This window comes from Phaseolus vulgaris, chromosome 4, assembly GCF_000499845.2.
Source record: "Phaseolus vulgaris cultivar G19833 chromosome 4, P. vulgaris v2.0, whole genome shotgun sequence".
Taxonomy (NCBI): domain Eukaryota; kingdom Viridiplantae; phylum Streptophyta; class Magnoliopsida; order Fabales; family Fabaceae; genus Phaseolus; species Phaseolus vulgaris.
The window spans coordinates 9,444,509-9,588,687 of record NC_023756.2 but is presented as its reverse complement, the minus strand read 5'-3'; the positions used below and the strand labels follow the sequence as shown (position 1 = coordinate 9,588,687).

General features: G+C 33.6%; 7 protein-coding genes and 1 long non-coding RNA gene across 9 annotated transcripts; 5 read left to right on the top strand and 3 right to left on the bottom strand.

Annotated features, from left to right (window-relative positions):
• The first annotated feature begins 7,320 nt into the window (after nt 1-7,320).
• LOC137837209 (uncharacterized) lies at nt 7,321-9,195 on the top strand. Its single transcript, XM_068646137.1, has one exon. The coding sequence runs from the start codon at nt 7,930-7,932 to the stop codon at nt 8,716-8,718; it is 789 nt and encodes a 262-aa protein (XP_068502238.1). The 5' UTR covers nt 7,321-7,929; the 3' UTR covers nt 8,719-9,195.
• Nucleotides 9,196-39,928: 30,733 nt separating this feature from the next.
• LOC137837211 (large ribosomal subunit protein eL36x-like) lies at nt 39,929-41,413 on the top strand. Its single transcript, XM_068646139.1, has 4 exons — nt 39,929-40,065; nt 40,189-40,294; nt 40,846-41,045; nt 41,172-41,413. Exons 1-4 carry the CDS (start codon nt 39,935-39,937, stop codon nt 41,200-41,202), a joined length of 468 nt encoding a protein of 155 aa, XP_068502240.1. The 5' UTR covers nt 39,929-39,934; the 3' UTR covers nt 41,203-41,413.
• A 14,782-nt stretch (nt 41,414-56,195) lies between these two features.
• On the bottom strand, nt 56,196-58,506 carry LOC137837208 (uncharacterized). Its single transcript, XM_068646136.1, has 4 exons — nt 58,393-58,506; nt 57,486-57,678; nt 57,320-57,383; nt 56,196-56,850 (listed from the first exon to the last, which is right to left on the bottom strand). The coding sequence occupies exons 2-4, from the start codon at nt 57,644-57,646 to the stop codon at nt 56,554-56,556; spliced, it is 522 nt and encodes a 173-aa protein (XP_068502237.1). The 5' UTR covers nt 57,647-57,678; nt 58,393-58,506; the 3' UTR covers nt 56,196-56,553.
• Nucleotides 58,507-85,853: 27,347 nt separating this feature from the next.
• LOC137837210 (ribulose bisphosphate carboxylase small subunit, chloroplastic 1) lies at nt 85,854-87,195 on the bottom strand. Its single transcript, XM_068646138.1, has 3 exons — nt 86,679-87,195; nt 86,445-86,579; nt 85,854-86,334 (listed from the first exon to the last, which is right to left on the bottom strand). The coding sequence occupies exons 1-3, from the start codon at nt 86,853-86,855 to the stop codon at nt 86,104-86,106; spliced, it is 543 nt and encodes a 180-aa protein (XP_068502239.1). The 5' UTR covers nt 86,856-87,195; the 3' UTR covers nt 85,854-86,103.
• A 12,548-nt stretch (nt 87,196-99,743) lies between these two features.
• On the top strand, nt 99,744-119,943 carry LOC137837207 (uncharacterized). Of its 2 annotated transcripts, none has more exons than XR_011085392.1 (5): nt 99,744-100,092; nt 100,271-100,357; nt 100,801-100,964; nt 118,956-119,640; nt 119,728-119,943. It is a non-coding gene; the product is annotated as an uncharacterized lncRNA (long non-coding RNA). The 2 variants fall into 2 exon arrangements; XR_011085391.1 differs by having other exon boundaries at nt 100,271-100,384.
• Nucleotides 119,944-123,570: 3,627 nt separating this feature from the next.
• On the bottom strand, nt 123,571-124,857 carry LOC137837206 (ribulose bisphosphate carboxylase small subunit, chloroplastic 1). Its single transcript, XM_068646135.1, has 3 exons — nt 124,461-124,857; nt 124,227-124,361; nt 123,571-124,116 (listed from the first exon to the last, which is right to left on the bottom strand). The coding sequence occupies exons 1-3, from the start codon at nt 124,635-124,637 to the stop codon at nt 123,886-123,888; spliced, it is 543 nt and encodes a 180-aa protein (XP_068502236.1). The 5' UTR covers nt 124,638-124,857; the 3' UTR covers nt 123,571-123,885.
• A 9,096-nt stretch (nt 124,858-133,953) lies between these two features.
• Nucleotides 133,954-134,538, top strand: LOC137838263 (uncharacterized). The gene has a single exon (XM_068647513.1). It carries the CDS (start codon nt 133,954-133,956, stop codon nt 134,536-134,538), a length of 585 nt encoding a protein of 194 aa, XP_068503614.1.
• A 42-nt stretch (nt 134,539-134,580) lies between these two features.
• On the top strand, nt 134,581-137,092 carry LOC137838261 (uncharacterized). The gene is made up of 4 exons (XM_068647512.1): nt 134,581-135,417; nt 135,677-135,931; nt 136,064-136,736; nt 136,842-137,092. Exons 1-4 carry the CDS (start codon nt 134,581-134,583, stop codon nt 137,090-137,092), a joined length of 2,016 nt encoding a protein of 671 aa, XP_068503613.1.
• The last annotated feature ends 7,087 nt before the right edge of the window (nt 137,093-144,179 follow it).

Genomic DNA, 144,179 nt, shown 5'->3' with positions numbered 1-144,179 from the left:
TATTTGTGTGTATTTTGAATTTTTGTTTATTATAATTTATATATAATTTAATAAATTAGTTACGGAAACAACTAATTTATATATTATTATATATAAATTTGTATTATATAATTTGTATTTTCTTAAATTTATATTATATATTTAGTTAGTTGTTAATTACATTTTAATAAAAGTTTTATGTTATGTTAGTTATTGTTACTTTTAGAATAGAATTATCGTGTTTGGATTGAGTCCGAGGGTGTTCGACCCTCGGCAAATGTGTGAGATAGAATACTAATTATTAGAAAATCCTAACTATTCCAGAATATATAATGGATCGAGGTTGGATTAATGTTGTTCGTATAAGTGATGAGTACGAAAGGGGAGTAGAGGAATTTATACAATTTGCGCAGCGTAACGCGATTATTAGTGGTCATGATGGAGCAAAGATCAGGTGTCCGTGCGTTAACTGTTTGAATGGAAGGATACTGGATGTGAATATCATGAGGGAACACCTGCTATGTGATGGGTTTCTTCGATCTTATACAACTTGGACATGGCATGGTGAATTATTAAATTTACCACGTGTTTCCGTAACTGAAGAATATGTGGGTTCTACCATGGATGAAGCAGTACACGATGATGGAGATGATGATCGATTGGAGGACATGATTCGTGATGTGGGAGCTGAGTGTTTTGCAAAAGCGCATGGATATGGAAGTATGTCAAAAGATGCAGAGACTCCTTTGTATCCTGGATCAACTAACTTTACACGGTTGTCGGCGGTGTTAAGATTGATGAATTTGAAGGCAATAAACGGATGAACTGATAAAAGCTTCACGGAATTGCTCCAACTGTTGAAGGATATGCTTCCAGAGGGAAATAGTCTACCTAATCGTAATTACGAGGCCAAAAAGATTCTTTGTCCAATGGGTATGGAGTACAAAAAGATACATGCATGTCCTAATGATTGTATATTATACCGGAAAGATTTTGAATTGTTGAAAAGTTGTTCGAGGTGTGGGTTATCACGTTATAAGTTGAAACAAAAAGATGATGATTCTATTGATGAAATGGAAAAGCATGGACCCCCAATGAAGGTTATGTGGTATCTTCCCATCATTCCAAGGATGAAGCGTTTGTTTGCAAACCCAGACGATGCTAAGAATCTTAGATGGCATGCAGATGAGAGGAAATGCGATAGCATGTACCGACATCCAGCTGATTCTATTCAATGGAAGAAATTTGATGATGACTTTCCAGAGTTTGGTAAAGAATCAAGAAATATCTGAATTGGTTTAGCTACAGACGAAATGAATCCGTTTGGTAATATGAGTACAAATCACAGTTCATGGCTTGTATTACTAGTTATTTACAACTTACCTCCTGGTTTGTGCATGAAGCGAAAATACATGATGTTGTCTATGATGATATCCGGTCCGAAACAGCCAGGGAATGATATTGATGTTTATCTAAGTCCCCTAATTGAAGATTTGAAGTTAATGTGGGACCAGGGTGTTGAAGTATTTGACGGATTTGCTAATGAAACTTTCAAGCTTCATGCCATGTTATTTTGCACCATCAATGACTTTCTGGCATATGGTAACTTATCAGGTTATAGTGTTAAGGGTCACAAAGCGTGTCCAATATGCGAAGAAGACACTGCTTCTCAACAATTGAAACATGGAAGGAAAACAGTATATCTTCGGCATCGGAGGTTTCTTAGAAGTCATCATCCTTACCGGAGGTTGAAAAAAGCCTTTAATGGACACCAAGAGGGTAGTGGTCCACCAACTCCATTAACCGGTGTTGAGGTTTACGAAAAGGTAAATAACATAGACCACACCTTCGGTAAGTAAAAAAAAAAATCATTTGTGACAAATATTTGGAAGAAGAAATCAATCTTCTTTGATCTTCCGTACTGGTCGAGGTTAGAAGTCAAACATTGTATAGATGTAATGCATGTTGAGAAGAATGTGTGTGATAGCTTAATTGGTACACTTCTTAACATTAACGGGAAGACGAAGGATGGTCTAAATGCTCGTTTAGATTTGATTGAGATGAACATACGCGACGAGTTGGCACCCATAGAAATGGGTAAGCGTACATATTTGCCCCCAGCCTGTTACACAATGTCAAAAGATGAAAAAATTAGTTTTTGTCAATGTCTAAAAGGTGTGAAAGTGCCACAAGGACATTCCTCAAATGTGAAGAGCCTAGTGTCAATGCAAGATTTGAAGTTAATTGGGTTGAAGTCTCATGATTGTCACATCTTGATGCAACAGTTGTTGTCGGTAGCTATCCGTGGGATCTTACCAAAAAATGTTAGACATACCATAACCCGTTTGTGCTCATTCTTCTCTTCCATCTGTTGTAAAGTCATTGATCCCTCAAAACTAGATGAACTTCAAAATGAAATTGTTGTTATCTTGTGTGAATTGGAGATGTTTTTTCCTCCGTCTTTTTTTGACATCATGGTTCATCTAGTTGTGCATCTGGTAAGAGAGGTTAGATTGTGTAGACCAGTGTACTTAAGATGGATGTATCCTGTTGAGCGGTATATGAAAATTTTGAAAGGTTATGTGAAAAATCATTATCGTCCAGAGGCTTCAATGATTGAAAGGTACATAGCTGAAGAAAGTATTAAATTTTGTTCAGAGTACATGACAAAAGCAAATCCAATAGGTGTTCCAGCTAATTCATGGCACCACAGGCGTTCTACAAGTAAATGTTTACATGGTGTGAATATTGTAAGCAAATCTCGATCAGAAGTCTTGTAAGCACATTTGTACATATTGAATAACACAGATGAAGTTGTACCTTACATAGAAGCTCATAAAGCCATTGTGAAGGCAAATAACCCAAGACAAGCAGAGAAATGGGTCTTGATGGAACATAATAGAACTTTCATGCCTTGGTTTAAAGACGAGGTGTTCAAGGATTCAACGACATCAGAGACCTTGACCTGGTTGGCTGCTGGATTGAAGTTTGATGTCATCTCATGTACAGCGTACGAAGTGAATAATTGTATATTTTACACGAAGTCCATGGATGAAAAGAGTACAGTTCAAAATTCTGGTGTTACTCTTGAAGCCGAGTCAATGCAGTTTTCGACTTCGAAAGATACAAATCCAGTACTTGGATCAATGGCATATTATGGGTTTATAGAGGAGATATGGGAGATTGACTACACTAAGTTTTCCGTTCCAGTTTTCAAGTGTAAATGGGTTGACAATAAAAGTGGGGTTAAAATTGATGATTCAGGATTCACACTAGTGGACTTTCGAAAGATAGGGTATCGAGATGAGCCATTTATAATGGTTTAACAAGCATCTCAAGTTTTCTACGTGAAAGATCCTACGTCAGAACATTGGTATGTCGTTTTACACGGCAAAAACAAGGGGAGACCATAGATGATATTGAAAATGGTGACCCCTGTTCATTCACACCAAAGATAATTAATAAAGATGACGATGTAGTTGATGATGTACATGCAACCCGTAAAGACCACAGTGAAGGAATTTACATATAAACTTTCAACCCCCATGCAACCTGTAAATAAGCATTTTAGATTTACATTTTTATGTATTATTTTTATAAGATTTTAATTCGATGCAGATTAACTAATGTTTGTTACCTAATTTTTTTAACAGAGACATGGATGACGATCAGACCCCACTCAAACCTCGATCCGGACGAGGCAGCAGAGGACCTACTAGATTGAAGTGTCTCGCATTGAGACGTGCTGCTAGTGAGAAGACACGTGTTGACATTGACGTCAACACTGGAGTGGCTTTTGGTCCTAAGGCAGATGAGTTTATGAGCTATCTTGGAGTTGTTTCTCGTGAGAGGCTCTCCATTCTGATTAATTCATGGGATGAGGTGTCAGAGGTCGACCGTAACATGATCTAGGAGGATGTTCTGGTAAGCTTTACATTTTGATATAATGCTTTTTAATATTCATTGATTAATTTTAATTTGCTGATGTTATTTTGCAGGCAAACTTTGAAATTCCTGATGTGGAACCGCTTCGATCAAAGATTATATCCAATATCGGACTCAAATTTCGTACCTTTAAGTCAAGACTGACTTTGAGATACATATTTGGCGACCTTAAAGACGAAAATCCATGTTTAAAGTACAAACATATTGATGAAGAGACATGGTGTCTTTTTAGAGAAAGCCGTGAAAATGAGGCTTGGAAGGTAAGTGAAGTAACTTTTTTGTTTATATAACATTAATAAGTTTATCTTATTTACTTCAGTTTGTTTATTTCAATTATGACAGGATCGTCGGAAGAAAGCTCAAGACATAGCTTTGAAGAATCTTACCCCGCACGTTATGTCTCGTTTGGGGTATCGAAAACTTGAGCAAACACTGATGGTGGAAAATGAGAAATCTAAACAGGGGACGTTGTCTGAGAATGTGGAAACAGGGGTCCCTTCTCCTCCATCACCACCTTTTCGCCATGTAAAATGGAAGAGGGCCCGAATTAAAAAGTCGGGTGCACCAAGTTCTGAGCAATCCGGGGTTATCATCGAAAAAACTGTAAGTTATTTTTGTTATTTTCATTTATTTTAAAGCATTAATTATATTAATGCTTGAAAATATGATTTTTGTGTACTCTTGCAGGTCGTCACGATATCCTGGTTGAAGCAATTGGACGACCTGAGCACTCTGGTCGTGTTCGTGCAGCTGGACAAAGGGTCGGAATTAAACTATATTTTGGAGTTTCAGAACGACAATCATCCTCCTCCTCCAAAGAGAACGAAACTCAAATGAAGACTAAGATACGTGAAGAATTAATGGAGGAGATGAGAAAGGAGACTTATTTGATGTGGCTACAGATGAAAAAGGATAATGATCGAATGCGACAAGAGTTTCTATCGCAACAAGTTTGTGCTGAGCCGATTGAACCCCTTGTTAGTCCCACTCCCAAGAGCACAAAGGGGAGTTGTGCTGCTCCTCCAACATCAAGGGATGATATCAATGGGCAGACGGAGGATTGTGAGCTACTGGTAGTGGGCAACAAACTTCCTCGGGTGGTGGCCCTTGGAAAAGTCTATCAAAACGCCACCACCTTACATAACGTTCCTCTCTCCCCTGATGTGGCGAAGGTAATAATTGAAAAAGTACGATTTTCTGATGCTCGTGTTCCACTACCTTCAGATGAAGTAACCACTGTGGCCGATGCATTTCAGACATTCGTTGCCTGGCCCAGATAGCTCATTCGATCTATGCCCAAACCTCATGTAATAATTTCATTTCATTATATTATTTTTTATTTATATTTATATATTACATATAATTTAATACAAATGTTTTTTTTCTTGTAGAAACCTTATCGGTCACCAAGTCCGGAAAAGAAGCGTGAGGTTCCAGTTGACGATCCTCTAGCTTCCTTATGTCTCATTGCTAGTCAGATTGGCAATGAACCTTTTCCAGTTCCGTGGGATGATACATTTTTTCAAATAAACATTGAACTGCCACTGATGATTTACAACACAGATTTATCAGAATTTATATCTGGGAAACAGGAGCTCAATATAAGTATAATTCAATTTTTTATGATGTAAGTATCTTTACCTATTATTCAATTTACTTTATGTTAAATTATTATTGATTATGCTTTAATTAAAAACTTGTAGGTTTTTGCATAGAGTCTGTATCACTGAGGGGAAGGAAAATATGTATGGATTCTTAGATCCTGCATATACTACTCCGTTGGACCAAACTCATCTGAGACTCAAGCATACATCACTAACACCCTGGAAAAATAGGGAAAACAAATTTATTTATGCCCTTATATTAATGAGTAAGTTTAATTATATGTCATCAATTATTATTATTTCATGTTTTAAATATTTACTAACTCTTTTCATTGATGATATAGGCATCATTGGCAGTTACTTGTCTTATCAATGGTTGATAAGACTGCTGTGTGGTTCTATTCCCTACACAAGAAGATTCCCATAAACTTTAAGGATATCATTGATACGTAAGTACATTATAAACTGAACTTTGTATATGTTACTAATTAACCATCTACTTGCGAGGTTTTTTGTATTAACCAGTTCATGGCGTGGATATAACATCCTTAAAGGTCGATCAATTTCAAATAATTTGAACTGGATAAGAATAAAGGTTTGTAATTTTTTTTCTTTCTCTATTATCATTGTTTATCAATATACTAACATATTACTTTTTATTGAATTATAGTGTAATAAACAACCAGGAAGCTATGAGTGTAACTATTACATTATGCAATGGATGATTACCATTATAAGACTAGGTGTTAAAACTGGTTGGAAAGAGGTACTATATATGTTAAATCATTTTTATAATTCTTGAACATATATATATCTGAAAACTAATTTATGTCAACTTTGCAATGCAGTTATTCACAGAAGAAACACCAATGAATGAGGAAGGCATTTCATATGTTAGAGATTCTTGGTCCACATATTTCATAAATTTTTATAACTCTAGCATAGGTAAACAATAGTGATTTTATTATATGTAATTTGATTACTTGTAAATGTACATTTTAATGATCTCAATTGATTACTATATTTTTGTATTTGTCTGGCTGGGTTTGATCATTATGCAGGTTATTAATTTATATGGTTTATGCACAATACAAACTACACTTAAAAAAAAACACTATTTACAAATGCGGTCATTTACCAAAACCGCATTTGTAAATGTGATTTATGAATGCGGTTTTTACCAAGACCGCATTCGTAAATCCTAAACCCCTAACCCTCATCCCTCATCCAGAATAATATACAAATGCGATTATTTAAAATAACCGCATTTGTAAATCTAATTTATAAATGTGGTTCTTTGACCGCATTTGTATATGTCCGATTTACAAATGCGTGCTGATCAAATGCGGTTCTATGACCGCATTTGTAAATGTAAAATAGCCGCATTTATTTTACATTTCTGCACTAGTGGTGATTTTACTATTTGAAAATTTTAGAAATACTTATAATATTTTAATTTAGTTTAAAAGATATTTATTTATATTTGAGCTTTTATTATTATATTGTCCCTTTTAAATAATTATTGAAATATTTTTAAAATTTGTATTTTGAAATATATTATTATAATAATAAAGATGTTTCGTGTCAGTGATAAAATATAAAAGGTCAGATATCAAATACAAAATAAAAAGCATTTAAGAACAAAAATTAAAGAAAAACATTATTAAGGAGTACATACAAAATTTGTAAATTTTTTTACCCTAAATTTTACTTCACATGTATAATTTTATCTTGTAACATCTCATCCACTTTTATTTTATTTTAAATCTTTAAACTTTTTTTATGTATAAAAAATAATACAAATATAATTTCATTTTTTTTTTCTTTCTCAATGTTCTTAACCACCGCTCTGGTTGTTGAATCAGTCCATGGTCTTGAATTCTTCATCTCTCTACCACCCTCTCTAACCAAAAGAACCAATCTTTCAATCTTTCTTCAACAAACCACTCACCATTTTCATTCCAAATTCTCAATCAAAAAAACCTGAGATGCCACATTCTATCTATATCCAGTGACACCCTTTCTTCCACCCTCCCATCACATCCATTTTCTCTTTACCACTTTGGATTGCACCATTGGACCATTGAAAATCAAAAACCTTCCAGACTTTGATTTCTTTGCATACATACTTGAACACAATTCAAACCTTCTTTCTTAGTCTCTTTTTCTCTTTTGAAAACTATGACTTCTTCTCCTATTGCAGTCTTTGGTTGGTGTTGATTATTCCACTTCAATTTTGCTACCAACTTTTTGAACCTTGGTGAGCTTCTCTCCCCTTTTTAATCAAAAAACACAAAACAAACCCTTTTCTGGTGAACTTCCTCTATTTAGAATCTTGGTGGGAGTGGTTTTTACTTTTTGTTTTGCTCTAGTTTTATCAAAAAGGTTGAATTTGAATGAAATGGTTGTTGAGCTTTGCTCAGAGAATTGTGGGGTATCATCCATGAGTCCTAGGATTTCATTCTCTCATGACTTCTCCCAATCAGATTTCATTCCAGTTGAGAAGCACCCTTTGAGATCAAACTCATCTGGGTTGAGCTCAAGCATTGACTTTAATTTCTGTGTTCAGGAAAGCTTAGAGCTTGAGTCCTCTTCAGCAGACGAACTTTTCTCACATGGGGTTATCCTTCCCACTCAAATCAAGAAGAAGAGTCTCAACAATGCTCTTTTGAAGCAGAAAAATCAACAGCAAGCACCACCATCTCAACCCCAATTACCACCCTCAAAAGCTGTTTGTGACAATGCCCCTTCCACCACAAGAAAAAGCTCCAAAAAAGAGAGTCACAAAGATAGCAAGGACTTGAATGAGGAAGCGGATGAGAAGCATAGTTCCAAGTCATTTTGGAGATTCAAGAGAAGCAGCAGCTGTGGAAGTGGTTATGGGAGGAGCTTATGCCCTTTGCCACTTTTGTCTAGAAGCAATTCAACAGGGTCTTCACCAAGTGTTAAGAGGATACCACTGTCAAAGGAGGGTCATCATGTTAAGCAAAACTCCCAGAAACGTTCTTCTTCTATCTCAAAGTCTCACTCCTTGGCTTCACACAACCATCCAAAGCCTCCATTGAAGAGGAGCCATGGGTCTTATGCTAATGGTGTTAGAGTTAGTCCTGTTCTCAATGTTCCTTCTGCACACCTTTTTGGTTTTGGCTCAATCTTCTCCAACAATAGAGATAAGAGCAAGAAGAAATAGTTCACAAAAAACACAAGTTCTATTCTAATTTACAATTTTACTAATTTGCAAATGAGTGGGGTCTACCTTTTTCTTTTTTGTGTACTTCCCAGATTTACCATGATTAGGAAAATTTGGTGTAGAGTTTTGAAAGGTAAATGAAATGGTTTGGTTTGCGTCAAGAAGACAAGTGATGATAAAAAAAAAATGTGTGCCTATGTAATTGGATGGCCAAACAATGATATAGTTCAGCCACATGTTTTGGGGTCACAAAATGTCAGGTAAATGTTGCTTTCATGGCTGTCCCTTCTTAGTGTATTATTTCTCTCTTCTTTGGTTCTTTGGTTACACAAGGTGTAAATAGGTTGATTTAACTGTGTCACTCTTCTGCTTTTCTTTTTCTTATGGTTTTCTCCAATTCTGCATGAAGAAAGGTTAAATGGAGAAATTGATTTTTTATTATAAATGGAGAAGTTGGTGCTACAGTGGTGTTGTAAATTATTTTCTTCTGCTTTTGGTTGTTGTTCTCAAGGATTGACTGGTAACAACAGAAATGTTTCCAGATATGCATTTAAAGTCTACAAATGAATATTAATATTATAAATAGCACCAACTACAAATGTATTATGAACATTAATTGGATGAAGGGTGTTGTTTTTTGATGATATGTTTGTCCCCTCTTTGCTTGGTGTTTGCAATTTGTTCCAGTGATCAACATGAAGGTGACATGACTGTGATTATGATCAGTGGCCCCTGGTTCTTCAAGAACCATCTCCTTCTCTTCAAAGTTTGCCAACCAACCTGATACTGTGTCTGAAATGGATTGATTTTCCACTACCCCTTTTTTGGTTGTGACTTTAGCCACTTTGAAATCAATGATAAAATCAGCTATTATTGATACAAATTAAAGTTGAAATTGATGTCTCAAGGCATCAGAAAAGAAAAGTTAGTATGGATTCTTCTTTAGTGGAAGATCATTGGTGAACTTCAAATATTTTAAATTTACAAGAAACTATCAAGGTCTCAAATGATGATTTGTTCCTGATTTCAATAAATTTCGTATTTAAAATTTTCAATTTACTGAATAGAAATAGAAAGTAATACTGTAATAGTTCTTCATTATATATAGTTACTTAAATATTTGTGAGAATTATACGTATCTCCAACCTAACTATCGCTACAAGAAAATCATGAAATAGAAATCAATTTTTAAAGATCAAAATAATTAGTTACAATAGGAACTAAAATAGAGACCATTTTAGAAACTAAAAAAAAAATTGGTTTCTAAATTAGTTTCTATTATTTTCTATTATTGTTAAATAGTTTCTAAATTGATATCTAATTAGCAACTAAGGTTTTAACTACCAATTATTTAGTTTCTAAATTTGCTAATTAGATACCAATTTAGAAACTATTTAACAATAATAAAAAATAATAGAAACTAATTTAGAAACCAAATTTCTTTTTAGTTTCTAAAATGGTCTCTAATTTAGTTACTATTGCAACTAATTATTTTGGTTTCTATAAATCGATTTCTATTTCATGATTTTCTTGTAGTGTACGAACATTTATATGATTTTTTTAGCAGTCATTCTAAATGCTTGAGTATTTTCTTTCAATTTATTCCTTATAAAATGTTTCTTTACGATTATTTAACTTTTTAAAATATATTAATAAATAAAAATAATATTTTTGAACATAAAAGAACATTAACATTTTATACTTCAAGAAAATCATAGATTCTCAAATAGTAACACTGATTAATCATAAGACGCAAATAAAGTGAGTCAAGTCGACGCTAGGTAGACAAAAAAATCATTAGCATGGACTAAACTCACTCTATTGAGACTCAAAGTGAAAACAAAAATTTGCTTTGACTTATGAGATACGAATAAAAATAAATTTTAAATTAAGTAGAAAAAGTGGCATAGGTTTGACCGAAGCTGGTGTTTAGGTGGGACGCGTTGGCTTGACCTACGCTAATTACTCAGTTAGTTTTATGTGAGTTAGGTCAACGTAAATAAAAAGACCAAGTTTGCATGGGTTAGGCCTATGCTAATTACATGTTATCCACTTTTCTCCTTCGTCTTTCTTCTCTTATGACAATGACATTGTCTCCTCTCCGATCAACTAGCTACATTTCCTCCATTTTCCACACATAGCTATGGTGAGCTTTGGAGATCAGTTTCTCCCTTTGGATTTGGTAGTAGAGTAAATTCCAGTCTCCATTTTTATCATTTTATGTTTTTGTTTAATTTTTTTTTTTTGGATGAATGTATATACTTGGGATTGAACAAGATGGTCTAAATCGATGGAGTTGAATACCCAAATTTCAAATTTATGAAAGGTGAGTTGTAAGAGTTGTTTTCAATTTTGGATTTGTTTTTGTATTTTGAAACTTCTATTGGGACCAGCCTAATTGTTCATAGTAGAGTAATTTTTTTTGTTTGAACTACTTTGCACAATGCAGAAGTAGAATTAAAGAAGAAGAAATATAATATGTGTTCAATTTAAAGTATAGGAACAAATTAAGTTAAAAACATAGATTTAAAGTTAAACAAAACAAATTTTAAATGTATGGTTGCATTTCTTAAGTCTACTAGTTAATTTTTAATATACTCGTTAATTATGCTTTATATGAACTCGTTAATTGGATGGTTTGAAACAGGTTTTGAATTGCAGTTTGAAATTAGTTTGCTCCAATCTGAATTGCTTCAACTATACCAATAGTTTAAATTATTATCACTAGATATCATGTTTTGAAGATATTCTATTTTGAAGTATATTTTTTAATATGGTAAGTTATAATTCATTTCAATTTAATTCATGTAATTTAATTAATAAAAAAAGAAATTACTAAAATAATTTAGTGTATTTTTTTTTATTTTAAACAATTCAGTTTTTTATGCAATTCAATTCACTTAGTATCAATTTGGTTGAGTTCAAATATTTTAAACAATCTTAACAATAGATACAATAGATTTTATTAAAATAAACTCTGAGCATACTAACAATATTATTTTTAAAATATTTTAAGAATAATATAAATACTATAAGAAAATTATTAAATATCAACTAATTTAGAGACAAAAAATAATTAGTCATCATATTGACTAAGTTAGATATTATTTCATAAACTAAAAAAATATTACTATCTAAAGTATGACTAATTTAAAATCTAAAATATTAGTTAAAATTTTGGTAGCTAACGTTAGATATCAAATTAAAAACTACTTAATAAATTTTTATTAATAATAAAAAATTACTTTTTTTAATAAATTTATGTTAGACAGTAGATGTCATCTGAAAAATAGCATAAAATAAAATAAAAATATAAAAGACTAGATCAAACTCATGCAAAGAATAAACAAAAAAACAAATAAACTCTCAAAGAAAAGTCTAAGTCAATAAAATGAGAGTGTAAATCAAAAGTAGAAAAAATATATAAAAACAAAGAAAAACAAAAGAATATTCTGTAAAACAAAGTTCTCGTAACTACTTTAGATACCAATAATAATTTAATTTATAAAATAGTATATAACTTAGTTAATACAGTGACTAATTATTTTTATATCTAAATTCGTTGAATTTAATGAATTTTTTAGTGAAATATATCATCTATTAAAAAAATTAACGATATAATCTCATTATTTGAATAAATACACTATTTTTATCTATGATAAACATTTTTAAATAAATAATTAAAATAGAATAAAAATTGATATTTTATTAAAAGCTGACAATTTCATATGGTTTTGCTAAGATTTGTATTTAATATATGGAAATGGAGGAAATAATCTATTGTATTTAATATAAATTTGGAAATGGCTGAAAATGACATGAAATGAATCATGTTGAAAAACAAATATTAACATTGTGTAAGTTTATATTAGTGAACACATGATAAATAATATGCACCAATATTATGAATAAAAAATAAGTAATGGCAAAGAAAAAAGTGATGGCAAGACATGGTTTGTATAACAAATTATGATGTTATAATTAAAACCATAGTTATCACTCATGTTTTTACTTTCTAAAGGTGCACTTCATACTTTAAATAATGTAGGAGAAATTGTTTAGGTTTGGACCCTAACCATCACAACTTTTTAAAAAACAAGCACCAGTGTTGGAGTAGTTGTCAACTTTATTAAAAGCCAATGTGTAAGGTTCAATTTATGTGATTCCCATAGAAATAGGGTACACACATCAATCTAATTTGTTAGAAAACGAAATTACATCTTGCTAGAAAGATTAAAGTGAATCGTTGAAGATTTCTCAAAAAATGAATGGAGGTGCAACAATTAAGTAATTCTTTTAGTGCTGATAAAAAATAATTTTTTAATCATAGATATGATTTATTTATCCTTGAAGGTAAGGACTAAAATTATATTAGACCTAATTTTAACAATATTAATATTTTAGTTTTAATATAATTTATTTTGTTAGACAAAATTAACCCTTTTAAGTCATGTTAAAAATAACAGTTAAAGTTTAAAAATAAGAAAGATATATCATTATTTTATTCTCAAGATTTTATTTTAAATTTTCAGAAAGAGAGAAATTGGATTGGTAAACTAAATTTGAGAAATTTTTGTTTTTAAAGTCTAAATGTAAGAGTGGAGGTGAGGTAGTTCATGATCAATACATCATCTTAGTCTTCTAAGAACAATGCATTAATTTGGAAATGTAATCATTGACTGATAGCATCTCGTCTTATAGATAGTTTCATGAGATGAATAATCTTATTTATATTGTTAATATCATGATGGAACATTTTTTCCACTTTTTGCAAACCTACGAAGTTTCTAAAATGAAACTCAATTTGTTTTTCTTTCAAGAAATGTTTCTTAAAGAAGAACTTAGGAGAAGATTACTCTCATGTATTACCTTAAAGAACAAGAGAAAGATTAATAGCAAATTAAATCTCATTCAATCAAATGTGAGTGTTACATGGTGCAAGGGGTCCTAGCTCCCCTTGCAAGCTTCGTCATTTCAATATGGCACTAAGAAGAAGCAAAATTAGATGTTTAAGAAAGCAAAGTAGAGCCCCAAATTGCACTAAAAATGGACTATGTTAGGTGATGTGGGACTTCATGCACAAACATTCTTCTTTCATGTCTTCTCCATGCCTTGGGCAAAGTTCTAGGGTGTTATTGTTAGACTTTTCAAGCCCAAATCAAGGCCCAATTAAGCCTCAAAGGAAGCCCACTTATGTCTCTACAAAATTTTACAAAATACAAAGAAGAATACAACTTGTACAAGACTAAGAAAAAAGAAAAAAAAAAACATAGAGTTATACTCTTCAAAGTAGTAGAGTTTTCATCATTGAGAATTCATCTTTTTTTATGCTCTTAGCCATGGGTTTTGTGACTGGATAATTTCCATCATATCATTTAGGTAACTAGTCTTAGGTTCTTGAAGGGATGTATACATGCATTTGTACTAGGATGACCCTAGGACCCTTATTTGAGACTGATAAGTAGATAAGGTTTCTACCTTACCAAACCTTTGCATGAGTGTCGTAAAGATTTCACCTTTATTGGCAGATGTTTAGTAATGCAATTCAAGTTAGATAATGATGATGACTTGTGGAAAACTATGTATTAAACTTAGTTGTTAATGTGTGAAAACCGTTTATAGAGTATCTTAGTAGTCACGTGAACCAAACCAAAGTTGCACCTTTAAGCGAGATGGAGAAGAGTCGACATAAGATGGTGTCACAAGTTGTGTAGATATCAACTTGGGTAACATAGACATCCTGATTGATGTTGTTTCAACCAAATAAAAGTGTTCAAGTAGAAGACGATCTAATGGATCATCTACTACAAAAAGTGATGAATAAAAATTAAGTATAGTTAGGGTCAATTAACCCCAAGTCATCTCGCAATGAATTCAATTACAATAGCAGTAAGACAGATTTTGTATATTGTCTGCAACAAACATTAATTAATAAGAATAGTTAATTAAAAATGGGTTGTATTTGTTTGAATAGAAATTTAAAAGATAAGAGGAAGAAGATAAAAAGCAGATTGAGTCTCAAGTTCATTCAACGATGAATTCTTCATCAGTTGATATATATATATATATACATATACATATATATACATATACATACATATATATATATACATATACATATACATATATATATATACATATACATATATATATATATATTATTCATCCAATCTCCAAAAAGGATCAAATTGACCAAACATGTGTCAATCAATTCATTAGGCTCTAATCAATGAAACATGTGTCCACTAATTCATTCAGTACATTGTCTTCATGCATCTACTCGTAAGATTTTTAGTCGTTTACCACTTGAATTAAGAAAACAAGAGATTGTTCATAATGATGCAAACTAAACAAGATTTCCAATTAAAAATAGAATTGAATCATAAACATGCGTTCAAAAACAATTCCCAAAACAAAAATTAGAACTCAAAAGGACTAGGCCATATAGTGCATCATGTTATAGATATTGAAGAATAAAACTTTAATTTCTCAAAACTTCATAATTCATTGCAAAATCACAAGAGAAACAACCAATAAGAGTTTAGCCTTCCACGTGGAGGAAAAATGAAAGAATTATAAAGAAGAAAATAAGAAAACTATGATGCTCTCTTTTATAAATGTGTTCTAGAGTGGAGCTTTCCCTTTTCTCATTGAAGCTTGTGTCCATTTATAAGTTTATTTGCTCCATGGATTTCATAATTATATTTTGTCCCAGATATTGTTTACAATTCTCCTTCATATGATTTGTTTCCATCTTTGTTATATATTATCTCGTAGATATCTTATTCCCAATTCTATTGCAAATTTTCATTTCCACTTATCTTTCAGATATTTAGTTTCCAATCTTATTTCATATACACAAATTAGTTTTTGATTAATTGAGTCTAGGACAATAGAATCTGTTGCAAGATATTTGCAAAAAAATTTAAAGAAGATTTACTAAAATTCGATAATAAGATTCATATAGGAATATCTTTGTAAAACATATGAAGAATATCCTTGAAAAAGATTTAATCGAGTTGGGATTTGTTTTTTCAGGAAGTAACATAATAACAGACTTTGTGTCCAGAGTAGTGCATATAGATAGACCGTATGTGAAGATCGTCTAATGAGACCATCTATTCCTTTTCATCTTAACTTTCTTGTCTTCAAAAATACTTCATTTCTCCATTGAGATGTCATCAATAAAGCTCAAAATCTATAAAATAATAAAGAATAAGAAAAACGAGAAAATGTACTTAAAATCTAAGTTTAATCAATAATGTCAATTAAAGTTTGGTTAAACCTAATTAGGTAAATTTTAATTAAAATAGTGATTTTTTTTCTCAATTATAGTCTAAGAAAGTCAAGGTTAAACCTTTTAAATGTGAGTGAAAGTATAGTTATTTTGCTCGTTGGGATCAAAGGATTTGTCATATTAGTCAATTGTAATACTTTTCTAGCTTAGTGGAAAGGTGGTCTCCATGATTCTCTCTAGAAAAAGGGTGTCAACAAAACTCTGGTATTGTCAATTAAGTATGGAGAGAGGTGTGGTAAAAGGACTCATACCTTTAAATTTTGTTGGCTTCCACCTTGTGCATGTATTGATTGAGAGGGTTAAGTAGGTTGTGATCAACTAGGTCTTTCGAGTTCTCCCTCTTGGTGAGTACTTTTCCTTTCCTCCAACTTTCTCGTTATATGGGCTTTTTAAACCTTAATGCGTCCATCCCCTTTACATTTCTCTTTTTCAACTCTATCATTTTTCCCAAGTTCAACCAACATTGTTTCCTTGTTCCCATTGTTTTTCTACGTATTGGGTGATTGTTGTCGCTCATTATTTGTCATGATTCTCGTTGATACAATGTGGTTTGAGAAAGTTCAAATTGATCCCATGATAGACGTTAAATGTTTGTACAACGACCAGAATGATCTCAAAAGATCAATATCTTCTCACTCTTTTATATTCCAAGATAATGTTATTTTACTTGTTTGTCCTAAATGTTCTCCTTTAATATGAATGTGTATGCAAAGACAATATAATACTCAAATTATTTGAGATTTGGATATAATAATAATTATGTAATTAATTTAAATTAATTATATTTGTAACTTCTTAATGAATGTTTACCAAAGTGATTATAGATTAAGTACCTATGTTACTTAACATGTCATTAGTGTTTTATGTATTATCTCATCCACTAATTATAATTATATTAACAAGTTAAGATTTTAGTCTTTATTCTTATATGAATTCATCTTCAACCAACAGTATAATAGTACATTAAGTGACAAAAATGAGACTCTTACATGTAAAACTAGGTAATTATGTTAAAATTTTAAGTATGGACACTTGAAGAGAACTTAAGAGTCAAAGTATGGTTTTAAATTCCGCATTGAGTAAAAATTTAAAAATTAAACCACATATAAAAATATAAGACATACAAACTTATTCTCTTTAAAATTTTGGGTTTAAGTTGTAACTAATTGATATCATAGTCTCCTAATTTGTTCATAATGTGTGGAATTTCTTCGATAAATCTTTCCTAAAAAAAGCAAACAAGTTAAAAGCTCAGTATGAATAATAGCAAAGATCAAAGAAAACGTCAATGTTTTAAAAAAATATAATAACAAAGGAAAGTGGCTATGATACATAAATTTGTTTGAGACGATTTTTATTCATGAAAGATCAAATTTGTGGTGATTGAAAAGTATGAGTCTTTGGGAAATGTGATGAAACAAGAACATGGTTTGATTTGCATAAATGTTTATTTTATGGATAAAGTTTCAGCCAACAAGTCAATATTTTGTGATCAGTTGTCAGATGATTCAGAACTTTAAAACTAATTCTTGAAGGGGTCACATGCATTCCTAAATTTTGTTTTACATATTTTTATATCCAAATTTTTTAATCATTTTTAAAATATAATATTAATTCCTTTTATAATATTAATTTTTTCTTATATATGTAAAACATTTTTTATACTTATATGTAAATTTATATATAAATGAAATTCTCCTCTTCCTCTCAATTCTTTTTTATTTTATTTTTTTATTATATTAATATTTTATTTTATTTTATTATTATAGATATTATGTGTTTTTTTTAGATATTTTAATCATTTTTTATTTTAAAAAATTTATTAAATAATTAATTGTTTTATAATTAATTAAAAAAATTAATATTTTGTCTTTTCATAAAAATTAGTTGTCAATTTTAAATGTGAAGTAATTTGTCAAATATTAATTATATATAAATAATTTTAAATGTGAAGTAATTTGTCAAATATCAATCTAGCAGCGGGAACACATGCACTAACGTGCCTGTGTATCCGCATTTTTTATTTTTGTTTCTTTAGTATTTTTTTATTTTTCAAAAACAATTTTTCTTAATAAATTAAACACTTAATCTATACCTATATCTATATCTATATATAAAGGGGATTCCCCTCTTAACTTAACTGCTCTTAATTTTTTTTCCTATTTTATCCTTATATTAATATTTAATTTTATTATTGTATTATGGTCATTGTGTCATTTCTTATTCTCCTCTTAACTTAACTTAACTGCTCTTAATCTTTTTTTCCATTTTATCTTTACTTAATAATTTATTGTATTAATTTATTTTGGTTATTTAGATATTTTTTAATTTTAAAATTTATTTTATTTGTTATTATTTAACTGGAGAATGGAGAGAGTGATTAGTTACTTTTCTGTTTTAAAGATCTTCTTTTCTATTAAATAAAAAATTAAAGATATTTGTAATATTTTGTGGACCATTTTAGCAAGAGAGTAGAGATTTAGTACATTACTTTTCTGATTTAAACTGATATTCTTTTTTATTAAAATTGTAGAATTTTAAAATTGATTTAAGAAACAGATTTAAGAGAAATATTTTTTGAAGAATAAAATAATACTAAAGAAAGAGAAATAAAAAATGCGGATACACACTTCTTTTAACTGTATATACTCTTTAACTTCTCATTTTAAAGTTATTAATAGAAATTATTTTTAAAAAATATAAAAAATACTAAAGAAACAGAAATAAAAAATGCGGAGACATAGGCATATCTGTGTTCCCGCTAGTGAGTACCTGTGTTCCCGCAACAATTTGATTATTCGTATTTTTATGTTGTGTCTACAAATACTTTATTTTTTTTTATTTTCTGCCTTTTCTTTTGTTTTCTCCAATATTCTAAATTACAAACAAAATAAAATCTAGAATTTATTTTCCTTCTATTCTTTGTTTCTCCCTCTATCCAAAAAGCAGATGGGTGAAAATGAAAGTGTGTGGTCCTTGTTCTTCAACTACTTGAGAGGCCTTTTCACACGTTATCTTAATTAAAACCTAAAAATAAAACTCAACAGTCAACCTTATATTTCTATCATCCACAGTCCAAAAGTCAAAAGTCAAAAAAGGATAATTAATTAATTAATTAATTTAAGGAGTACAACGAACACATATTTTTAGTCAAATATTCCCACTTTCTTGCCCAACCACATTGATGAGTATTGAACGAGTTAACAATACTATTAGTGATTCAAAAATATTTTATTCAGAATTAAAACATGACTTTTTTTTGTCTTCTTGTTTATAGAAATGTGTTACATTTTCATTATTGATGAAAGAAGAATGTATATATTTTTTTCTATATAAAATTTTGTGTTAAATATCATTATAACATTTTACATCTTAATTAGATCGACATTATAATTTAACAATTATCTATTATTATATATAAAAATTATTATTAAAAAATAAATAAAAATACAAACAAATATTAGGAGATTAGATTAAAATTTACGTATAAAAGAAGAAATAACAAACCTAGATTAGGAGGTAAAAATCTATATTAAAAATTCCTCAAGTAAAAAGTCCGGTAACTATATCTTTTTTTTAGTTATTAACGTTATAAGTATGCTTTTTGGTTCTTTATATTTTAATTATACTAATTAAGGTTTTTTAGAAAAGTATCCTAATTCAGTTAGTATTAAAAATGTGTAGTTTTAATTCTTAAATTTGTAACTTAAACCTTCGGATATAGCAATTATGCAAGTTTAACATATGTGATCAATTGTTGTCGGTTAATAAATAGACTAAAAATTATAATAAATTAATAGAATTCAATTTTTGATATTTAGAGTTTAATTTTAGTCGCAAATTTAATCACACATGTGACAGATTTTTAGAGTTCAAGTTTTGCACATTTAAATTCTAAAAATTAAAATCTCAAAATTATAATAAATTGATGCAAAAACTATAATTAATCTTTTATTACATTAAAGGTCACATATATTATATTTTAAAAAATAAAACTTATAAGTTAAAAAATTATAAAAACATATTGATCTAATTAATATTGAGTTTGGTTCTCTTAAACACATTTCAAATATATTGAAAAAACTGTTTGATTAGATACTTCTCACTAATAATATATTATAAAAAGTTATTAAAATACTTAACCTTGTTTCATGAACAAAATAAACATTTAAACAAAGTAATGGTAGTAGTTGATTTTTCTTACCTACACCTTGAACCTTTATTTTTAATGGCATGTGATCTCAAGGGTCGTTAATATTGTAGTAGAAATTATTGGTCAACCACGTGGTTTTCTGGTGTGTGCCATGTACTTAATAATGGAAATTAACTCTTTCAATTGGAGGGTACCTTTGAAACCAACAACAGACGCGTAGGACAGACCATCATAAAAATTTTAGAAACTTTCTTCTAATTATAAAAAAATAAAGGTACAATTTAATGAAAGGCTGATATAGATTTGTGGATTTTAAAAATTTAAAGATCCTAAATAATTGAAGGTTTTAATTTGTTTGTAAAATTATTGTTCCGTTCGACATCATTTAGGTCAATCATCGTATCTGAGATATTATTCATTAGATCGCATCATCGCATCATTTAGGTCAATCATCCTATCTAGATATTATTTATTTTGAAACTCAGAATTTTATCACAATTCAATCTTTGAAAGATGTATCGAAAAGGTAAAAGAAAAAAATTATTTAAATTATCATTAATTTCAACTTTTAAACAATGTGAAATTATTTAACGTAATGATAATAATTATTATATGAATTCAAAAGATTTAAATTTAAATTTCTTGATTAAAAGCAGCACACTGATTTGTTCAATTGGTTTGATCCTCCAAATTTAAATTTCTTGAACAAAAACAGCCCACTGATTCTTCAACTGGTTTGATCCATGAACATGAGTTGTTTTTTTGTTTTGTTTATTCACGTGCCAAGTACCAAACACGAGACACGGTTTAGTACTATTATATTTTAATGTTTGAGTTTCTAATCCAATACCTAGATCTCCTTTATGAAGCAATAAAGTAAGAAAATGGATTATTTCAACAATTTTACGTATTATGGTTATTAACTATACATATAGATTATATTACAACTTTTTGTGTTTTTCTTAGAGCGTGTGAGATTTTTTTTTTAATTATGTTTTTAAACGGATAATATTTTGAGAAGAATTCTGCCACTTTTGTTCTTGACATTTTGATCTGACCTTGTATTAAGATATATTTAGGTGAGTAATATATTAGTATTATGATTATTTAAATGTATGACTAAAACTTATTAAGCTAATGCTCATTAAATCTGGAGATTTTGAAGTATAATGTTGATTAATTATGTATTTATTATCTTACTCATAATCTTAGAATATTTTTATGCATTTTTACTTACTTGTCTGAAGATATTTTTATTTTTATTTTTTACTGAAAGAGAGAAGATAACTTAATCTAATTAAAAAAAGAACATTTCAACACATAACAAGAAGAACGTTTCAATCTCGAAGAGGTAATCTTTACCCTTATAAGGCCAGATGGTATCTACTAGTAACAAGATGAATAATGAATGACGCAAGAATTGAAAGGAAATACTATCTCTAGAATATAGCTAAAAAACATTTTGGAAAACTTTTTTACAAATAAGATTATAAGACACTCCACGGAGTTGTATAATAATTTTAAAATAATTCACAATATTTTTTTGCATACATTTAAGTGACAAAAAAAAAACAAATAACTAAAAAAGTAACATTGAACACTTTATATTGGCTTACCCAAATTTAAACTACATTTAATTCTCCTTGTCAATTGTAAAGAGTTCCACTAATCAAAACCTTATTAAAAGTATTATCACCATCATTTTTATCTTAAAACAAGTACATAAAGTCATTCCTACCTTAGATAAATACATAAAGTCACTTTTTGACTAAGTACACAAGTCATTCCTAACTATACAACAAAATTTGTTTGAAAGATTAAAAGAAAAACTCTCAACAAGAGAATATTAAAATAATCATTTCTTGCTCTAGAGACTAACTTCGCAAATATGAAGGATATACAAATAAAACATTATCTTAGTTGTCTAACAAACGAGCTATTTCTATAAGCATTAAGAAGCTTGTGAATCTCTTTTTCATGCAATCTTCACATATTGCATGCATGTTCACTTATTCATATGATCATCAACTCATTCACTAATTAGCTATTTCCGCATGTTGAAGCTTCCTTTTATAGACATAAGAAATTGGGAACAGACATAAGAAATTAGGAACATTGTAGCTTGCATTCTTTCACTAGTCTTTTGGGTTGAGTGCTAAACCATTGTAATTCTTCACATTGTGAAGTTATATCCTTATGAGCTTTCTTTATGTCCTCTTTGAGAGTGTTCTATGTTTTTTAGATAGTTCTTAGTCTTAGGGGGGGTTAAGTAGATATAATCTGGAAAGGTGTTAATACTCTTTGTAATCTGGAGAGGTGATAATACTCGTTGTAATCTAGAGAGGTTAGAATACTCATTGTAACTAAGTGTGTTGCTGAGTGAAAGTTCTTAAGCAAACGACTTAAGGGGACTGGATGTAGTCTGAGTTTGGGTGAACCAGGATAATTTCTTATGTGTTATTATCTCTTTACTCTTGCTAGTGACTTTGCTTTGTTGTTTATTTTATCTTGACTTGATTAGATGGTCTGCCTAGATGATTCTGCTAGACGATCTAATTAGACAGTATATCTTTATCTATTAAAAAAATAGTTCAAACTTCATTCAACCCTCCTTTCTAGAGCTAACTACACCTATAGTTGGTATTAAAGCTAACCTCTAGTATTAGTTCTTAACATGATAAGAGGAAAAGATCCTGATAGACTCTAAAGATTCTAAAGTAAAAGTTGTTATTTCTCCACCCCTTTTTAAGGGAGAAAAGTTTTAATTATGGAAACTCAAGACGACTACTTTTCTTGAGTATTACAATATTGATTTATTGAAGAGTTTTGAAATTGACATCCCCTCCTTACTTCATGTCACTGGTAAGTTGTTATCGTGAAATACTTGGTTTGAAGAACATAAATATAAATGTTAGTTTAATGCTAAGGTTATGCATATTTTGATATGTGTTTGATTCAAAAAAGAGATTGTTAAAGTCCATGCTATGCTATGCCAAGTGCAAAAGAAATGTGGAAAACCTTAACCTTGTCACATGAAGGATATAAAGGGGTTCTATGGACGAGATGTTTTCTATGGAAAACATTATGAGCATTCAATCAATGATTACAAGGCTACAAATTGATCTCAATAGTCTAAGATCTCTTGGAGCTACTATCAATCATTATGAAATCAATGATAAGGTGTTGAGGACTCTTCCCCTGCTATGCTAGGAGACTGCCTTAAGAGCATTTGAGGACTTGGAAACCGTGTCTCTGGAAAAATGGGTAGGTATTCTTCTTATACACGAACAGGTCTTCTAAGGTGATGCCAAAACTGTCAAAGTAAAAGATCTTGTGTTGAGAAGTTGACAAAAAGAAAATATGGGAGTGTTTGTTAAAATCTATCAAGTTGTAGATGAAGCCACAGATAGCTCTAATACAAATGATGATAAACTTTCGTTTCTTACAAATAAATTCAAAAAGATATTGAAAAAGCATGGAAATTATAATGGCAAAAAATTCGGGCACAAATATCATAAGGAGAATATTGTTTGTTACGAGTGCATAAAGCCTAGAAACTACAACTCAAAGTGTCTAAATCTTGAAAGGAAAAAGAGAAGGAAAAGGGGAGGAAAAAAGAAGAAGAAACTTAAGAAGAAAACGAGTTTCATGTCTACTTGGAAAGATTTAGATTCTTCTATTAAGATACTAAATGATTTATTAGTCTCATGACATGAAAGTCTAAATGTTTTGGTGATAACAAACATTATAAGCAATATTATGATTTATAATGAAGCTCACTTATGTGTAGTATAGACAATATTAATAAAAGAAGATAAGCAAGACCCACTAGACGATCCTATATTGAAAAGATCCATTAGACAATCTAGTAAAGTTGCATCAAACAATTCAATCTTCGTCTCAACATTAAATAAATATCTAAGAACTTATATGATACAAAAAGAACATTCAAAACAAATAACGTTGTCCAAGAAGATAGTTTAAATATAATGAGAAACACTAGACGGTCTCATAGGACTAGATCATACGTTCTTGCTAGAAGGTATCGTCAAACGATCCTATTACTCATGCACACGTAAGAAGATCTTGTTAGGTAGACCCAAAAGACACAACAAGATTAGAAGAACCCAAAGCACATGAAAGTTTAACTAAACAATGCTTATAATCACATCAAACGGTCACTGAAGCTTGCACAAGACTGATGATCCCTTTGTCTTCTACTCATCAGATGGTCTACTATATCAAGGAGTTTCAATACTTAACTTCTACATTATTATAATACTTCATGACACTGCTTATATGTTTTCGAATCTTATTTGATATTCTTAAATAATAGAAAGCACAATTTCCAACACAAAATACTGCTTAAATGATTTTGGAAACTTTTCGTATTTGAGAACGCGTACTAAAAATATCAAATATTATGTGTTTCAATTTTTTGTGAATGAAAAACAATTTCCAGATTGACTATAAATGATTTCGGATACAGTTGTGCATTTAAATTTGAGTTTAAAATTTATTGGAAAGTTTTTTAATGAACAATGTTTTAACTAGAAAGCTTTTAAAAAACAAAGTATGCATATTTTCCACATAAGAGTTTTCCGAAATATATTTTAAGAAAAACTAACCATGTTAAAATATAATTACACTTCAACGTTCAATTTGATATTAACTTGAAAAGTATTTGAAAATACTTTTATAGTGAACTATCTGAGAATATAAAGACTGGATAATTTGAAAAAATAAAAGATATTGTTTAAGCTATACCCATGATTTACTATGATGTTTATATTGTTCACTAATACTTATATTGTTTCCAAAAGTTATCAAAGGAACATAAAAACACATATAGAGTTGAAAGTCAAACTTTCCTAATTGAGTATATGATAGGAAAGAGATGAAGTTGAGAAATGAGATTTTTGCAAATGAAGATTTTTGCATTTCTCTTTCTTTGTCACTTCTTTTGCTCCACCTTTAACTACTGTCCTTTTAGATGTGAATGAGTTCTGTCATGGACATATTGTCCAAACTTTTGTAAGTCAGGTGTTGTGACCTATGGTTTCCAAAATTAAGCAAACTACGTAATATTTTTTTAATGTAATCATAGTTATGGTAGTGTTTATTAAAAGATCTGAGCCCATTTAATATGATCTAAAATTTATTAAACATACTTTGTATGCTTTCATTACATTCCATATTAAACAACTCATATTGACGAGTAAGAAGACTTATATATCTTATTGCATTTTACCTTTATAGAACCCTAGTATGTTACAATTAAAGTGTCCCATATCTCATTAACTCCTTAAATGCTTGGACTTTAGAGTAGTCTAATGATAGAACACACATCAACGTTTCTTTGGAGTTTAACAAATATCATTGTTTCTAATCTTCAGTCTAAAGAACTTTAGTTACAAGTAACCTATCCTTCCACTACAAGAAATTGTTCATTTACATGCCGATTATTACATACGGATCTGAATCTATATGTAAAGTGAGCATTACATACGGATATTTACATACGGATTTAATTCAGTATGTAAATAGACATCACTTTTAGCGACCACCAAATTCGGTTGCTAAAAGCACTATAATCGATCGCTAAACATATCTGCGACCGAAACAATCACCAAATAAAGATGGAAGCGAAAACCCTAGTCGCAAAGTCGTTAGCGACCGAATTATAAAGTGGTCGCTAATTTGCAACCGAAATTCCGGTGGCTAAATCGGTCGCAGAGAATTTGGTCACCAAAATTTAGAAACTAAATTAGCAACCGAAAATTCGGTTGCTAAATTCGTCGCAGATAAATTTAGTCACCAAAATTCGAAAACCAAATTAGCAACCGAAATTTCAGTGGCTAAATCGGTCGCAGAAAATTTGGTCACCAAAATTCAAAAACCAAATTAGCTACCCAAATTTCGGTGGCTAAGATAGAAGGTGATAACGACCACCATTTTCGGTCGCTAAAAATAAATCATTTGGTGGCTAAATGGAGATCCCTATAGCGACAAATTTGATTTCGGTGGCTATTTTTATATGTATTATTAATACCTATTTAAAATGGTATTTTGACCATTTTATAAACAAATTCAAACTTGCTTATAGATACTCAAAATTCAATCAAGCTAAATTGGAATGAACTTAAAATACATAGTTTAAGAAGAAGTTGTACTCAAATTAAAGGTAAATCGTACTACACAACTAAAATTGTTGAAAACTAGTTAAAAGAGTCAAATCTATGATATAATTCAACATACAACTAATCTTCTTTTGAACTGTTATCTCTAATGTGGTCTCCTTTATGATGTCCACTAGTAGTAGGATCTGAAGAGCCTGATGCGGGATTTTTCATTTGAATGTGTTGGAGGATGAGTTGCATCTACTCATCTTGTTTGCGCATGCGATCACTTTGCTCTTCATGAGTTTTCATCAATAGCTCCATCTTTTCTTCAAGTGTCCGCTCCTTGACACGTTTTGTCATAAGTTCATCATTTAACTTTTGAATAATCTCACGTATTTCTTCTATTTGATGGACTACTGGAGCTTGACTTGTAGCAGAGTGAGCACTTGTTGAACCATTAAACCTTTTGCTCAATACACCAAGACCATAGACATTCCCCTTTTTTATTTCCATTTCCAACAACATCGATGTATATTTCATTGTCATCAATAGAGGCAACATGAGAGTTTTGTGAAGATGCGCTTTCAAGCATTTGCTGTTGTCGGGCTTCTTCTCGACGTTTCTTATATTTCTCCTGAAAATGAAGTCAAATTGATTATTGTGAAGAAAACACACTGTTGTCGCGAGTCTTGTCATTGACCCATTGTCCAGTCTTCAATTTCTTTGTTCTCTCTACAACCTCCCAAGCAGTTGGTTGTCATTCAAGCTCTTTAGTCTACATAAATTTAATAAAAAGATATAATAGATTGTATTAAAATTAAATATAGAAAGAGAATAAATATAATAATATTACCATTTTTTCAAAGTGAGCCGCGGTAGATATGGAACCACCACAGTAGGCTGAGGCTCCCTTCTCAACAGCCCGATTCGCCTTGGCAATAGCACTTTTGTTCTGGAATTTTGTAGAACTCCAATGCTGGTGCAAGGTTGCTCGAACAAGTGATGGAATCCAGGTCCCCTTATCTTGACCATGCCTAACTTTACTCATAGTTTTTTTAAAGATACGGGAGGCTTTTGTATCAAAAATGGATCTAATGAGTTGGTCTTGTTCCATATCCCACCTATACTCTTTCTGCATGTAAAATAAATTAGAAAACAAACATTGTAGAAAATAAAATATCATTTTAAATGTAATCATAACTCAAATTACCTCAAACTCTCCAAACCATCTACCTCTAAGCTCAAGACAAACCTTCTTCCAAGTGGGACTGGGTTCATCATATTTTTGCTTGATGATTCGTGAGATTACATTGGAAGGTCCATTTGCTGGTGAAAAACTGTGTTCAAAACATATTATCAAAATGATATATGAAAATCAGATCATATTGATGAATTACAATTAGATTAAAATATACTTACTCTCCTTTTTCTGCATGAAGCCAGGTTCTTTGATCAACTACATTGCCAGACTCATTGTCAGGTGTAAGAGAGTCTTGTATCAGTGAAGGTTGATTCATAGTTGGCTCTGTAGAAAAGGTAGTAGGATTTGATTCTCCTACATGATGTTCAATATCTTGTTTGTAAAGTGTAGGAAGTGGGGTGGCTCCTTCATAAATATTATGTGTAGACTCCATAGTTGTTGGAAGAACAAATGAAGGGGGAATGTTGGTGTTGGGTAAAGATATATCAACATCACGAACACCTCGACCACCACGATTAGGTGGTCTATGACCACCACCTCTACCCCTTGGTGTCATCTGCAAGTAAAAAATATTACATATATAAGATATAATCAATACAATAATCAAAGTGGATCAATCAATTTTGAATGAACAAATAAAGTAATCATGATCAAAAGACTCAAACCTGATAGTGTTTCTACAACCAAATAGGTCAGTTATTTTACCTGTTATTCACTACAATTATGGAAAACCACAATAAAATTAATGTTAAAGATAATTTGAACAAGGTATACAATAAATTTTAATGCATGAATTACCAAAGAGGTATCTGTGTCACTGAAATCACTCTCAATGTTATCCTCACTTGAAATGTATTCCTTCTCGTATTGTTCATCTATGTTTGTTTCATTTAGTAATTGAAGATCTACTTCTTCTCCCCTCCCATCAACATCAGCAAGAGAATCATGAATGAATTATGGATCAACATGTAGCACTACTTCAAGTTGTAGAAGCTCATCATCTTGGTATGGAGTGTCATGCTCAACCTCACTCTATCAATGATTCTAACACGAGCTTTTGTTTTAATTACTCCCAACCAACCTTGGTGTCCCTCTAGATATTAGGTGTAATAAACTTGCTCTGCTTGTTGTGCAAATATGAATGGATCATACGCTTTATTATATCTCCGTGATTCTTTTACTTGAACGATGTCATAGTTCTTATCTACTTTGGTTCCTATATTAGGAGTATTATCAAACCATTCACACTGAAAGAGAACTACATTCATTATTGGAAATCCAGTATACTCCAATTGAATAATATTAGACAATATTCCATAAAAATATGACTTTGATTGACCATTGGTTCCTCGTACATAAACACCATAGTTAGTTCAATTCATGCCTTCACTCCAAAGAACAGTGTGAAATTTGTATCCATTGATAACATAGATAAGCCATGATTGAACTTTTCTCTTAGGACCCCATGCTAAATTAACCAATAATGGATCTTCAATATTATTTTCTGGATTTAGAACCTAAACAAAAGGTTAAAAATTACACAATGTCTATCGAAAAATAAATTTTTAATAAAAGGCAAATTAAAAACCTACATATTGTTTGAACCATGTAGCAAAATAGGATGAAATGTATTGGTCAATTTGAGCTTCTAAGGCAGTAGGACTAATCTCTCTTAAATATTCAACATAAATACTGCAACAACGAAATTGATTATTCAAACCTCATGCAACATAATTAACTTTCTTTTCAAATGAGTGAATATCATCTTACTCAAAAATATGGTTGAACCTCTTCACAGTTTTAAAGAACATACAATTGGGCAGCATCAAAGTCTCTTTGATCTAGATAATATGTCTTGCATTTTCCAATTTCTCTTTCTGGATAATTGAAAATTGAAATAGGAGGAGCACGTGAAGAACCCTCACCTACTTCAAGATTACGAGGGATCATAGTCCTTCTTGTTTCAACATGATCAGGATAATAAAATGAGGCAAATGTAGATGTTTCCTCCACCAAGTAAGCTTCACAAATAGAGCCTTCCAGCCTGGCTTTATTTTTTACTTTCTTTTTTAGGGAGTGTAAGAACCTAAAAGAAAATATGGATGTACATAATTTAAAATATTAAATAAATAAACTACAAATGTTATAATAGTGATTAGTAATTTTATACCTCTCAAATGGATACATCCAACGATATTGGACTGGACCACCAACTTTTGCCTCGTAAGGTAGATGAATTGGAAGATGTTCCATGGAATCAAAGAAGCTTGGTGGAAATATTTGTTCCAATTTACACAATAACACAGGAATATTTTCTTCCATAACTCTTAGGTGTTCAACATTTAGTGTTGTCGAACTTAATTCTCTAAAGAAAAGACTAAGTTCAATAAGAACTTTCCAAATTAATTTTGGTAATGCGTCAAATGCAATTGGAAGCAAACGTTGCATGAACACATGACAATCATGACTTTTCATGTCATGTAACTTGCCTTGATTAAGGTCAACACATCTACCCAAATTGGAAGCATATCCATCTGGAAACTTCAGTTCTTTAACCCATTTACAAATAAAGACTCTTTTTTGGGATTTTGTAAATGTATATGCTGCTTTTGGTTTGATAAGTTTGTCACCACCAATGTCTTTCAACTCTAGCTCTTTTCGATTGCATATTTGTGCTACATCCAATCGAGCGTTGTTTGTGTCCTTAGTTTTTCCTTTGATAGTGTCAAACACATTCATGAACACATTTCTCTTTGTGTGCATAACATCAATATTGTGACGTAAAAGTTGAGTTTTCCAATATGGCAACCTCCAAAATATACTTTGTTTCTTCCAATTATGTTTAATACCATATTCAGGAATATTTTGTTGTTCTTGTAATTCAGTGCAAACTGGTAAGTGTGCAACCCTATTCCAAATGTCAAGACTAGACAAATGTGGAGGTGGGGGATCAGTCTCAACAAACTTCTTCTTGAATGTCTTTTTATTCTTCCTAAATTGATGATCAAGTGAAAGAAAATAACGATGACAATTGAAAAAGGATATCTTGTGGCTATTACTAAGATAAAATGCCTTTGTTCTTTCCATACATATAGGGCAAGCAAGTCTACCAGAAGTCATCCAACCCGATAACATGCCGTAAGCGGGAAAGTCATTAATTGTCCACATCAAAGTTGCTTTCATCATAAAATTTTGCCTTAGTGACACATCATAAGTCAATATCCCTTCAGTCCATAAGGTGCATAAGTCATCTATAAGTGGTTGCAAGAACACATCAATCTTATGTTTTGGATTTGAAGGACCTGGAACTAAGATTGTCAAAAACATAAACTCCCTCTTCATGCACATGGAAGGCGGAAGGTTGTATGGAGTTAGGATAACTGGTCAAGAAGAATAACTTTTTCCATATTAACCAAAAGGATTAAACTCATCTGCACATAAACCTAATCTGGCATTTATTGGGTCTTAACTAAAATCAGGATGTATTATATCAAAATGCTTCCAAGCTTCTCCATCAGATGGATGAGACAAAATAGACGGGTCCCTTTGATTCTCACTATGCCATCTCATGTGAGGTGCAGTTGCCATTGAAGAGTATAACCTTCTAAGTCTAGGAATGATGGGAAAGTACCACATTTTCATAACAACAATTTTCTTTTCAATCCCCCTCCTTGACAGTCTTGTATCGCTCCATTCCACAAATAAAGCAATTAGTTATACTTTTATGAAAATTTTCCCTATAATACAACATGCATCCTTTTGGACAACAATCAATTTTCGTACAACCCAAACCTAATTTTTCCACCGACTTCTTAGCTTGGAAAAAATTATTAACCATTCGATGATCTTTGGGCATAGTCTCCCCCATAAGTTGGACCATTCTATTGAAACATCCTTCAGACATATTATAATCAGATTTCAAGCTTAGAGCTTCCAAAGAAGCTGACAATTCTGAGTGATTCTCACATCCTTCCCACAAGGGTGGTTGTGCAGCAGCAAACATGTTAAAAAAAAATTGAGTTTCAAGATCAGGATTTTCCTCCATGTACTCAGATCCAATAACACTCTCTGGTTGCATGCAATGTACATTTGAGGGCCCCACATGATCCATTACCATTTGATGGAAACGACCTAATTCTTCTCTTTGTTCACAAGTTCCATAACATGAACCGACAACATCCACTGGGGGAGATTGTGGCAATTCTTCACCATGATTTGTCCACCAATAAAAATTAGGCATGAATCCCTCTTGATAAAGATCCCACCCAACTTGATCCACATACTTTAAAACTTTACAACTACATTTAATACAAGGACATCTTAACATTTCACCTTGTTCTTGAAACTTTTCTTGACTAATAACATATTTGTAGGAACTCATACACTCCTTCTCTAAATTCCTCTGTTAGATGTTTGTTTCTGTCCAATCTTTTATACATCCACTTTCTACCTTATGGGATTTCCATTAATGCAATCTGACTACAAAAAATTCCTAATTTATAAACTTGTTTTAAGAGAGAGAAAATAGGACACTGAATGGAAAAAGTAAAAATATGCAAATATGAAAGTATTGGATTGACAACATACCTTTGTTGGTTCACTTTGTAACTGATCTTGGAAGGAGGTACTACTATTTATATAGAGGTGCTGCTATCTACCTATTTTTCCTGTAGACAAGAGAGGTATGAGCACACAGAAACAATTGAAAATGAACAGGCTATCATTTACACTCCACTCAGCAAAATCTTTCATCACACTTTTGGATGAAAAGTGTAATGCCAATAATGCCACAAAAAATCGTTACTGGTTCTTCTATCTTACACTTATGCATAGAGAACAATATTATCATTTATCAGTAAAAGATATTTTCATCTACATCCACGCTTTTAACAGAATAAACGAAAGTGTTTACCATTTCCCCCTTTTACACGACATAAAGAAACAGTAATAAATCTTTCCCCACCACTTTCACCTTTTCTCTTATCCCCCATATCTCCTACCAACTACCAAGAAAACCCCAAAAGAGGCAATGACAACGCAATCTTGTATGGTAGCATTCTTGTCTTCATTTACAAGTTCCAAAAAGAATTGATGCACAAGTTAGTTAATGGGGTGACATTGGCCATAGATTAACAATAGAGCAACTATAAAGCAATCTTCTTGAGAAATGAGGTTTAAGAACAAAATGGGGGAACAACACTTTATCAAAATTAAATACATGATGATAGTAAAGTGGTCCACACAAAAAGTCTAAACAGAGCATGCATCTTAATTTGCTCAGGTTTTTGTGTAATTCATGCAATTAAACAACTAGGCTAAGCGTCAGAATCATTATCCGCTTGTAGATATGCAGTAAAAAAAATACTCCAAATAAATGTCATGGACCAATGTTGACAGGTATCATCCTAAACAAAAAATAAGTGACTATTTGGTGGCAGTAATCCATTCCAGCTAGTGGGGCGAAGCAGCCAACCAGTCCCTATAACCGAAATGGCTGGATAGGACATAATGGAATGACCACAATTTTCAAGGTTAAATATAAGTTATATAATTTATACTAGTCATATAAAAACATTAAAAAATATATACCAATAATTAAGTTGTAAAAAATTGTAGTTTTAAGCTAAACACACAAGTCAAAGAACAAAAAAAGAGACAGAACAGTGATGGAGACGAAACTCGTTAACAATAAGGGATAGGTGGTGACCATGGTAAGGAAGATATGATAAAATAAGCAAAGTATATCCTATCTTAATCCATTGTTTTGTGAGACACTTAGATATGATAAGACAACCTTATCACCTTATTCTGTCCGATTTTTTTCAACAGTTGAAGTTTATCTTGTGATGAATGCTATGTTTCTGTGTGCTCATATCAATCAATCTTCATAAAATGGACTCCTTTCTTTTTCACATTATAGTTAACTCCATCTCTGCATGTTAAGTTAATTTAATTTTGAATTTTAGATACATGTTCATATATATCAGTATTAGGGTTGTTTTATTCCAACAAATTACTTGTCAATTCAATTCCTTTTTCTCTCCAAATAGGTATTTTATTTACTAGTTTGGTTTAGAATACAAAGACAATTAAAAAGCATTAATCTCGAATGAGTTCAATTTGCATTTTTTTTATATGAATGTGTTTTGTCCTCATGTTGTACTATCCATACGGGAAAGGAATCAGAGACACTAAACTAAACAGTTCTTCTTTTTGGCTTTAAACTCAGACACAGTTTACATCCAATTAAACCCAACAAGTTAATATAAATCATATATGGATAATGTCCAATCAGAAAAACTCAAAAAACATATTAACAACGGTACATTGCTTCATATGCATTCATAATTTAATAGTTCATAAGAAATTGCATTGGGACATTAACTTGAGTATAATATGGTAGAAAATACTTGCAGACCTTCGTTTGTGCCCCTGTTCATGCCTCTGCTCACACCTCCGTTCGCGTCTCCGTTCGCCTCCGCTCGCGCCTCCTTTCCCGTCTCCGTTCGTCTTCGTTTGCGGCGACGCCTCCTCCTCCTCTCGCACCTTCGTTCGCACCACAATCACCACCTACAGCTTCCTCCTCCTTCTTTAATGGTTCTTTGTTTTATGAAAATTTACCCACTTCAATGCCCAAAAAGCCAAAACCAACTCTTTGAAGCTTGAAGAAGAACACAGTGAGAAAACTATTTTAAAATAATAATAATAATATTCAAGAATTTATGACACACAAATTTTCAATAGATAAAATAAAATATATAAAATTGATTTTGAATCAACATCCCAATGTTTTATCTAATTACATTATTTATTTTTTCAATACGTAAAAGAAAATTGATTTTGAATCCACATCTCAATATTTTATCTCATTACATTATTTATTATTAGAAAGGAATAAAACTATGTAGCCATACACATTCAAAAATAAATATTAAATAAGTATTTAAATACCTATAATAATAAATATGGATATTTTAATCATTTAATTATTTTTCATACTAATACAAATTTCATGGTTTCTAACTTGCATATACTTATTATCTCTATTAATAATTTTTATTTAAACAACTTTTTTTTATAGAAACAAGTGATAAAAGTGCTATTAATAAAAAAATATTAATAATTAAAAAATTATTTAAAATTTAATTCTGAAAATTTATTTACTTTTATAAAATTAAAGTTATTTAGAAGAGATAATTTTATTTAAATTTAATTATGTGGCGTAATTTTTTTTTAAAGAATTAATTTTATTAATAATAATATTTTGTTATGTACTTTTAATTATAATTTTTATTTGAGTTGATATTTTAAAAATAATATTTAATTAATTTTCTTTAAATTTATGAAATTACAAACTCATGACCACTCATGAATATATAGAGTGTGATCCTTGTATAGTTTTTTAAAATAAAAATGAATTATTATTATTTTTATTAGTAGTAGTAATAAAATAAACAATTATATTTAGCGCCCAAAAGAAATTCGGTGGCTAAAAAATATATGTATTTAGTGGCTGATTTGGTGTAAAAAGTAAGCAATTATATTTAGCGATCACAAACAAATCGGTGGCTAAAAAATAATAAATTTGGTGGCTGATTCGATGGCAAAAATAAACAATTATATTTAGCGACCAAAGCAAAATCGGTGGCTAAACAATAAACATATTCGGTGACTAATTCGGTGGCAGAAAATAAACAATAATATTTAGCGACCGAATTAAAATCGGTGACTAAAAAAGAAACATAATCGGTGGCTAATTCGGTCACAGATATATTTTTCCAATTTATTCAAAACAACACCACTTTAGCAACCAATTATTTTGTCACTTCAAGTTCGGTCGCTGATTCGATCGCAAAACTAACTAACATCATTAATAATTCAGTTGGTTGTTATTTCGGTCGCAAATTTAACATTACGGGTATTCAATGGCTATTTCGGTTGCAAATTGCGACCACTTATTTTCGGCCGCTGAATTCGGTGACTAAATTGTTATTTTCTTGTAGTGCATTACATACAGATTTTTTCATATGTAAGAATAAAACTGATTACATACGGATTTTTCTGTATATAAGAACAAAAGTGATTACATATAGATTTTTTCGTATGTAAGCCAAAAGTGATTACATACGAATATTTACATACAAATTTAATTTAGTACGTAAATAGACGTTATATATGAATTTTTCTATATGTAAGGCAAAAGTAATTACATACAGATTTAATCAGTATGTAATTTTGATGTCATAAAGCAGGAATAATTACATAGGATTGTATCCGTATATAAAGTATTACATACAAAATATTTTTAATAATTGTAATAATAATAATATTGATATTAATATTATTATTAATAATAACACTATCATTAATATTAACATTAATATTAATGATAATGTTAATATTAATATTAATGATAATGTTAATATTAATGATAGTGTTATTATTAATAATAATATTAATGTTATTATTAATATTAATAATTATTATTATACGGATAAATCATTTCTTGAAGTGTTCATTTTTCATGGTGGTAAGAATCATTTCCTTTTTTCTGTAAAGAACTAGTCGTAAGAGGTTAGTTTTAATACCAATTGAAAAAGAAAGTTACCTTTTAGAAAGCGGAGTTTGAAAAAAAAAATTAAGACTACCTTGGAAGATTTTCGTAATAATGCCCATTAGATGCTTATAGAAAACCATATGATGATTTGATAAAAGAGTTGACAAAATATTTCAAAATTGTTTTAATGATGGCCAGTAGAATCAAAGTACAAGAAATAGAAAGGGATAGAAAACACTTTTTTTTTTTATATTGGTTTACATGTAACCTATGCTAAATTGAGTTCTCCAATACCAAACTCAAATGGTTCCATTAAACAAATATTGTTTACAAGTATTTTCACTATTTTGTATGACTTACAAGAGTACACAAAGTCTAACTAGGTTATTCGCTAAACTCCCATGAGTTTAAGGATAAATAAACAAGATCTCTTTAGGAAAAGTACATAAAACCTCTCTAAGCTATATAACAAATAGAATTTTGTTTACAAGCTTCACAATAAAACGAGTGAATATCAATTACAATCACTCCTTATTCTAAGACATAACTTCACATACATGAAGAATTTACAAATATGAACTCTCTTTTACAAAGTGGTCTAGAAGATGTTATGAGATCATGGTTCAAAGGACACCAACACCAGATGGAGTGATTAAAAGAAACAAATCTAAGTTAAAGGAAAAAGGATAGAAGAGTGCAAGCCATCTAAAAGGCTTCTAGAGGAGTTCTTACAAGGAGAAGAGCTGAGGAGTTAGAGGAAGAAATTCATTAAGCAAAGAAGACTCTTAAAAAATGTTAAAATATTGAAGAATTAAAAGACAGAAATCTACAACTTGTGTTGCCTTGTTTGATCATTTTTTCATAATTTTGGTGTTTGTTTTCTAGGATAAGTCTAACTTAGGGTAGAATAAGAAAACCCTGAAGTTAACATGCGTTAGAGCCTTCTCCCCTCTTACCTATTTAGAGAATCCAAGGAGAGTTTCAAGAGTTCCTCAAGGGTCATGTTTGCCCTGTCCCTAGGATGTGTACACCATTGATAAGGAAATCCTACACCATTCCTTAGTTCTTTTCCATTCCCATTTTCCATAGAGCATTCTTCATCCATTGTCATCTTTTTCCATTCCAGTTCTTACATTTAATTGTGTATTCTTTTTAGCCATCAAAATACACCCCAAAACCCTAAACAATATTTGACCAAACACAACACTTAACCATCTACACCAAATCACTAAATAAACTCTCCAAGATTTCTATCAAGCACCTATCCAAGATCATTCGACCTTTCCATTTTTCCACCACCGTAACGCCTTCAAATTTCACATAACCTAGCTATATGTTCCCCACCCTTTTCGCAACATAACCCACCAAAAAGCTAGCCAAAAAGATTAGATCTCCTTCCAAGACTCACCTTCTTAAAAGCTTGCATCTCTTCTGTTTTAGTCTTGTTTATAAGGGCTTGGAAAGGACCTTCCTTGGCATCTTGAGAGCCTTGAGAGGCCCTTGTCAAGGTGATTTCTCTAAAAACTCAGAATCTTTGAGAGAATGTGTAGGCATACACCTTTTTTTTTTCGTTCGTTGTTGCCATCAATCTTTCATGTGCATGAGATGTTTCTATTTATAGGCATCACAAAAAAATTTGTTGTGACTCAATGCTTCTACTTTGTCATTTGTGTTAAAGATTTCTAGTAGGATATTTAACTTGTAGCTAACACTTCACTTTTATACTGCTTTTCTTGAGGAAAAGTACACCCTTTACCTAAGTAATTATGTTTTCCATACTCACCACACTAAAATAAGCGTACATCACTTAAAAAGTAAGTTGTTGTGTGTGTTAGGTTCTACTTTGAAATATGTGAGATTGTTCTTTGAAAAGGTATACAATCGTTTAAGCATGCAATGTTGCATTACAGTTATATGCTAATAATAAGGTCATCCAACTCTTTATGTGCTTGTCGCTTCTTCATAAGTCGCCTAAATTTCATATCTTTGCCATTTCTTTATAAGGGGTTTAATTTTTAGTCGTATAATGTAGTTCAAGCTTTATGCCTATTCTGTGTTTGACAAATGGCACACTTAAATCTATTCTTGACTAAAGGGACTTAATCTGGTTCACACTTAAACGAACTTGTTAGATAAACCAAATTTTTTATATTATTTGTTATCATCAAAACCTTTGGTAAAGCACTGACATAGGGTTAAAAGATTTGCACGTCAAACTTCAATGATCTTATTTAAGACACACACAAAAGCTCTTTCATTAGAAAAAGACTAATGATTATAAGTGAACTCAACATAAAATAAAGTTCTCTCATGCAATAATGTTAAAATGCTTTTTTAAGTGCAAAATTATAGAATGTCTAATAAGACAATAAAGAAGAGTGTTTCTTATTTGTAAAACCTTCACTCAATAATGTCTACACTTTATAGCAAAGAACATTAATAATTTCATTGTCTCTACTAAGAGTTATCTTTGTAATCATACGTGAACTTACTATAAGTCAAAAGTAAAAATATTTGCAATCATTTATTAATTATTAATTAGTAGAATCTTTTACAATTTGTAAAAGAGAACTTGATGTAACCTAATACTGAAGAGAACTAGTATAAAAATCCTAGTATTTTGTTGTCTCCTTTTTGTGTTTGTATTTGTCTTTCACGATCTCTTAAAAATTTCTTATGAAACCTTTTGGAAACATTTTTCAACTATTATCTTGCGAAATACTTTGAAAATCTTTTAAATTTTATTCAATCATTTATAAAATTAACTAGTTTTTTTTAAATGAGATATTTTACCCTTATTTATAAAAATTAAAAGTTAAAATGTTTTTTTAAATTTAAGTCACATAAATTATATATAAATTGTAAAATAAATTTATTCTAAAATATTTATTTAAATTTTATAAATTTTGGTTTTTATAACAAATAAATTATAATTAAAGATGTACCTTTCTATAAGGTTCATTTGAAGGGAAACTAGAGTGAGAAAATGATTGATATTGGGAAATTAACATAACGAAAATACTTCCCTTTTCAACCGTAAAGAAAGTGACAAAAAGAGATGTTACTTCCATCTCACATATTTTACTTTCCACTCAAGTATGAGAGGAAAAAATGGGACGTATAAAGTAAAATAATATATTTTTCATAATAAATGTATTAGTAACTTTATAACTATACAATTACTTAATTTTACATTATTTATTCATTATTTTTAAAAATGATTTTTTTTTTAAATTAATCTTATTTTTTCTTCCAACAAACAAATATATCTTTACTCTGATTCACTTGTCTTTATTTCCTTTTCTTTTCTCTATCTTTCTTTTAATTTTTTTCTTTACAACCAAACATAGGTGAATTGATGAACATCTTTATGATCTTCTTCAACAAAATAATTTTTAAGTATTTTTTTTAATTAGAACATTTTTTAGCACTTTACTAAACCTTTTATTTCTTTCAATTTATATATTTATCTTAAACCAACTTTGAAAAATAATAAATAATTAAAAATAATAATTATGACATTATAAAATATTTATTATAATTTAAAATTAAATTTTATATACTACAAAACGTTATTTATAATGAATTTTAGTTATGATATAATATATATTAAAAAAATTGTTTATAATTAATTTTAGTCCCTGATTTTTTTAAAACAAATTTCCCTAAAAATCAAATTTGAGTAAATATTTTTTTTAACTCTTTAAATTTAGTGTTAGTATATTTTTTAATTTTAAGACAGTAATTCAAAAATATAAATCTATGCATCCCTCACACTAACAAATAAATTAAGGTACCTCATAAAATAAAGAAAAAAATATAAATTAAATTAAATGGGGTAGAAATAAAGGGTTTGAACTTGGTAAATTGTTATGGGCCGGGCTCAATGTCACCTGAGAGTGGATCCATGTCCAATTTGAGCCTCTCGTATAAAAGCCTAAGGAGATCCACGAAGAACCCTAGTTCCCTCTTTCACCGCAGTGTTAGGGTTTCTGAAGCCTCCAACGAGGAAGAGAGGTAATGTCTCGTGCTTTTCAAATTCATCTTACCCATCGCTTTAACACAAGTTCTTTTGCCGCTGTATTAGCTTATTATTTTGTAAACTTGTAACGATTTTGAATCGTGTTTGTTTTGGGACAGGAAAATGGCTCCCAAACCACCTAGTACAGGTTTGTTTGTTGGATTGAACAAGGGTCATGTTGTCACCAAGAAGGAGTTGCCACCACGGCCCTCCGATCGCAAAGGGGTAAGATTAATTTAATTTAAGTTAATTTAAATTTAGATGTTGTTTGGACTATGTAGTTTCATGTCTGTAAATTTTGAATTTTACGTGTTGCTCGAATCAAAGTATTAATCAATGTAGTGTCTGTGCTTTTAGATGGAATGATGAATGCATGAAGTTTTTATGTGCCTCGATTGTTTAGGATAATAAAGAAGCTACTTGTGTTCTGGTTGTGTTTACTTTGTAGAGTTTTCCAGAGCTGGGAGCGGTTGTTTTGTGTAAAGAGTGCAAGTGACCTTACAGATTTTGTTGTTGTTTTCATATCTTAAAATAATCGAGTTTATTAAGTGTTTGAAAACCTGTTAAATAGTGTAGCCTCATATCCGGAAGAGAGATTTGTGTGTACTGGTTGAAATAGGTTGGTTGACTTTACAAGAGACATTTAATATAGTTAAAATCTCTTGAATTTTCATGTGTTAAATGAAATAAAAGAGAAGAACAAAAGCTGCGTGGTTAAATCCTTTGTTTACCACCACATTTTTCTTAATATGCTTATTTTATATATTACATAACAGAAAACCAGCAAAAGGGTGCACTTTGTGAGGAACCTCATCAGAGAGGTTGCTGGCTTTGCACCTTATGAAAAGCGTATAACTGAGTTACTCAAGGTTGGAAAAGATAAGAGGGCACTCAAGGTTGCAAAGAGAAAGCTTGGAACCCATAAACGCGCCAAGAAGAAGAGAGAAGAGATGTCCAATGTTCTCAGGAAGATGAGGTAGTTCTATGTTCTTTTGTCAACATTTTATATATTTTATTAATGTGATTGGTATTTTGTGGTAGTTTTCTATGTTATTGTGATATTTTTTGCTAGTTTCTATTTCTTATGTTATCATTTTTGTAGGGCTGGTGGAGCTGGAGACAAGAAGAAATAGGTCTTATTTACTCTTTTCAAGTTTCACTAGATGCATTTATGTTTGGTTTACGAGATGCCTTATTTTTGTTTAGGTTCAGTTGGTTTAGTTCGAGATTTTGCTTCAAGAAATATGTTTTATTTTATCCAGACAGGATTTATTGAAAAGGGGTACATTTGGCTTCTTTTCTGTTTTACTACAATTGCAACCGATAACATCCTTTTATTTTCTAGTGAACTTCGTATCTCTGGTTGCCCGTAGTTACTTTAATGCTAAATTCTACTGCTAGTATTAGTATTTTCATTATGCGGCCTAATTATGGTGGGGTAGCCATTGTGTTTATTATTATTCTTTGATCATATTCTTGAGTATAGTTACAATCGGGTCTACTGAATGTAACGTTAGCAATTTCTCCCTGTACCATATCAATTCAAACATACACCAAATCTGCTATTGAGAATGACAAAATGCCCCTTCTAAATGATGGAAATAACCTTTACTTTTAAAGGAGATTGTAAATAAAAATTACTTTCGGAATCTTTTATCTGGAAATATTTTGGATTTTGATCTCTAGAACACATTTTTATAAATTCTGGAAATTTTCAACCGGAATGCATTTTTAATTGTTTTCTGATTTTTTTTGTCCGGAACTTAGTTTTTTTATGTTTTGATTTTATTTACTTTTTCTGATTTTCAAATATGGATTAAGGATAATTTTGGAAATTTGAAAAAATAATATTGTTTAGGTTAAAATTGTTATGGTGCAGGAAGAAATTTCTCTGTAACGTTCCCACTTTGTTATAGTTACAATCAGGTCTTTAGAATGAAATGTAAAGAAGACACGTGTGTAACACTAGTTACAAATTATATTTTGTAGACATTCTCCTCTTTACAAGACTTAGCTTAGAGACTTCGATGTTGAATGTGACATAGTAGATCAACTTATTTTATTCTATGCTCAATTTGGTAGTGTAAGGAAAATAAAGATGTTCAAAGTAAATGTGTTATCCCTTGCCTAACAAGTTGAGTGCAACAAAACAATGTCGACTAAAAGATTATTAATTTGTGATAAAGCATTAAGACAAGAACAAAAAGATTTGAAAGCAAACCCAACGATATTATTTAATATGTCTATATACTTTAAGTTCTCTTATATAAATAAAAAACAGAGACTAAGTAAGTGTATAATATACAAGTTATTCCATGTAAAAAAGTAAAATCTCTACAAGCAATAATGTTGAATCTTCTTTCTGCAATACCTATAGAGTGTCTAACAAGATAATATAAAAAGTATTTCTTATTTATAAAATTTCACTTCATGAAGTTGTCTTTCTCTTTAGCAAAAAAATTAATAGCCTATATTGATGATCATCCCAACATATTTAGCCACTACAAAACTGGATTGCAGTAGGTGGATAAGAGCAAGGCAACATGGTTCAGATAAGCCTTAATCCCATTTTTTTTGTTGTCTTCTTGAATTCTTGGAATTTTCGAGTTGTGTTCTTGTGTTTTCTCATGTGTTCTTCATTTTCTTTAATTTTCTACTGTTTATTTTCATTGTTCTTGATGTTCATCATTTGTTTTTGCAATTAATAAATCCTTAATTTATATTTTGAGGATAGGTTCTTGAACAACCGTGAAGATGTACTTCAGTAAATAATTATTGAAAAAGAAAATAAAAAAAGATATGCACAAAAAATAAAAAACAAATGAAAAAATGAGAAATGCTTACAAAAATCACAAGAACAAAAAAAAGAAACAGAAATATATTAAAACGTGTTTCAAAAAGACAGTTGTGTTCATTCTCCAATTCTTTTCTAGTATATAGATCTTAAACCTACTATCCCATATTGTCTTCACCTTGCATTCATTACAACCTATATTAAAATCTCTTAATCTTTGAATGAATGTTGCTCAAATGTTGAGGATATTAAAGTCTTGTTAAGTTCATGGTAGTGTTTACTTGCATTAAATTCCTTTAAGTGGACATAGACAAACCTAAACACCTAAGAGTTGAAAATGATTTTTCTACAGACTATATCCCTTGATTCATTTCTTGATTTGAGCAACTTTCTTGTTTGATATGTTTAAAGGAATTTCAATCATATATTCATGATTTCTTACTTTCTTAAAGAATGGTTTTGTTTGTTACCTTTATGCTTTCTAAAGATCAAGTTTTTTGCTACGCATTTTTATTTAATAAAAGAGAGGGTGAGAAAACAACGTCTAATTGCTTATTGATATATTTTGTTGTTTGAATATGCTTTGATTGTTGAAATATGTTCTAAGATACACTAAAAGTTGTTTTTGTCATCAGAAAAGGAAGGGGAGATTGTTGACACCTTGGACAATATGAATTATTTGTATAACGATTTGTTAAGCCCATAAACGTCTCATGATATCTAGACGGTCTATTAGTTTATGTCTTTCTATTTTGATGATAACAAAATGTTTGAATGTCTTACTTGTATATTGTAAGATATGAACAATGTTTCTACATAAATAGACTATTTGAGTGTGTACAAAACAAGTTCATGATAAATGATCTGACATATGTTCATTAGACAGTCTAATAGATGATTTGAGTGTCTATAGCATAAGTTAATGATAGACAGTTTGATAAACAGTCTGAGCGTCTATAACATATATTTGCTAGATGGTCTAATAAGACTTATTAAGTCCGTAATAAAATTCATATTGAATGTGTTTATTGATTCAACAATGGTTAATACAATTGTAGTATGTAGTAGACTCTTTCAGCATCTACAATTTTGTTCATGCTACACGGTGTGACGACCGTGTTGAATGAGTAACAAATTTTGCTTATAATTGTTAAACAAAATCATATGAATTCATATATCTACTAAAATTGCGTTCAATCAAAGAGATTTGATGTCAAAAAAATGAAAAGACTTGAATCTGCATACTTTGTCCGTCCTTGTTTTTTTTTATATCTTTAAAATCGATCTTTTCCTAAATTGAGTTTTCCAAATATCTTGTTTAATATATTTTGAATATCTCCAATCTTTTCTAAACAAAAATATTTTGAAAAAATTGGAAAATCATTAATACTTTGTTTTTTTTATCACGAAATATATAGAACAAAATATTTTTTTATTATGTTTTTTTGAGTTTTTTTTACTAATCCATAATTCGAATACTTTTGAATTAGCTTTTTAAACAATTTGAAGTAAAAAAAAATTAAATTTGAAAATCCAAGCTTTCTATTTTAAGTGTCTAGCACACAAAAAATGAAGATATAAATATATTGCAAAATCCAAAATTAATTAATTCAGGTATTGAAGGACAAATTCGAAAAGTTATATAGAGGGATTAAAGGTAAAGAACAAAAGTAAGGAAAGCCAAACAATTAAAGAGATTGAAGTGATCTAGCTGAGAGTATAAGAGTTGTAGTAAGCATCTAATCTAGTTGTTAGAGCATTTAGTCTTTTGGGTTGAGTGTGAAATCTTTGTAATTCTTCATTGTGTAAAGTTATACCCATGTGAGTTTTCTTTGTACACTTTTTTAGAGTTTTTTTTTTCTTGTGAGTTATTAATCTCAGGGGAGGTTGAAAAGGTATAATCTGGAGAGGTCGAAGTATTGTAGTAACGTAAAGAGGTGAGAATACTTGTGATTACTACTTGGTTAGTGGAAGCTCTTAAGTAGTTGCTTAAGAAGATTGGGCACAACTCTGATTTGGGTGAACTAGAAATTTATTGTTGTTGTTTATGTTTTAATTCTTATTGTTGGACAGACAATCCTATTAGATGATATGTTAACAATGTTGGTTATTAATTCAGATTTTATTAGCCTTAAGTGTTGGTTATTAATTCAAATTTTTATTACCCTTAAATTATTTACCGTAAGTATTGCATTAATGGTCAGTTTACATGGCTCTCAGTATTCCTATTTTATAACTTCCAATATTTGTAATTTTATTATATATATTATTGAAGTAAATTAAAAATGTATGAATCAGTTCAACAATTTTGTAATTTCGTGCAATTAGGTTTAATCAGTTTCTACAACTTTTTGCCTCTTGCTATTTCCTTCAATTAGTTTCTACAAACAATCCTACTAGACAATCTGTTAGACGATCCTACTAAACAATATGTTAGAAGATTTGTTAGTCGATTCATTAGCCGATCTATTAGATAACCTAATTATTTTATCCACTGCAAAAGGAGAGTTTAAGACTCCATTCAAACCACCCCTCTTTTGGAGCCAACTACACTTTAATTGGTATCAAAGCCTTTCAAGTTTGATTTCCAACTCGACAATAGTTGAAGGGGAGATTTTTGTGGGTGACATCAATTGTCTTGTGGTGGAGGTCGGGTAATCGAATTGTGGTGTTTGAGCTGCTATGCTCTTAAGTAGAAAGAGTTCCACCCTAACTATCAACTATAACTTTTGATCTTGTTGTAAGCGTTCGCTCGATCCAACAAAAATATCGTGTAAACTCTTTTTTTTTCATCTCTTTATATTGCATGTTAGTTATGTATAACTAACTTAAAACTTTATATTGCATGTTAGTTATGTATAACTAACTTAAAAGGGTGAAATGTTTAAAACTAATTTTGTGAAATTCTTAATTGGTTCATCTAATGGAACATTAAACCCATCGTTTGACTAAGAAGTATCAAACGATAATTGTGAAAAACAAAACAAATTGAAACACAAATCAATCCTCTCTTATTGTTTTTGTTTTCCACATTTATGATATCCAACGTTTCCTTAGCATATTTGAAAGAGTGTACATTAAAACATTCTTCTTTTTATGAAGCATATATGAGACTACATTAAGCTTTGGCATTGAATTGGTAATGATACTTCTAATACTCCATTCTCAACCACCTCTAGCATATCCACATGAATTGACTAAAAGTAAACGACTAAACGATTTCTGGTTATCATGTCTCAATATCCTCATATTAAGACCTTAAAAACCAAGTGAAGAAAGAAACCGTCAAAGAAAGAACAATTTAAGCCTATAGAGTAACTTCATACGGTGAAGAATATAAAGGTTATGATTATCTTAGTCAAACTTAGAACACGTAGCAACTTATGAAAACTTAAGTTTTGTGTATAACTCTTGTGTTTTCTTCTCTTCATCATATATCTTTATATAGGTTGCATGAAAATGACTATTGTTGCATTCTTACTTAAGATCAAATCCATTGCAATAAAGCTTTGTCAAACTCATAGAGTTAGCATTGCACTCCTTGATTTATGATGCCTGTATGTTGTGTTTGAAGAATTTGAAATTCTTTTATCTTTTTGGATCAAGCACTTACCACTAGACTAAAAATTATAATGATAGTCAAAGAACAATTTTTCCTACTTAAGAGTATAACAACCCAAACACCACAATTTGCTTGTGATTTAGCCTATCTGGCCTATGCTATAACACAGTTGATGCAACTTACAACAATCTCCTCCTTAGTAATTGTCCTACTAAGAGTCGAACTCTTCAATTGTGACTTAGCTACCCAGCCTATGCCACAAAATAATTGTGCAACCTGCAACAATCTCTTCCTAAACAATTTTCCCACTAGGAATTGAACAAGTAACTATGCTTTGATACCAATTATTGGATTGAATGTTTATCACTAGCTCAAAAACTATAGTTGATAGTTAGAGTGCAATTCGTTATATTTAATAGTGTAAAAATTCTAATACTAAAATCCATTTGTGACTTTTCCCTCTTGGCCTATGCAATAGGACAAGAAATGCATCCTACAACAAATCCTTCACACTTAACATGGAAACAATTAAAATATGTGTAATAAATCATGATATAATCATTCGATGAATCATTGCACATTTCTTTTGTTTCCTTTCAAGATTATAACATGAATTTTGTGAAATATAAACTTTCCTACACCTTAACATGGAACCAATTAAGATATGTGTAATAAAAGCATGCACTACTAACAAATCATTAAATAAAAATTAATTTTTTAAATAAAAAAAATAGATGTTATATTGACTAGATTAGATACTATTTTATAAATTAAAAAATTATTAGTATCCAAATTAGTTTCTATAACTGAGAAATAGTTTCTAAATTGGTATCTAATTAGCTACCAAGGTTTTAACTACCAATATTTAGATTATAAAGTTGGTAGCTAAACCATTGATAACTAATTAGATAACAATTTTGAAACTATTTATCAGTAATATCAACTAATCTAGGTATCAATAATGTTTTTAGTCTCGAAAATAATGTATAATTTAGTCAATATTGTAACTAATCATTTTTTATCTCTAAAATTTGTTTATATTTAGTTGTTTTTTTGATAGTAATGATATACTCATTTGATGAATCATTGACCATTTCTTTTGTTTCCTTTAAAGATTATAATATGAACTTTGTGTAATATAAACTTTCCATTGCAACACATTATGTGCTGACTAATTTAATACTTTTTCAATCCGGTAAACTTACGAATCAAGATTTCATTTTAATTCAAGAAAACATTTGTAATTACAATTTTGTTACATGTCTTATTTTACCCTTAAAAACACGAACTATTGTAGTGTCTATCATATGGTGATGACCATTGGATGATTTAATGAACAACAAAATGCATAAAATACACTTACAATGTTCACATAATATGGCATATATATCTCAGGTTCAATACTTCTTTATCTACATAAGGAATTACACCATTTAGGTCTCAACAAATTCCCACATTAATGGGTACTAATTCTTCAAATTTTGATGGCATCTCATCAATGATGGACACAAAAGGTTTGTTTATACAAGATTGTCCCAAGTCATGCACTTTGATGATAGTCATACAACCTTCCCTTATGATCAAGAACACCATTTTTAAAATATGCTAAGGGACCATGTGCCGACAAACACAACCATCTCTAGCTTCCATATCATGGCTAAATTTAAAGCGAACGCAAAAGCACTAGAAGAAGTTGAAGCCTTGGACGAGACTCAAGCAACACATGGAGCTCCCATTGTAGTAGCACCATTAGCACAACCAAATTATGTCACATTGGAGCAAGTACAACAAATGTTACAAGCTAATGATGCATGTAAAACGGAGAAGATGGTTGTTTTAGCAAACTTCTTGTACTCCCTTCCTCAAATTCGAGAAATACAAAATAAATTGTACCGATAAGGTCCGTATGACTAAGATCATGTCTCGACAAGCTGATTGACACAACAAAGACAATTACGCTTAAGTAGGATTAATAAGGCTAATCAACAGTCAAACACTAGGTAATGTATCCCTAAACATGACCCAACTCCATAATCTGGCCCAATCAGAAAAGGCCCATAATAACCATATAAATAAGCACAAAATCCAAGAATCAGGTACGTCATTATACAATACTCAGAATAACAAGTGTCAAATACTAAATCTGACTTGAGCGTCAAAGTGCCTTCTGCAGGTACCATCTGAGTTTGGACTTTGTGGAGACCGAGAAGTAGAGAGAGGAGAGGAGAGTTAGGAGCTTGCTTGAAGAGAAATAGAAGTTCAGACCGACCGACTGAGGAGGTAGAGGAACAACTTGAATCGCTCTCTTGGTTTCAACTCTGTTCGAGAACAATTGGCGCTCACCGTGAGGTCGAGAGAGTTATAGTGAAGAAGAATGTAGATGGTATCAACTCGAAGCATGGCTAGTGAAGGATGATCGAAGTTGAGCAGATGACATTGTTGATGTCTCTTTAGAGAGCGATGGCTAAGATAAAGAGAAGGAATGAGGAGATCACTCGGAAGAATGAGGAAGAAATCCTAGCTCTTGGAAAGGAGAATGAAGAGATGAAAAGGAAGTTTGTAGAGGAGGGACCGTCTGCTGGACCAATCAATCTTGTCGGGAGGTCCTTCACACCCCACCGGCCCCAAGACTATTGAGAGTCGAAGGAAAAAGTTCACACCCAAGAGGTTGACGACGAGTCCTATCCGAACAAGTCGATCCCCACGACCAGTACTCTGGACTCGGTCCGTCGATACCCTTTTACTAATTCCATAGTCGAAGTACCACTATCGGACAAGTGGAAAGGCTTCAATAGGGATTGTTATGACGACACGATCAACCCAGACGAGCACATGGACGTATACACCAGACACATGAGCTTGTGTACCTCGAACGACGTGGTCCTATGCCGAGTGTTTCCCACATCGCTGAAAGGAGGGGCTTTGAGTTGGTTTACAAAGCACCCATCAAACTCTATCGACTGCTTTGAGACACTGGTGTCCAAGTTTAAGACATCGTTCACCACGAGCCGACCGCACCATTTGACCTCCATCGACCTGGTCAACATCCGCCAGGAGAAGGGGGAATCACTGAGGAAGTTTGTAGACAGGTTTGGTAAAGTGGTCATGAGCATCCGAAACCTAAGTCTGGATGTAGCAATGAATCACATGTTGACGTCCCTGTGACCGAGACCATTTGCTGATAGCTTGCGCACGCAATCGGCCGCAAGCTTAGACGAGCTTAGGCGGAGAACCGCCAAGTTTATGCAGTTGGAGGAGATGAGAGAGTTAAAAAATCAGGCCCGAGCGGAGGTCAGTGGAGACCAGGGGAAGGACGAGAAGGAACGATAAAATCAACCAGCTGCTAGTCGAGGGGATAGACACAGAAGACAACCGGCGAAGCCGGTTCATGAGATATACCCTTTGAGTGCCGATAGGGGAAAGATCTTAGACGAGGCTCTAAGTTCTGAGTTGATTCCACCACCCATGAAGGTTGTGAGCACTGAGAATGTCGATCGTACTCGTAGGTGTCATTATCATAGAAACAGTGGACATACCACCGAGGAATGCAAGCTTTGAAGGATAAGATCGAGGAACTTATCCAATTCGGGCATCTCCGCCAGTTTGTACAATGGGATCGTGGTGCAAAGCGATCCCCACAGAGGGAAAAACCGATGAGACGAAGGGAATACTCCCCTCCAAGACCACGAGAAGACGATCAAAGACCCGAGCGTCGACCAAGGAGAGAAGACCCCCCAAGAAGGGATGAGAAAATGGGTGACTGAGAGGTCATCAACACAATCGCTGGAGGAGGTAGCTCCAACAGTGCAAGAAACAAACACCTGAGGGTGGTGTATCAAGTGAATACCATCTCCTTCCGACCGAGAATTCCACCCATCACCTTCACTAACGAAGATTTCAAAGGTGTTGACCCTTCACAAGATGATCCCATGGTGATATCGGTCAACATCGACAAGTTCACCATCATGAAGACGTTGGTGGATCAAGGGAGTTCGGTGGACATCCTCTATTGGAAAACGTTTAAGCAGATGAGGATAACCGAGGAGGAGATGAAGTCGTATGATGACCACGTTGTCGGCTTCTCGGGTGAAAGAGTGGACACCTGAAGGTATATCGAGCTTTATACCACCTTCGGTGTGGGGAAGGCAAGCAAGACAATCAAGATTCGATATCTGGTAATCGATGCCAACACCTCCTACAACATCCTGTTGGGACGACCGTCCATCAACAGGTTGAGGGCGATCGTCTCCACACCTCATTTGGAAATAAAGTTCTCGTTGACATCGGAAGACATTCTCACAGTGCACGTAGATCATAAACTCGCACGACAATGTTACGCATAAAGCCTTAGGGTGGAGCCTACACTGCACGACACTGACCGAAACTGATCCCCTAAGCGCAAATCCTCTCGAGAAAGGAAGTCCCCTCGAAGAGAGGCTCAGCCGACACGAAAAGAGCACACAGTCAAGGCTCAAGGCTAAGGAAGAATTTCATTGAGTTTCTCTTCTCGACGAGGAACACAATACCTGTGTAGGCACAACAATAGCAGCGGCCGAGGACGAGTTGGTGCATTAGGCGTTGAAAAAGAATATTGATCTCTTTGCCTGGACGACATCCGATATGTTGAGGGTAAGCCCGGATATCATCACCCACAAGCTCTCAGTCTATAAGGAGGCGCACCCAATCGCGCAGAAGAATAGAAAGCTCTGCGAGGAGAAGAGGTTTGCAACGAAAGAGGAGGCCAAAAAGCTTTTATTTGTCGGGTTCATACGAGAGGCCCGATATACCACTTGGTTGGCCAATGTAGTCATGGTCACCAAGGCCAATGGTAAATGGAGGATGTGTATAGACTACACAAACCTCGACAAGGTGTGCCTGAAGGACTCGTACTTAAAGGACTCGTATCCGCTTCCTAACATCGACCGGCTGGTGGATGGCACAACCGGCCATAAAATCCATAGTTTCCTAGACGTTTATTTTGGCTACAACCAAATAAGAATGCATCACAGGGACAAGGATAAGATTTCCCTCATGGCGAGCAAAGCGAATTACTCTTATGAGGTAATGTCGTTCGACCTGAAGAATGTTGGAGCAACCTACTAGTGGCTCATGGACAAAGTCTTTACAAGACTCATTGTTCGGAATGTAGAGATCTATGTGGACGACAAAGTGGTGAAGTCGGACTCATGCGACCAACTTATCAAAGATGTGGAGGAGGTCATCGAGGTGTTAAGGTGGACGAATATGAAGCTCAATCCAGATAAGTGCACATTCGGCGTGAAAGGCGGCAAGTTTTTGGGTTTCATGCTAACCCACCGAGGAATTGAAGCCAACCTGGACAAATGCTGAGCGATAACCGAGATGCGAACCCCTCAGAACGTGAAGGAGGTGCAACAACTTGTAGGGCATCTCACCGCCTTCTCCAGATTTGTCCCTCGGTTGGCCGAGCGGATACGACCGATGGTACAACTGCTTCGTAAAGCAACCAAATTCAGCTAGAATGGCAAGTGTGAAGAAATCTTCTAGCGACTGAAGGAATTCCTGTCCTCGCCAACCGTGATTCAGAAGTCGAGACCCGACCATCCAATAGTTGTCTACATGTCGGTCTCAGAGGAGGCAGTTAGCGCAACGTTCGTGCAAGAGGTGGAGAAGGAAGAACGACCTGTATACTTTGTCAACCAGACCCTCTATGCGGCCGAGACAAAATACCAAATGATTGAGAAGGTTGCGCTCGCCCTCGTCCTAACGACCAGACGAATGAAACCATACTTCTAGAACCACATCATAACAGTAAGAACTGACTATCCAATTTTTAAGATTTTGTCTATACTAGATCTTGTAGGACGCATGATAGGATGGTCACTAGAGCTCTCGGAGTTCGACATCAGCTATGAGCCAAGGGGTGCAATCAAATCCCTAATCTTTAGATAATTTCTTCGCCGAGCTAACTCCCCAGCAGGACCTTTCGGCTGGGTGGACAATATACGTGGATGGTTCATCCAACAAAACTGTGTGCGGGGCAGGAGTCGTCCTCGAAAGCCTGGGCGACCTCCTCTTGGAACAAGTAGTCCAGTTCAGATTCAAGACCACCAACAATCAAGCCGAATATGAGGCGATACTAGTCACCTAGCATACGACATGGGAGCTCGTGAGGTAACTTGCAAAAGTGACTCCCAATTGGTGGCCGGTCAGATCAAGGAAGAGTTTGAGGTGAAGGAACCATTACTGTAGAAGTATTACCACACGGTCTCCAACCTCATCTCCCGGTTCAAGAAGGTAACAATGGAACATATCCATCGGGAGGACAATATGAGAGATGACGCATTGTCCCTGCTCGCCACAACAAAGAAAAAGAGCCACCACAGATATGTAGTACAAATCTGCCTAAAACGGTCTAGTGTGGGAGAAGTCGAGTGCCTCGCCGTGACCGAGGCCAAAACCTGGATGACTCTAATCATTCAGTACCTAGAGCTCAGTACCTGCAAACTGGGAGAGGAAAAGACGATGGGGCAAAAGTGCCAAGGTACACCATAATTGGTCAGAACCTCTACCGAAGAGGATACTCCAGGCCGATATTAAAATGTATCACCAAGGAGCAGACAAAGTATGTCATTCGGGAAATCCATGAGGAAGTGTGTGGAAGCCACTCGAGAGGAAGAACGATGACCGCCAAGGTGCTTAGAGTTTGGTACTACTGGCCGACCGTTCAAAGCAATTGTGCAAAGTATGTAAAGAAATGCACCAAGTGCCAAGAATTCGGTCCCCTGTCTCATTTTGAGCCCAAAGCACTCCACAACATGGTATCGCTATGACCGTTCGCCACCTGAGGAATGACATTATCGACCCTTCAGGTCGGGCAAAGGGCAAGAAAAATTTCTTCTGGTCGGGGTCGACTACTTCACCAAGTGGATCAAGGTCGAGCCCCCCGCCTCCATCTCGGCCAAGAATGTTCAAAACTTCATATGGAGAAGCATTGTGTATAGATTCAGTGTCCCTCACACTATCATCACCGATAACGGTCGACAATTTATTAACCAGGGCCTCCAATCCTTTTATGAAGACCTCAACATAAAATCAATAACAAGCTCGGTCGAGCATCCCCAGATCAACGGGCAGGCCGATGCAGAAAATGAAGTCATCTTGAATGAGTTGAAGAAGCGACTCGGTACGGCGAAAGGGCGGTGGACTGAGGAGCTAGTTGAAGTTTTGTGGGCATACCGTTGCATGCCCCAAACGTCAACACAAGAGACTCTCTACAACTTAACCTACGACATCGAGGTCATGATACCGGTCGAGGTGTGCGAGCCTTCCCTTAGGAGGCAACTCTTTGATTTATCTATAAATTAAGAGAGTTTGTCGGTCAGACTCGACCTGCTAAACAAGTTCCAGGACAAGAGCAAGATCTGCGAAACGACATGCAAGTTCCGAGCAGTTAGGCGATACAACACGAAGGTCCAATCGAGAAGCTTTCAGAAAGGAGACCTCGTTTGGAGGACGAGGACGAAGACATGACTAATCTTTCGGAGAGTATGGTAAGCAGCGGGCTAGGACGAGTGAGTTTCAGATGTCGGAGCAGTAAAGCAGTAACTCAGGAGAATAGGGGACTACTATTTATAGCCCTTGAAGGGCTCGGGAGACGAAGTGTCACCTTCATCTCAATCGTAAGATCTCCCTCGATCCAACAGTCCTCATTAGTTGGCGCCCAAAAAACCCTTAATTGATGCACGTCACGTCACGCGTTCGGCGCCGCCAACATCACGTCATACCTTAGGAAACCCAATCGTCACAAATCGGTCTCGGACAAAGACTCTTCAGATTAAAAACCCTCGAGCCTAGGGGACAAGTGTACTGGTAAGGTCCGTACGACCGAGACCATGTCTCAGCAAGCCGACCGACACTACAAAGACCATTATGCTTAAGCAGGATTTATAAGGTTAATCAACAGTCAAGCACTAGGTAATGTATTCCTAAACATGACCCAACTCCATAATCTAGTCCAATGAGAAAAGACCCATAATAACCATATAAATAGGCAAAAAATCCAAGAATCAGGTACGTCATTATACAATACTCAGAATACCAAGTGTCGAATACTAAATATGACTTGAGCATCAAAGTGACTTCTGTTGGTACCATCCGAGTCTGGACTTTGTGGAGACAAAGAAGCAGAGAGAGGAAAGGAGAGTAAGGAGCTTGCTTTGAGAGGAATAAGAGTTCAAACCAACCTACCGACCGAGGAGGTAGAGGAACAGTTTGAATCGTTCTTTTGATTCCATCCCCATTCGAGATCATAAATTAATAAATAAGAAGCTATATTTTTATGAGAAAGAATATGTCTTGCCATGTTTCTAGTCATTCGTGTATAAATGATGTATTCTTCTATTTAGAATACATGGGAGAACATCCACATCCATGTTTGAGTTTCATTCTTCTACTATCACCTTTTCTTCTCCAAATTGTTTTTGGTATTATTCTCTAACAAACAAAATAGTAGGATTCACATAATTATAAAATTCAAAACAAAAAGTAGATTCAATATTTATAATAAAAGAATAGATAAAAGTTTTGGAATCCAATTTTTCTTCGAACAGTTTCACTAAAGGGTTCGAAATGTAGTTCTTCACTCTTCTTATTTTCTCTTTCTTTTTCCATAAAATATTTTTCTTTCAATATCTTCCTTTTTCTCCTTTCAATATCTATCATGTTGATCCAATAATTATTTTTCCTCAAACATTAAATTGTATATCTTCTTTAGAGAAGTTCTAGAATTTCTTGCATTCAATACTTCAATCATTCCTTAGTATCTTTCAACTTTTAACTCCCAAATTTTAGACATATCTAATAAAAAAATGTTGAGAGAGAAGAAACAATTCAAAGAAAGAATTTGATTAGTTCCTAATAAGAATTTCCTCCCTAAAAAATGTTCACTCTTTTCACTCTACTCCTTTCAAAGGATGATCAAATCTGTAAAGAGAACCAAAGATTTTAATTCTTCAAATTGTAAAAAATGATAATGGTATTTTATTTATACAAGATTCTCTATACTAAGAAGAAAATTAGTCTTAATCTTCTCTCCAAAATTTTCAGTCCTCATAGCGATCCTCCCTCAGTAGTTTGCCTTATTCTTCTTGTAATTAATTGCTAAGTCCTTGCTTCACTTTTCACATTCACATAGCTGTGTAACTCCTTTCACTAGTGGATGCTCAACAAACAATGCATATTTGGACTTGAATGTCAAATTTATGAGTTCAGTTACATAAACAATCAAAACTAAAGAGAAGAGCAGATGCTACAAGTTCTTCAAATAATGATTTATTTTTGCAATAAAGGAAATGGGAATCAGTTTATAAGATAAATAGCAGCTAAAACATATTCACCCCCAAAACGAGATAAGATTGAAATTATAATGGTCGTGCCACATTAAGATTATAGCAATACTTATGCTCCATGAGAATGAAAAAGAAAATGTATGATGCTCATGAACTCTGAACCATTGTCAACCATGATTACTTTTAACAGTTGCTTGAAATTGAGAGCAAAATTAATGAAAGATTGCAATATGTATGGAGAATCTGATTTGTATAACATAAGGAATATCCATGTGCATCTTGTACGATAATCCAAATTTAGGGACACACGAATTAAACTAATCCAAAAATATCAATTCAAAGACTATATCAATGGTCATGAAACAAAGCAATTACTTTTCCTTCAATCACAATGACATACTGTTTAACACCAAACCAAATAGCAAAATTCACACCAAAAAATTGAACAATGGCATATAAATATTGACATTTCTCATTATAAATGCCTGTTTAATTTCATCAAGAACAATAAACAAGCTTTCAAATTTAGCTAAACATATTCACAAGATTGATATCCAGAATCACCGACTCTCTATACAGGACATTCTCGTGGTGATGACCTAAACAAAATTTAGAAAAACACTCAGATCCAACCTTATATTACAGAAATAACAGCTCTCTTTACACATCAAACCTTCTCAAGAACACAAGGCTTGCTTCTTCAGCATTTTCCCTCAAAGATGTTCATCCTAGTTAAGTCAAGTCATTTTTATAAGCAGTCACACTCAGCTTCCTCTATGTACACTTCTCTGAATGGAGTTTAAGCAACAGTAGGGATCCTAGAATTCTGGCAATCCATGTTGAGGCAATCAAATCCCTCAACTCTAACTGCGGAGGGTTTAAGTCCAAAACTCATCCTAACAAACCCTCCTTTGCCCGAAGCCGAGGATGGAGAAAATAAACCTGATGGCGATGAAGTTGTAAACGCTGGATCGTGCTTTCCGTCTCTGAATCGAGCATCCTGAACCAAGGGATTTGCAGCTCGAACAGGAGGAGATCCACAAAAAAATGGAGGAGATGAAGCTACCTGATTTGAAAACTCCTTCCCATAACTCTCCTGTTCATACCACACACCAATTCATAAACCAAAGTTATCAGAATGAACAAAATGTCAATCTATGATCAGTGGAATCCATCAGAAAGACCCCTCAAAGAATTGTCAAGTTTCTTGTAAGACAATATTCCTTTAAACCCAAAACCGTTGTACAAAGTTTCAAATCAAGGTTTAAAATGCCAGTCACCATAGCTGTTTGATTGCATCATTGACATTGCAGGAAATTACAAACAAATATAGCCGATGTAGACATAATTGTGATAAGGAAAAGTCCAAAATCCTTGACATCACACAACCAAAATCATCGTGGAAAACAAATTTTTATAACCATTTTTCGAATACAACAAAAATTGTCTACCAAAAGAAACAAAGCATGCATCAAACCACAAATTCATACATTACTATGGTACCAAGACTATCCGACATTTATCTTCCTAGGCCTAGAAAAAATATTCATGAAGTCATAGCTTACCTTCTTAAACATAATCTCTAGTAGCTCTGCCCCGCCTTTTGAATCGGAACCCTCGGCCTGTTGACTTCAAGAAAAATTGAAACACAACAAATGAGATCAACAAAGGCTTCCAAAACAGATTAATGTCATCAAAACTCAAAAGGGAAGAATCAATTCTGATATTTACTTGAAATGCCATCTCAAGTGCCTCATAGGCATGTTAGATACAACCCCAACGCGGCGTGGTTGAGGGCAAATGACAGACTCCTTCTTATCAACAAAATTCACAGAGCCTCTCATCTCTTCACAGGCTGCAAAGGCGTTCTTTTGAAGACCATAACAGTTCATCTTCAGATCACCTTTATTTAAAAGTAGAACACCTATGCCACAAAATAAAACAAAATTATACTCAGAAAATTGTAATACTCCTAATCTATACAGCGAAATTATTCTCAGAATATGTCTCTGTCTCCCTCTCACACACACATACGTCAAAATATAACAAAATTATACTCAGAAAATGTCAGAACATGATCTTAAAACATAGTAACACTCATAACCTATTCAACCAAATTATTTTCAGAAAAATGTCTCTTTCTAACACATGTGTGGAATTTCCTTATTTACAAAGGAATTATAACCATGATCTTAAAAATTGTTACTCCTAATCCAATGTGCAAACAGATCCACTCAACCTAATCACAATAAAAATTAAAAAAAGCCGCAACCCATTTCACTATTTTCCAAATTTCCTAAACCAACACACGAGGGTTAAACAAATTTCACAAATTACCAACAGATCTGAGCTCAAATCATCGCAAACCCCCAAAAACCCAACTTTTAGCTCAAATTACCCAATGCATCAAATTTAACAAAAAAAAAAAACAGACCAGGAACCCAAAAGGGCGACCTCAAAACAAATATGTAAAAGAACACATTTTTCAAACATCCAAGGAACAAAAAAACAACATTGAACGGTGTGGGCAAATCTATTCTATGAAACACGTTTTGTTTGACATTCCAAACCCAAAATTTGAAGAAACATTGATGCTTATGTTGAGATCTAGAAGAAAGTGCAGGAAAGAGAGGGAAACCTGAGAGAAGAAATGAAGGGAAGTGGGATACAGGAGAAAGGAGAGGAAGCGAATGGAGGCAGCTGGGATGGATTTATAGTGGAAGATACGTGTTGTTCGGTTTGAAGGGGTCACACGACGTCGTTGCTATCATTCCATTTCCCACGTTTTACCTATGCCAATTGATTTGCTTCTTCTTTCTTACTCTTGCATTTCACATGTTCTGTTAATTTCACACATTTCACTTCAGTTACAAATATCTTACCTTAGTTTGGGGCGTTATTACATTGATTTTTATTGTTTTTAATATTATTCTTATTTTTCTTTCAACAATTTATTTTTAACATTATGTTTGAAAAGCATTACTTAAATTCTTATACTACATTTTAATATGTAATATTTATATATCATTTTTATATTATAATCATAGCTTTCAAGATTAATATAATTTATGTTTTAATAGATCAAAATTAGTGATTTTATCTTAACAAGATATGAGATTATTGAATGTGTTTTATATTTTTAAAATTATTTGTTATATATGTTAACACTATATGTAATATAAACATATTAGTCATTAATCTTTCTTATTATATTCTTCCGTTATTCAAAATTAATATAATCCGTAATTATGTTCACAGTATATTAAATATATTTATTACTAATTTTTTTAACGCGTAAAATGATAAATACATAAAATTTATTATATAATACAAAATAAAAAGTATATTTGACTATTTCTTAAGCAATATTTTGTGAAAAAAATTAATGATTATTTAATGAAAGTTACATAAAAATTATTGTTCATTTAATGATAAAATTAAGAATAAAATATAAAAGTAAATTATATGTAATTTTCGTTTATATAAAAAAAATTTGTTTAATTGAATTAAAGAAATATTCAAGTATGTTAATTTAAAATATTTTTATAATCCTAATAACGTTTTTGTATTGGACTTGAGCTAGTAGAGCTCAGGTGGTCGGACATCGGCGTTTATGTTAAACAGGTCAGCTTGGTCGTCGAGTCAAGACTGTCGGGCCACACGGGTGGACTCTAGGTATGTATTGACTCTCATTCATATACTTAATATATTCTTTCGCGTATAAGGCCTGGTCAGTCAGCAAAGAGTGTTATTGGGCATTCGAGTTTAGTATGAGTAAAACATTCTCCATAAGTCTGAGCCCAAGAGTGTTAGGGTTTAAGGGAATAGGTTGCATGCATGGTATGTAGAGACATGTATGCCTGCGAGAGACAGATGAGACCCCTGATGTTGGTACATGAGTTGGTACCTTGGTGGTTATTCTATTAAGATTTTATGCACTCCAAGGAGATAAGATTTTGTGCAATTGCAACGCTAAGATTGTGCGTATTGTAAAAGACTCTTCTCCCATTAAACATGCTTTCACTCGAAATAAGATTCTCGTGAGAGAAAGTTGTTAAAGGGACTTGAGATCCGAGAAGGTACCTTGTTTCTAAGACTGAAACTGCTCACTTACTTCTTGTTTCTATGAGCCCTATACTGACTTGAATGTCAGAGTGCAATCAACAGGTAGGACCTCCTCTATCTCAACGGAGCCACGCTCCAACATACAAAGGGAAGCACAAAATTCACCAAAAATAGAAGGAGTCACAACTTGTCTTTGAGGTCAACCGACAAAAGCAGTTTTATACTTCTGACATTAAACTAAGTGTAGCTAATTGTAAAGACTAAACAAATTAAAAAAAACGTGAGAAAGTTTATCTTTAGAGACTAAAAAGGAAATTAAAACTAATATTTTACAGTAAGTGTTGGAGATCCCACATCGACTAGAGATTATAATCTTTCATTGTATATAAGTGGGTGCAAACCTCAATCCTATTAGCCGGTTTTATGGGGTTGAATTAGGCTTAAAGTCCACTTCGTAATAAGGCATATTTAAGTCTATTTTTTAAAATATTTATTTTTTTATCATTTTAATTTTAATTAGTTTTAAAAAGAAATTTAAATATTACTGTAATGCCTCGTGTTTATGATGAATAATTTAAATTTGTAATATAACTTTAATTGAAATTTAAAGAAAAAAAAATTCTATGAAAAAAATGAAATTTTGTCAAAAACAAATATTAAATAAAAATTAATTTTAAAGAAAAAAATAAATAAATAATAAATCAATTAAATTAAATTAAATATTATTTTATAAACTAAAAAATTATTATATCTAAAATAATTTTTATTATCAATAAAATTTATAAATTAATATCTAATTAGCTATAAAGATTTTAAAAACTAATTTAAAAATTAGATACTAATTTATTATTTTTCATGAATAATAAAATTATTTTAAATATCAATATTTTTTAATTTTATAAAATAATATCTAGTTATTAACTAATTATTATTTTTTATAAAATTATTTTTTAATTATTTTTTTCTTTTATTATTTTAATTTAGATTAAATGGACTAATCTAAAGAGGTTTATCTTAAATTTGACTTGAATAAATTTGTAACAAATGTTTCTTTTTAATAGATATAATCAAGAGTTTATTTCTAAATAATCTAGTTTGATCTAAAAGTAGCTAAAGATGAAACACAGAAAATTCCAAAAAGATTTAACTTTGATTTCAACACAACACAAACAATATATTTGAGATATTTCACACACAACAAAGAAAAGAAGAACATTTTTTTAACCCTAATCGATGAACATGTAGAATGAACTGAGGAGAAAGTGAGAAAAATCTCACAGTAAAAGTGTGGTGTTGGAAAGAATCTTACCTTCTATTATACACAGAAGACATTGAAATCTTTTAATCATCTTCATTTGTTGCGTATGAAACGGTGCCTTTTCATTGATTTAACAATCTTAGCTAATAATAATGAATGTTCTTCATTTTATATTTTTATTTGCAAATAACAATCTTTTAATTTTTTTATTTGCAATGGAGTTATAAGGTAATTTTGGATTATACTTTGGGTTTGATGGAGAAAGTGTATTGAATTTTAAATTTGTTTAATTGAGTGTCTATAAGAGATAACTACTTAACGCATACACTAATTAATGTGCGATTATTCAGTTTAATTATTATCGGTTTCAAATTTGAGTCATAAATATAATGACGTTGAATATTTAGCTTCATTGTTTATAATGGTTTTTTTCTAGGCTACAATAGAATTGCCCCAGATAAATGGTATTGATGATTTCTAAATAAATACAGAAAGAAAAAAACAGAAAAAAAAATATTTAAATAGTAAAGATTAAAAAATTATACGTATATCAACCAGTTGACGATTTAAATATAACTGAATGTGTTTTTTAAGTTTGATACTTTATTTAAATTTAATTATCAATAAAATTGATAAATATTTCTTAATAATAACTTTATTAGAAAAAAAAAACTTACTCTACATTTTTTATATTTTTTGGAAGTAATTTTTATCACTTATTAATTAACTATTTATCAATAATAAAAACTACTTTAAATATTAATAATTTTTTTAATCTCTAAAATAATATCTAATTTAGTCCATATAATAATTAATTATTTTTTATTTTTAAAATTAATTTTTATTTAATATTTTTCTTGTAATGATAAGTTATTTCTAGTTTATCATCATTTAGTTTTGAATAAACTATTTTTTTTTTTAAGTTTTTATCTTCTCTCCTTCTCATCTATATCTCATTCTTCTAAAATTTCACAATTTCAATTAGTCGAGAAATTGTATTTATCTCAATTGGTTGAATTTTCTATTAGTGTTTTAGTTTGTTAGTTGGAGTTTCCTTCAAATTTTGAATGTTTTGGTGATGTCTCATTTCTTCATTGGAGTTGTTATTGCTTCAAAAACAAATATATACTCAATAAAGATAGTTGAACTTAGAATCTTAAATATGTTTTGAACTATTCAATATGATCTTGAGATTGTATATTAATATTTGGTTGATTCAATTATGAGATTGGACATCACTTCAAACAAGTATTTTTATGTTGTTTTGTTTGATTTAGGTGTTGCAAATGTTTATATTGAATAAAAAATAAAATTATTATTTTGATTGCAAAAAAACTTGCATTTGGTTTTTATAACTATTAGAATTATTGAATTTGAGTTGTAAATTATTTTTTTTAATTTGTTGTCTTTGTTGGATTTGTATATGTTATTTTAGCTTTGGGTTTTTTTTGCTTGAGCGAGGTTCAAACGATGACATTTATTGCAAGTACAACAAATTATTACTTAAACATCCACCTCATCACTCAAGCGAAAAGCTCCTCGTACAAGTTGTTACTTGAAATTTGAGTAAGACATATGTCAAAGTAATTCTCTCTTCCTAAGACTCCCATCATTAAATAATGAAGACTTAATAATTTGAAGAAGTTCTAAAAGTTGCATAGACAAGAAAATGTCATTGCTCAAGCATTACGAGAAAGAAAATCAATGTTAAATATAATAGTTTAGTTCACCGTTATGTTTTGTTTGTGTCTTATGATATTGATATGATCATATCTCGACACAAGACCAAATTTTTTTTGCAACAAAAGATGTTGGAGGGAGCCTATAAAGATTATATTATATGTTATTTTATGTTTTATTTATATATGTTTGACTATGTCAAATAAACATATACAAAATATATGAAACAGAAACAATAATTCATAATTGTATATTTTATTAAATTTAAATGTACAATCTTTAAGTTACATATTTAAATAATAACACAAGGCTTCATTTTTGTATTGAACTATTTATGTTTCTATATTGAACTATTTATACGTGACTATGTATCAAATTTTATTTTTCTCATATTTTATAAATACAATGACTACTTTATTGGTTGAATTTTGTTTTAAAATTTAAAGAGTGATTATTGTTAGAAATAAGTAGTGAATTCAAAAGGAGTGGATTGAACTTTAAACTTTTGTTAAAATGATTTTCAATAAAAAATTGAAGAAAAAAAATTTAAATCAAATTGATCTTTCATGAAAAAACAAGTTCTAACTCATGAAATGATAATTTCAATGTTATTTAATTGTACATACACATAAAATTAATGTTAATTTCATATATAATAAGTTAGAGATAAGGGAAAAATAAAAACATAAAAATTTATATTGGTTCACATTGACAAGAGAGTTACATCTAGTTGTCTAAATTACTCTAATTAGTCAATCGACTGATTTTCAAGTTTTATAACACTCACTCAAGAAAATAAGAAAATATTATACACATAATGATCTTGAAATCATACAAAATTGTTTGACAACTTGTAAAACTTTATCACAAGCAACACCCATTGAGCAACCACGATCAAGATCTAACACAAAATATAAAAAAATACATAGTTGGGAAACAATATCTCTTGTACAAATTTCAAATCAAAATATGTAAAAGAAAAGAAATGATAATCCCTTTTATGTTATTCTCAAACTATGATCTTGAAGTCATTGATTTAGTACAAGAAAGCTCTAAGAATTATGTTTTTTGCTAGCCAAATTTATCTCAATGTTAGAAAGAGTTTTGAAAATTTTCATAATTTTTTTTATTTTATATAGTTTTAAAATTGATAGTTGTAATGCATTGAAACATGTTGTCAAAATAGGACAAATACATGAAAGGAGAGTGTTGAATTGTGTATTAAAACTTTTTTGCAGACTATTGTTACAAGTTACAAACTTTTGGAATGTACCCAATCCTGACAAACGCTTCAAGTAAAGTAGTCACTTTTGGCTAGCCAACCAAGTATTCTTTGAACAATTGGTCACTTTTGGCTAAAACCTGAGTATTCTTTTGGAATGTAGCCACTATTGGCTAACCCACCAAGTATTGTTTGCAATGCAATCACTTCTGGCTAAGAAAAAGATTTGACTAAAATGTGATATAATATATCACAAGGTTTTTCTTACTAAAGAGGGTAGCATTTTATGACATATACAAAGTTTAATCATTCTACTAGTTCATTAATAAATAGACCCAATGTTCTTACAAGGCTTTAGATGGTTTGGAAAAATTCAAAATCATTTTTGCACTTTGGAAATCTTAACTCTCTTTTTTGTTACTTTCTTATTGAAGGATGTCTTTATATAAGTATTGAAGAACATAGTCATTGCAAATACATTTTTTGTCATTGAGTAGTTTCAACTCATATGAAAGTTTTCCTTTTGTATGATCATCTTGAACATAAAAGATGTATTAAATTTGCTCCATGCATGCATTAAATAATCTTCTCCTCTTGAAGATACATATCAATAGTTGGAAGTACTTGATAAGTGTCATATTTCAGTAATATTTCATATTAAAATACAAGGACTTATGAATATTAATTGATAAAATAACTATAATATAACCATTAATTTATGAATTTAAACTTTTTTACATATTTTGTGATTATAATTTGAATAAGAACGATTTATTCCCAAATTTTTGTTAATTTTAGGATTCTAGGGAAGAATAAAGATGAAAGGGCAAAAGAAGAATAAACAAAGTTAAAAAGGGAAAGTTGGAATGTCCTAGCACTCGCCCAAGCCAGAAGCTTTCAGAGGATCTCGCCCAACTGAGCCCAATCTTTCTTAGGCAAGATCATTCCAGTGATGTTGAGCCTGTTTTTCATGTAACTCGTCGAAGCGAGCCCAATCATGCTCAGACGAGAAGTCACTTAACTCAAGACCAACTAGGTTAAATATGAGGCGTGAGACACAACCCTAGCCATCAATTAGGAGAATAAAAGGTGTTAGAAACCCTAAAGGAGGAAACCACCAAGGAGAAACATTATGGATCTTCTTTTTTTGCTTTCCATGTTTGTAATGACTAACACGAGTGACTAATTCTACCCTTTGGGATTGAGAGTAATCTATTCACACTCTTATGTATTGAGGTGATATTTAAATAAAATAATATGTTATTGATTAATGATTGGTATGTCATTTTATATGTAATGCTTGTTTACCATAAGCATTACTAAAGTGATATATCTTATAGCTCAAATGTTACCTATATCGCTCAAGTGAAACTTTTCTAAATCAAAGTATTCATAGCTTAGGCATTATTACCTTGATTGTATTATGATACATTGTTTAAAATTAATGATTCCATCTATTTTTTTATTTCAGTGGTATATATTATTAATCTTTAGCTTGTATTTATGATGTGAATTAGGTTGAGAATGTTGGTGTGGAATCAGAGAATGTGATTGATGAATAATACTTAAAATTGAATGTTTAAGTGACTAAATATATTGGAATATTTTAGTAATAACCATAATTAATAAATTGATATAGTGTTATCTAAGTAGGAACTTGGGAGATGCTACTTAGTCGTGGTGTATAGTATAAGTATTAAGTTAGATGATTCTATTAGATTTCAGGTTATTGATACATTGAGTCATGTAGATGAACGTATCAGGTTGTGTGAGAGTTAATATAGATTTCTAACATAAAATAGAAACAAAATGCACTATGAAATAGATAAAGAATTATTGACTATTTTTAGTGTAAACTTAATTAATTCTAATTTCTAGAAGTACTTAATCATTGCACGTGTGATATTAATGAGATAAATAATCTTTTGTAGGTTTTATGTGTGAATACATTATACATTAAATAGTCTAGATCACCTCTATCTTTTGCTTGTATTTTATGATATTGTATGATTGTGTTTTGACAACACTATCAAGTGTCAAAGAAAATCTATAATATTGTTACATAGTATTTTAATTCAATCAATAGAATGTTTTATGCTTAAGTTATTTTTTCAAAATTCTAATTCAATAACCTCTTCTTTCTCACATAATTAACACTTGAGACATTATTGTGGAAATATCTATGTAATGAGGAATTCGTGTTTAATCTTTAATGTGTGTGAAAAAACCCATCATGTTAGTGAGATTACGTTCAAACTCGTGTATTTTAGATTCAAAATAAAGGACATGCTCAACTTGAGTCAACAAAATAGACTATATCATAAAAATATGACGCCGATTCATATCTAAATATTCATAGACTTAGCCCAATCCTATGCCATATTAATGGAAATTTAGCTCACTTTAAAAAGATAAAAAAAATATATATAAGAAGTGATTTTAAATTAAAAAAACTGAAAACTAGAATATGTATTTTAATAAGTTACATTATGAAATTAGTTTAAATTTTTAGATATAGTGATTTAAAATATAAACCTACATGCATATATTTTCATAAAATGTTTTTTTAGTAAAAGATGAGTGAACTCAAAAATTCACATGTGTTATGTCGTTGCCTCTAATTATTTAGATTACAAAAATAAATGATTTGGTTAAAAGTAAATAAATTATATTTAAATTACATTTACTTTATCAATCACTAAATTTCTTTAAACAACTAATCTTAAATTAAAATAATAATTAATTATTATACTAATTAAGTGAGATACGATTTTATAAACTAAAAAATTATTAGTATTTAAAATAATTTTTATTATTAATAAAATTTTAAAAATTATTTTATAAATTTGTAATAGTAATAAAAATTATTTTAAATACCAACAACTTTTTTTTATAAAATAATATCTAATTCAATCAATATAATTATATTAATTATTTTTTGTCTCTAAATTAATTATTATTTAATATAATAATTAAATTTTTTTAATTTTAAATTAATTAGTATTTAATGTTTTTCTTATAGTGATTCTTCTTTAATTCAAATTTTTCTCTTTTCACCACAAAAAACAATGTTGTATTTTATCGGCCAAAACGAACACAAATGAACCAAAATCGATGAAAAAACGTTGGATTTACATTGGTCAAGCATCAGACGCAGCAAAATACTTTTTACGTCGGAAAGTACGAGCGACGCAATTTGTGTGGACCAAACCAATGTAAAAGAGATACGAATTTCGTCGGCCACTCCGATGTAAAAGTGACGTAATATCGTCGGCTTATGCATGGACCAAGCCGACACAAAACTTAAGGAAAAAACTTGTGTGGGCTTGACCCATACATAATGGAAGCAATAAAAAAATGAACTTTTTTGCGTGGACTTGGTTGACACATAAATATTTTAAAAAACATTTAATTTTTTCTTTCTAACCACTTTTACCTATAACATTCGAGATAACAAATCCCCCAAAAAAAAAAATCATTCACAACATATTAATTCGAAATAGCAAATACAAATTAACATTCACACCACATTCAAAAAAAAAATCCAAATAGATAAACAAAAAGTAAATAAATTATATTTAAATTACATTTACTTTATCATTCACTAAAAAAATTTAATAAATAACAACTAATTTTAGATTAAAATAATAATTAGTTATTATATTAATTAAGTAAAATACGATTTTATAAATAAAAAATCATTATCTAAATTAATTTTTATTATTAATAAAAATTTAAAAACTACTTTATAAATTTATATTAGTAATAAAAATTATTTTCCATATCAATAACTTTTTAATTTATAAAATAATATCTTATTCAATCAATAAAATGGTATTAATTATTTTTTTCTCTAAATTAATTATTGTTTAATATAATAACTAATTATTATTTTTTTATTTTTAAATTAATTAATATTTAATGTTTTTTTTATAGTGATTCTTCTTTAATTCAAACTTTTCTCTTTTAGTTTGATTCCTTTAATTTATACCAAAACAAAAAACTTGATAAGTTAGAACTATCCAAAGTCTAGATTTATGGTGACAAGTTTGGCTGCTAAATGATCAACAAAAGCTTTGATGATATAAAATGTAGAAATTGAGTGGCGTTGGACCCTTCGGAAAGACCATTAACTCATAAAGAGCACAATATATTCAAAAATTAAGGAACAAAATTATGCATATACAATCCTTTTTCATTGAAACCCTAGAGCAATGTGGCTTAATCTTACATGAGCAAAATCATCAACATTAAATTGAACTTTAGTACACAATTTTATATTATGTAGAATTTATAGCTTTGTGTGAGCCTGAACCTAAGAGAGGTAATACTTTCTTGAGTCATGAATGTTAATAAATCATTCTTTTAATGCAATGAGGTGTGAACTTGTCTAATAAACTTTAAAGTAGTTTAAAATTTTAGGTGTGGCAAGTGACCATTTATGTTCACATGCATGATCAAGCATAACCTACCAAGGTCATGCAAAATTAATGCTATTTTCTTGTTATTCTAATTCTAAGAAAGAAAGATGCTAAAGTTAGATACATATTGACAAACGTAATCATTTTTGTACAATAATTCATATTAACTTTGACAAGACAAGACTCAAAATGTTACAACATATAATTAAATTCGCAAAAGTACTTCACATCATACAAAATTGATCCTGAGGTATACATACCACATTATCATATTCACAAAGTACTGAGTTGATTTTCTAACATTTTTTTTATATTTTATCAGTTAAAAATAAATAAATTAACTGAAACATTTAACTGATGTTTCTATTTTATATGAAAAAAAATGGAGGCAAGAGATCTCAGTACCTCAAAAATCACCTTTAACCTCCAAATATTTATATGGCTGTCAAAATTACATACCCAAAGAGTAGTAGATACTAGACAATTGCAAAGTTTAAGAGAATATTATATAACAGATAATCATGTCATACTAAAAAAAATAAAATAAGATGTGACGGTTTTAATATATTAAAAAGCGTTACAATTATCTGTGTAATTCAATAAGTTAATAAGCCTAATATTTCACCTTCAAATATGTCATTTGAAACTGTCATTTTATGAAATAGACCACTATCCCACTATTTCGTGATGGAAAAAACGTACGCGGAAGTAACACACAATCACGAATCAACTGCAGAAAAATAAACAATACAAGATTTAATGTGGTTCGGTCGCCAACTGCAACCTACATCTACACGGGCAACTATTAGGTTTTCATTATATCCTGTTGCACACCAATTACGAGTACAATGATCTCTTTAAATAGAGATTATGAAAGGGACACGGTGATTAAGTCCACCCACTAAACATGGTGTCTAGTCAGCCCAACCCAATTGGTCCTGGCTTCATACCCAACAATCTCCCACTTGAAGCCACAAAACAATGTTCACCTGCGCTTCAACTGTGTACATGGTGTCTTGTCAACCCAACCCAATTGGTCTTAACTTCATACCCAACAATCTCCCACTTGAAGTCACGGAACAATGTTCACCTGCGCTTCAACTGTGTACATGTACTTCTGTAATTTGTCGACGGAATTCAATGTTCCACCTCTAGTTGCCACCAGCCTTCTTAATCATTTTGAAGACTTCGTTAAAACTCCACTAAGTTTCAACACGTCAGTCACTGACCCGTTCTCTATTCCTACCGGCTCCCACTTACAGGAACTGTTGGATCCTGAAACAATTTGAGAACAAACACTCTCCATATTCAACAAGAAATTTTCTAGAGAAGTTTCAACAGCTGGAATACTGGTTCTCCTAACCCACTGTCGTCTAGGAACCTTCAGCTGAAGCACAACTCGTGCTCCCACTGCCACAAGTACCTCTGACTGGTCTACTTGAACCTTTCCATGCTCGTTCATCCTGAATCTGACATGTGACTCTGGGTTTGTCTCTTGTAAAGACAACACTCTTCTGCCCACGAGATTTTGTGAACAGGACTTTGTTTATCTTCTGAACTAGGACGGTCACTCCCTCAGACGGTAATCTGACCATATACAACGAACCTCTATTTCTTCTACAGGCTATGACAAGATTTCCCTTGACGACCTTCCATTGCTGATTTCCGAACTTCACTTCATGTCCCTGTTCGTCTAACTGCCTAACTGAATCAAACTTTTCGTCAAGCTTTGAACAACTCTGACATCCTTCAAAGTCCATAAACCAACTGGTGTCTTCAACACTATGTCACCTATGCCCGTAACATCAAGAGTGTTGTCCACTAGTCTTACCTTTCTAAAGTCCCCAATAACTAGATTCTGCAATGCTTCAGAATCCATGACCCAGGAATCCACACTACTATCCGCACAACAGACTAAAAGGTCCTTGTCCGCGAAGTCTTCTGCAATGTTGACTTATTTATCATTTGGGCATTGATTCCTGAAATGCCCCACCTCCTTGTAGTTCCAACATGTTACACTTGAACAATATCGAGTCTTTGACTGACTCCTTCTTTTGTTCATGCTCTCACTATCTCTGATATTTTTCTTACCTCTGATGACATATAGCGATTCACTAGATAATTCCCCAGAACTCCTTCTTCTAACGTCCTCGCCAAGAACGAGATCACGAATCTTCTCAAAAGTAAATCCATCAGATCCCGCTGAACTGGTAACTACTGTAATAATTCCGGACCAACTTTCAGGCAAAGATAATAACAGTAGTAAAGCTTGAATTTCATCATCGAACTTAATGCCCACTGACATAAGTCTGGCTAAGATCAAATTCGTTTTATTGATGTGCTCAGTAACTGAACTAGCAAATCCTCAATTTGCATTTTCCACCAACTGAAATTTGTACCATCGAATTTTCAATTCGGAACCTCCCGTCTTCTGCCATATCAAATGACTAAACGAGATACTCGGTATAACTAATTTCAGATCTTGGCAATCTTTTTTTTTTTGCACCACCCAAAATCACTCACCAACAGACCTAGTCGCAGTCCACTGCACTGGCGCTCCGCACCACTACCGTCGCTGGTCACCGCTGTTGTAAAGCAGATCTAGGAGCCTCCTCCTTGCACCGATGTGAAACCCTAAGCCTTGGGACGCTGCTGCAGCCCCTGCGAAACCCTAACTTTGGGATGTTGCTGCCGCCTCTGCGAAACCCTAACTTTGGGACGCTGCTGCAGCCGCAATTTTCAAGTCTCGTCGATTAATTTCTGCTGATCGAATCTTTAGTGCGTAAACGAACCAAAGATCTTGATACCACTTGATGGAAAAAAACGCACGTGGAAGCAATACACAATCACGAATCAACTGCAGAAAAATAAACAACACAAGATTTAACGTGATTCGGTCGCCAACTGCAACCTACATCCACACGGGCAACTATTAGGTTTTCATTATATCCTGTTGCATACAAGTACAATGATCTCTTTAAATAGAGATTATAAAAGGGACATAGTGATTAAGTCCACCCACTAAACATGGTGCCTAGTCAGCCTAACCCAATTGGTCATGGCTTCATACCCAACATTTCGTTCCCTCCATCGCATTGTGACTTTATTTTTTTCACAGAAAATATTTAGTTTCCACAAATATTTTTAGCCGTGTTTTGCGCCAAAATCGTTTCCCAATCAAATATATTACGAAAATTTTGAGTGACATGAATTACATACATAAAACGTCACTATATACAAAACGTTAAATGACGGGTGTTGCGAAGATTCGCATAAGACCGTTATATTAATTTTTTTGGCAGTGAGGTATATAGCGGTTTTTAAAATCACCACACACATAAATTATAGTGTTTATAAACACCAGTTTATACAAAATTAACGTCCATCACATACACGTTTATTTTTAGTGTCAAACAGAAAACCATTGTACCTCTCTCCATCTATCTTTACTTATAGTTAAACCATCTAAGCAGCTATTGAATCACAAAGGCAACTTCTGTTTCCTGTACAATCAACAAAAACATTTCCCAGCCTTTTCACAGAGACCACATTTAAGGTGAGTTATCTTTGGGCCCAGAATAAAAATGTCCCTCAATGACCAAGTCAAACACAATAAAAGGTAACATAGTTGTTCTTAAAGATAATATTATGTTAAATTATATTTTTTGACAAAATTTATTATTGGAAAACTGTTTCTACTAGGGAGATGGGACCTAGAGAACTATTGAAGTCTTCTTCTCTTTCCTTCGGTCGGTCAGGTTGTTGGGTGATGAACTGGGGTTCTTCTCGTCCTCCTGCTTCTCCTTCGACACTCGGTCTAGGCTGAACACCGGATGGTGGGGGTACCTGCGAAGGCACTCCGATGCTCAAGTCAGTAAAGCGGGTGATGGTATTATGGTAGGTGAACAGTAATAAATGATGTACCTTTCTCCTTGGGATGTGAGTTATTTATATTATTCTAATGGGCCTACCTTGTTGGACCCGTTTATCGGAGTGGATCCTGCTTAGGGTTGTATTACTTAATTCTTAATAACGAATTAACTTCACTGACCTTGGTTTGAGCGTTAACGGTGGTATGGGTCGGTCGGCAGGCCGTGGTGATTCTACTCGTCTCGGCTAAGCTTACATGGTCTTGGCCAAGTCTCTTAGGTCTCGGTCGTCTCGGCCAAGTCTCCCAGGTCTCGGCCAGGTTTTCCTGGTCTCGGTCGCCTCGGCCAAGTCTCTCAGGTCTCCCTGATCTCGGTCAGGTAAACCAGATCTCGGGCAACCAGGTGGGTCCCGATCAAGGAGGCCAAGTGTCGGTCTTGCCCATACCGATACAAGAACATATACATATAATTTTTAATACAAACACATGTGTAGATTTAATTTTCACTACACCATTTATTATCTATAGTAACATTTTCATAGTTACATTTATTTAAAATGTCACAATAGATAAATTTTAATGACTATAGTAACATTTGTTTTTTCATAAATGTTACTATAAATAAAATAAACTTAAATTGTAATTATTATAATAACAATTTTTACATAAATATCACCATAAACAAATAAAAAAGTAACATATTTTTATAAATAATTTTTTTTTATAAATAAATTTAAACTATATTTTAAATATCACTTAAATATAATGTTTTTAAATTTTTTTAAAAACTATCACAACCTCTTCCTGAATCTCAATGTCGTTCTTGTAACTCTCTCTCATTCTCATTTTAGTCTTCTTCCTTCGTTTCTCAATCTTATTTTACTCTCCTTGCTCTTTGAATCTCAGTTTCATTCCTCCTCCTCATTCTCTAAATCTTGTTTCATTCTCCATGATCTGTCTCCGTCTTGTTCGTGCTCCATTTCGTTCGTGCTTCGTCTCCATCTCCTTCTCTCATTTCTACGTGATTGATCACTTTCACTATGTCTTGTTCTATCGCTCAAACACAAGTAAGATTTTCTCTCAATCACTCATAAGCTCCTTATCTCATGCTTGCGCCTCACATTTTATTAGTGACGTTGTTCAAATACAGGTATCACAGACTTCAATTTATTCTTACAATCAGTTAGAGTTTTTTTATCTTTTATTTTATTAGGTTTTTGTTTTCATTTTCACTTGGTTTTTATTTCATTTATCTTACAAACATGACTTAGAGCATAGAAGTGGTGATCAGGGGGAAGTCCTATGAATTGGTTGATTTTCTTTATTTTAATTAATCTTCACTACTATCTTTCAGATTTTGCACCTTTACAATTTTATAGTTTTTCCATGCTTCTCAGTTGTTTGATTCAATAGTTTTGCTAAGCAATTTTTATAGTATTTTCTTTTTCTCCTTTTTTATGGTAATTTAATTTTAGTTTTGTTTAAAAATATTTTATGTTCGGTCGGTGTGTTTTTTTGGTATGAACAATGTCAGTGATTAATTTTGTAAATCAACCTTTTCTTAGGCATGTTTAATTTTGTTTCTGCCATGATATAGCCATATAGGATTGAAACACCATATTTTGTTTCTCACAATCCGAAACATATCAAACAGGCTAGTGTTTTATAAAGAGGTAGTGTTTTCAAAAGGCTAAGCTTATTGAAATTGATTTAATCCCCACAAACTTGCATTAATATGGCAACTAGGTAACTTTTTCGGTCTGAAAGCATGATTTACCTTGCACGATCTTGTTTGCCTTGTTTTTTTTTACCTCTTGTGTTTTGATCACGTAGTGGTACAATCATATTTTAGTCTTGTGATGGTTGCGAGTCGTGAAAGGTATGGTCTTTTGGTGCAGGTAATCAAGACTAAAATCATAATGGAAGGACTATGCTTTACTTTAGCCTGCCCGCCAACAAAGCTTTACGAGGGAGTGGAATGGAGTTATTGGAAGCAAGCATCACTCATAGTTGAAAGAAGGGAGGAAACATTTAAACACTTTGTTGTTAGCTTGCTAAATTTCTAACAGCTAACCTTACATCATATGCTAGGAATTTTTTTGTTAAGCTTCAAATGTTGCAGGTTATTTTGGAAGTAGGCAAAAGTGTTAAGAGATCAAGGATGTAAAAGGACATCAAAGATAGAGTCTCACTTAGTCATTATGTTTGTATCTTTTAAGTTTTGTGTTCAGCTGGTTTTTTGTAGAACCAATTCTGTTATGGACATGGGCTGTTTTCTGAAAGACAAGGTTCTTTGTGTAAGAGTGTTGTTATGGGTAGGGGCGGCTTTAAAGCTTATGCTCTTGGTGTAAGTGGAACATCTATTTTCTTTGTCTTGGTGTGTTGAAAGTTTTAACCAGATATGACTTATGTATAATGGGTTGAGACACCCCTAAAGTGTCTCACTTTATTTTATTAATTTATTGCCGAAAAAAAAAATTGAAATTGATTTTTTAATTAACTTTGTTGCTTTAATTGTTTAAAAACGTGCTTTTTTTTAATAAAAAAAGCACTCGACTGAGAAGCTTAGTAAAGAAGTAAAGAAGAATAATATTTCTAATTCATGTAGGAACAATAATAAAATATTTATTAGTACCAACATTTCAATCTCTTTAATTCTTAGATAAGAAAGACAATTAACACAGATTAATATACCTATTTATAAGTTTTATATCAACTACTCAATCACGAGTAATAATATATTTTGAATATCTTAAATATTTTATTACAAAAATGAGGTTAAACAAAATCTTAAACATTATAACATCAATTTAATAACCACTCGTCACGAAAAAAAAAATATTAAGTAACTAAGCTTAGTTAAACACATTTTTTTATATAGATATATTTTAAAAAATATGCTAAATCTCAGAAACAAACCTCAAATGGTATCAAAGCACAAAAAAATAAACCGACACAAAACTTTCGGTCCAAAAATACTTTTTTTTCACTTCTGAATTTAAAAATTGCATAATATAGATATTCTGCAAAATTTGAAACTATAACAATGATGAAGACCTGGAACAGGGCTTTGATTTTGAGAGACAAAAAGACCATTTAACTATTTAGAAATGAGTGGCATGATGATGATTTCTTGTTACAAAAGCCTTAATAAGGTTAAGAAAATGCAGCAATGGAACATGAAACATAGACCAAGACCTACAATTTTTGACATCACCAAGCAGGTTTCGACAAACTCATGTTCTCCTTTGACTTTTGTGGCAAAATGAGGAACCATTTTGGGAGAAAGATAATGGGAATTTGTTGTTTGTAGGAGTGCAAATCCATGAACATGCATCATCATAATTTTCGCACAGAAAAAGTGGGTGCCAAATGTTTGATGAAATGCTTCAGCATGCTTTCACCTTTTGGCTTGATTATGATGTGCAGTTGCGTTGTGAAACATCTCGTGATTTTTATGCTCTGAATCCCACTAACTTTGGGGCATCATCAAAGTGATCCACCACGTGCTTCAAGTGCAATTTTCCTTTGATAACTATTTTTAGAATAAATAGTTTATTTCGTTCTTGAAATATAATCTCTCACGTATTAAATTTTTAAATTAAGAAACGCCCAAATGACTTCTTAAAACGTTTTTGGTTTGATTATGTTTTTTACCTTCAAATTTGAAATAGATTCAGTGTTGGTCTTTTAAATTAAAATGAATTATTATTTTAGTTCCTTGAATTAAAAAAATAATGATTTTAATTCTTAAATATTAAATTTGAGAGACTAAAGTAGTTTTAAAAAAACTAATTTTAGTCTCTAAAATTTAGTTCAAAAAATATAATTTTATTTTTTTAATTTAATTGACAAATATTTTATGTTTTAAATTTGAATGATGAAAATCACATTTAATCTAGAATTTCAGAGATTAAAATAATAAATAAAATTTCATTTAAATTTTTAAAATTAATCTCTTTTTTTCATTTTAATTATAACGTAAGGTTTTATTTTATTTTTATAAAAAACTATGATGTTAAACATTATTATGAAATTTGACATGTGTGAGTGAGTGAGTTAGGATGAAAGTTTAATTTTGTTTTTACTAAGGTTTCAATTCCTTTATTTTTTTTTTATAGTTTATAAAGAAGATGATGTGGGAATAAGGATTAAGGACTGAATATCTTACTAGATTTTGGTGAATTGAATAGGAAGTTTGCTAGCTAAGTACAATTCTTTAAGTTAATAGGTGCTTATATTTAATGGTTGTTTAGAACTTTGGAACATCTTATGACTAAAATAAAATGTTTATAACATGTATGTTGGGATTAATATTTAAGGATTTAATATGATTTTCGTTTATGTATTTTGATATGAAATTGATTTTAGTTTGTAGTTGAAACTTTAGATTTTTTGGATTCTTATATTATGAAAACTATTGAAATGAGATGACGTTAACATTTTTGTCAACATTTTTGTCATGTGACAAATGCACTTTCGATGTGAACGTAAAGTCTATTAAAACGTTTAGGTTAGAGAAAAGTTATTATCCACGTCAGAACGAAAGTTCAGGATAAAAAATAATTTTAATATATTTTTTTGATAAAATGATTTTTTATATAAAAAAGCTTAAAATATTTAAAAGTATATTATAATTAATATTTTGTTTATATTTAACTCTAATATTTTTACATAAAATAAAATATTTTTTATATAAAAAATGTTTAAAATATTTTTAAAATATATTATAATTAATATTTTTTTTATATTACAAAAGTATATTATAGTAAATATTATATATAAACTAATTTATATAAATTATTTTATATAATTTTTCAAAAAATAAATAAATTATGTATAAATTAATTTTATATGTGGTGAAGCATTGTAGTTAGTTTTTCTTCTTTTATTAGGTGAAAATAATATTTAGCTAAAAATTCTTTCAAACACTAGTTAAATTAACCTCCCTAGTCTTAAATTGAAAACGAGTACACTGAAAGACGTCATAAATGATGTTAGGCCTAAATGTTGTGAGATAGAGTATGGATTTAATTATGTATTTGTAAAGAGAGTTGTCCATTGAATTTGACTCTTTCTCTAAACCAAGAGAAGTTGTTGGATGTATTGGAGTGCTCATCTATTTGGCATCGTCTAACATGAAATTTTAAAGTAATTATCTAACATACTTCATCTAATGTATCTATATGAAATTATCTACTTACTTGATTTGAAATCTTAAGAAGAAAGTTCTCCCATCATGTTCATTTCGAACTCGTCAACATAAGACTTGAAAATTCTTGGCAGAGAAGCTCATTAGTTGCACCAAAAATAATGTCATCAACATAAATTTTGATGTATGATGAATTCATTTGAATAGTCGTTGTAAAATATAATAGTGTCTACTTGTCCATGTTTGAAATAATTTTCGTTTAGAAAAACACTAAGCACTCATACCAAAGCCTAAGAGCTTGTTTGGATACATACATACGCTTGATTAATTTGAAAACATGTTATGGAAAGTAGAACTCTCAAAACCAGGAAGTTGTTGCACACGTAGACTTCTTCTTTGACGAATCTATTGAAAAATGCGTTTTTCACATCCATTTGATATAATTTCATTTTACCGAAAGTAGCAAATGACAACAAAATTTGTATTGCTCTAAATGAGATAGAGAAGCGTAAGTGTAATCTATATCTTTCTCTTATGAGTATCTTTTGGCTACGAGTCTAGTCTTATTCCTTACAACCTAACCCTGCTTGTCCAATTCCTCCTATGGTGTTAATGAAAAAGCTTCTTCATGTTGGAACAAACGGTGGTAGATTAAGTCTTCATCAGAGTTGCAATGGTTTGAAGGCAAAGGTAACACATTGGAACCTTACTCAACCTTAAAAGTCACCAAGTTGTTGGATTAAAGCCACGTATCTAATTTTTTCCAAGCAGTTGGAGACCATTCATGGACACACAAGCTTCTTGTCTCTGCCTTTCTTTACGACTTGAATGTTTCTTTTCTCATTCACTTCCAACAATAGTTATGGTTTAACTTTGAAAATTATTATTTGAGCATGCACAACGTGCAATAAAATATATTCAATATGAAATGATGTATTTATTTAAAATATATTCAATATGAAATGATGTATTTATTTAAGTTGTATGACTGTTTCTCCTAGATGTCTTCCTCTGGATTAGTTATGAGAGTTCGATTTAGAGAGACTTTGGAGTAAGTCTTGTGATGAAGGTTATGGTTGAGTTCATGTATAAAGGTTAGATCACCCTTAAAGTGATTCATATTTATTTATTTTTTATTACGGATAAAAAGAAAACACAAAACCTATAAATCTTCTTTCTCCCCATCTCAGATTATTTTCTCACTCCACACTCTTTCTAAATCATTTATGCCAAATACATAAAATCCTCACAACTACACTCAAGTTCTTTCTCATAAACATTAAATTGGCTATACCAAACACAACATAAGAAATTCTAATTATCAGAATGTCCAACAATCGAAAACTTTGGGGAAACCGAGAAACAAATTTTTGATAAAGAAAACTTTATTTTATATATCATGGGCGTGAAGTATCAGCCCATTTTTGAGAAAAAATTTATTTAATTCTCTATTTTCATAAATTTGTAACTTTCCTCAGTTACTAGCCTTTCGTAATTATATTTGCAATACGACATGTATTTTAATTTATAGAGAACAAAACTGAGTACAAGAGACCATGAACACAGGTCCGGTTCATAGGGTATGACTTGTTTTTGTCAGAATAGAATCACAACATATAATTTTTCTAGGGTTCTTTAATGCAACGAAAACTACATTGATCATTATAATTCTTAGTACGTAATTAGCTCCTGATATTTTTCTATTTTTAAGGTTAAAAGTTACTATTTTGTGTGGTGACTATTTTTGAAACTATAGACTATTTTTAGGAGACATTTATTTTTAATGTATTCGTATTTTTCTAAACTTAGTTCATCAACTTTTTTAGTGACATGTAGCACATTTTTTCTTAAATTTGTTTAATTAATTTTTTAAAAAAGAAAATGTTGATGAAAGAAAAAGTGATCCTAAACCTATTTTTCTAGGGTAATTGAACTTGTCTTAAGGTCAAAAACCTAGAACTTGATGAATGATGAGTCTTGGTGGGTCACATGGGAATCACATCCAAAAGGACTGCGTCGTCATGGATTGATTGATTGAGAAGTAGAAAAATTGGTCTTCATTTTCTCCACTTCTCTTCATCCCCATCTGCACCACATTTTTGAAGTGTATATGAGCCAAATGCTCACAGTACAGTCCTTATCTTAGTCCCCTCAACAATAATGACCCTTTTGTTTTGTTCTGGTCCCAACAAAAGCAAGTGGCTATTATGCATTGTTTCCCTTTTATCTTTCATTTCTTTGTTAGGTTTTGAGTACATAGAGAGTAACTCACCTTTTTTTGTTTTTACTTTAACTTGTGTTCTTAAAATTTAAAATAGTCTTAAAAAAATAATCAACTTAATTTATGACTTGTGTGTCCTTCATCTTCCACTCTATCTTTCTATTTTTTGGAGAGAAATTTGAGCTCCTTTTGTCTCAACTAATTTATTTCAAGGGTTTAGTTTGACTGGGACAGGGGTAAAAAGAGAAAGAAATGAAACAAAAAGGGACTGAAAAGTTGAGTTGTTTGAATTAAAGGAGAAAAAGAGTAAGAATTTGTTGAGATCCTAGATGATGTGGATTATTTGTCTAAAATGTCTGTTAAGCTTCTAGACAGTCTCTTGAGCTCATAGACAGTCTCTTGAGCTCATGGATGATCTATATCACACTAGACAGTTTGATGACCATAAGATCATATGCGAAGTTTATGTTTCATGATAACAAAAATAAGCTGAATGTTTTATTTGAGATTTTGAATGATGTAATAATGTTTTGTATAACTGCAATAAGTAGTAGAACAATTAAACATCTACAACTTTTGTTAACGATAGGTAGTTCAATGAACAAATTGAACATGTAGCAAATTTTGTTTAAAACAGTTAATTGCAAAAAATTAAATCTTTAGAATACATATATTTGTTAGAAAAGCATTTAATCAAAGTAATGTAATATTTGAAAACAAAAAGGCTTTATTCGCAAGTTTTGTGGAACTAAAAAGATATTAAGAGTGTGTTTTTAGGAAACAAAAATATTTTTTTCAGAATTATCTTGCTTAAACAAATTTTATCATATATGATAACCAAGGACACAATAGACACTTCACAATTAAGTCAATCATCTCAGCATCCAAGAGAAGACTCCACCAAACTTTAGAATAACCTCAACAGAAGAAGAACTAACATAGGCCAAAACATCAAATGTTCTTTCTTCTGGTCTTTTAAAAAGACAATTTTATGTAAATAAATTGGGCTCACTTTGGGGGTCTAAATAGAAGAATAAGCTAGAGTAGGGTGCACTTAGTATAGTTTGGGCTTGGGCCAAAGCCCACTTTTCATGACAATGCACCTAGGATTAGGGTTTTTAACCTAGTTTTTATAAGATGTAGGCTAGCTTGGGAGGCTTTCCACTTTGATATACTTTCTAGAAGGTTTCTCACAAATGACACCCATACCCATCTATCTTGCTCTCTAAGACACTCTCTCCTATAAATAGAATTCCTTGCCTCATGTATTTCACACTTGAATTTGAAATAGAAAGGAAACTCTGCAGAAGTGTTTAATGAGCTTTGTCTCATTGAAATTGGGTCTTCTTTAATCAATTTTGCTTCCCCATCTTCCTTAACCAATTTTTCTTCCAACACTTGATCTTATTACTTGATTAGGTGATGGAACACTACTTTCAACATCTAGTACCAATATGCATTTCAACACCCTCATGCATCAACAATCTGCCAACATGAAATTCAATTGATTTTATTCTTTTGAACATAGAGACCATTCAACAAGCCTAACTTTATGAGACCCTCTAACAACTTTAGTAATGTAGAGTCGTCTAACAAGTTTAATCTTGACGTGTTTTTCGCATGTTTTGGACTTGACAATGATGTCATCCACTTAAACTTCTACACTTTGGCCTATGAGGCCTTAAAATACCTTATCCATGCGCCTTTGATACGTCGCTCCTGCATTTTTGAGGTCGAACGATATGACCTCGTAAAAGAAGTTAGCCTCGTTCGTCATGAACGTCATATTTTCTTTATCTCCATGATGTATCCATATTTGGTTGTAACTTGAGTAAGCATAAAGGAAGCTAAGGATCTTCTGCCCTGCCGCCTTGTCCATCAGTCGATCAATACTTGGTAACCGGTACGTATCCTTCGGGCATGCATTTTCGAGATCTGTGTAGTCAGTACACATTCTCCACTTTCTGCTTTGCTTCTTAACCATGATCACATTCGATAACCTGGTGGTGTATTTAGCTTCCTCTATGAACCCGAAATCCAATAGCTTCTCGGCTTCTTCCTTCGCCGCTCTCATTTATCATCTTCCAACTTTTTTTTTTTGCAAAATGGGTCTAGCATCTAGGTGGATACATAGCCTGTGTGAGATCACATAAGGATCAACATCTAGCATCTTGATCGTGGTCCATGCTAAGAGATCAACATTGTTCGTTAGGGATTGTGATATGGTCTCAACCTCAACCTTGGACAACGAAGTCCCTATGCGTGTAACATGGTCATCTCCTTGAAGTTGGATGGGGAGCTCATCCTTATTCTTGGGGTCTAGATCAACCATAGCCATGATGCTCATGCTTTGTGATGAGGGTTTGGCCTTGAGCATCTACTCTACGCGAAGGCTAGCCTCATAACATTCCCTAGACATTCGTTGATCAACTTGCACGGTGACGATATCTCTGGAAGTCGAGGGGAATTTCATGGCTAGGTAGGGGTGGCCACTATAATGCCCAGTTCGTTTAGGGATGGTTTGCCAAGCAGAATGTTGTAGGACATATTTGCGTCCATGACGAGGTACCAAATTTTGATGGTTCGGGTGCTGAGAATGTGTATAAACTCATATGAGTAATATACTTGTCAAGGTGTTCGTCTGGGTCTGTCATCCCATTGTATTGGTGAATGGTTCGTCCCTTCAAGTTGTGTGGTAGTTGGGCTTACATGATGCCATCGGCAAAGGGATGTCGATGTGTTCCTCCGATTGTGTAGGCGTTGACGGAAATGTTTAACTTGAACTCAATATTTTCACTTCCAAACTGAGGTGGTTTGGTCATGGCTGATGGGAGGTCACGGGGTTTCTATTGGGTTCGTGTTATGCTCGACCTCCTTTTCATTGAGGCCTTTGGATCCTTCGACCAATCTTCTTCCCATCTCCTTGTTCTCTTTTCTGAGATCTCGAAGCTCCTCTTTGTTCATTCTCTTCATGTCAACCATCTTTAGCTGAAGTGCCAAAGGTAGGGTGATTTGATCGCCTTGCATCATTGTTAATTGTTCATTGTTCGTTCTTCTTCCTCCTTGTTGCTACCATAAATCTTCTTCAAATCCTTCTCGGTTCCACAGTGGGCCCCAATTGTCTTATAAAAGGTTGGGAAGGTCTCAATTCTTCTTTTATCTCCTTGCGCTAGTGCTAGTCCTAACTAATGATTTCATGTGATCTTTGGTCTTCAGTTGGTGTGGGTGGAGTACCTCCAAAAGTTAATCCGATGCCTAAGTTAATGCCTGGTATGAGGTATGCAAGAGTAATAAATATTTTTTTAATGCATACCTTTGTCTTGGTTGGTGTGCGCATGTATAAGATCATGATGGACCTTTAATATTGGACTGAGATTAGGACAAATTATCGAGTTAGCCTCTGAGTTTAGGTAACATTTTATACTGTGATCACATTAATCATGTTCTGTTAAGGACTATTTGTTGAGTCTATGAAAACTATGTCGACCACATCACCAGAAGGGTATTCAATCAATGATCTTGATGAAGACCTCTCGGTGCCATATGGTACAATTTGTAAACTAGCATTTCCAACCACTTGGTGAATTGCAATTTTTCTTCTAAGCACATGGGCAATCTTCCTTATCGTTTTGAAAACTATTTTTGTGACTTAAACTTGTGAAATCTACATATAGGAATCTGTATCTATTTGAATAGACCGAAATAAAAACAAAAACAAATTACTAATATGTTGTTATCTATTTAGAATCTTTTTATAGCAAGTTATTTGATCCTTCTTTCACAAAATGCAAAGGAAGCAACCAAACAAATCATGAATCACATCACATTACCTATTTCTCAACCTCAAGCATCCATGAGGATGTCTTGTTTTGGATTTTCCTTTTTGCTATGATGGAGTCACAATGCCTTGACTGTTTAGACCACACAATTGTATAACACTTATCTTCTTAAAGTAGTTTTGAAGTTTCCTTTCTGTCCACAAAACTTTAACATGATATGTTGTAGAACTTATTTGAAAATTGTAAGGATACCCTTATATCATGATAAGCTCACAACTCAAACGGCATAAACTTGAACGGAGTACATAGTCAAATTATTCATTTGGGTTAAAATAAATTAACAAGATTGATAAATAAGTAACCATTAAAAGTATGTACAAAAAGAGTTAGATTTCTTAAATAAACATACACTATCTTTTAATTAAAATATAAAAAAAATTAACCACTTCCTACCGATAAAGAATAGTAGTTGAGTTAATTGAATATTCCTATTATATATATATATATATATATATATATGTATATATTAAAAAGGTACTTAAATTTAAAACTATGAAAGTATTTTTCTAATAATAATAATCAAAGAAAGTTGAAGTGATTAAAATTTGCTTAAATTAATATCCTTCTCGTTGAGTTATCAGTGGATCACAGTAGAGATGGTATAGATAAAGTTTCTATTTCAAAAATTCATTCCACTACTCGTTTCACTATTATTTTAGTATTCACCAAAAAATATCAATGATTTTTTTTATACGTTCGAGTATCCATGGATAGCTGCAATTTTATTTTATTTTTACTTTTTAATTTTGAATAAATTTTCTTAAAAGAAAATCCTTAAAATAAGTATGGACTCTAATAATAGGTCTTAGATGCTAACTTAATATTTTTTTTATAAAATATGAGACTTAATTATTAAATTTTTAGTACTAACAATTATCTTATAGTTAGTATTTTCTTTTAGACAGAATTCTGCATTTAAAAGTGTGGTATATCCATTAAAATGAAGTTGATTAATAAAGTATTATATGATTCGTACATTATATGAAAGTTCGCATTCTTCATCTACTAAGAATTATTTTATTTAACGTTGGATTGAAAGAATCATATGTTGTAGAATATAAGCATATTCTTATCCACAAATAAATATTTGAAAAGAAAGTCCAATTGATTTGTATATTCATGACATTGAATGATGATGTGGTCGTGGAGGTAAAGTAGGTGAAACTTCTTATCCGTTTCTATATCTTATAGGAGTATCCTTGTTCACAAATGTAGTTATCAAAAGGGTTCACAAATATTAATCCATCCAAAGGATTCAGTTTGCTAATCAATAACTATTAAAAAAATTTATTAAATAAAAATAAAGTTTATTAAATAAAAATAAAATTTAAAAAATAATTATTATTTACTATGTTAACTAAATTAGGTACTATTTTAAAAAATAAAAAATTATTGATATCTAAATTATTAATAAAAATTTATAAAATAGTTTATATATTAGTATATCTAAATTAGTTATCAAGATTTTAATTACTAATATTTTAGATTCTAAATTAGTTTTTAAAAGAATAATGAAGACTAGTTTAGAATATAAAGTAGTTAATGGTTAGATACCAATTTAAAAACTACTTTTATAAATTTTTATCAATAGTAGAAATTATTTTAGATATCAATAATTTTTTGTTTATAAAATGATCTCTAATTTAATCATTATTCATGTGATGATAGAGGAGTGTTGTTATATGAGATGTCGGTCTATCTGAGATGTCAAGTTGCATAGTGATGTCTAACATGAAAGTTTTTATATATATAAAAAAAATCAATATAATAATTAATTATTTTAGTTGTTTATTTGTATTTATTGATTTTCTTAAAAATAGATAAGAGAATCTTCTTCAAATTAATTGTAGATAATTTATGAGATTCTGGTAATTCTAGAAAAAAATGGTAAAATTTGGTAGAACCAGCTCATCATGACCAAATCATGTTTTTTGGTGCTGCTTTCCAAATCATAATTTTGAAAATTGCAGTGAGGAGAGTAGCAATGGAATCAAACCAAATGGTTCATTGGCAATTGGTACTTATTGCTTGGAAACAAACACAACTTTGAATTTGTACGTCTCTTTCTTTGCACATATTTAACAAAACGATTTGGTAGTTGTTGATCAATACAGTGGCTGCATGCTATATACTAAACCAGTATATATCATTGTTTTAAAAAATTATGGAATTCTTATTTAGTTTTGGAAGTGGAATAATTCTTAGAACATTCGTACATTACATGTGTGTGACAAAGTAAAGGCTAAAGCTCAACCACGGTGCCTACTCGAATATCCAGCATGAGTTCCTCTATTAGCCTTCATTTATTGGCACAATTAAACTAGTAATGGTTCATGAAGTTATTTGGGAGCATAGGAACAAAAAATCAGCAGATAATTCATTAATTTCTCATCCTTTCATATCTGATAACAGAAACCAAAAGTACAGAATGTGAATATCAGAAAGCAAATGGTAATTGGTTCCATCCCAGATACATATATATATATAAATATATATAAAACATATGTTGAGAGAGGTCATCTCATTAAATAAATTTCCTTACGCAGAAGGATTAGGCTCTAGGTTTCGGATGAGGATAATCTGGGCAACAAAAAAGCAAAATGAAATGGGAAATTTTGGAGACTTAGTAGCCTGGTGGCTTGTAGGCAATGAAACTGATGCACTGCACTTGACGAACGTTGTCAAATCCAATGATACGGATGAAACCATCGGGATGAGCAGTCTGAGCCTCGTAAAGCTCCTTCAACACCTGAGAAGAATCAGTGCACCCAAACATAGGCAGCTTCCACATCGTCCAGTACCTTCCATCATAGTATCCAGGTGACTTGTTGTGTTCACGGTACACGAAACCATGCTATCAACACACATCAACATCAAACACAAACATCAACATCATTCATTCATTCATTCATTCATTCATAAATTAACCATAATAACCCTTTCAATTCAATTCAACAAATTCACCTCCAATTCGAATTCCAAGCACGGAACCCATCCTTTCCGAAGAAGGTAGTCTACTTCCTTTGCCAATTGTTCTTTTGTCAGGGGTGGCAGGTACGAAAGAGTCTCGAACTTCTTCTTCCCAACTGTTGGCCACACCTACTCATTTCATTTCCATCATAATTCAGTTAACAAACTAACTAACCAACCAACTTCCAAATCTTCACATTTTCCTATCACATAAATATCTTCTCTTACCTGAATGCATTGCACTCTTCCACCGTTGTTCGCAACGGAAGTAATATCATTGTTCATCTTCCTGCTTGGGAACCCTCCCAGGGACTTCAGCCCAGTGAAAGGAGCCACCATACCGGCACCGGCACCGGCACGGTTAACGGTCGTCACAGCGGGGGAGGAGATCATTGAAGAAGCCATTTCCTTCTTCTTCTTCTTACTTCTGAATCACTTGCTGTTCTGCTGCTAGATGCCCAAGCTTCTGCTCCTACTTGCTTTATATAATACTATCATTTGTACAGTACTGATCCAATGGTGTGAGATGGAGGGGTTTGCTTGCTGAGATGTTACAACCGTCGGATTCTATAAGTGATGACATTACAGCATATTGGCCACACGAGTCAGCAAAATTTTGAAAGCTAGCCTTATCTTGAAAGTGGCTTGCATGAGATAACAATTATAAAGCTCAAATCAAAAGTCAAGTATTATTCATACGAAGTCCAAATATTGTGATCCTCTAATTTAATCCAGAAAAAAAAAATCCGTTGTCAATTAGAAAAAGTGTGTTGATACCTTGATAACACTACACCTGAATACCACTAGAAAAAAAAATTATTTATAATAAATTAAATTTTGAAATTGCATTCATCAACTCACATTTGTACATATACACTTGTGATTAAAACAAATAAAATATGCTCATTTCCCTTTTACCCATCTTTTTGAGAATAGAAAGAAAACCTGCTTTAACAATATTAATTTGACGCCCTTTAAAAATATTGAAACTTTTACTTAGTGCTTAAAATTGATTCGTGGTTGATTTTAAATAAAGACTTGTAAAAGTTTTTAAGAATATATTTTTATTGATGTAATTATGTTTGTGTGTTTATAAGCGATAATGATGTGCTTAAAGGTATATATGTGGTCTCATTTTAATGATACTAGATACTCATGATGGGTATAACTTTAATTTTCTTAAAAGAAATTGGGGTTTATGTCATGATATATATTAACAAAAAAAAAAGTAAATAAAAATAAATAAATATAGGGAGACTAGACCAAAACTCATATGTTAACAAAAACAATACATAAGTAGACTATATATTTTCATAAAGAATTCTAAGAACAAACTAGATGGAAACTTATTATACTAATAAAATGATTCTCTATGAATAAATCATAAATTAGCGAACTTATCAGCACATGTTTTCCCTTCACGAGAAATATGAGTAATCCTAAACCTAACCCACAATAATTAAGATAAGTATTTCATCGATTACTACGAAACATCTACGGAACATTAGTCCTAGCAGTAAATGGAGCACAAACCAAGACAAAATCACATGCAAGCCATACATTAATAAGCATCATCTTTTGAGCTTCCTCCATTGCATGTATAACTCCATAAAACTCAGCAACCATAGCTGTCCAAACTTCAAGAAACACAGAGAAAACACCAATAAACTCTCCCATATTGAAGGAATTCCATGGTAGAATGCAAATTCCAAGACAGTCATGCAATTTCTTCAAAAGAATATTTTCTGCAGGTTTGGTACTCCTATAAGTGATGGTGGTTATGATTTTTGTAATACCTAGTTAAAAAAGGTTTTAGAACATTAGAGGGTTAGTTATAAGGTGGCTTTAACTTATCACCCACAAACAAATGGGCAAGCAGAAGTTTTTAATAGAAAAATAAAGAAAATATTAGAGAAAACAGTGGCCTCGTCTAGAAAAGATTGGTCAATCAAGCTTGACGAAGCTCTGTGAGCCTATAAGACTGCATCTAAAACTCCTACTGCTCTTTCTCCATTTCAGTTGATCTATGGGAAAGCATGCCATCTTCCAGTGGAATTAGAATACAAAGCATATTAGGCATTAAAGACGTTAAACTTAGATGCTAAAGCAATTTAAGAAAAGAAAAAATTACAAACCCAGGAACTTAAAGAGATGAAATTAAATGTCTATAGTTCTTCAAATCTCTATAAAGAAGGCACAAAGAAATATCACAACAAGAAGATAGTGGAAATAAATTTTCATATTGGTCAATCTGTGTTGTTATTCAATTCCAGATTGAGACGTTTTCATGGAAAGTTAAAATCTAAGTGGTCAGACCCTTATATTGTGAAAAAGGTAAAGCCTTATGGAGCAATAGAGTTGGAAGACCCAATATAATATAGAAGTTTGGTAGTAAATGGTCAAAGGGTAAAACCATACTTGGGTAATGAGAAGGAGAACTTTACTATGATAATTCTTTTAAATGACCCCTAGAGAATCAGGCATCAAGCTATATGACGTTAAACAAACGCTCACTGTGAGGAAACCTAGTACACATTTAAGTTTTATGATGATTTGTTATTTGTTTGATTTTTACTCCTTAAAAAACCATGTTTTTCTATAGAGAAACTCGCTAAGGCATCATATGTCTCGCTTGGGCGAGTTTGATGATGTAAAAGTTCAATTTTTGTATAGGGAACCTCGCCCAAGCGTAGTAAATATCGCCTCGACGAGGTTGACGGTGTCAAATCAGTATTTCTTACAGGGATCCTTGCCCAGGCATGGTATATCTTGCCTAGGTGAGTTAGACGGATAAACAAGAGGTGCTCTTTGGAGTCATCTAGCCCAAGCGAGATAAATCTTGCTTAGGTGAAATTCCACTTATATAATGTGCCTGAGCAACACATCTAATTCACTTGAGCGAGTTTGAAGGTCTCAAAGTAAGAAACTAAAGGCAACCCAATCCCTATTCGCCTCTCGATAAATTTGCAGCCTATGTAGCGTAGCCTAGGGATAAGTTTTATTATTCAGGGGGCAGATCCAGCAAATGAAGCAGGGCCATCTACAACTGTAGATGAAGACTTTAACACAGAGCTGGATGACTCCTTATGAAGAGAGGATTGAGCAAAAATATGATTTTATTTTTGGAGTTTTTTTTTTCAGTTATTTAAATTTTGTTTTATTTATTTATTTATGTTTATTTTCTTATTTGCTGATTTTGTTTTTTTATTTGCTTATTTTCTTATTTTGTTTTAAATGGCTTGAATTGATATTCTTGAATAATTTTTGGCTTATTTGCTTATTATGTTATTTTTATGTTTTGAATTATTTTTCTTGAATCATTTTTATTTTAATTTAATTGTTGAGTAGTTTTCTAGTTTTATTTTTCTTAAATAAATAAGAACTCCAATATTAAATTTGAATAGTGGAAAAAAGGACTTTGTGTTTAAATATTAAATAGTGAAATAAATTAGACACGGGTTAGAAAAGAAAATATTATTGAATCCCTACTCAAATATAGTTGAAATTGTGATACATGAAAGTTTAACAGGATGATTGATTAGAACATAGAATGACAAAACAATAAAGAATGAGTAAACCAAGTGAGTGTGTGAACCTTAAACAATTTTAAGAGTTTTAGTGATGAATTGATAGTTGTGGTTGCTTAATTTTTAATTTTGTTTTTGTTACATCATAAAAGAAGATGATTGAGGCAATTAGGTTAATTACGAACCTAGGGCCAAATAACCAACCTTTATCTTATTAGAATTCAATTTTTTATATATCCCCTTTGAGTCAAGATTTTTTGTTATTATTGCACCCTAAACCTTTAATGATATATTTTCCTACCCTTTGGCATGTTTAAGGAAGGAGAATGTTGACTTTTTTTTATGGAAAATGCACCGCATTGTCAGAAGTAGTAATGTGTTCCTAAAGATAGATATCGAACCCACAAGGGACAGTAGAATAAATAAGTAAAATATTCACTAAATATAAAATAGAATAGTAAAAATGCGTTGAAAGTTGTTGTGATGGCAATGATTAATCAGAAAACAAGGGAAATAATTTGTTGCTTCAAGTTGGTAAAATAGAGATTGGCTTTCATCTTTCTCACTTTTATGTATTTTGATTAGCATGGGAACATTATGTCCTTTGATATATATTGATGTCCGTATAACATTCATTTATATCGATTTCTCGCATATAAAATTATTAAGATGTTTCCTAAAAATCAATTCCTCACATATTTATAAAAACAACTTAGAATCCAACTCAGATGTTGATAGCAATTAACATTTCAAGTCTATTCCTAGTATTCAAATATGTTAAGTATTATTTTTTAAGTCAGAACCATAAAAATACTTTCTAGTGAGATTAAAGATTCTAGATCAAGACTTAGAAGCAAAACAATAATACGAATAATCAATCAAGAACAAAATATTATATTCAAATATCACCTCAATAATAAGAGTTTGAACAGAGTACTATCAATCACAAAGGGTAGAATTAGTCACTCATGATAACTATTACACGCAAAGATGACATGGAAAGAAGATCTAGGATGTTTCTCCTTGACGATTGTCTTCTTTAATGTTTCACACACCTCTTATTCACTTAATTGGGTTACAAGTCACTCAATGGTGTTTTCCTCTCAATTTGGCACACTAGGGTTGTGCCTCAAGCCTCCTATTTAACCTAATTTGTTTGGACTTAAGTGACTTCTCGTTTGGGTGCTAATGGGCTCGCTTGGGTGAGTAAAACGTAAAAAGGCCCAACATTACTGGCACTATCTCGCTTGAGCGAGATCCACTGGTAGCATCTTGGCTTTTTGCGAATTTGGACAGCTTTGGTGAGTGTTGATACATTCCAACTTTCTCTTTTTAGCTTTGTATATTTCCCTTTTGCTTAATTATCTCCATTCTCCCTAGAATCCTGAAATTAAAACAAATTTGGGAATAAATTGTTATTATTGAAATTAAAATCATAAAATATGTAAAAATGTATAAATTAGAGATTATTTTATACTTATTTTAGAAATTAATATTCATAAGTATTTATATTTTAATATGAAATATTACTGAAATTTGGCACTTATCAAAGAACATAAATGCAATATATACAGAAAAGAGAATGGTTGGTTCTAATTGATGAAAGTTCAAAATAATTGAAAATAGGAAGAATCTATTCCTATTGATGAAAAAAAGAGAGAAAGAGAATTCATGTGAAGATCATGAAAAAGTAAAAGTAAAATGAGGAAAACTGTGAAGTAAAAAGAAAATGTTGATTAGATAACACATATGTGCTATAATTAGATTATAGGTATGTTCTTCTTTAAAATATGCATTTTGTTATTTGAAAAACCAATACTTTTTGGCAGCCCAGCCTCGCTATAACCTTGTAAAAGACCTTAAGATTCATGTTTCTAATATGTTTGTGATATGAAGACGAAATGAAAAGCAACTATAATTTGTTATGATTTAGTGAAAATAGAGAGAAACACTTACCTGTGAGCATATGAGAAGAAATCCCTTGATGAATTGTCATTTTATTGTTTTGATTTGATCTTGAAAGTTGATTGTATCTATATTTTGCTATATTTAAATTTTGGAAGCATCATAAGTTTCTAATTCAATATGTTGTTTAGTGAATTAAGTTGTCTTGATATTTAAATTTAAATATGATTTAGTGATATTTAGTTACTTTGCTTGAGATCAAGCAAGATTCTAAGTATGAGAGAGTTGATAAGTGTCAGATTTCAATAATATTTCATATTAAAGTACAGACACTTATGGATATTAATTGATAAAATAACTATAACATAACCATAATTTATGAATTTAAACCTTTTTACATATTTTGTGATTTTAATTTGAATAAGAATGATTTATTCCCAAATTTGTGTTAATTTTAGGATTTTATGGAAGAATGGAGATGAAAGGGCAAAAGGATAACATACAAAGCTGAAAAGGAAAAGCTGGAATGCACCAGTACTCACCCAAGCTCGCCCAAACTCACTGAAACCAGAAGCTCCTAGAGGATCTCACTCAGGAAAGATCACTCAGTGACGTTGGGCATGTTTTCGTCCAACTCGCCCAAGTGAGCCCAACTTCCCCAAGTGAGAAGTCACTTAGCCAAGCCCAACAAGGTTAAATAAGAGATTTGAGGCACAACCTTAGAAATCATTGAGCGGATTGGAAATCAATTGGGAGAATAAAAGGCGTTAGAAACCCTAGAGGAGGCATTCGTCAAGGAGAAACACATGATCTTCTTTTCTTACTCTCCATTCTTGTAATAGCCAACATGAGTGGCTAATTCTACCCTTTGGGATTAAGAGTAATCTTTTCAAACTCTTATGTATTGAGGTGATATTTATATATAATATTTTGTTCTTGATTGATGATTGATATTTTCATTTTAAGTGTAATGCTTGTTTACCATGATCAAGATTCTCAGATTTGACTGGAAAGTACTTCTAAGTTTCTGACCGAAATGACAAAGCTTAACATATTTGAATGGTAGGAATAAATTTTAAATGTTAGATGTTATCAACATCTAATCATAATGATAAGTTTTTATAAATATGCGAGTAATCGATATTTAGGAGACTTTCTTAATAATTTTATATGCGAGGAATCGATATAAATGACTTTTATATCTCCACAACATCAATCAAAAGATAGAATATTACCATGCTATTCAAAATACAAAAAGAGTGAGAAGGATGGCCCCAATCCCAATTTTCTCAATTGAACCAACAAACTCTTTGACTTAATATTTTTTTAATTATTGCAATCATAACAAATTCCCAACAAACTTTATTATTTTGTTTTCTATTTAGTGAATCTTATACTTTTTTTTATCAGCAAAGAATGAAATTAAATTGAGGGAATACAAAAGGGGTATCCCAACCCTTTTACACTTACCAGATCACATAAGGAAACAAACAAAATAAAAAAGCATCCCACATAAGAAGAAGGTACAATGCTGATTACTATAGAAGACTAGGAGCCTTACACTTAGCTCCATCGAGTTGCTAAAAGGGAAAGCATACAGTAGCATGAAAGACCTCCATAGCTCCCTGATAGTACCTTCCTCCGCTATTTCCTATACTCCATGTTGGACATTGGTTCCACCCTATAAAGTCTTGCTTACATTCACTTCAACAAACACAAAACTAATGACCTCAATAAAGTGTATGCACCTAGGATTTGCACGGCCAATTCCAATGTTTCACACATCACAATAAAATGTAGCAGCAACTCCCTGCTTCTGTTCTTCAACACAAAGCATTACAGAACACTCACCACCAACCAACTAATCTAGAACACTTCAAATACCAATTACTACCTTAGTTGCGAATTAGTCAAATGGAAATCGACTGAAAAGAATTCCAGCGCCATATACAATCAACCAGCTTACCATGATCATTGTGTCACTTTGTTCTTTTATTTATCTGCATTCCTTCTCGGCACGTTATTGCCTCATCCAGCTCCCCTGCCCAACCCAAAGTTGGCATCACTCCATAGACACCCTCCGTATAACCATGCTTCTACCTCATATCCACTAAATGTGGTAGGGCCCATGTATGCAACATAGGCAGCCACCCTACATCATCCAGTAAGCACACCAACCATAGTAAACAAGCAAGCTAATAAGCCACCCACCATCAGTAACCCAGATCCTGTTCAAGTACCAACAAAACAGCCCCTGCACGATTCAGTGTTGCCAAAACAGGGTTGGTAATTCAGTGAATCTTATACTTGATAATTCAAATGTTCTTTGTGGGTTCGATATTCATTGTTAGGGACAAATTATTACTTTTGACAACGTGGTGCACTCATTACAATAAAAGTATTTTTATTAGGGTTTTATTTTTACATTATCCAGGGTTAAAACCTTTATTAAGTCATTTACCCAAGGTTGCAGTTTCCCTCGCTAAACCATCCATGGGAAACGTGTTCCCCCGGCTTTTTTAAACTGCATGAAAGTCTATCAGAACCCTTGTTAAATACCATGAGTTTAAGAACCTCCATAAAATACAATGGGTTTAAGAATCTTCGTAAAATACCACGAGTTTCAAAATTCCCGTAAAATGACTTGTCATTTGAAATAATCTTCAACCCCATTTTTTACCATCTCTAATGATCCTTTTGACTTATCTCTTCTACCGTAGTCACTAGTCTCCGACACAGGCTCAATGGCTGTGGAAAGTAGTCCTAGCAAGGAATCACAATTTAGTCACACTTATGTCTATTATATATAAGGAGAACAAACAATAAATAAGACACTATCTTCTTCTTACTCCAATACTGCTTCTGCCATCACCTTACTGTGCCAACATGGGTCACAAGCCACTATTACCTAGCTCGACAAAAACTAATGTTTATCACTGCTTTATATTTCCTAAATAATTGCATTATCTATCTGATGTGGGCTTCAAAGCCATTTGTGTTATGGGATAAAGATTGCAAGAACATATTGCAAGGAGAAATTAACTTTATTACTTCTCACTTTCACATTGAATTAATTATTAGAGGCATTTTAAAATAAAGACCTTAATTTAAAATATTTCAAAATTATGAGAATTAAATATTAACAATTATAACTAAAACAAAAATTGCACACAAAATATGTACATCAAAAGCTAAAACAAAATTAGTCAGATTTTTTGAAGTATGGGCTCGTAAAAAAAAACTAGGAATTATATAAACCAACTACCATCAATCATAAGAAATATGCAAATATTGTTGAAATACTTATTATCCAAGATTAGTTGTTGAAATGTTTATTATTCAAGGTTATTTTGCTGATTTTTTAAAATAAATTTTTGAAACTTTAGAAAATTTATTTGTAATGTAAAGTTACACTTTCAAAATTTAGAGAAATTAATTATAAAATATATAAAATATATTAAAATTGTATAGTTTTTAGTTATTTATTTATAAATAGATTTAATTATATTTATTTATTAAATTTTGAAAAATATGGAATGTGTTATTGAGGCTCTACAATAAATCTTTGGAATTTAACGAAGGTTAAAAAAAACCTTTGTTATTTTGTTGAGATTTTAAAATAAACCTTTGAACAAAGGTTAAAAAGACTTTTGTTAAGTTGCTGAGGTTGAGGTTTTAGAATAAATCTTTGAAATTTAACGAAGGTTAAAAAACCTTTGTTATTTTGCTGAGGTTTTAAAATAAACTTTTGAGATTTCACAAGGGTTAAACAACCTCCATTGTTTTGCTGAGATTTTAGAATAACCTTTGCAACTTAATGAAGGTTAAAAAACCTCCTTTAATTAAAACAATTTCTAGGGTTATATTAACATCCGCTAAATAACCTCCGTTAAACTTTTTTCTTTTAGTAACTTGCGGTAAAATAGTCATCAGTCATCTCTTAAATTTTTTTCTTCTCTTGGGTCCCTAGTACTACCTTGTACACTAGATGAATGATGAAAATGATCCCTCATTTTTGAATAAAAAAACTTATTTTCACAAAAGATTTTGATTCAATAAAGAGTGATAAATTTTTTTACAAAAGGTTTTAAAGTTGGAAGTTTCCTACAAGATCAAAAAGTCAAAATTTCTCTATGTTCACTCCCAGAAAAGATAGGTGCCTCACTAGGACAAACTTGAAAATCAAATCTTTCTTAGCCAGAGATTCCTTAGACAGTTTTCACAAATTTTCCTTGAAAAAAACTTCAAAACATTTTTTTTTGTAATTGTTGTGTGCAAAAAGTTCTAAATGACCAAAGGAAGGTCAACAAATTGATTTGATTTAAGATAAAGTTTCCTATTTATCACGAAGACTAAAAATCAATAAAACAATGAAGAAAGTAAAGAGAAAAAGTTGCAAAATTGATATCTCAAAGAAAGCAATAAAGTAGACGATTTTTCCTAAGTGCTTGTGAGACTTGAAGCCTTCTAACACACTTTCACCACTAAATGTGCTTTAATATTACAATGTTTTAGTAGGATTGCTCCTAAGGCATTTTTCCAAACACTTAAGCAAAGAAAAAAAAGCAAAAAATTCAAGGAAATATAAAGGTTTTGTGACAATTGTTTAAAAGTAATGGTTGTGAGCTATATAGATCAAAATTATACTTCTCCTTTGTTTTTGCTTATTTTTTATTTCCTTTCCTTTTGGTATGTGAAATTTAGTCCAACTCTCTTTTCCTCATGTGTTTGCACTCCAAATTTCCATGCCTTCCAAAGTCTTAGACACAAGAGTGATCTTTCCACTAGTTCTTCACTAACACACCTAATATGCCACCTTATGGAGAGGTGAGTTCAAACCAAAACTTAAGGAAAAACAAGGTGTTAAGTCTAATGACTTCAAAAGGACTACAAAGCAATTCAAATAAAAAAATTATCAACTTAGGAGGCTAAACATCAATTGATAGATTGCATGAGAAAACTGAAAGGAGATAGAAGAAAAGGAAAAGCACTCAAAATGAACCTAATGAAAGTTACTAAAGTAGGATTTCAAAATCAACAAAAGTATTGAATCAAATCAATCAATATGTCTTATCACATGTGCAATTTACATCATTCAAAATTGAAAAAATTCAAGTTCAACTCAAATACAAAATCTCAACAATGATCACTAGTACACTTGAATTGCTCTGTTTCTTTGACTTTTGTGTAAGATATGATTGACCTTTTACTTTGTTCTTTTTGTTCTTAGTATTTTTTTTTTCTTTTTCAGCTCTCAAGGTCACGGTCTAATAGATTACAATGCAAAAAATTCAAAAATTCAAGAGCAACTCAATCCATACACCATATTTCACCATAGTGTAGAAGATTAAATATGATTCAAGAATGGTTCAATTGAGGAAAATTCTTTAGTAATGTCCTAGGAGGCTTTCGACCAACACATACAAGTCTACGAAAATGATTTTGATTTTTGCTAATGACTAATAGAAAAAAATAAACTCAAACACAAGAGAATAAATCCTAAACAATTCGACAACACTAATTAGAAAGCATGCCAAATTTTGAAAAAAAAAATTAAGGCCTACTTTTAAAGATTTTCATGACATAGTAAGGACTAAACGAAACTCTAAACATAAAAGGATGATTCATAAATTTAAAGCTAAGTAATGGAGTTATACAATCTAGAAAAATTTGACATGAACACAAAACTAACACATGCAATAGGAAGCCTAAAACAATATTGATTCAAGACTAGAACAAGTAAATTGAATAAAAAAACACACATCCATTTGACACAAAATTCAAACTATCCTAAAACTCAAACAATGATCATACATGAAACATCAAACATATAAGACAAAACTTTTAAAATGAAAAAGAAAACTTAGCTCTTATAGCCTTCTAATTGACCTAGCTCTAATACCAATTGATCGAACCATCCCTCCAAGCGTGAGAGGAAGAATTAGCAAAAACTATACAACTTTTTCCCAAGTTTTAAGAATATTAACTTGCGAGGAACTCTTCCAAGAAAAGTCTCTTGGTATGAGAACCTAAGAGAAAATTACTCTCATTTTTAAGACTTTCAAATGAACAAGAAGACAAGCTCTTGACAAGTTCAATTCTTATTCAAAGCAAAAGTAGTACAAAGAGGGAAAATGGGGGAGGGGGGAGGGGAATAGGCCTCTTATTTATAGATGGAGGAGCTATACCCACTCAAGGAACAACATGATGTGGGAAAACATTAGGAGAAATGCAGTTGCATAGAATTTTTGGGGCCTATAGTAGAGTGGAAATCTCATATTGCTTGATTTCTATATTCTTGAAGGGTTTATAAGGCTTTGTGCTTCTTTGTAGCTTGCCTAGGTTGTGTAGATGGGTGTATGGTCATGTATATTCTCTTCATGCCTCTCTAATTAGGCTTTTTGATATCTCTAATGAAGAGAGTTGAACATTAACTCTTAAATTGGGCTTTGACTTCCCTAATCAAACCCAATTTTAGCCCACTTATGTGTTTATTTTTTTACACTTAAGTCCAATACATTTTTCTACTCTATTTTATTTACTTTTATACATATTTACAAGGTTAAGAAAATTGAACAAGAAAATCAAATGTTACTCCACACAAACAAAAAGGATAGTCTTTTAAGACCTTCTTTCTTCTCATTTTGAGGCCTTCTTTCTTCTCCAATCTTTGTTAGAGGCCTAATATGACTCTTTCTGAGATGGTCTCCATCAAAATATGTCACTGAACTTCGATTATTTGAAAGGTATAACGCAGTTTTACCGAGATCGACTGTGGTCGCAAAAAAATGTTCTATATGAATTGTTACATAACAATAGGTATTTTTAGGTATCCTTAAATGATCCATTCATGGTAGTTTATGAGAGAAGAAGTAGTTTTTCATTCCCCTTTTTTGTGTAGTGGTACTTAGCATACAAGGTAGTATCATGTATCCAGGGTTTCGTGCCCTTAATTATCATTATGCATATAGGTCCCGCAATAAGAGGCACTCTTTTGGGATCAATTACTGTTTTGGGTGGAAGAAGTCGAGTCATGAACAAGTAATAGGTATCATAGAAATGCCATTTGGGTATTACCAAGATCTCGTGGACTTACGTTTGACACATTTTGACTACCTCAAGGATTGTATCAACCTTAGGGCCGAGTCATGAGTAGAAAGTGTTAAGTACAACTGAAGATTTGTAGAAAAGTTAGAAAACAAAATGAAAAGAAGACCGGGGAGTGCAATTGCGCAAATTATTGACACTAGAGAGTCAAACCACATGGGACATGGACTTGAAAAGTATGCATGATTTGCTTAGTATTCAAAGTGTCAGCTATGAATCATATTCTATGAAGAACCACTGAGATTAGTTCAGGGTAGAAACAGATTCTGGCATTTCTAGAGTAAGTGTACTATTTGGTTGAGCAAAGTCATGACAAATGATCTCTTTTTGTGCCGTTGAAAATTGCAGTAGAGTGAGAAACGGCACAAACAAAATGGTATAATGGCATAGGGAACAAGAGCCTCTGAAACGTTGATATTCATAGCTCTTTCTTTGCACTTATATAAACTATAAACCGTTTGGTGAAGGCACTACAAAAAATCGTGTAAAAAGTGGTGGTTTTAATATGACGGTTATTAATAACCGTCACAAATTTCAATATAATACGTCATTTGATTAACTGTCACAATTATCTTTCAAAATATGTCATTTTCAACCGTCACAATTATCCTTCAGAATAAAAACAATTTTTCCTTTCCTCATTATTCTCAATTATTTTTAAAAATATTTTTGGTAATCGAAATTAGTTTACTGTTAATTATTTTTGAAAATCTGGTTTAACTATTGGGAAACGAAAATTTCTTTCCTCTATCTGCCTAATCACTCAAACCTCTCACTTTGCCTAAACATGAAACCCTAAACGCTCTTCACGAACCCTCGTAGTCAAACCCTAAACGTTCAAACCTCTCTTTGCCTAAACACGGAGCCCACACCGCGAAACCCACACCTCGAAGCCCTTATTGTGAAGCCCTCATTGCGAAGCCCTTATGAACCCTCCTCACGAAGCTGTCACCGAGCTATACGAAATCCTTTTGCGATTATCCAAAATTGCCACCATCGGCACCTCCACGGAAGGATTTGTTCATTATCCAAAAACGACTTCCATTTCTACACTTTTTTGCATTTCAATCTAACCAATCCTATTTCATGTGGTGGCGCTGGAGGTAGTTGAATTTTTTATTGATCTTCTTTTCTATTATACTTTTGATTATAATGTATTGCGTCAAATATCAATGATATTTTACTTTTAACTATGAATGTAATTCTGTTTTTTTTTTATTAGCGAATTCCTACATACTATCTCATTTTTGTAAGATATATAATATTGTGCACATATTTCAGGCATGTAGTTTTCTTGTTTCAAGTCGTGGTGTTGTTGTTTCAGAAGAGCGAGAATTGGAGGAGAATGTTTTCTCAAATGGAAACTAGGTTGAGACACCATTTTTGTTTGAACAGGTTCCTTATTACTGTTTATATTTTTCTACTCTATAAAGTGTAAATTCTGTTACTAGTTTCTTTTTTATTTTTCAATTTATTCTAAATGGTTTATTTCACAAGAAATTACGCCTGCACCATCAAATCAATCTGGTTTAAGATTTATCAGTGGAATAATTTGTAAATCCAAGGTTCTTAGATTTGAAATGATGTTGTTTCGAGAGGGAATATGTTTTTCAATCAGGCACCAACTGATCCTATTTCAACTTAGATGATTATCTTCCTTATCAATTTAAAGAATATTGATCATTAGGCTGTAGTTTTGTTAATCTGTATTTAACATGCTATTACTTTCACCAATCCCTTTCCCAGTTTGTTTATTTCCTAATAATTTATTATTGCTCTTCCTGATGACCGATTCCTGTTTTTATTTTCAGGTTGAGAAAACTGTCTTTGTTGTGTTCTTCTATGGGGAGCTTCTTTGGAGAGCTTCTCTGGGGAGCAAGCAAGAATAAAGATCCTGAAAATTTGTGATGCATTTGGTGCAAACTGTTACCCTATCCCTGAAGATAAAAGTAAGCAGAGGCAAATAACATCAGAGGTATGTATGTCCAGATTAAGAACATTTTTTCCTCTTTGAATTAGTATGGAGTTGGTGAAGGCTTGGGCTTTTCACATTCTTTGAAATGCTTCTTTGAAGCATAAGCAAATGGCTTAGCCTTCAACACAACTTCAGCAAGTCTGTTCCCTCGTTCAACATTGGTAGGTATGTTGGAGCATAAAGCTTGGCTTTGCATACTACGAATCCATATTTCACATAGTTAAAGTCCTTAACTGTGATGCTCTATTTTCCATTGCTTTTAGTTTCACCATAAGCCTTAATGATGTTTCTTCCTGCTTTGCATTTAACCTCCACAGTAGCACCTGCATTCACCCCAAAATGCTTAATTCCAATTCATAAATCATAACACACACCAAGTTATCATTAAAGTGCAAGTTTTGTCAGATACCATATTATATTATATATTAAGAATCATTTAAAGTTTGATATATTAAGAATCATTTAAAGGTTGATATATAAAGTGTCTAGTTGATTATTTCTTAATGTATTTCAGGCATTAGCCGATTCTTCTAAATTATATTTATGTTTTTCTTTTCCTTTTTATGAAGACATTTATTTAGTATCTTTGTTTAATTTAAATACAGATACTTGCACATATCAATGTAGATAAATATATCATTAAAATTATAATAATTTAACGTGGATCGACCTTATAATTTGAAATGCCTATTAACCACATTATAAAACGTTCACTTGTGAAAGTGATTGAATTTTAAAAACAAAGACATTTCCATTATGGAAACGTAGAGTCTCCTAACCCCAAAAAGCGGCTGCTAATGAACATCAAAGAAGTAGGAAAGTAACAGTTTCATGGTAGCACAGTGAGCATTAATTGGAAGGCTTAAAGTAACTTTTTTCTGTTACAGTTCCTCTGTTGGTGGAAATTGTCTGAAATTCAATATTATAATATTGTTCAAATCCCACATCAGCTACAAATATATCATGTATTATAACTAATGTAGTCATTATAAGGCTTGGACACTCCTTACCATATAAGCCAATTTTGTGTGATGAGTTAACCCCTAATAACGAATTCTGAAATTGTATTTGAGTCCATTTTAGATCCGTTATATCACTCATGTTAGTCTACAATAGATGTTTATTTCTAGGCATGGGGAAATGTTGTTACTGGGTGACCCATATTTTTCCATGGTTTTGATATACAGGGCATGAGGGATGTGTTTAAATCTCACATTAAACTAGAGATATGACTAATGTAGTTCTTATAAAGCTTGGGCAGTTTCTCCTTTCAAAATGGTTTTGTGGATAAAGATAGCCCATAAGCCAAATTTCTAAGAAGAAATATCAAACTTTATCCTAATATCTATCTTGTTTCCCAATCCAAGAGGATTTCTTTTTGGCGCTCTTTAATACTTTCGTTCTTTAAATTGAAACCGTAGTGCCTTGTCCTTCAGGTTCTTAATGTTGCTTTATAGAATTACATGTTATTATTGTTGACTGAAAAATGGGAAGTTAGAAACCGTTAAAATTATTGGGTTTAGGTGTAGAGAGAAGAGAAAAAAGTATTGATAAAACGGTGACCCAAATTTAATGATTACTTGATTTCATATACTAATTAAATAAGGAAAGAAATCATGAAACATAAGAAGTATGGAAACCATTCTTAAGTGATATGTAATAACGCTTAAAAAAGGTGGACTTAAACCAAGAGAGACAAATAGTCAAGTAGTGTATAAAAAGATAACAGTAGAACAGTGTTATGGTTGGTGATACTACTCCTTTAGTTTATTTAGATTATTAGGTTTTAGATAGGGTAAAAAAGGAAAGGTAAAAAATGAGGTTGAATAATCTGAATTTAATATTGTGATAGACAAAGCAGTAACAAATATTAAGATGAATGCTAGATTCCTTAGTTTAATTGAATAAAGAATCAATATATAAGAGATATACAAGATATTCTGATAAGGTCTCACATCAAGTAGTAGGATGGTGTATTTAAGTGTTTGGTTTTCAAATCATATTCTAAAATATTATTAGATGCAATAGTTACCAAGGATATTTTTTTAGATATTATAATGGAGATTGTATGATTCTAATAGAAAATATAGTTTATGGTTACAAGTTTCAGCACGTCTTGCTGACTTAGAGGCAACTCTAGAAGCTGGAATTAGGCATCGGAACAAGGCTCTAGCTTCTTGATCCTGCCTGTTGACTATAACGTTGGAGCTTTGCCTCGTCAAACTTGGATCGACGTGTGCGCCGCGTCAACCTCCGTCCTTCACCGCGATCCACCTCAAGAACCTGCAAAAGAACAGAACGGCGCAGCTGCGGCCGATCGCACTCCAACGCCCAAGTCAATGACTGAACCACCAAATACTAAGAATAACACTCAAGAACTCTCAAGGAACCGTGAACCAGTTCTCTCTTAGTATACTCAGGAACTCACAAGCGTAAAGAAGACAATCTGAACGTGCGTACCTCAGAAGTTCGTTGGGAAACCCTTATATACCTGGACACTTTCTCTCTCCTGGCAGTTACACATCTGGACACGTGGCTCGCATCCAGCTGTACACGTGCCATCATCTGGAGCCTCCTTGACTTGGGCGCTGCTTCTGACTCTCTTTTGGCTAAGTTACTTATGCATGATACTACTCAGTGCATAGTTGTCTTGGAGCGCGATCTCTACTGGGATTGGCGAGTTAGGGTGCCTTCGTATACACCTTCCCTGTGGTCTCGCCGGCCGCCTTCATGATCTGCACCGCCTCTTTCACCGTGTATGCTCAAGCAAGCTGTCCCCCGACCTCATCCTCTGGCCAGCTGGGAAATGTCTATCTGCCTTCATCTCCGGCGATGTCCTTGTTTCGGCGACCTCTGATCACTTGGTCGCCTGGGCTTACATCTGGCGACTTCATCTTTAACCCGGTGACCGCCGGTTCTGGTGTGCTAGAGATCGGAGCACGCCAACTTAATAACTGGCGACTACACGAGCCCCCCGACCTCCTTCCCTTCTACCAACCCGGCGTCTCATCAACACGCCTATACAGTGGCTTGATGCCACGTCATCACTTCCGATTACCAGGGCGGTACACAAGCCCCCCAGTCTTAAGCGAAGACTTGTCCAGCGAAAAGACTAAAGGAGTCACGTCAATACCGATCTACGTGGCGCTGGCGCAAAATTCCAAGCGGTTGTACTTTCTGCTTTCCTGACGCTCCACCAAACACTCCTCCAATCGCTCGACACGTGGCTTCATCAACGGTTACCTTTAATTGCTGTTTGCGCTTCTCAAACCCATTCGAAAAACCCTTAAACCCATTTCACTTCACTGTTCTATCACTTCTTCGTTTTCTCAGACGCTTCAACTTTCTCCTGCAAAAGCTCACGACGCTCTTCAACCTCCTGAATCCTCAACTTCCTTCATCGCTCTTCCGATTACAAAAAGGTACTCCCTTTACTTCTTCTGCTGATTTTTCCTGCATTTTAACCGATTCGCATCATCCATTAACTGTCTGGTGCATACGTTGTAGGCTGTTTCTTCTGTTTCTCCTTTCTCGTAACTTAGGCCTTCGTCTTCGTTACAACGAACCTTCGTTCGTTCGTTTTTCACCCTTCCTTCACGATCGAGTCAGCCTCTGCGAACCCTGATCATCTTTTCTTTTCTTTTTCCTTTGCAGCTTCCGCGATGGCTCGCTCAAAGATCACCCCAAATCCTCCTCCCTCGTCACGAAACCCTTCATCTCAAGCACACAACCCACCGCGAGCACCTGGTGCTTCTTCTTCTCAGGCTGAGAGGCCTGCACCCTCCCGTTCTAACCTGGCTCAGGCTACTCCACCTGTCGCCGGAGGAGCCTCCGTTCCTTCCCCAGACTTCAAAAAATTATACCCATGGGCCACCCCGACCTTGTTGAAGGAAACCTCCTCTGTAAACTCTGCTGGGGCAGTTCTTCGATTGAAGAAAGGGGACGAGCCTCACCTGTCGTTCCACAAGGAGCATGACGACAAGATGGTGGTGCTACCTTGCTCCCCCGACATGCCAGTGTGCGCCGATGACAAAGGGAACAACGGTGGGTTGTTCTGCTTCGTCTACACCACTTTGTTCAAGAAGGTGAAACTTAGGTTTCCCTTCACTCGTTTTGAAAGGGAGCTTCTTACCGAGCTCGACATCGCCGCCGCCCAGCTCCATCCCAACAGCTGGGCGTTCGTGCGGGCGTTCCAGATCATGTGCGACCATCTGGGGTTGCCAGCATCATTGGACGTCTTTCTCTTTCTTTTTGAAGCCAAACACCCAGGAGATCGCTGTGGGTGAGTCTTAATGGGATTGCTGGGAGGTCAATCCTCTCTATCTTCCAGCAATCTTACAAAGACTGGAAGGGAAAGTTTGTCCAGGTGCGCCCAAACGACAAGGACGCCTCACTGCTCGACGGCTTCCCCTTGTATTGGGTAAACAAGGGGACTAAAGAGTCCAAAGGCAGCTTCAGGAGGCCAAGGAGTCCGGACAGCATGGGTGCTTTGGACAAGGATCTGTGCTTCTTCTGGAAAAGCGTGGCAGACGCCAACATTACCTTCCTCACCACCACGCTCATCTCCTTCGAGTTCTTCGAAGATCAACTCGAAGTTCGCATAGGTTAGAACTCACCTCAACGTCTAAGTCATTACCTCGACATTACCTCTGCTAACTGCTTCTGGGCGTCTTGTGTGTTGTGCACAAGACTTTGGTTTTATTTTCTGCATCTCTTATCTGCTTTTGTTGCATACTGACTTATGCGTTTATCTTTCTTTCTGAGCTGACCCATGTGTCTTGGCATTATGCAGATCGTATGTTGGGCCAGGGAAAGCTTGCTGAACTGAGGGCGCTCGCCCGAGCCCACGGGTTGGCATCGGGTTCCCAGACCGTGCCAAACTCAGTGGTGGAGATCGCCGCTGCACAGGGCAGATCGCCACCCAAAGACCCAACTTCCTCTGAGGCCCAGCCCGCCAATCAGCGCAAAAAGCTTATCCTCAGGAAACCAAAGAGGAAAACCCCTCAAGTGGTTCACGAGGAAGAAGAAGAAGATGATGAGGCGACTGAAGATGGCCTTGTCACCAAGAGGAAGAGGGTGGCGCCTTCTTCACCATCTGCTCCACCTCCTCCTCCGACATCAACACCACCTTCCACCCCCGCTCCACCTCCAACGTTGCTTCCTCCACCAGCTCCCACCTCGCCAGTCCAAGCGGTTCCACTGGCGTCCGCACTTCCTGTGGTTGAGGCCACCGAGCCTAACTTCATGGAGAACCCCCCGAGCGCCTCCACACCTTATGTATCAGCTGGAGGGGGTCCTCCTTCAAATGCTTCAACTGCAAAGGCCGCACCAGCCGGGGATGAAGGTGCTCACAACTCTCCAATCCTTATCACTGAATCCCCAACGTTGCCACCACGCCAAGAAGCGCTCATTCCACAACCAACTCAAGAAGGTGGCGGCGAGAACCAACAAGAAGCCCCCCCGGTGCCTCCACAAGCAAACCTCTCTCTTGAGGTCAACAGGGTGTGGGAGCCCTTTTCAGCAAAACTGAAGATGATGGCGGAGGATTTCCCCTCCATCATATCCAAAGCTGTGGAGAGTTCCACCAAGAAGCTCCAAGATGACATCTTCACACTCCGAGCGGAGAATCGCAGCATAAGGATCGAGGCGGAGAGGTTATCTTGCAACCTAACACTCGCCGAAATCGAACACTCCCGAGTTGAAGATGCTATGAGCACCGAGCTCCGGGTGGCACGCAAGGAGGCCACCGATCTACGCCATAAGGTGCAGCTCTTGGCTCAAAAGAAGATTGAGCTGGAGAGCAAGCTGGTACCTTATCGCGTCAAAGTGGCTGACCTGGAGGCGTTGATCAAAGCTGACGCCGCCAAGGTAAAGAAGCTCGAACAAAGGTCAGCCGATCGGGAGGTCTTCTTGGGGAAGGTGGAGAAGGAGAGAGACGACACCGTGGCCAAGCTCGCTGAAGCCAACGAAGAGAACGGGAAGATCGCCGCAGAGGTGGCCCAGGTGCAGGCAGAATCCAAGAAGGTTACTGACGACCTTCTTCAGGCTCGGGAAACAATTGAAGAACTTAAGAAACAAGCTGAAGAGCTGAAACAGCAGAACGAGGGGCTAAAGAAACAGATCGAAGAACTTGAGCTGAGCTCTGCCCAGATTCTTGCAGCTGGATTCGAGCCGCCCGGGAACAGTTCGCCTGCCTGTACCCCGACTTGGATCTTACCATGGTGTCTCTTAACAATGAGGTGGTGGACGGGAAGGTTGTTCCCTCTGAAGATTGATTGCTTCCCTTCATCCACGATTCTTATGCTTTCTCCTTACACATAATTGTAATAGATTTTCCTTTTTTCTGTATATGTACCTTGAACTGATGTTTACTTTATGATAAAGCCTTTGCGCTTCTTCTTATAACTTCTTTGTCTGCTTCATCTCTTCTTGTATAATTTACTTCAAAAAAATTAACTTAGTAATTTCGTAAGCGCAAATGTATACTTAACTGCTTCGAACCGCCGACTTTCGAACAATAACACTCTAACAACTTGTAATTTCAAGGTAATGAACCTTAGCGTAAAATCGCTCTTCAAATAACGAACTTCAACTCAACTAATGGCTTAAGACACCACTCATCTGATCTGCCTTATCAAAACGGGTCTTTGACTTTCTTGCCATTGCTTGAATTTCTCCTGGTCGCCAAAGACTCTTGGCGATATCAGCTTCCTCTTGCTTTCTCAACTTGGCCATTGTTCCTTTATCTGGGGGTAGAGGCACCTTTCGGATCCTTCTCTACCTCCCTGAGCTTCAGAACAAGAGATCGGGTGGCTAGGCGTTCTCTTCGAACCTACCTTAGCCACCCTCCAAACTTCTTCCACCCTTTACACCATACCTGAACTCGTTCAAGACGAGAAGGATTTTATCTTGCCTGAACTCGCTCATTGGCGAGAAGGTCTTTAACTCGCCTGAACTCGCTCATCGGCGAGCAGGTCTTTAACTCGTGCCTCTACATTGCCCCAGGGGTTACATCTCCTCTCCCCCAGAAACACTGAGGACTTTTTGCTGGTGCCTCTACATTGCCCCAGGGGTTACATCTTCTCCCCCCCAGAAACACTGAGGACTTTTCACTGGTGCCTCTACATTGCCCCAGGGGTTACATCTTCTCCCCCCCCAGAAACACTGAGGACTTTTCTCTCTTCCTCGCCTGCACTCGCTCGACGGCGAGGAGGTCTTTATCTCGCCCAGAACGCGCGAGGGCGTTGAGGTCTTTTAACTGGTGCCTCCGATCGCCGAAAGACGATGAGGACTTTAACTTTAAGTGGTGCCTCCGATCGCCGAAAGACGATGAGGACTTTAACTTTAACTGGTGCCTCCAATCGCCGAAAGACGATGAGGACTTAGAAACCTTTTAGAAAGCATGCAACATATCTTTAACTTGCCTTAAATCACATATAAGTGACAAGGTCTTTCTTCAAAACTTTCGGAAAACAACAAGCATGCAATCTAAAACAACTTTAAGCTTCGAAAACTCTTCTTTATTGGGTGGCCTCATTAAAAACCCTCCTTAGGGAAAAAAGAGTGCCCCCTTCAAACTTGTCTTAACAGAAACATTGTAATATAACTTCGTGTTTGTCTTTACTTACAAAGTTCTCAACTGTAATATAACTTGAGGTGCGTGGCGTTCCAAGTGCGAGGAATCGCCCCTCCTTCCAATGTTTCTAAGCGGTAGGCGCCGTTCCCGAGCGCCTCGGTTATTCTGAACGGTCCCGTCCACTTAGGGGACAACTTATTCTCCATCTCGTACTGGTGGGCTTTCCTCATCACCAGGTCGCCTTCCCTGAACTGTCTTGGCATCACCTTCGAGTTATATCTTCGTTCAATCCTTCTCTTCACCGCCTCAGCTTTCAATCTCGCCTCTTCCCTGACCTCATCCAGTAGGTCCAGGTTCAACCTTCTCTCTTCATTCGAGTCTTCCTCCACGAAGTTCTGGAATCTCGGCGAGCTCTCCTGGATCTCCACTGGAATCATTGCGTCGCACCCATAGACCAAGCTGAACGGGGTCTCATGGGTTCCTGACTGCTCGGTGGTGTGGTACGCCCAGACTATACGGGGTACCTCCTCAGCCCAGCTTCCTTTGGCTTTCTCTAGCCTTCTCTTCAAACCTCTTAGCAACACCCGATTGGCGGACTCTACTTGGCCATTCGTCTGAGGGGTGCTCGACGGATGCAAACACTTGTTGAATTCCCACCCCTTCGCACAGCTTCTTCAACAGGTGACTTGCAAACTGAGTCCCATTGTCCGACACCAGGCGCTTGGGCACATCAAACCGGCACACAATGTTTTTCCACATGAAACCTTCGATCTTGTGTGCGGTGATCTGGGCCACTGGTTCTGCTTCGATCCACTTGGTGAAATATTCAATCGCCACCACCAAGTACTTCATCTGCCTGATCGCCAGCGGGAATGGTCCCAGGATGTCGATTCCCCATGTGTGAAACGGCCAAGGACTGTAAATCGACTTCAACTCCTCAGGAGGCGCCCTATGCCAATCAGCGTGCTGCTGGCATTGCTTGCAGCACTGCGCATACCTCTTGCAATCTTCTCTCATCGTTGGCCAGTAGTAACCTGCACGGAGAGTCCTTGCGGCCAGAGCTCGACCCCCGACGTGGCTTCCGCATATCCCCTCATGGAGCTCTGCCATAATTCTTGTGCATTTCTCGCCATGCACACATTCCAGGAGTGGGTGAGTGAACCCAAACCTGTACAACTCGCCATCAATCATTGTGAACTTGCTAGAATTCTTCTTTATCTTCCTAGCCTCCGTCGGATCCAGCGGGAGAAGGCCATCTGCCAGGCACCGCTTGTACTGTGTTACCCAGGTGTCTGGCTCATGGGTCGTGCAGACCTGCGTCATGTTCACCTTCTCTTCCCGACACGCTCTTATTCTTGGCGACCTCAAGGTCTCTTGAGTCAGGGATCTGTGACTCCTCGCCGCTTTCTCCGTCGACTTGCTTATCTGAAGAACCAGGTGATCTGCTACAAATGCTCTCGGCATCTTCAGAGTTTCTTGAATCATCGTCCTCTGCCTACCCCCCTTGCCCGAACTGGCGAGCTTGGCTAGCAAGTCAGCTCGGGCATTCTGCTCCCTGGGCACATGCACCACTTCAAAGGAGGCAAAGGAACTCTTCAATTCCTGTACATACTCCAGGTAAGCCTTCATTTGTGGATCTTTAGCCTGGAACTCGCCTGTTACTTGCCCCGTGACTAGCAGCGAGTCACTCTTTGCCATCAGCACCCTGGCTCCCATCTCCATGGCCAGCAAGATACTGGCGATCAGCGCCTCATATTCTGCTTGATTGTTGCTGGCCTTGAAGGCAAACCTCAAAGATTGTTCAATCAGCACGCCGTTGGGTCCCTCCAAGATGACTCCAGCACCGCTACCCTGCTGGTTCGACGATCCATCCACTGAGAGTACCCAACGGAAGTCATCCCCTTCAACTCGTGTCGCTTCAGATGAGAGCTCGACCACGAAGTCTGCGAAGATCTGCCCCTTGATCGGGCCTCGGGGCTCATACTTAATATCAAACTCCGACAGCTCTACTGCCCACTTCACCATCCTCCCAGCAACGTCGGGCTTCTTCAAGACCTTCTGGATGGGCAAGTCGGTCATCACCAGTATCGTGAAGCTATGAAAATAGTGGCGCAACCTCCTCGCCGAAAATACCACAGCCAGCGCAGCCTTCTCCAGGGCCTGATATCTCGTTTCGAGACCCTGCAGCACCTTACTAACAAAATAAATAGGCTTTTGAGCCTGCTCTTGGTCTTGGGCGAGCACCGCACTCACCGCCCTCTCAGTTACAGCAAAATACAACCTGAGAGGGGTTCCCACCAGCGGTTTGCACAAAACCGGCGGGCTCGCCAGATACTCCTTCAGCTTGACGAAGGCTTCCTCACACTCCTTCGTCCAGGAAAACTTGTTATTCCACCTTAAGCACTGAAAATATGGATGGCCCTTCTCTCCGCTAGCCGACACGAACCGAGACAGGGCGGCCATCCGACCTGTAAGCTGTTGTACTTCCTTCACAGTGGCTGGGCTCCTCATCGCCAAGATGGCGGCACACTTATCAGGGTTGGCTTCTATTCCTCTCTCAGTTAAGAGGAAACCCAAGAACTTCCCAGCCTCCACGCCAAAGATGCACTTCTCCGGATTCAGCTTCAACCTAAACTTGGCGATCGTGGTAAATAATTCCTCCAAGTCCGCAACGTGCTTGCTTTTCTCTGGCGAGGTCACGACCATGTCATCCACGTACGCTTGCACATTCCTTCCCAGCATCGGTGCAAGTACTCGATCCATCAACCTCTGGTACGTGGCCCCCGCATTCTTCAGCCCAAAAGGCATCACCTTGTAGCAGTAGCACGATCTCTCGGTCATGAAGGCAGTCTTCTCTTCATCCATGGGATGCATCTTGATCTGGTTATACCCCGAGAAGGCATCCAAGAAACTCAACAACTTGCACCCTGCAGCACTATCCACCAGGGCGTCTATGCTTGGTAAAGGATATGAGTCCTTTGGGCAAGCCTTATTCAAATCGGTGAAATCGACGCACATGCGCCATTTCCCGTTGCTCTTCTTCACCAGTACGACATTGGCCAACCAATCAGGGTACTACACTCACTAGCCTTATTCATAGATTATTGGACTATAATAATAAATAAATCCATTGTTTTAATTAATATTCTTATAATTGGGTTTATTTGGGCCTTAACTATTATTATTGTTAATTTTGTGTTTTTAGAGTAAATTATCCGGAGGAAGCATCTACCTTTGTGAATGGGCCAAATATGCAAAAGTCCAAGTTGCTTCTTGAACCAAAACAGAAAACAAATTCTGAGGAGAAGAAAGAGAAAATAAAATCTACAATATCTCAGAAACAGAATTGGAAGCAAATCTTCTGCAAAAATACAAGAATTATGGAAAGATAGAAACTTGGAAACGGTTAACAAAATATAAACTACAATATTCTCTCAAGATCCTTGGAGCAGAAAAGCCTATAAAAGGACACAAGCATCAAGGAGAAAAGGGAGAGCTTCATAGGGTTTTCTTAGTTTATTTTCTTCTTAGTAATTCTTTTGTTTTGCCTCCGCATGGAAGGCTAAACCTTTTTGGTTGATTCTTTTGTAATTCCCCATTGAGTTATGAGGTTTTGTTCAATAAAAGTTTCGATTTTTAATTCTCTATAGCAGTTGTTTTTATTGTCTAATCTCCTGGAAAACTGGTTTTCGTGAGAGGTTGTACTTGAACGCATGATTGAGAGTCTTCCTTATCTTAAACTTTAGTTTCTTAGTTAGTTCGCATTGTTCTAATTAATTTCTTGGGTGCATGATTCAAGGGAGAGGAGGTAAGCATTCCCATGGAGTATACGCATGGAACAAAGTGGGTATTGATTAAACCAGTAAACGCATGCTTTACTGGTGAGTTTCAGTTGAATCAGATCGGCGCATGTTCAATCTGGTTTAGCTCTGTTGGAGGATTGAGAAAAGATTAATCTTTAGAGAACCTGTGAAGAATTCAATGGTGGAAGAACTTGGGATCAACCGCTTTTTATTTGTTATTTTAATTTTTTTTTTTATATTTTCTGCACAACTATCTCAAACCCCCTTTTTATCTTTATTGTTATTGCTAACTTGTATTGTCTGCAGATAGATTTTAAACCCTGATCAACTGATTTTACTATTGGATTCGTTGGGAGACGACTTGGGGACATTTGTCCACAATTATACTATCATCTCTCTAGTGTTAGACAAGTCTACGCTAGAATCATATTAATTTGACAGCAAAACGACAGCTATCAAATTTGGCGTCGTTGCCGGGGAATTCAATTTGATTTTGGTTATCAGGTTTTTCTTTCTTATCTGCATAATTTTTTTTTCCCAATTTTTTTTTTCTGCATATTTAACCTTTATTTTCTTCCTTTTAGTTTTTATTTATTTATTATAGCAATAAAAAAAACGAAAAATAAAATTAAGAAAATAAAAAAAAATAAAAAATCTAATATTTAGGATATCTGTTATTTTATTTTATTTTGATTTGTTTTTATTTTCTTTATTTATATTTTTATCTTTATTTTGTTTTGATTTGTTTTATTTTCTTTCTTTATATCTTTTATCTTTATTTTGTTTTGATTTTATTTTATGTCATATATCTTTTATCTTTATTTTTTTATTTTATTTTATTCCTTTATATCTTTTATCTTTATCTTATTTTTCTTTTATTTTATATATTTTCTGTTTTTAGTTATTTCTTTTGTTTTGTTTTGTCATCTTTATTTATTTCTATTTTTGTTTTTGTTTACTGTTTTTATTTTCTATATTTTATTTATTTTTACATAATATTTTTTTTCTTTTTTCTTTTTTTCTCTCTAACTATTTTTTTTAAAGCATTAAGTGTAACATTTGCATTAGTTTTTATTTTTATAGGATTTTGCATTTAGGGTAGACACTTCAGTTGCTTCTCTTTAAGTTTTTAAATTGAAAGCAATTCAGGGAAGACTCTGGCTAGGAAAGACTTGGTTTTTAAGTTTGTCCGCTTGTGACTCACCTCTCTTTCCTGGGAGTTTACTTGGTTTGCTTTTCAATTAAAAAAAAAAGTTTGCTCTGAGGCGTCTAATAGGTGTTGGTGTCCATTACATATCTCCCCTGTTTTCAATTCTAAAATGGAAAGGAAATTAGCTGAACAAATTTACAATTATGATAATCATTGTGAGCCATATTTGAAGCAATCTTCACAGTTTTATAAGCAATTTTTACAGCAATGTGAACCCTACTCTCAACAGCCTCAAAATTATAATTCATATTATCAACAATGTGAGCAGCCTTTGCAACAATGTGAACCCTACTTTCAATCGCCTCAACATTATAATTCATATTATCAACAATATGAACAGCCTCTGCAGCAATGTGAACCTCACTTTCAGCAGCCTCAACGTTATAATCCATATTGTCAACCATCTTATGAGCAACCTCAACAACAATCATATTATCAACAAAACTATTTTGATGAAAGTCAAACATCTTTTCAACCATTTGTGCAAACTGATAATACTCCTCATAATCTTGAAGAACCAACTTTAGAGGAGTTGATGAGGAAAATGACGGAGAGTAACACAAAATTTCAAGAATGGGCGACTGACAAATATCCAATTCAAAAGGAAGAACCAAGTCAAATAAAGGAGGTCAACATGAAATATGATCAAGAATGGGCGGCTAAAAAAATTGCAATTCAAAAGGAAGAACCAACTTTAGAAGAGTTGGTGAGGTGGATGGAGGAGATGAACATGAAATATGATCAAGAATGGGAGGCTAAAAAAATTCTAATGCAAAAGGAGGCTGATGTTATAGCAAGAAGAGAGAAAACTGATCAAATGATTGGAGAGATTGCAGATTATGTTCAAGAGATGAAATCACCTCATGATCCAAATATAACTCTTGATCCAGGCATTTATGGAATGTCTAACCTTGAAGCACCTACCTCTGCCATAAACACTCTAAAAAAGAAGTGGGGCATATCAACTGTTTTTAAAGTTAATCTGAATGATTTGCATGAAGTTGAGCTTGCTGAACCTAAGATTGCTACACCATTGAATGTTATTGTCCAACCTCTACTGATGGAGGAGAAATCATTGCTAAATCATGAGGGATTAAAAGTTGTGACATGTGAAGATCATTTAGTGCATCACATAAACACTGAGGATGAAAATGTGCTTGAGTTTCTAGGAGATTTTAACTTCTCCAATCCAATTAAATGTACAAATGTTGAGATAGAATGCACTAACTCTTGTGATGCAAGTCTTGATAGAGAAGTTGTTGATGCTGCTATACTTGCCGAATCTACTAAAAAAGATTGTGCACTAGCAGATGGCTCTGACATAGTTTTGGAGGTAATACAAGAAGAGGAAGAGCAGATGTTACCCATCCTTCAAGTAGACACTGCTGGTGGAGAAGAAGATGATATTATTCTTCCATCCTTAAAGCTTCAAAGAATACAACCTCCACTATTTAAGGTGAAGCCCATATCACTCATTCCATCATCTCCACTGGCTACACCTTCTACCATAATTGGAACGTTTGAAAGCAGCCTTTACCAGCCACCACCACCTCCTAACTTACATTTCATTCCATCTCCCACCCCAACTAGACCGTCTACTCTAGCTAGACTGTCTAGCCTTAGACCACCACCCTTAGACGATCCTCAAACAGCTAACCATATCAGATCGTCTATGATGAATAAATTTTTGTCTTCCATCTATACTCTAGAAAGTACCATCATCCATTCATGGAAGAAACTGTACCATTTCACACGCCCTCCAGACCTACCCCAGTTCCATCCACTATTTCAAGGCTTCTTCATCATAATATTTTTGTTACATAGTTTACCAAGGTACTGCATGCTTTGGTTAGATGCTCCAGCTAATAGTGTTTCTACACCATTGTGGATGAAGAGTCTTGGCTTATACTGTAGAGGGGATGGTTGAAACAGCTGCGACTGCCACTTCCCTCAAGCTGAATGAGGGAGTACTTCTTCTCTCACTTTTATTATACACATTTATTTATTGATTTTACATTCAGGACAATGTATGATTTAAGTGTGGGGGAGGAGAATCATAGTTTAGGATTTATCTTTTGTTGATTTATTTTTGTGTTTTTTGTTTTTTGTTTTAATTGTTTGAGTTTCTTTTTGCTTCTGTTAATAAATAATCTTTTTAGGATTGTCTAATGGCTGACATGTTTTATAATTCTTGAAAATCTTGGTTTCTTGATCTTTGTTGTTTGGATTTTCTTAAAAATTGATAAATAAGTTGGTTATGAGAAATTTTGGGTTGAATCTTTTGATAGAATGTCCCTAGTGAGTTTTGAGCCTTAATTGATATATCATTTAATACTCTTTTTAGTGTGTTTTTACTCATGTTTGCTTCTACTCTAGAACTTAGCTTGATTCTTTGTTTTACAATTGTGATTTACGTGCATGAATTGATATGATAGAGGCATTCTTTGTTTAAATTAACCCACTAGCCATATTAGCCTACCTTTATGATAATCCATTTGTTAGCCCTTTGAGCCTATAGCCTTTTTCTTATTTTTAACCCTCATTACAAGCCTCAAAACAGAAAAACCATGTTTGTCCCTACCTTAGAAGATAAAGGAGCTTTGAAATTATTTGGGAATAGGTTTTTGAATAAGTGTGGAGGTGTATCTCATTTTCATAGTTTACCTCTTCATTTTTAAAGAAAAAAAAAGAAAAAAAAATGGATAGAAAAAAAAGGAATACAACAAGAGAAAGAAACACAAAGCAAAATAAATAAAATAAGAGTGGATCCTCTAATAAATTGGATTGACTGTCTACTATATGAAAAAAAAAATATATCTTGAAATGAAAAGAGGAGTTGAATTGTCATAATACTTACACTTGTTTTTAGACCTATTCTTCATTGCTCCTTTGTTTTTCTATGGTTTTTAAGCCTATTTTCCCACTTTTACCTACCTTTACCTTAGCCTCATTACATCCCTTATGAAGACCTCTTGATCTTTGATTGCATGTTTTTTTTTTTATTGTTATGAATATTAGAGTCTTGCTAAGCATATGGTAGTCTTTGTCTGCATGGGTGCTGAGTGTAAATACAAACCCTACTAAACACTGAGAGTTGGAGAGTGTCTAGTGAAGTTCTGTCAATTTTGATTCAACCTTCGATTTCAATTACCTGCTTGTATATTAAAATATACAAATTTCCATTCACATTTTTCTTGATTCCTTGATTTCTTGAAATTATATCATGTTTGTCATTATGCATTCTTAGAATTTGCTATTTGTTATTTGCATTGTTTTTCTTTTCTTTTTAAACCTTAGAGTGTTTTGCCCAGGAGTGCAAAAGGATAAGTGTGGGGGTATTTGATGAGCATATATTTATTCACACTCACTAGCCTTATTCATAGATTATTGGACTATAATAATAAATAAATCCATTGTTTTAATTAATATTCTTATAATTGGGTTTATTTGGGCCTTAACTATTATTATTGTTAATTTTGTGTTTTTAGAGTAAATTATCCGGAGGAAGCATCTACCTTTGTGAATGGGCCAAATATGCAAAAGTCCAAGTTGCTTCTTGAACCAAAACAGAAAACAAATTCTGAGGAGAAGAAAGAGAAAATAAAATCTACAATATCTCAGAAACAGAATTGGAAGCAAATCTTCTGCAAAAATACAAGAATTATGGAAAGATAGAAACTTGGAAACGGTTAACAAAATATAAACTACAATATTCTCTCAAGATCCTTGGAGCAGAAAAGCCTATAAAAGGACACAAGCATCAAGGAGAAAAGGGAGAGCTTCATAGGGTTTTCTTAGTTTATTTTCTTCTTAGTAATTCTTTTGTTTTGCCTCCGCATGGAAGGCTAAACCTTTTTGGTTGATTCTTTTGTAATTCCCCATTGAGTTATGAGGTTTTGTTCAATAAAAGTTTCGATTTTTAATTCTCTATAGCAGTTGTTTTTATTGTCTAATCTCCTGGAAAACTGGTTTTCGTGAGAGGTTGTACTTGAACGCATGATTGAGAGTCTTCCTTATCTTAAACTTTAGTTTCTTAGTTAGTTCGCATTGTTCTAATTAATTTCTTGGGCGCATGATTCAAGGGAGAGAAGGTAAGCATTCCCATGGAGTATACGCATGGAACAAAGTGGGTATTGATTAAACCAGTAGACGCATGCTTTACTGGTGAGTTTCAGTTGAATCAGATCGGCGCATGTTCAATCTGGTTTAGCTCTGTTGGAGGATTGAGAAAAGATTAATCTTTAGAGAACCTGTGAAGAATTCAATGGTGGAAGAACTTGGGATCAACCGCTTTTTATTTGTTATTTTAATTTTTTTTTATATTTGATGCACAACTATCTCAAACCCCCTTTTTATCTTTATTGTTATTGCTAACTTGTATTGTCTGCAGATAGATTTTAAACCCTGATCAACTGATTTTACTATTGGATTCGTTGGGAGACGACTTGGGGACATTTGTCCACAGTTATACTATCATCTCTTTAGTGTTAGACAAGTCTACGCTAGAATCACATTAATTTGACAGCAAAACGACAGCTATCAGTACTGCACCTCCCTGATATGGCCTGCAGCGAGGAGTTTTTGTGTTTCGTCTCTAATCGCCTGGCTCCTCTCCTCGTTGAACTTCCTTCTCCTCTGCCGCACTGGTCTCACCAAGTTGTCCATCGCCAAATGATGGCACAAGAAGTCGGGATCGATCCCGGGCATATCCGAAGCGGACCACACAAACGCATCCAGATGCCACTCTATCACCTTGGCGATCTGGTCCTGGAGCTCGACCTCCAGAGATCTTCCCAGCTTGAAGATCTTTCCTCCGATCTCTCTCTCGAGCCACTGCTCGACAGGTTTTGGCCTAGTTTCTCTGGCGATCACCGCCTTGGCGATTCCCAGCTCCCTCGCTTCCTCAGGGCGATTCCTCGCCTCTTCTTCCTCCAGACCGGCGTTCCCCTCCCCCAGCTCAGCATCCACCATCACCACGTCTCTTCCGGCGGTCTCTTCTATTACCGTCGACCTGAGCTTCACACCAGGGGGCGGGGTGGTTGCCACGTCATCACTTCCGATTACCAGGGCGGTACACTTCTGTAGGAGGCCCTTTAACAATATGGATGGACATGGTAAGAATTAGCTTCTGAATACATTCTGGTTCCTTGTGATGTATTTGTAAGGCATTTCTAATACCTTATCAGCCTTTGCAAGGGATGCACATTTATTATGAACCAACAACTCTCATTCTTATCATCTTATGTTATGTAAGAAGAGAGAATACTGTGTATGATACACTGAATATGTTAAATTTTGATGTCACCAAAAAATGTCTTGTTGGAGAGGGCTGGTGCCTTGTATTTGCAAACATCTTTTCTTTATATTATCTATTAAAGAGATTGCATCTTTCAATTTTCTAGATTCAGGAGGCACTGCAACGTGCAACTTATGACAGCAATTCTGAGGTTGGCATAATATTTCATTTAATGGATGCACTGGAATCACCACCTACATATTTTAGGACCAATAGTCTCACAGGTCCATATCAGGAAATTGTTGATGCATACGGGTAAGCCTAATATTTAATATGTTTATTGTGGCAACACAATATGTTAATGGATTGAATGAGATTACCTTCTTCGAAGTAAGAAATGTTGGCAATGTGCTAGGTCATGTAAATAGATCAATGATGTTTTATTAATGTATGTTGAATGTAATGGGCTTAGCTCATAGTTTCTGTTATTCTATTATGTTATCCTGTTATTTTTTCTATCTATAAATAAACCATATGTGTGTATTTTACCAAAAGATCCAATTGGTGTCATATTTGGTAAGGAGCATCCGGGTCGAGTTAGAGGGCTATCATATGGAGCTTGTCCCAGCCTTGCTTTCAAAGGATCCACAACAAGGCTAAGTGGTATGAACCAAGCTTCCTCCAGTTCAACTTCGTTAAATGTGGAGGACAAGGTAACTCAAATGGAAAATGAGCTTGCAACTATGAAAAATCAAATGAACACTTTGCTTGCATACATTATTTCAAGAAAAGATGTTCCAGAACATTTTGCTGCAATGGCAGCTAATTTGGTTCATGCATCAACCAATGAGGTATTAATATATTTAAATATTTATTGGTGTCTTTTATTTTATAATTATAAACATACAAATTCATTTACTTAAAATTATTTACTTCAGGCATCGGATTATGGAAGTGGTGCTCCATCGCCTAACCTAATCAAGTAATAGGATCAAGTGCTGGAAGCAAAACTAATTAGGGATGTGTGTTTTAATTTTAAACTTGATTAGGGATGTATAAACTTTTGAACAATTATGTGTTGTAATTTTAAACTTGATTAGGGATGTATGAACTTTTTGTGTTTTAATTTTCAATTACATATAAACTTTTGAACATTATTATGTGTGCTTTAATTTTCAATGAAATGAATGGATGATTATAACTTTATACATTATTTTATTTTATTATGAAAAAGTGGTGGTTAAATTTTATAATTGTATAAAATAGATTATAAAAAAGTGGTGGTTAAATTTTATTTATTTAGAATTAAAATTACGCCAGTTAAAACCGCCATTACTTACGTATATTATGGCGTCAAAATATTCTTCAATGAATGTAAATTGCGACAATATAACTGACACTACTTATGTATATTATGGCGCCAGAATCTTCTTCAATAAATGTAAATTGCGACAGTTATAACTGACACTACTTACATATAAAAACTGTCACTACTTACACCATGTTTAAAGTGGCGGGTGTTGCGGCGGGTAGCGTAAAACCGCCACATTAAACTTTGTGGCGGCCAGTTCTATGGCGGTTTGGCAAACCGCCACAAGCGTATATTGTGGCGGTTATAAACGCCAGTTTATACGAAAATAACCGTCACAATATACACTTTTTTTTTGTAGTGACGACAATAGTGGTTCTTGTTATACATTGAGTGTAAATGAGACTCAGAATTTTAATGACACCAGCGCACCCTTTTGTTACCCACATCAATGGTAGTAAGATACCTATCAAGTAAGTGTTGGTTAGGAATCTGAGAGGAACATCCCTTCAAGTGAGACACAAAACTCAATTCAGATGTAAATTCTTCAATAAAGACGAAGGAGGATGGCGTTACATGAATGTCTTTTAAATAACATCGAGGTAACTTTCTCCCTTCCCACAACCGCTACCTAACCGCTACCATTACTGACCGCTACCATTACTGTGATATCTCTCCAACCGCCACCACCCTGCGACCTAACCGCTACCACCGCACGACCGCTTTGCTCGATTGCCACCACCGCCGCATTCGTTCGGAGAAGACGCACCACCTCCGCGCACTCCACAGAAGATGCAAAGTGAATCCAATACGAAACGAATCGTGAAACCTAAAGAATGGAGGGAAGTAAAGCAAACGTCACGGTGAGACGCGGAGGCCATGGTCCTGGTCGAAAGTCCCCTGGGATGTCAAATGACTTCACAACGTTTTTCTTCTCGGACTTCCCCAACGGATTTGGAGAGATGGATATGCTAAAAATATTCCAAATATGGGCAAGGGTGCAAAAAGTTCTCATCTCGCGCAGATTGAATAGGTGAGGTAGAAGATTCGGATTCATGAGGTTCTTTGATGTAAGGAATGTGGGGAAACTGGAGAGGGAGCTTGATCAAATATATGTAGGGAATAGAAAACTCAATGTGAACGTTCCGAAATATCGTCGGCACCAAGAAGTACGACCCAGGGTGGAGAGAACGGATGCTCATCATTTGAACATGGAAAGGCCCAAGTTTGAGCATATGAAGATAGGGGTTACAAGTGAAAACATACGTAAAAAAGGGAAGGAGGTATGGGTGGATAACAGGGAGAAAAAAATAGTTTGCAGACGATATTCGAGGCCTCGAACGAAGGGACTGGAAGGAAGTAGGCTTTAAAACACAAACCCTAACCTTGCCTTGGATGAAGAGTAGTGTAGTTGGCCATTGCATTGCGGGTTTGGGTTTCAAACAGCTGGAAGAAGAATTTGTAAGAGGAGGGTTGAATATGGTTAGAGTGAGATCCTTGGGGATAACCTAGCACTCCTAACACCTAGAGAAGGAGAAAACATGGAGGAGCTAATCAAGGTGAATAGAGAGTGGTTTGATAGTCTCTTTGAAAGTATCGAACCTTGGACTGTGTCAAGGGTAACGGGCCACAAAGAAGTGTGGGTAAGGTGCTATGGGTTACCGATCTCCCTATGGAATAAAGATTGCTTTGCACGAGTGGTCGGTGACGCAGCCACTCTCATCTCTATCGACAATGCCACATTGGTGTGGGAAAATTTACAGTTTGGTCGTCTGAAAGTTCGTTTAGGGATAGAACGTTATATAAGGGTGGCAAAGAAGATGAAGATTAACGGTCAGTTGCTTAGTATTTCTATTGTAGAGGAGCTTCCACTCTCCACAGTAGACCATTGCAAGGGTTGCCATCACCTCTATGAGTCTTCTGATAGTATCTCCTCATCAGATACCTATGTTGAAGAATTTATCTTTTCTGTGGAAAGTGGTAAGGAAGAGCACAGTCACAGGGCTGGGGAGGATTTTCGGTTAAACGGAAATGAGGTCGGAAAAGGGAAAGGGGTTGGTGAAGAAAAGAATAAGTCAAAGGTTCTAAAGGAGGAATCTTCTTCTTGCAACAGGGTGTGTCAGCGGAAAGGTGATAAATCTGTCATGGATGAGGAAATGCAGAAGCAGAAGGCTTATGAGGAACCTGGGCTTGTCAACTCCTTTGATCAAACCTGCGGTTTTACCTCTTACATACCCTGCACCCATGCTGATATGGCATGGGTTGTGGTGGACTTAGAAAACATGAATACTTTCAGAGTAAATGACGAGGTTTTGGGCCTAAGTAAGAAATTGGAGGCCCACGAAGTGGAGGGGCAGTCGGAAGCGAGACCTGGTGGATCCAGGTCAGGGACAAAGCTATTGGATTACGGACCGAAGAGTGACGAAGGTAACTGTTCGGATGGTAATGATGGTTCGCAAGGAGGGTCGAGTGTGAAGTCCTTACAGGAGGAGCGAAACGGAATGAAGAAGAGAAGCAAGTCTGGTAACACTGGAATGATGAGTGGGATGGTGAAGAAGAGCTTGGCACATACGGTGCTAAAAAACTGCGAGAAACCCTGCGAAGACGTGGAAGACGCAGTAGGGCAAGTGATGATGTGTGAAGGAGGAGCTCTCTCGCCAAACCCAATAGAGGGTGAAGCATCTGTGGGGAAATTCTCAAGAACCTATCAATGTCGACCCAAATTGAAAGGTCTGATGGAATTGGGAGAACTAAACTCTCATCCTAGGCGCTCCGCAAGACTACATGCAAAAATATCGCAGGCTGGTAGCTCTATTATGTTCAGGCAAGGTATGTCCTATGCGTCTTTATCTGATGGGGATATTGAGAACTGTAACCAACGGTTGTTTGTATCTGACCCGGTGGTGGAACCGTCAAAACTCTGGGAGATCAGTAATCGGCTAGGGATCAAGTGTCGTTGGGATCAACAAGAGGTTGTCAAGGAATATTCGTGTATGGAAACAAGAGACTTGGAGTTTATGGGAATTGTCGAGGAGGGTAAGAAAGATGGGTCTTTATGATTATAGTAAACTTAAACATTAGAGGTTTGGGGGGAGGCACAAAGACACGGTATATGAGACATATTATAGGAAGGGAGGGAGCAGATTTATGTAAAAGGGTTGGGATACCCCGTTTGTATCCCTCTTAATTTAATTTAATTCTTTGCTGATAAAAAAAAAAAACCTATTAAGTAAGTGAAATATGTAAGTGAAATATGGGGAAAATGTTGTAAGAGGTTTGAAATATTTTAAGAACATTCATACATCATGCGTGACAACTATACTGTGTACTTGAAGAACACAGCATGATAACTTTGTTAACATCCATTGACCGACACAATTAACTTCAATTTAGTAAAGATTAGTTTCAACCATCTACAGGGAAATGCAAGTTTAATAGGTTCTTGAAATTCTTTAAAGACAAACAACAAAACTACATAAACTTATTCATTAGTTCTCATCCATTAATTTCTGAAATCAGAAGTAAAAAACACAGGATGATGAATTTCAAAAAGCAACAGCAAATGGGAATTGGTTTGATCCCCAGGTTCGTTTGTATGAAGAGCATCTGTAAGGAGATGTCAATTCATTAAATATATCAAATATATCTCCATACCTTAAGGGATTAAGCTCTAGCTTTCAACAGAAGATAATCCGGACAACAAAAGGGAAAAAACGAAATGAAAGTTTAGTTTAAGTACAAACAAGCAAAGTGGGGTGGCTAGAACTGTTTTGGAAATTTTGGAGACTTAGTAGCCTGGTGGCTTGTAGGCAATGAAACTGATGCACTGCACTTGACGAACGTTGTCAAATCCAATGATACGGATGAAACCATCGGGATGAGCAGTCTGAGCCTCGTAAAGCTCCTTCAACACCTGAGAAGAATCAGTGCACCCAAACATAGGCAGCTTCCACATCGTCCAGTACCTTCCATCATAGTATCCAGGTGACTTGTTGTGTTCACGGTACACGAAACCATGCTATCAACACACATCAACATCAAACACAAACATCAACATCATTCATTCATTCATTCATTCATTCATAAATTAACCATAATAACCCTTTCAATTCAATTCAACAAATTCACCTCCAATTCGAATTCCAAGCACGGAACCCATCCTTTCCGAAGAAGGTAGTCTACTTCCTTTGCCAATTGTTCTTTTGTCAGGGGTGGCAGGTACGAAAGAGTCTCGAACTTCTTCTTCCCAACTGTTGGCCACACCTACTCATTTCATTTCCATCATAATTCAGTTAACAAACTAACTAACCAACCAACTTCCAAATCTTCACATTTTCCTATCACATAAATATCTTCTCTTACCTGAATGCATTGCACTCTTCCACCGTTGTTCGCAACGGAAGTAATATCATTGTTCATCTTCCTGCTTGGGAACCCTCCCAGGGACTTCAGCCCAGTGAAAGGAGCCACCATACCGGCACCGGCACCGGCACGGTTAACGGTCGTCACAGCGGGGGAGGAGATCATTGAAGAAGCCATTTCCTAACTTCTGAATTACTTCTTTCTGCTGCTATATTGCCTAGCTTCTGCTTAAACTGGCTATATATAATAGTGTGATTTGTGGAGTACTAACCCAATGGTGTGAAATGGAAGGGATTGGTTGCTGAGATGTTACAACCGTTGGATTCTATAAGTGATGACATTACAGCATATTGACCACACGAGTGAGGAAAATTTTGAAAGGTAGCCTTATCGTTTGGTACCATGTGGAAGTGACACGTGGAGGAGGCTCCTTTATCTTATCTCTTCCTTGGAAGAACGTAAATGTGTGATGGTGGTGGAGTTGATATTATTTGTGAGTAGTTTGCCCTTTCTTCCCATTCCATATTTGCCTGACATATTATGTGATCATTATTTCTCATGCATGTTTTTTTTACTACTCGTGCATGTAAGAGTTGCCCCTTTATTACAGTAATGTTTTATATTTTAAAGGCGAACTTGTATTGGAAAAATATCAAGAGAACCTTATCAACTGACAGTTTTATCCCTTTTGGTGGGTAGCTAAAAATCATGCTTCATTCACCTTGGAGTCCTTTTAGTAAAACTCAAAATGTTCATTAGAGTATTTGTTAAGATATGTTTGAAAGTAACTGTAGCAAAGATAGGCAAAATGTGTATATGGTGTAGAAGGGTTGGTAGATGATGGGCTTATCATGCTTGGTTGATTAATGGCCAAGCATACATCGAAGATATAATTTGGTCATAACTAATGCACTCGACCAAACAATGTACAACAACCTTACCTTAAAAGTGCATTGCATGAGATAACAGTAATAAAGCACAAATCAAAAGTCAAGTATTACATAAAAGGTTCAAAGGGTGTGACCCTCATAATTTAATCTAGCAAAATATGATTTTCTGCCAATAACTTCAAATTTTGGTTGTGAAAGTTTATGATTATTACTAAAGAACAGAAATAGTGTTTTAGATGAAATTGGTTTAATAGTTGAAGGGAGAATGTTTCTGGATCTCTTTCTTTAGAGCACAACTTGGTCATGTATTGATTTTTCTCATTCGTAGTCCCCACCAAATGAAAAAAATATCTACATGATTTTGCTAACATTGCAACTTGGTTAAGATAAATTATATGCCAAAAATATCAATAGGATAGCACGTACCAATTTACTGACAGAAACCTTATATGAATCCTTCATTTTTGGACAACCAACTTAGATCTCCTTTATTCATTCTTTCCCATTTCAAACCATGTACCAAAATACTCTCTCTCCTCTTAGCGCCACCTTATTCAAGCAAAACCAATGAAATTTGGTAACGGAACCAGCACATGAGCCATCCATTCTATGTAATGAAGCAAATTGAAAATATCTTTTCACTCTACCTTAAAAAACTACAAATTCTAAGTTACACTTCTTATGGCACTAATTCATCTTTAGCCTCTAAAACAATATTATCCTTTATGCATCGATTCCACAGGAATCTGGCAACTCTACTTTATAGGCAATAGTCTTAATTTTCTGCATAACTCTGAATAATGGATCATTAGCTTTCGGGGATAGCTTGGCATTCCTTTAGCAAATCAATCCAGATCAAATCTCCTACTTCGGAAGTTTGCAATCTTCAGTGCTTAGTCATCGAGACACTCACTGTTACGATAAGGTTGTACATAGAATTTTTACAACATATCATCACCAAAGAAATTGACAATCAAAAATATCTAATAAGAGTATTAAAGGCCTATCATGGAGAACATAGTGCATCCCAATAAAAAAGATTGGGTATAAAACAAGATGATGTTCTTTGGGTACATACGATAGCTTAGAAAACACCTTTGGAATGTCTCCTTATAGTGTTCGTTTTGGTAAAGCTTGCATCTACCAGTTCAAATAGATTATAGAATATTTTCGGCTGTGAAAGCATGTAAATTATCATTTGATGAAGTTGGAAACAATAAGATACTTCAATTACAAGACCTAGAAAATATTAAATTGGAAGCATGTTAGAATAAAATTGCAAGAACCTTGTTATTTTAACTGAGTGCTTAAACCAATAAAGTAGGAATCATGTTGCAAGTGTGTTTGACATACGTCGAAGGAAAAGAGCAGATCATGCAAGTGCAAGTGCTTTGTCAAACAGATGATAGTAGTATTCTAGAGATGTTCCACTTCGTTTGATAAGGTGTTGATGAACACGAGATAGATCTTAAAGCTAACATAAACATAAATAATATTTTCGTAGCTTAAGTTTCTATTGTAGGGAATGTCTGCATCAAGTGTTGCCAAGAGGATCCACACTCAAGACAAGTCAACATCAAAATCTTTTGGAGTTTTAGCTAAAGTTGTATTGCACTCCAATTATCCTGACACAAGCATATTTTAACCCTGACCTAGCTATCCATCCAGTACGGTGTGCATTTTACCATAGTTTGGTGCAAAAGGTTAACCTACCGAGGAAGATAAGTATGATTAACTATCAAGGATGTTGCGTGAAGCACATTTAATGTTTCTTAATGTTCAAGCTCAATCGACGATAAAAGAAAAAAAAAATAAGACATTGAAATGAGTTCAAAGCAACTCAACAACCAAAAAAGGGAATGCAACATTTACATTCTTCGAGACTATATAAAGACATGTTTTGAAGAGAAGAAAAAGAAGAACCGATATTCCGAAATGTTGAAACCTTGTTGAAATATTTTTGTATCCTTAAGGCATTGTAAGAACACAGTTTGAGTTCAATCTTTAGAAAACTAGAATGTCGAAAGACACAAACACTCTCTAGTGAGAAAATATTGTGTGTTGATCATAAAGACAATTTTATTTATTTTGAGCTAAGTTGGCTTTTCCAAAGAATACTTATGTTGAGCCAAAGAGGTGACTTGTTTAAAGAATATTTGGGTTGAACCAATAGTGGCTTGTTGAAAGAATACTTGAGTTAAGTCAGGACTGACTTGTTGAAAGAATACTTGAGTTAATCCATGAGTGGCTTGTTGAAAGAATACTTGTTTGCACTTCACATCAATAATCTGCTTAGTGGAACTTGATTAGTTGGTCAAGAATTGGACGTTAAAGGAAAGAGATCCGACATGGCAAGAATGGAGCCACACTTTCAAACTGAAGGAGCTTCTCTCACCATACCACCTACATTCTTGGGAGAAGACTTTGGTGGAAGGTATCTCTGAGCCCCTTCTTAGCGAAATTGGGCTTTCTTCATGGTTAAAGATGCTCTGCGCTCAGTCTTTCAGAATTCGCTCATCCATTTCTTCTCTAGATTTCAATTGTTCTGGCCTCAATCCGCTTATCGTATGTGGAAGCACTTAATGTTTTGAGTGTCTTTCATGAGGCTTGTCCTCTGTACTCAATCCACTAAGTGATTCTTCATACGCTATGCGGATTGACTCTTTTTGCTCCATCATTGTTTGCTTGTTTTTCAACCTTTTTTTGCAAGATTTCTGCAGATTTCTTCTTTTCTTCATTATCTCTAGGTGAAGTTGGAGTTGGAGAGCTTTTGGCATACTTTTCACTAGTTTTTACACATTTTCTACACTAATTACATGCCTATTGATCGATGAATTTTGTTGCGCAACTTCTTTATTTCCAATTTTCTCTTTGGATATTCTAACCATCTAGAGAATAGAAAAAAGGTTGGATCATTTGATGTTGTGAGTGTGTGTCATTGTTTCGTCCAAAATTTTTTGTTGTTGTTGCATTCTTTAGTGAGTCTTGCTCGTCTAATGAGCCTTGCTCATCTAGTGAATTTTGATCTTCTCTTATTATTTTTGTCTAGACTTGTTCTATAGATGAGTGAGTTTTGTTATACCACAACAAACCTTATGTTTGTTATCATCAAAACATATAGATGCTAATATCATGAGATTGTTGGGATGGGTATTAGATCATCTGCTAACTTAACAAAAACAATTTAATCAAAACTGAAACTGTTATTTTTAACCAATTAACTCCATCCTTTTTGAAAATGAAAGAAGTTCAAGTTCCTAAGAACAAGTTATAGTTGATAGAAAAACATTTTTTCAACTTCTAAAAATCTTAAGTGATTTTAACCAATTGATTCAGTAAATCAACCAGTTAAAATATCCACTTCAATCGTAAAGACTTGAGTTAAGAACATTTTAACAAATTAAAGTATTAATTCAACCCATTAAAATTCTCTTAACATTGTTAACAAGTTCTAAATAGTTTAAAAACAATTGTTGAAGTTTTTTTGCATCAATTAAGCTTGGGAAGAAATATATACAAACGAATTATATCAAAATCAAATGAGACAATCCTAGCTTGCATGTTCATTAGTAGATATTTTTCTTCTATTGTTTTAATTTGAATATCTTCTACAAATGATGACTCAATTGTAGAAGCATGAAAAATTGTATAAATTTTGAAGGAAATGAAAATTATGAGGATGAATCTAAGTGAGGTTAGGCAAACACTTAGTTTCTAGGGTGAGGTTGGGCCAATACTACTAGGAGGAGTCTAGAAATTTTTTTAGCATGAAGACAACTGTAGAGAGAACTTTGAACAAGTAAAAGTGTCTTCCAAATTGGACAACATTTCATTACTCAAATCAAAGTTAAAAAACATGTACAAGAGACTCCTATTTATAGGAGAAAGCCTATCAAATGAGAGTGTGACAAGTGTCTCCACCTTATTGGTGCAAGTCCTCCCCATTGGGAGAGTGACAAGTGACATGCCTTCGTTGGAGTAAAATCCTTTCCATTAAGCAGAGAATGCCTTAATGTCTTCCTTGCCTACATTTCTATTTGCAACCCTATTTTACTATTTTGCACCCTACTCTTTTCTATTTACATCCTACTCTACTTAGGCCTAAAATACAAGGCTAAGAAGAAAAAGACTCTCTAATATCTTCGTTAAAGCACGATCTCTGTCTATCTTCTTAGCCAAAAGTTTCAAAACTAAATGATTTTCATCATCAAATATATACACATACTAAGACAATTAGAGTCTTTATTCTCAATTATATGAATCTTCAATCTACATGAGAGTTTGAAAACATCAAATATAGCTCAGTGCGATCTTTAATTCCAACATCTTCAAGTATTGTATTACAAAATTTATTTACTCACTAACTATTTCTTTTTTATCAACAAAGGAACTATAATAAAATATAAAGGCTGGTGTCTATGTTTTTAAAACAAAGAACAAGAAAGGACTAAGATGGTTATATTGTATTTACATATTGTGGCATAAATAGTAGATGACTCTTAATATCTACCTTTCCTAAGTCTTGAAAAACTTTCTTTTTGTATTAGTAAAGCAACCAGAATAAAATATAAAAACACAAAAATGTCTATGTGTTTTTACAACAAACAAGTAACAAGTGACTATACACTATGGCATAAATAGGAAACGACTCTTATTATCCAACTCTCTCATAAATTTCTCGTAAACTTGACAAACTCGTTACATATAGTTTGTTCAATATTGCGTTAACATTTTTATGCGAAAGGCTAATAATGAATTATTTATATTATCAAGACAACTCTTTCTCATATATTTTATAAGTATAAATCAAGTTAAATACATTATATTTTCATCTTCCCCACACCTCTCTCATATATTAATATAATAATTAAATAATTAATTTTAGTTTTAGTTTTCTTTGATTTGAAATCGGTTTCCAAGTATGAAATTGTAAATCAAAATCAAATTGTTGAGTCCTTAAAAAAATCTAATTCATCCACAGCTTTTAGTTTTAGTCAAGTATCGAATTTCTTTTATCAAATTTTTTATTGGTTTTCCATTCTGAAAAGTTCTAACCACCATATGCCACCTACAACATTATCATAAGTGTAGTTTTATATGTAATTACTATATGGTCACGTATCAAAGGAATCAACTTCCTATATTTATAAAATTTTGTAAAATTATCATCCATGTCGGGATCAACTTTTGAGAATGTATCTTTAATATTTTGAAAAGGTGATTCTAAGAAGATGTACTGTTTTTGGATTGTATGAAGAAATACTCTTCTCAAATCCAATTTTTGCAACCTTAAAATTTGAGAAAGAAAAAAACATTTTGGTGGTGAAATGAAAAAGCCTCATGCCAATTTTCTTGGGTAGTTGAAATTGTGTGAATCTAAAGAATTTGAAACCTTGATGATTGAATGATGAGGTAGGTTAGCCTAGGGCCACGTGTGTCACATTCTGAAGAACACTGATATTGATACATGATTGGGGAAGAAGACATTTATATTGGTCTTCATTTTCTCCCTTTCACCCCCTTCTTTTTTCATCAGCACCACAAGTTTTAACTATGCAGCTGAACCAAACACTTATTGTCCAGTGCTTATCTTTCTACCTCTCAACAATAATGACCCCATTTTGGTGCCAGCACATGCCTTGTTGCCCTGTATCATTGTTTTGTTTGGTTAATTCTTGAAAACAAAATAGAAAAGATAGAAGTAAAAGAAAAAATAAGCAGGTAAAATGTGGTATTTGGATGAATATAAATAAAATTAGATTATGTAAAAAAATTCAATTTGTTTAAAGGAGTGAAAGTTTGGTTAATAAATTGTATAAAAGGGCTTTTACAATTAAAATAGTTAATTTTAACCCAACGAAATTAAACTTTTTATTAAAAAGTAGAACATAAAAAAATCAAGTGTAGCAAACATTTCTATCCCTTTAAGAAAAATAGTTTTGCGAGATTTATGAAAAAAAAACTTCATTTTTTTAAAAGAAAAAATTCATGTTAGGCATTACTATGCAACTTGACATTTTAGTTATGTTGACACCTCACGTAACAACAATCATCTGCCATCACACGGAAAAAATATTATTAAAAAGAAAAAAATACAAAAAAAAAATATATGGGAGGACTACATCAAAACCCATATGTTAACAAAATTGATACATAGGCAAATTATATCTATTCATAAAGAATTATAAGAACAGACTAGATGGAAGCCTATTATACCAATGAAATGATTCTCTATGAATAAATCATAAATTAGCCAACTTATCAGCACACACATTCCCTTCACGAAAAATATGAGTAATCCTAAACCTGATTTTCCCGCAGCAATTAAGACAAATATTCCACCAATTATGAAGTATCCATGGAATAGTGGTCCTAGCATTAAAGCAACACAAATCAAGGTCAAATCACATTCAACCCATACATTAGTAAACCCCATCTTTTGAACTTCCTCCATAGCATATAGAACTCCATAAAACTCCGCAACCAGAGTAGTCTGAACATCAAGATATACAGAGAAACCACCAATAAACTCTCCTATACTCCCATGGAAAATACCACAACAAGTAGCAAAAGCAGGATATCCCCTAGCAGCCTCATTAGTGTTAATTTTAACCCACTCTGGCAAAGGGAACTCCCATCTAACAGGAAGAGGACGAAAAACTTTACCAATATGAGTATTAATACCAAAAAACTTAATGATGCTGAAATCCAACAAATCATTCTTCAATGAAGCTTTAGACGAATTTCCCACGAGACAAGTTAAATCTATAATTACCAAAATAGCCCGAGAAACATCAATCTTATCCTGAAATCTAGCATAATTCATCATACGTTAAATCATCCAAATAGAAAAAGTTATCACAACAAGCTTAAGCAATTTAACCAAAGAACTACCATCATTCTTAATAAAAGAAAGAAGATCTTCCTTATTAGAAAACTGAGGAATAAAAAACATTTTCTTGTTGAAGATGGATGTTGCCCCTTCAAGACAATGTGTTTCATGAAGCCAATTGTGTACATCGCTTTGAAGCTTGTATCTGTATTTGTGGTTGTCCTAGGCATAGATTAGTGGTTGTTTAAAGTGAGCTTTTTGCTTCTGACCCACCACTTAACCCTTAACCATGTGATAAGAGCAAGCACAATGTTTTCTAAAAATGTTTTTCACATGTTTTACCAAAATACTCTTTACTGCAAAGAAAATGAATATGTTCTTTCTTAAATAAATAGATTCTTTATTAAACTGATGTTTTGTTAAAAGTTTTTGATAACCTTGTTTTGTGCATCAAGAATCTTGACTTAGTCTTCATGCTATAAAAAAACGACTATGTTTTATCAGTTCAAATATCTCTAATTATCTTTTTGAAATGAATTTGTTCTTCCTTAAATGAATAAATTCTTTTTAGTCTGGTGCCTGGTTCTTAAGTGCTTTCCACATCTTTATCTTTGCACCAAGAAGCTTGGCTAAGACTCATGTAACTAAACTGCAACCTTTCAAAAACTCTCTTTGCTTTCGAAAATAACTCTATTCATTTTATTTTCAATATGTTCTTTTTATAACTTCTTTAACTGTTTTTTAAAAGTTTGTTATAAAATGTCTCTTATAAAAAGAGAGTTGGTTCTGACTTAAAGTAGTTGTTGAGAAAAAAAGTTTTACAAAAGAGATTGAGTATTTTCAGAGAAAGAGTATGTGTTCTTGAAAGATTTTTAAAATTATAAATTGTGCTTGTTCTTGCTTGGTTCTAAGGTTTGGTTGGAGGTGTTGTCATAGTGTGTGCAATCAGCTCTACTGGTCTAAGTCAGATTTTTGCATTCTCTTTCCAGGTGTATTCATTTCATCTTTCTTTTTCTTTGTAAAGCGTGATTGTAAGACTCTTCTTGATAGGGTTTCTTGAAGAGTTGTGTGTGCTAAAATAGGGTTTTTCAGCAAGGTGTGCCATGTTCTTATAGGGTTCAAGAACAGTGGTTGTGTAATTCTTTGAATTGTGTTTTTAGTGGATTTCACCTTAAATTAGGTGAGACTAGATGTAGCTCATTTGAGTGAACCAGTATAATCTCTTTGTGTTCAAACTCTCTTCATCTCTGCACTATTTTACCGATTCATTTGTTAGTCTGTCAGAAATTAAATATGTTCTTTCTAGATTTGTTCATACTGTTCTTGATTTCTGGAAAATCAATTTGAAGCTTTTGTGAAAACCAGTGTGAGCTGTTGAACATAATTGGAGTTCATTGTTCTCTGAAAGTTAACTCAATTAATTGACAAGTTTCATTCAAGAGTTTGACTTTGCATTCAAAGATTGTATTTTACTGATTCTGCTCTCACATTTTATTCTGTGGAAATTGATGTGAACATTGCTAGCTGATTAACTCGCTTAATATCATAAAATGACATAACTGATATAATTGTCTTAATACACTAAGCAGAATAAAAATAAATTTGTTCATTGTTAAATAAATAGATTTTTTTTCCTCTGTTTTGCAAAAAGACCGAATTTGTGTGAAAGTTTTAAAAGCTCAATTCACCCCCCTCTTGAACTTTGACACTTTTGAACCCAACAATTGGTATCAGAGCTAGGACTTGTATTTTACTCAAGTTTGTTTGCAATATGTCTGGGTTTAAAGTGCTTTTTGCTGAGGGTTCGTCTATTAATAGACCCCCTATGTTCAGGGGGATGAATTATGCTTTCTGGAAAATTAGAATGAAATTTTTCATGGAATCTATTGACTTTGGTATTTGGGAGGTTGTGGTCGATGGACTTTTTGTACCGATGCAGGTTATCAAGGATGAAACAGTGAAGAAATCAAGGTCTGAATGGATTGTGAGTGAGAGAAAGAAAGCTCAATATGATTCAGTAGCAAAGAACATCATAACCTCTGCATTGAGAATGGATGAATTCTTCAGAATATCTCAATGCAACTCTGTTAAGGAAATGTGGGAGGTTTTGGAGGTAACTCATGAGGGAACGGATGATGTGAAGAGATCAAGAAAGCATTCACTCATTCAAGAATATGAGCTTTTCAGGATGCAACCTGAAGAAACCATTGTTGATGTACAAAAGAGATTTACCCACATTGTAAATCATCTTACTGAATTGAGAAAAGAGTTTGACAAAGAAGAGCTCAATATAAAGGTGCTGAAATCTCTTGATAGGAGCTGGCAACCCAAAGTAACTGGAATTTCAGAAAGCTGAGACCTGTCAAAGTTGTCCACTACTGCACTGTTTGGAAAATTAATGGAGCATGAGCTGGAGCTCAAAAGGCTTAAAGAGCAAGAAACAATGGAAAGGAAAACTAAGGGACTTGCATTGAAAGCAAGTGTACAGAATGATATCAGTGAGGAGGCAGAAGCTGAACATGATGAAACAATAAGTCTACTCACAAAAAGGTTCAACAGATTCCTAAAGAAGAAAGGCAGAGATAGGACTCAACAGAAAAGAAGGTATCTTAAATCGAATGAATCTAATTCTTCTAACTATACTTGCTTTGGTTGTGGTAAAACAGGACATATTAAGATGGATTGTCCAAACAATCACACTAAAGAAAAAACAGCCAGCAAGAAGGTTGAAAGAAGCAAGGGGAGAAGAGCTTACATATCTTGGGAAGAGAATGAAGTGTCATCAACAAGCAACTCTTCAACAGAAAGTGAAGAAACCAATTTGTGTTTCATGATGAAAGATGAAGGATCAATATGTGATTCGGTTAGTGACTTCTCCATGGAATCTGACAATTATGATCAACTGTTGGTTGCTTTCAAAGAAACGCATGATGAGGCAAATAGGTTAGCTGTTATATGCAGTAAATTGCAAAAAGTAAATAATGTACTTGCACCTAAGGTAAAATCTCTTGAGGTAGAACTGCATAAGGCTAAAACTGATCTTGTAAGTCTTGAATTGACATGTTTGCATGCTTCCATAAAGACTTATGAAAACTGTAAAAAGCTGGAAAAACAAGTTGAGTATTTGCTGGAAAATTTATCCAATTTCACTAAAGGTAGGGATAATCTTGAGTCTCTTCTAGGTTCACAAAATGTTGTTTTCAACAAAAATGGAATTGGCTATAATCCTGGAAAAGTAAACAATGTTAAAAAGCTTTCAAGTTTTTTTGTTCCAGCAAAAACTAGTTTTTCATCTTTTAATAGTGGCAAAAAGGCATATCATGTTACTTGCTTTTATTGTATGAAATCTGGACATACTTCTAGAACATACATTGCTAGAAAATACCTTATTCCTAAAAGCTTGGCCAAATGGCTTCCAAAGGAAAGGTATTAATCACTGCTAGACCCTAGACTAAAAAAGGTACCATGTGTATTGTCTTTGTTTTGTTTTGCAGAAAAGCAGCAAGAGAAATCAGTGGTATTTGGACAGTGGATGTTCAAAACATATGACTGGTGACCTAACTAAGTTCACTAGCTTAAAACTCAAAGCAGAGGGACATGTCACTTATGGGGACAATAATTGTGGAAGAATTCTAGGAAGAGGAACTGTTGGAACTGGAAATTCAACCACCATTGAGAATGTGCTTTATGTGGAAGGACTTAGACATTTTCTTCTAAGTATCAGTCAACTATGTGACAAAGGGTACAAGGTAAACTTCAAGTCAAATGGGTGCACAATCTGACATGATTCCTCTAGTAAGGTGTTGTTTACTAGTAAGAGAGTGAATAACATATATCTCTTTGATATATTGGAAACTAATTTTGTAAATGAATGTTTTTAGTCTAAAAGTGATGAGTCTTGGCTGTGGCACAGAAGGTTAGCTCACATTCACACTAATCACTTGAATAAATTGAAATCCAAGGATCTTGTTTCTGGTTTGCCTAATATAAAATTTCAGGATAACAGACTCTGTGATGCATGTGTGAAAGGTAAACAAATCAGAACTTCCTTTAAATCAAAGGACATTATTTCTAATAAGAAACCCTTGGATGTTCTACATATGGATCTGTTTGAACCCTCTAGAGTTGCTAGCTTGGCTGGAAATTTATATGCATTGGTTATTATTGATGATTATTCTAGATATACATGGACTCTCTTTCTTGCTTACAAAAATTATGCTTATAAGGCTTTTAAGAAATTGACAAAAGTTCTGCAAAATGAAAATGGCTGCTGTGTGAAATCTATTCGTAGTGATCATGGGGGTGAGTTTCAAAATGCTAAGTTTGAAAGGTTTTGTGAAAAACATTGGATATCACATAGCTTTTCAGCCCCTAGGACTACCCAACAGAATGGTGTTGTTGATAGGAAAAATAGATCACTAGAGGAACTTGCTAGGACCATGTTGAATGAATCTAAGCTTCCTAAATATTCTGGGCAGATGCAGTCTGCTTATGTGTTAAATAGAACCTTAATTAGGCCTATCCTTAAGAAAACTGCTTATGAGCTATATAAGGGTAGAAAACCTAGTGTAAGTCATCTTAGAGTGTTTGGATGTAAATGCTTTGTACTGAATAATGGAAAAAAGAATTTGGGAAAATTTGATGCATAATCTGATGAAGGAATTCACATTGGCTATGCTTTAAATGGTCATGCTTATAGGGATTTTAATAAAAGATTGCTAACAGTAGAAGAATCAATGCATGTTGTATTTGATGAATATGATAATTACATGCCAAAACCTGTTTCAGATGACTTAGAATGTGATGATTTAAAATCTGTTTTGCATAAAAATGAATTGATTCATATAGATATTGATGACTCACATGTTGTCAAAGAACCTAGTGTTTCTGCAGATTTACCAAAAGAATAAGAGATCTCACCCTTGACAATGTCATTGGAAATATTGAAAAAGGTGTTTCAACTAGGAATTCTCTAAACAATCTGTGTGAGACAATGGCATTAGTTTCTCAAGAGGAACCTTAAAATCTGGATGAAGCTCTCAAGGACAACACCTGGATTCTGGCTATGCAAGAGGAACTAAATCAATTTTCTCTGAATGAGGTATGGTCACTTGTTCCTAGAATACCTGAAATGAACATCATTGGAACAAACTGGATATTCAGAAACAAGATGGATGAGCATGGGGTGATTACCAGAAATAAAGTCAGACTTGTGGCTAAAGGGTATAACCAAGAAGAAAGAATAGATTATGATGAAACATATGCACCAGGGGCTCGACTTGAAGCTGTCAGACTTCTCCTTGCTTTTTCCTACATAAAAGGATTCAACCTATTCCAAATGGATGTGAAAAGTGTCTTCTTGAATGGTTATATCAATGAAGAAGTATTTGTTTCACAACCCCCAGGATTTGAAGACCATTATCATCCAGAATATGTATTCAAACTCAAGAAAGCTCTCTATGGGATTAAGCAAGCCCCTAGACAATGGTATGAGAGGTTGAGTGATTTTCTTACCTCACAAGGCTATGACAGAGGCACATCAGATAAAAATTTGTTCATTAAGAGGAAAGAGGATGACATAATTCTAGTTCAAGTCTATGTGGATGATATCATATTCGGGTCAAACAATGTAGAATTATGTGAAACATTTGTGGAAATCATGAAGAGTGAGTTCGAAATGTCTATGATGGGTGAGTTGAATTATTTTCTAAGCTTGCAGGTCAAACAAATCAAGGATGGCATATTCTTAAGTCAAGCTAAGTATTGCAAGGATCTGTTAAGAAAATTTGGAATGGAAGTGCAAATCAATCAACACACCCTTCTCAACTAGCTGCCATCTAGATCATGATATTGCTGGAAATCCTGTTGATGAGACTAAGTACAGAGGGCTTATTGGGTCTCTATAGTATCTTACTGCCAGCAGACCTGACATAATGTTTGTTGTGTGCATGTGTGCTCGTTTCCAATCTGCTCCAAAAGAGTCACATTTCAATGCTGCCAAAAGAATTCTAAAATACCTCCAAGGAACAAAACAAGTTGGCTTGTGGTATCCAGGTAATATTTCATTAACCTTGACTGGGTACTCTGATTCAAACTTTACAGGCTGCAAGATTGATAGAAAGAGCACCAGTGTCACATGTCACTTGCTTGGATCAAGCTTGATCTCTTGGCAATGAAAAAAGCAAGCGTGTGTTGCTCTCTCTACTGCTGAAGCAGAGTATATTACTGCAGGTAGTTGCTATGCTCAAACCCTATGGCTGAGGTAGCAGTTAAATGACTTTGGTATCTTGCTTAATAATATACCTCTGCTATGTGATAATACTAGTGCCATCAATTTAACTAAAAATCATATTATGCATTCAAGGAAAAAACATAATGAAATAAGGCATCACTTTCTAAGAGAGCATATATCAAATGGAACATGTGAAATTAAATTCATTGGTACTGATTTACAACTTGCTGATTTGTTCACTAAACCATTGGCCCAAGATAGGTTTAATTTTCTGTTGAATGAATTGGGTATCATAAATGTTAATTACCCACCGAAGTAAAAATAAATCTGTTATTTATCAAAATTAAATGTGTTTATTTTTTTCTGATATTGGTGTGCATTAATGACTAGGAAAGAGAAACATTAATATCTCTCTTTGACTGTTTAACTGACATAGTGGGTATTAACCACCATATCTTTAACGGTTTTAGTCATGGTCTTGTAACTGATTTGATGCATTGGCTTCTTAATTGGAGAGTGATATGTATGCATCGTGATTCAAAATATTTTATGCCTCTTTCCAAAGATACTCTGCACAATACAGAGAATAAAATCCTCGTGTATCTCTGCTCTTAACTGCTTCATCAAAATATCACTATTTTTCTATATAAATCTGTTTTAAAACATTATTAATACTCACCTTTCACCACTTGACTCAAACCTGGTAAGGTAATGTCTTTCTTTGGTTATCTGTTGCTACATGTTGTTCACTCCACACTAATATGTCTCCAAGTTAATTGATGTGCAGACATAAAACTGGTTCAACAAATGGATTCTTCTTCACGACAGAAAAAGAAGAATCAGGAAAAACACAACAATTCTCAAGAGGTACTAGAAAATTGGTTTGCTGGAAATGAAGAGGGGATAACTGCTTACATACATGAGATGAGTAGAGAGCAAATCAACATACCCAAGGTATTAGAGTTTTCCTGGCTGAAAACTAAGAAACCGACTGAAACCAGATCTGCATTGAAGCATAAAAAACTGAAGTAGTTCCTAGAGATGACTAGTAATGTATATCCTGGCCTGGTTAAGGTCTTCTACACCAATTTAACTCTGGATGGGAAAAATCTTGTGACCTATGTGAAAGGCATCAAAATGAAAGTCACAAATAATGTGTGAAATTCAGTGGCTAGAATCAAATATTCTGGTTTGAAGGTTGGAAAAGGGAACACAAATAGGATTCAAGAGTTCAAAAAAATCCAATACTACAGGAGCTGTGTAAGAAATCCAACTCAGAGTGTCAACAGGTTCCATGCAGGTAATCTAAATTTAACTCCAAGATTAATTGTCTACATCATTGCATGGCAACTTATTCCTAGAGGCACTAATCATGCGGTTTTGCATGAAGAAGATTTAATCCTCCTTTATTGCATTATGAATCTGATCAAAGTAACTGGGTATACATTATCATGGAGCATATGTTGAAATCGAAAAGGTTAACTGATTACAGATTTCCTTATGCTATTCTTGTGTCAAAATTAATTGATCATTTTGGTATTGACACTACTAATGAGAGGAATGAGACCATCAAAGTTGTGAGTGAGATTGATAATTCAACTCTCCTAAAGATGAGATTTCACAAAGTAGATGACTGTTGGGTGTTTCTCAAAAGCAAGACTCACAGGGAGGAACGTGGAGGTTTAAATCTCAACAATGATGAGGGAGATGATGCAGTGCCTATGGAAGATGATACTGTGTAAGCTGCAGAATAGTCTTGCTATGAAGTTCATCACACTTCATCACACAGGATGGAATCCCCTGCTGACCATGTTAGGAGTCAAAGAATGAGATCTCCTTCTACAGAATATAGAGGAGAATCATCGGCACCACAATTAATGAATGAAGATGTTGCTGCAACTCACCACAACGCTCTTATTGCCTATCAAGCTCCAGAATACATATGTGAACCCATGTCCATGTTTGAGAGGCAAGTCCTGTCTCGACTTGATGCACTGTTAGAGGAGCAAAAGACCTATTTCGAGGCAACTCAAGCCAGGTTCCAGCATCTCGATCATCAAATTGAAGAAGTTTAGGTGCAGTTGGCAGAACTGTACTACAAGTAGTATAAGTGCCTTGTTTCTATGTTTATCTTTCACCTAGTTTATATTTCTGTAATCTGTTGAACAATTTGTATTGTTTTCTGGATTGTTATGGTTGGCTTTTATCTGGTTTTTTATTTCTCTATGCCAAAATGTTGTTTGATGAATCCAAAGGGGGAAAAATAGGCTAACCATGCTAGGTGATGCTAGGTGATGCTAGGTGATACAGGGAGTTACACTCTAGGCCCTAAATCTGGTTTATGCTATGATTACTTTTAGCTTTTGTATTTTGGTATTTGGTGTAGTACAAGTGTTGATCTCTCTTCAAAGCAACTGAGCTATGGGGTTTTCTCTCCATCAAACAGGGGGAGATTGTTGAAGATGAATGTTGCCCCTTCAAGATAATGTGTTTGATGAATTCAATTGTGTACTTCGCTTTGAAGCTTGTATTTGCATTTGTTGTTGTTCTAGGCATAGATTAGTGGTTGTTTAAAGTGAGTTTTTGCTTCTGACCCACCTCTTAACCCTTAACCATGTGATAAGAGCAAGCACAATGTTTTCTAAAAATGTTTTTCACATGTTTTACCAAAATACTCTTTACTGCACAGAAAAGGAATCTGTTCTTTCTTAAATGAATAGATTCTTTATTAACCTGATGTTTTGTTAAAAGTTTTTGATAACCTTGTTTTGTGCATCAAGAATCTTGACTCAGTCTTCATGCTATAAAAAATGACTGTGTTTTATCTGTTCAAATATCTCTAGTTATCTTTTTGAAAATGAATTTGTCTTCCTTAAATGAATAGATTCTTTTTAGTCTGGTGCCTGGTTCATAAGTGCTTTCCACATCTTTATCTTTGCACTAAGAAGCTTGGCTAAGACTCATGTAACTAAATTGCAACCTTTCAAAAACTCTCTTTGCTTTCGAAAATAAATCTATTCATTTTATTTTCAATATGTTCTTTTTATAACTACTTTAACTGCTTTTTTAAAAGTCTATTATAAAATGTCTCTTATAAAAAGAGAAATGGTTCTGACTTAAAGTAGTTGTTGAGAAAACAAGTTTTACAATAGAGATTGAGTATTTTAAGAGAATGAGTACGTGTGCTTGAAAGATTTTTCAAAATTAGAAATTGTGCTTGTTCTTGCTTGGTTTTAAGGTTTAGTTGGAGGTGTTGTCACAATGTGTGCAATCTGTTCTACTGGTCTAAGTCATATTTCTGCATTCTCTTTCCAGGTGTATTCATTTCATCTTTCTTTTTCTTTGTAAAGCGTGATTGTAAGACTCTTCTTGATAGGGTTTCTTGAAGAGTTGTGTGTGTTGAAATAGGCTTTTTCAACAAGGTGTGCCATGTGCTAGTAAGGTTCAAGAATAGTGGTTGTGTAATTGTTTTGAACTGTGTTTTTAGTGGATTTCACCTTGAATTAGGTGAGACTGGATGTAGCTCATTTGAGTGAACCAGTACAATCTCTTTGTGTTCAATCTCTCTTCATCTTTGCACTATTTTACTGATTCATTTGTTAGTCTGTCAGAAATTAAATCTGTTCAATTAAGAATAAATTTGTTCTTTCTGGATTTGTTCATACTGTTCTTGATTTCTGGAAAATCAATTTGAAGCTTTTGTGAAAACCTATGTGAGCTGTTGAACATAATTGGAGTTCATTGTTCTATGAAAGTTAACTCAATTAATTAACAAGTTTCATTCAAGAGTTTGACTTTGCATTCAAGAATTGTATTTTACTGATTCATTTGTTAGTCTGTCAGAAATTAAATCTGTTCAATTAAGAATAAATTTGTTCTTTCTGGATTTGTTCCTACTGTTCTTGATTTCTGGAAAATCAATTTGAAGCTTTTGTGAAAACCTATGTGAGCTGTTGAACATAATTGGAGTTCATTGTTCTATGAAAGTTAACTCAATTAATTAACAAGTTTCATTCAAGAGTTTGACTTTGCATTCAAGAATTGTATTTTATTGATTCTGCTCTCACATTTTATTCTGTGGAAATTGATGTGAACGTTGCTAGCTGATCAACTCGCTTAATATCATAAAATCACACAACTGATATAACTGTCTTAATACACTAAGCAGAATAAAAATAAATTTGTTCATTGCTAAATAAATAGATTATTTTCCTCTGTTTTGCAAAAAGACCGAATCTGTGTGAAAGTTGTAAAAGCTTAATTCACCCCCCTCTTGAACTTTGACACTTTTGAACCCAACACTTTTGAACCCAACTTCAAATATGCAAAGCATTAAAACATTGAAAAAATAAATGTTGAATAGATTCCTCGTGCTTTTCACAAAGCGTACACATAGAACATATAACCTTTATGCTGAATCTATTGATCGGTAGGAAGCCGCCCATGTAAAATTTTCCAGAGTACTAGAGTTTTGGAAGACAGAATATATGAAGATCAAATGAATTTACCCAAACCATAGGAAACTTCTAGTTTCAAGAAAAAAGTCCTAGCCAATTTAAGAGTGAAACTAACAGACTCATAAAATCCAATTAGGAATATTCTGGGCCTCCATAACCATGATATGATTAAAAAAATGAGGCTTTGTAAAGACAATGGAATATTCCAATCACAACCATTCCAAAATTGAGAGACTGTATCCGAAATGCTAGCACCATCAGATAACCCTACAATATTATCTAAAGAAGTAGTAGAACACCATTTAAAAGTACCTGTACCAATAGTCCAAGAAGTATTGTCAAGTATAGTAGCATAAAACTGTTTAATTGCAGACTAAAGAGACGGGGATCGATAAACCATTTGAAGTTTGTACTTTTATTTAAGAACTTTGGCTTTCAGGGGAGAAGACCAAGGCTTGTTACTATAAGCAAAATTCCAAGCAAGCTTAAGCAACATTATTTTCATGATGGAGATTAATGTTGGATTTATAGGCGTTTAAACAAGAGGGGGTGAATTGCTTAATGAAAGATTTTCGCAAATTCTGAACAAGAATGAATATTAATGCAGAAACCCAGAAAAAGCAATCAGATAAGCCAATCAACAAAACTGTTTTAATTTGATTCCAGAAAATCAATTGATTGTTTATACAAATCAATCGATTGACAAATCACAGATCAAACAGTTTTATAAGCAGTGAGAGATAGAGAGATTGAACACACAAGGATTATACTGGTTCACTCTTAATATGAGCTACATCTAGTCCCCAGAAACCCCTAGATGTAACACCAGTTTCTCACACTTATACAAAATGAATTAAAGAACAACAAAGAATAAGAAGGATCACACCTGATACAAAATATGAATACAACAAAACCTACTCCACTCTTAACTAATGCAAAACTTTTAGCAATCTTGCAATCTTTAGAAAATCTCTTTGATCTTTTGTAATTTGATCTCTCTCTCAATTAGAGATTCAAAAACCAGTTATATAGCCTTAAAAATAGCCATTTCAGACTATCAATCAGGGGCTAAAACAGATTTGAAATAAGCAAATATAGTTTTAATGGATTAAACCAATTCTGTTATGTTTTCAAAAAAACAATCGATTGAAAGTGCGAATTGAGGTCAACCAATTTCAGCTTTTTCAAATCCTTTCCAAAACTACCAAGTGTAAAACAACCGATTGAAACGACAAATCAACAAGTTGTTTTTCACTTATTTTGAATTTTTTTTTTCTTTTAAAGAACATGATTGATTTAGTTTTGGAT

Bases quoted from the DNA above. Each gene is read 5' to 3' on its own strand.
- LOC137837209 (XM_068646137.1), top strand. From the start codon at position 7,930: ATGGTTGTTGAGCTTTGCTCAGAGAATTGTGGGGTATCATCCATGAGT.
- LOC137837208 (XM_068646136.1), bottom strand. From the start codon at position 57,646: ATGAACTGTTATGGTCTTCAAAAGAACGCCTTTGCAGCCTGTGAAGAG. The intron at 57,384-57,485 runs GTAAATATCAGA...TTTTTCTTGAAG, and splicing joins CACTTGAGATGGCATTTCAA to TCAACAGGCCGAGGGTTCCG. The intron at 56,851-57,319 runs GTAAGCTATGAC...TGGTATGAACAG, and splicing joins TAGAGATTATGTTTAAGAAG to GAGAGTTATGGGAAGGAGTT.
- LOC137837210 (XM_068646138.1), bottom strand. From the start codon at position 86,855: ATGGCTTCTTCAATGATCTCCTCCCCCGCTGTGACGACCGTTAACCGT. The intron at 86,580-86,678 runs GTAAGAGAAGAT...TGAAATGAGTAG, and splicing joins GAAGAGTGCAATGCATTCAG to GTGTGGCCAACAGTTGGGAA. The intron at 86,335-86,444 runs GTGAATTTGTTG...GTGTGTTGATAG, and splicing joins GCTTGGAATTCGAATTGGAG to CATGGTTTCGTGTACCGTGA.
- LOC137837206 (XM_068646135.1), bottom strand. From the start codon at position 124,637: ATGGCTTCTTCAATGATCTCCTCCCCCGCTGTGACGACCGTTAACCGT. The intron at 124,362-124,460 runs GTAAGAGAAGAT...TGAAATGAGTAG, and splicing joins GAAGAGTGCAATGCATTCAG to GTGTGGCCAACAGTTGGGAA. The intron at 124,117-124,226 runs GTGAATTTGTTG...GTGTGTTGATAG, and splicing joins GCTTGGAATTCGAATTGGAG to CATGGTTTCGTGTACCGTGA.
- LOC137837211 (XM_068646139.1), top strand. From the start codon at position 39,935: ATGTCACCTGAGAGTGGATCCATGTCCAATTTGAGCCTCTCGTATAAA. The intron at 40,066-40,188 runs GTAATGTCTCGT...GTTTTGGGACAG, and splicing joins GCCTCCAACGAGGAAGAGAG to GAAAATGGCTCCCAAACCAC. The intron at 41,046-41,171 runs GTAGTTCTATGT...TCATTTTTGTAG, and splicing joins AATGTTCTCAGGAAGATGAG to GGCTGGTGGAGCTGGAGACA.
- LOC137838261 (XM_068647512.1), top strand. From the start codon at position 134,581: ATGGAGCATGAGCTGGAGCTCAAAAGGCTTAAAGAGCAAGAAACAATG. The intron at 135,418-135,676 runs GTAAACAATGTT...TTTGTTTTGCAG, and splicing joins TTGGCTATAATCCTGGAAAA to AAAAGCAGCAAGAGAAATCA. The intron at 135,932-136,063 runs GTAAACTTCAAG...GAATGTTTTTAG, and splicing joins TATGTGACAAAGGGTACAAG to TCTAAAAGTGATGAGTCTTG.
- LOC137838263 (XM_068647513.1), top strand. From the start codon at position 133,954: ATGTCTGGGTTTAAAGTGCTTTTTGCTGAGGGTTCGTCTATTAATAGA.